Source organism: Pinus tabuliformis, chromosome J, assembly GCF_031772625.1.
Source record: "Pinus tabuliformis cultivar Carrire ecotype Pingquan chromosome J, CPIR1, whole genome shotgun sequence".
NCBI lineage: Eukaryota > Viridiplantae > Streptophyta > Pinopsida > Pinales > Pinaceae > Pinus > Pinus tabuliformis.
This window is the reverse complement of record NC_142295.1, coordinates 1,605,529,539-1,605,673,717: the sequence shown is the minus strand read 5'-3', so window position 1 is coordinate 1,605,673,717 and position 144,179 is coordinate 1,605,529,539.

Genomic DNA, 144,179 nt, shown 5'->3' with positions numbered 1-144,179 from the left:
CATACTGAAGAGGTCTTCTGTAGTGTGCGATGGGCAAGGATGGACAAATGTCCGAGACAGCTTGCTAAGTGGATGCTCATGGAATGTTCCAGAAACTTCTCCTATGACACTTGCCTCTCTAAATTCGCCTAGGGATGAATAAGAGATCCAAGAAATCTCCAAGTGGAACCAAGAACAGCAAGTGGAATGACACTAATCAAAAGCCCAGAGATGACTTACACCCTTGTAGACATCTATAAATGGATCCCTCATCTGAGAGATCTAGAGGCTAGAATTTTGTAATTTGTAAGGAAGTGCTGATAGTTTGTCTTTAAGAAAGAGCATTGTATTGTTGGGTGATCTTGCTTTTCATGAGGTGAAGAGGGCTTTGATGCTGGGAGGATGATGCTGGATCAGACAACTGGCTTGTAATTCTCCCTTCTATTGTTAATAAATTTCTTTGAGTTTACCTCCGTACAATCATGTGTTTGTGAATGTTGTTGTTTATGAATGCCATTGTATGATCAATGTACTTTTGATTCTGCATTGTTTATGATATAATCGATTGAGATGCTTTGGTGGTGTTTTGTTATTTTGTCTCTACAGGTATTCACTGAGTGGGATAAGTAGGAGAAGAGGTGCAAGCTCTATCAAGGGAGAGAGGAATCAAGCAAGGAGTCAAGCGGAAGATCCAGTTTGGTCTCTTTGTTCCTCTCTTATCTATCATACATAAAGGAAATCACAATTGCTTTGATTGTTTGTTTCTAGGAAGCTACCAATCCTAGTGGGACTAGCAAATCGAAAAGACACTAGTTTTCCCGGAAACAAAATGGCGACTCCACTGGGGATCGAATAGTTTATTTATTTGCTATTGATTGTTTGTTTTATAAACTATAGATGGAGCCTGAATTTAGCCACATGGCCTTCAAACCGCCTTTTCTCTACAATTGCGAAGTAGATGAACGCTGCTTTAGTCAATCTCCAGTTTAGTTTATGATTTGAACATCTGACTTACAAGCATTCTAAATGACTTGTTGGTAGCTCAATAACCTCCCAAGATCATACCTCTATACTTTGTTCTTTACTGTTCATAATAGCTCAGCCTAAATCACTGAACTCAGCTGCAATTTGAGCAAAAACCCACCTAAGTTTCATTCCCTGGCCCATCACACTATCTATCACTAGAAGCCAGTATGCATCGCACCTCCCAGGTGTAACAGGTGATATGCATCCCTGTTTTTGTGAAGCACAGGTGCAATGACTGAGTAATCCTATTTCTTTCCCTGAAATTTGGGTATTTTGTCCTTCTTTTTAGCTCTCTTTGGTTGTTTTGCTGTTTATGAACAGTATCTCATTGTTGAATCCTCCTTGCTTTACATATTTCAGCCTCCATTGACTAGGATTAGTAAATATTTTTATGTATTTGTCCATCATTTATGATCCTTTGTCAAAAGTAGCTTAATCGAACTGTCATTTTCATGCAAAAAAGTGTCGTAACTGTCATTTTGAGTCAAAAAGAAGAGTGTCATAAAGTCTTCCTCCTCTAGATAGTCAATTATACTTTTGTCATTATATTTGATTTGAATTGTTAATATTTGAAGTGTTGAAAGAAATTTTCTATTCGAAATTGAAAAGTGTCGTTTAGTCTTTCCTTTTATTTTGAAAAGAAATTGTCAAAATGTCGCTTTGAAGAAAATATTTCAGATCTATACTCAATTTTCCTTTTTGGCATTTCTCACATTAAGGGAATGAAAAAACAAATACATGCATTTGCATTTGCATTTAGACAGTGTGTGAAAAATGATTTAGGAAAAGTGCATTTAGTGTGTGTTGTTTGCTCTCTGTTTGAAAGAATCATAATCTTCTTTCCTTAGTAGCTAGGATTTTCATTCCTAAAAAAAAATAAACAACGATTGCTTATCATTTTATATTTCATATTTAGGAATTTTACATATACATCACACGGTGAACCTTGAAAAGCAAACATCTAAGCAAGATCAACTCTAAAATAAATTTCAATGAACTTAAGAATGCTTTGGAACCTAACATAACACATCTAGAGTTCTAGGCTAGAGACGTGTTCTGGCATCATAAAATCTAGTAACTATCATTTTCATTGAAGGTTGGGTGATTCCTCCTCTTTGATATGACAAGTGCTAGCATGGACTTGTGTTCCCCATACCGTCGAGTATATATTGGGAGACCACAATAGGCTAATATCCTTTATCCATAGGAAGCCATGTATATATTGGGAGACCATAATAGGCTAATATCCTTTATCCATAGGGAGCCATGTCTACTGCCCTATCGATCGCAATGCACTGAACACAGCATTCAGGAAGATTGAATGTCGTACATAAGTCCTTGGTAATTTCTATTTAGTTTATCACCAAGGTGTATTTTGCAGTTTTGTGATTAGTTTGGTAATCCCTCTGTCTAGATCTCCAGAGTAGTTACTTTCGTTCCTTTTCAACTCCTTAAAAGAAAAGGTCAATCTGAGCATTTGTCACTTCAGGCTCATTAAAAATCGAAGGGGACTAGAGTCATCTTTAGCTTTTTCTTGACTCTTAAAAATTGAAAAGGAAAAGTTGTTTCAAAGCGTCATTAAAATTTATTAAATTCAGAATAACATCCCTATTCCTTCGTTGATCTTAGGTTGAGTTAATGGAGTCTACCAATCATGGAATCCCTCTTGAGGGGATTCCTAGCCCTTTTACATCTTGGGGAAATATTGGTGCACCTCATATGGCCACATTGTCTCTGCTAGGTCTGACTATTGGCCTGCCAGTGTGGTTGTTCTCAACCTCTATGGTTCAAAATAATGTGATTCCTCAGCAATCGAATCAGCATCCAGTTGATACTAAAGTTAACCCTTCACCTTCCTCTTCTTTTGTTTCTCCCTCCCATTCTTCATCTTCGCTTGGTGAAAATAGTGATGCTAGTAGCCAAGTGCCTGAGAAGAAGAAGAAAGGAAAGGAGAAGAAAAAGAAGAAGGCAGTTAAACAAGGGGAAAACCTTGAATCATCTGGTGAAAATCCAAACACTAAATCTCCAAAATATCCTTGTCTAATTTGTGGAGAAAACCATTTTCATCGAGATTTTCCTTGCATTCCATGGATCTTGAGAGAATGGTCTCCCCATTCGCACCGTCTGATGTCATCAACCTCTAGTGATCATGTTGACAGCACACGATCAACTAGTGAAAATGAAATTCCTGGGTAGAAAGGAAAGGTCAAAACTCCATGTGGATTATGTGAATGGGATCATCATCTTCCCCATTGTCCTTTTTTGTTTGAGGCCAAAAGAGTCTTGCATAACCGTCCTGCTTCACTACAGCAACTTCCACCTAGATACAAGAAACTTTCCCCTAGTCCTTTACTAGTTGAAAATCCGACTAACTTAACTAAACCGTTGGTCAAAAAACCTATCGTTAAAAGTAAGTCTTCTGAGTCCACACCAGACCAAAGTCAATAGGTCGAGATGGCAGTCGACCCAGTCTTAACTTCAGAAGATCCACCTTCAGATGATATCATTCCCAAAGAGAGTGAGAATGACACTGTTCAAATTCTTTTTGTCAATTCAAAGCTCAATGAACTTGGGGGAAATTCACCCGTTCCTTCACAATAGGAAGAGAATCCCTTAGTTCCTGATGCTCAAGGGGTTATTTCACTCGTTTATTTGGTACCCCCTCCAAGCAATCTAATCACTTCCTTTGATTGGAATCGACTAGCAAGATCTCACCTTCCTTATAACATACCATTCCGGATCATAGTACAAGTTTACAAAATGATTGTGTCTGGAACTATCATAGATGAAGGGGCTTCAGTGAGTATCCTTTCCTCAACTACTTTGAAAGCACTTGGTTCGCCATCGTTTATGCCTGGTAAACAAAATTTATCAAGCTTTAACAAACGAACCAGTCGACCGTTAGGGATCCTTCCTAAGTTGCCAATAACTTTGAGAAGGAAAATCATTCACTTGAACATGATGGTGGTCTAAGGACCGTTAGATTACAATCTACTCCTTGGAAGTGACTATGTTTATAGCATGGAATCTATTATTTCCACACTCTTTTGAGTGATGTGTTTCCCGCATGATGGCAAAATTTTCCAGCTTATTGACCAGTTTTCATTTCCCGATTCAAACACAGTGCCAAGTCAAACATCATCCCTAAATGGGCTCTTTGAGTCGAGTATGACTCTTCAACCTTCATTCCATCCACCTAATTACTGTGAGTAGTCCAGTGAATGTAATGAAGCTTAGGGGGCATGCACCCTTATCTATTTTACAGACGAACCCAGCTATAGAGATAAGTTTCCCTGTAGGTTATGCAATTGGTCTGGGTGACCTTTCACCTTTGTCTATTTGGCGGACAAAGTGCAGGAAGTGTTTTGTCTAAGTATTAATATAAAATCATCCTGCTTAACCACAGTAAGTTTCCATATGGTTACTGAAAACTCTTTTTCATCATGCTAGGGGCATGCAAACCTTTTTATGCAAGCAAAAAATGACCAATTTCATTTTTAGCTTTTTAGATTTTTTAGCTTTTTAGTTTTTAACTCCTGAGGTCAGGTGATTGGTCTGACACACCATTCACCTTCGTCTATTCTGCGGGCGAAGCAAAGGAAGGGTTTTGTCTAAACAAGTTGATGAAACCATCCTACCTAACCTCAGCAGTTCTTTAGCTTTAATAGTTTTTCTAGCTTTGTAGTTTGGTCATTGCTAGCCTACATGAAAAGGCTACTGAGCATACTTTCCACAAGGTTCGAGCTCGTCGCTAAAAAATGAACCCGCACTCAAATGAGCAATGTTATCGTATGGTTCAAGCTCGTTAAAAAAGGAATCCACCCTCGGTAAATAACCTTTGTGATTGCCCTGCTATCATCCTTTTGAGCCTTGGTTGTGTTCTTGCCATCACCTCCATTCTTTTGGCCGATCATATGCTTCCACTTGATTGTTTACCCTTTCGAGGAACAGTTGCGATGAGTGGTCTTGTTAGCCACCCTCTTCACATCACCATGTTTTGAGAAGTTCCAAGCTCACTCAGAACCAGTTGCTATCTTAAACGCACTCGTTCCTAAAAAACGAGTCCCCTTTAAACTCTTTTCAGGCTCATTAAATATGCAAAGATTGTCGAGCTAATGGCCTTTCCAACTCATTAAAGTAAGGGGAAGTGCCATCCCTCCTGTATATTTTAACCTTTTTCAGACCTGAGGGATTATCTCATGGAAAAGTTCGAGAACTTGTCTTTTTCGGCTCGCTAAAGTGATCGAAAAGTCATCCATTTTGTATTATTTTAATCTTTTTCGGACTTAAGGGATTATGCTACGAAAAATAACTGCTGGAGTTTCCTTTTCATCCCTTTTCAAACTCTCTAAATATGAAAAGGACCAAGTTGTATTTGTCATTAAACTCATTAAAACAATAGCGACAAACTTGTCCACTCAGAAAAGAACGAGTTTCACTGTCGCTAGGCTCGCTAAAACATAGCGACAGGTTTGCCCGAAGGGAAAATTATAGAACAAGCATATGTTATCCTCCTCAAGCTTGAAAAAAATAAAGAGGTACTGGTCAGCAATGACTGGGAAAAAGGGAAGAAAACTTGAAGAACTTTATGGTATCAGGTCACTCTTGAACATGACACTTTCACTCCATCGCCATGATTGAGTCGGGTTGGGTTGTTCTGTTCACTGGCCATATCACCATTGGTCCTCCATACCATCCATATTTTGGGGTTAATTCTACCAATCCATCTCAGTTTCAATGATATGTTGAAGAGAAGTCATTTAGAGAATACACCATCCAATTAATGCCTCATCCACTGCAACACCTTCACCCTCCATTTTTCATGACTTCCATTCCTGAACCTTGTATCATCATATCGTTTTCACCTCCAGAAAATAATTTTCTCCGTTTCATGTCGTATATGTGGGATACATTAATGCCCTCCTACGACGTGTCACTTCTTGTCGACATCAGCTCATTATCCAAGAAGTTGACTTAGAAACAACCCTTTCAATCCTTTGAAGCTTGCATGCCTCAATGGCAAGTTTCTCACTTCAGGCGATAGGTTTACATTAATGGCCTTTGACCGAAATATTTTGCCTGGTAATCGACATCGGATCATATATTCACACCACATGAATTGTACCATAGTAACTGAGGGTCATTATCATTATTGGTGATTCCTCTCGCACCTGTTAACAGATTACATTATTGGCTGATAATCAGGCGATGTCTTTCCATGTTCAACTTTAGAACATCTTTTCACATGGATCGACTTGTACATCAGGTGAAGATTGAACGAGTTTTGAAGACCCTGGATCTAGTTTCATCCATCCGGGCTGCGATATATTCAGGAACATAAAGACATCAAATGTACACAAAAGTTGCACAGATAGTCATCTAAGCCAGGGAAGATGACTCTTCATGTGAAGAATCACCAGTCAGCAACAGTAGACGATTGTATGTACATGAAAATGAATTTATAAATTTGAACATGGAATGCCCACCTCAACTAGATCATGAAAATAATATGATGATGATGTATTGTGTTGTATCTTATACAGGCCACCTTCCGGTTCGAATACCTCAGATCCTCATGATAAAGCATTTCACCGGACATCAAAATATTTACGACTTCATGCTTTAGGGGGAAACTATTATAGACATATTTGGGCACTGCAACCACAAGGGCTCTTTAACCCATAAAAAGTGTTGTTTCATACCCTAAAGGATCATGGTCAACTGATTACATCATTCCCCAAAATTTCCACCTGAAAAACCACTCAGAACTGGCGAAAACTAGACCATACTGACTGCCCCACTATCAAGGTGCGATGCATACTGACTTCTACACTAGCCAAGTGAGATGCATGCTAAAGAGGCCTTTTTTAGGGTGTGATGGGTGAGGATGGACAAATTTCTGAGACAGTTTGCTAAGTGGATGCTCATGGAATCTTCCAGAAACTTCTCCTATGACACTTGCCTCTCTAAATTCACCCAGGGATGAGTAAGAGATCCAAGAAATATCCAAGTGGAACCAAGAACAGCAAGTGGAATGACACTAATAAAAAACCCAGGGATGACTCACACCCTTGTAGACATATAAATGGATCCCTCATCTGAGAGATCTAGAGGTTGGATTTTTAAAATTTGTAAGGAAGTGTTGATAGTTTGTCTTTGAGAAAGAACATTTTATTGTTGGGTGATCTTGCTTTTCATGAGGTGAAGAGGGCTTTGATGCTGGGAGGATGATGCTGGATCAGATAGCTGGGTTTTCATTCTCCCTTCTATTGTTAATAAAGTTCTTTGAGTTTTCCTCCATAAAATCGTGTATTTGTGAATGTTGTTGTTTATGAATGCCATTGTATGATCAATGTACTTCTGATTCTTCATTGTTTATGATATAATAGATAGAGATGCTTTGATGGTGTTTTTTTACTTTGTCTCTACAGGTATTCATTGAGCGGGATAAGTAGGAGAAAGGTGAAAGCTCTATCAAGGGGGAGAAGAATCAAGCAAGGAGTCCAGTGGAAGATCCAAGTTGGTCTCTTTGTTCCTCTCTTATCTATCATACATAAAGGAAATCGCAAATTGCTTTGATTGTTTGTTTCTAGGATAGCTGCCAATCCTAGTGGGACTAGCAAATTGAAAGGACACTAGTTTTCTCGGAAACAAGAGGTAATTAGACCTATTTGTATTATTCACTTAACAAGTTCGATCTTCAAGGAAGAGAGGCAGAAAAGAGAGCGAAGTGATTGGAGAAGGAAAAAAATTTCTTGGAAAAATTAATTCAAGTTTCTAGTCTATCTATCTATCACACATGCAAAGATTCTAGGCAGTTGTTGGGGCTGAAATTATGTTGCTAGGGGTCGAAGTTCTGCTACTAGGGGTCGAAATTCTGGTTTGAATATGTTGCTATGGATCTGTCACTTGGAGACTTTTACAAGGATCATCTATTGAAGGGAAGTGTTGACTTGGTGGTTGGGGGAGGTCTTCATCTGGGTCTAAGAAGTCTTGGAGTGTCTCGATTTGAATCTCCTAGTAGACGAGTTTAACTGGATTTTCCCCTTGTAGGGGTTTTTCCCTAACTAAGTGCCTACATCTTGTGTCTCTTGTTATTGTGATCTTCATATACACATAATTTGGTAATTGATTGACGAAAGACAAAATAATAAAGAAATAAAAGAAGAAAGCATAATTCACAAGTAATTATCAAGAAAGAGGGATCAAACCACAATTCCTATAAGTATTGGTTTCTCAACAAATCCTTGGGAATTTTCCTGATACCACCTCAATGAGGATCCAAGTCTGTCGACCATCCCAAGCTTAAACCAAAACAAGGAACCCACAACACCATGACTATATAGGAAATGGTAAGGCAAGGTTAAAACCACTATCAATCTAAGAAAATCCCATGCCAATGAAAACAAGCATAAACAATAAACCAATGCATGTGCCATGCATTCGAATCCCTATAGAAATTAATGTGTAACTGCTCATGAAATTTATTAAATCACAAGACTTGAAGCTACGCTAATGATATGCGGAAGCTAATTCACCATCTAGAGCACAAATCATATACATGAAAAATGAAACATCACACATGCAAAGATATTTATCTAGGTGAAATCATCTGCTCAAAGCCTGTTACTATCTATATTGCATTAATCAAACAATAGAGATGAAATACATATGTTTTACCTAGCCTGAGAACACCATGCAAGTGTATAGTTTATCCCTCTTCTTGATTGACTGACTCTGGCTAAAACTTAGCCAATTTTCAACCCCTCCAAGATCCTATTTCCTTGTGTCATTCCCTTTGGAGATTGACCCCTATTATTTAGGAATCTCCCACTATTTAATTGCGCAATTCACTAGAGTCCTTCCTCTGACTCCATGCACCACCTTTACACATTGGAATATGTTACAATTGATAGTACACTGCCTTACAATCTCCATCTCAACTAGGTGACTCAAATTCTCCACATGCAATAATTATGTTGGGATGATTGATCATTTAACTGGTTGATCGCTAAGTGTGGTTGAAGTTCCACTTCCACAACTTGATCTCCACTAGTTCTATTGACATTTAGAACTAGTTAAACTAACAATAACTCAAATTAACTAAAATAGATTGCTACAAATTAGCAATAAAACATACTAAACTAAACTCAATATTACCCAAATCGAATTAACTGAGTTAACCTAGTGACAAGTGCCATGTCACCTCAGTTAACAACCTTCAAGATTTCTACTAAAATAGAAATTCGATTTTTCTCTAATTTGACCAAGGCAAAGTCAAACTGATATTTTATTGCTGCATTTTCAACACTCTCTGTTAGAAAAAAAGGTATTATCAACTACCCCTATCTTTCACCTGTGGAACTCAACTTCCCTCCTGACAAGGACTTTGTCAAAATATCAACATTTTGTTCCTCTGTCTGAATGTACTGCAACAACATAATCCGCCTCTGCACACAATCTCATAGATGGTGATACCAGATATCAATATACTTGGATCGATCGTGAAAAATAGGACTTTCAGAGAGTTCGATACGACTCCGATTATCATGGTAAATCATTATAGGATCCATTATCTGACCAAACAAGCCAACAAAATCTTTCTCATCTAGATCACCTCACATGTTGCTTGACTTGCAGCCATGTATTCCTCTTTTTCTGAGTTGAGTACCACTGAACTTTGGTTCTTGCAGTACCAAGAAACCGTTGTGGACCTGTTAGTGCTCAAATCATCCCCACATATGAACGACTTGAATACGCATTCACTGAGGACTAAGAATTCCTCCCGCTCTAGGTGTTACGACTGACCTCCAATGCACCACAAGGGGTAACCCTGATAATTAATTATATGATTTTCAATAAGAAAATAAAACAAGGTCAGATACAGATAATTGTTCATTGTAGTAAATCATGGCATTAATAGAAGTGAGTGGTAAAACTTAAATTCAATAACAATATTGGAAAATGCGATCCTAACGATATGAAGAAGCTAACATACAAATTTGGGAGAAGGTAACCAAAGAGTTGAAAAAGAAAGGAAAATAAAAAATAAAACACAAAGTTAAAAGATACCAGTCATTTTCAGTATTAGATAAAGATGTATGAAACAAGTACAAACATTCTTAACATTCTCCTTTAAACCTTTTCAGATGGGTGCATTCAATAATAAATATTGAAACTAGAATCTACAAAGACATAGCAAAACTTTATGATTTCTGAAACACTAGTGCTATTAAAAAAAACAAATTATAACATAACACTTTCGCAATTGCTAATGTAGAACATCGATTATTGCTAAGTTGAAGACAATATTTCAACTAACAACAATCAAGCATAGGTCATTTAGTCCTATGTTTGATAATATATATATCGGAACATCGAAACCAAATGTATTATCTCCTAAATGAGGGCAAGCCTTTGATTTAGTTTCTGCAATTGGCAATCAAAATATAAATGACAAACAAACAAACAAGGCTTCTTCAAAACATAAGGATCGATTTTAAAGATGTAAAAGAAAACTGTGTAGCATGTACAGGTAGTTCAACAAAAAATAGAAAATTCACACTTCTGTCAACAACCCCCCATGATGGGAAACATGGTTTTAAATAATAGTTTAAAGAGTAACTATCTTAGTAACTGTATTGAACGTAACCAATTCAACTTCAAATTAAAATAAAATAATTTTAAAATGAAATAACTATTCATTGTGGCACCTTCGTGATTTAGAGGATTTGACTTTCTTCGTTGAGCCTATGGGGGAGAATGAGTGGGCTCCACGCATCCTGACAGTTGGTGCTTGCGTGGTGATCAAAGGGATTTTGCCCCAATCCTTCGGTTGCTCTGTCACGGACTACATCGGTTGTACTGGTTGAATGGCTTGTGATGTGGAGGAGACCTTCTCTATCACAAGATTTCATTTAAAGTGATTCCTCAACTTAGCGAATTTGTCCCAATCTGGGGTAGACAACCAGGGCACATTCTTATATTTGGTGATTACCACCACTAGCCGAGATCTGATCTGATACCAAGCAGTAGGAAGATTTTGTATAATCTTATTGATCCTGACCAGAATGGTAAAATCCCTGCAAATACTATTTACAACTATATATGAAGAGACTGCTTCCTCGCCCTGCATAGCTAAACATCCCAAATGTTGTTCTATATTATTTAGTTGATCGTAGAAGTTTTCTCAGGATACCACCCAATTATTGTTTCCCCATAATGAAGGCACGCCAAACCTCCTGAGATAATTCCAGTTGGTCTTGAAATCATTTATCTCTTTAAAAACCTTCTCGAATTCATCCTGCATTATTTGCATAGCAACCTGTTTCTCCTTTAACATGCAGAGGGAGAAAATACACTAATCTCTGGGAGGTAGATCTAGTCCTCCCAAAGTGTCATCTTCTAATGTATTGACAAGGTCAATGAGGGAGTTGATATATTTCAGTCTTTCATCAAGGGTTGTGGTTGTGCTCTTTGCTTCTAGATTCACACTTTTTATTATGCCCTTTTTGCAATCTCACTGTGGAAATAACTTATAGATAACTAAATAATAATCCTTTTTTCTTGGAAAAAGAAGTGCAATTCATTTACTATCATATTTTGTCTAAGGAATTCATGAGAAAACAACAATGCCAACACATACCTACTTAATTGAAAAGGTTGCTTATCGAATCCATATAAACGAATTATAGTATAATCAGAAAATAGAAACCAACTCCCGATACTTTTTTCCTCGATCAATCTTAATGTTCTGACATGTTCTTCCGAAAGCCTATTTATCTCGGCCTCCATTAATTTGACCTTCAGAGTATGTGAAAAAAAGTCGGTGTACTGTGAGTACACATAAGGAACACGTTGGGGATAAATCACATCTGACCAGTGGAAAATTTATCTCTCTTCGTTGTCGACATCTATAGTACTCAAGAGAAGCTTAGAAGATAAAAAATAGGAAGGGTAATTAAAAAGGACCAAATGGATTATATATGAACAATGATGGAAAGAACTAAAAGGAATAGCAGTAGATAAATCAACTGTGAGGGCTCGGGTCAAGTATTTGGGAAAATTAATGGTTTGATGGTCAAGTTGGAGAGTAACGAGTCATATAGCCAAGAAGACCGACTCATCCATTTTAGTATCATCATCCAAACCAAATATGACAGAGAGGAGAGAGGTTAGAGTTTGGAAGAAAGGTTTTAAGGACTACGTAGGTATAGGAAACAACAACTTCAATGCGGGATCTGGGTTTTCGAACAGGGTCTTCAAGAATTCAAGCTTATCATTCTCTGCCCAGGTGATAAACTCATGGTCCAACCCTTTATCAGTTATGTTGATTCCCTAGGCAGGAATACCTAGCATTTTAGAAATTATCTCCTCGTCCAACTTTAGAAAAAGCATATGGTTGGACTTAGAAAAGAACGCTTGTTGTTCAAAATTATATTGCTCGGCCAATAACAGAATTGAGTCAGGGTCAAAGTGGACAGGAGGAAAATTTTCATGCAGAACCCCAGATTTCAATAGACACATATCATCGTCAAACACAATAGTAGAGAGGGTAAGAGTCCTCTTGAGGGTAAGGACGTCTGTGAGACACACTTTCGTGTCTTGAACCCCAGCCAACTCGTTAACCATATATTTTTTCCCCTACAACTCAAACATCATAGCTTCCTATCATTAAATTACCAATCCGAAAAGAATAAGGTGAGATAGGATGACTTACTGAATGAAGGAGGTGAGTCCTTCAGCATGAGACCTGCTTCGCACTTGCTCCCGACCATGGATGGGCTTCCCCGGAGGACATGCAAAAATAAGGTCGAACAAGGGAATGGTGAAAGGTTGGCAACATTAAGGTTAAATTGGAAATTACGAGGATAATTAAATGTCATAGACAAGTGTCAATCAACCATTGATAAACTCACCAATCGAGGAGAGGGGGACTCGCTCATCAGATGCAGGTGCACGGTTATACTATGTGCAGGTTTCAGTGTGACCATTGTAGATCTATGAAAGATCGATGTCTAGGATGACATCAAGTCAAAAGGGAGGGTGTAATGGTCATGCATGTTTAAGAAAAAATTGATTTAGCAATCATCCAATTTATTTGATGCCAATGGTTGAGATATATCAGGCAAGAAGCTCGCATCTAATCCTCGAGCTAGTTTAGGGGCGATGATGAGGCTTAGATGCTGGATTAGTCATCAAACGACTAACTCACGAAAACTCGATTGGGGGTTAAATTCATCGGGGGTTTGGTAATGTGTTAAAGGTGCAGCACAAGTAAGTGTGATGGACGTGTTTGTGTCATCGACCTTCCTGCCGGGAAAGATCTGCCACTCATACCTATGCACTCCATAACAGCCACTCGACTTATTTTTAGTTCAAGGATATATAGCTAATTATTTTTAATTGTATTTAAAAGCTCAAAAGGGTGAGGGATTTTTAAGCATCTAAAAACACCCAAAACAGAAAATTCCACCTAATGTACTCTTCCGGTCTGATGGACTTCCCACCTAATCTACATCGATGAAGCCACAAAACTTCACTCCCTTTGTTCATCTTTACCAAATTCCAAACTAGTTAGTGCCTCTGAGGTACATTAGAACATGCTTAGGTGCCCTTTAACATAGTTTGGTTGGGCTAACCATTTCTTGGCTTAGCTGATTGACTACAAAGCATATATCTGGTCATGTGTTCATAAGATACATGAGTGTACCCACCAAACATTGATAAACAGTTTCATTCACTTCCTCACCTAAAGTGGCATCCTTACCATCACCTTGCCATACCTCCAATCAAAGGAAATAGCGCATGAGACCCATGTCCTTCATCTAAAACTCTCTTGCAAGGTCCTCCTTGCAAGATCTGATCAGATGTTCATCACTAGTGAAGATCAAGTCATCAACATACAAAACAATAACCAACAATTTACCTTCTACCAAAATATGATAGAGGTTTGAATCTGCTTCACTTTTGGTGAAGCCCAAACCAGTGAGATAGCTATCGATCTTGGTGTACCAAGCATGGGGTGCTTGATTGAGACCATACAATTCTCGCTTGAGTTTGTGCACATGAGACTCCCAATCAAAATTCTCAAAGCCTTTTGGTTGCTCGATATACACCTCATCGTCAACAACTCCAATAAGGAATGTTGTTTTCACATACATCTGGTAGATATTCCCCCCATCTGTGCAACCAAAGCAAGGATTGATCTGATGGATGAATACCTTGATACAGGAGCAAAGGCCTCCTCATAGTCAATCCCCTCAATGTGTGAGTACCCCTTAGCCACTAATATGGCCTTTTACTTTTATATGGTTTTGTATATTGCATTCTTCACCTTCAAGATCCATCACAAACCCACAATTGATTTTTCTACTAGCCTTGGGACCACTTCCCAGACACTATTATTCACAATGGATTCATACTCCTCCACCATTGCATCAACCCATACTAGTTTCTATATTGCTTCCTCGAATGAGGATGGCTCAATCTCTACTAGCTTAGTAATTGGAGCCATGTAGCCAGTGTACCGATCTAGTGACCTTCTCTTCCTGAGCTGATTTGAAGGAACACCCACATTCTCCCTCGCATCCTTTACAAGGCTCTCAACTTCCCTATTTCTCTTCCTGCCTTCTCTAGATGATTATTCCTGAGTGGTTGTCTCCACTCTTTTCTCTTCAACTTGTTCCTACTCCACAACATCCTGAGGCTCCTCCCTTGGAGCTAAAATATCCTCCTCTAGTGGGATCTGAAGCTCCCTCACAAGAGAGCACCACATGGCCTTGTCTTCATCAAATTTGACATCCCTTCGCACAAATGTCATTCTAAGGGATGGAAAATACAGACAATAGTTGTGGGAGTTTCCATGTAACCCAAAAATACACCCAACTCTGTTGTCAGCTCTAACTTCTTCCTCGATGCTTTAGAGACATGGAAATAAACAGAGGCTCCAAATATCCTAAAGTGCAACACATCTAGCTTCCTCCCTGAGAAATCCTCCTCCATTGTGATCATGCCAAGAATACAATGAGGACTCCTGTTCTACAAATAGACATTTGTGTCGCATGCTTCAGCCCACAAGTGTAGAGGTAGTATTTGGTCATGCAACATCGCTCATGTTGCTCCCACAATGCTATGGTCCTTCCTATCATTCGCCCCATCCTATTATGGGTTGTGGGGTCCTATCAACTCTCGTTGAATGCCTTATTTTTCACATAAATTTTTAAACTCATTCGACACATACTCACCCCCATTATCACTCCTAAGAGCCTTCACCTTCTTCCCATTTCTTTCTCGACAAATGCCTTGAACTCTAAGAACTTGGAGAAATTCTCATCCTTCTTATGCATGAAGAAGATCCAACACTTCCACAGGAAGTCATCAATAAAGATGAAAAAATACTTGTGCCTAGTAGTTGAGGTTGTCGAGAAAGGTCCACAAGTAACATAGTGGATCCTTTCAAGGACTGCATGTGCTTTGTTGTCCCAATCATGGAAAGTGACTTTTTAGTACTTTCCCAAGGTACACCCTTTGCATGTGTCCTGCTTCTCTAGTTCTCCTTTGGGAAGGCTTGTGGTAATCTGTTGCATGATCTTCAAGGTTCCATAATGAAAATGGCCAAGTCTTCTATGCCAAAGTTCATCGACATAGCGGTTCTGCACTTTCTCCGTCTTTGTGCTCAATGCAGCATAATCCTCCACATCTAGCTTGTAGAGGTTCTTAAAACGAACCCCAATCTGCTTCACTTGTCCCATGGCTATATGTCTTAGGAATTCATTTCCTTTGCTAAAGATCACATCGTAACCATGGCCTTTCAAAATTGCAACAAAGACAAGATTCTTCTTTAGACCTGGAACAAACATCACATCCTTGAGTGTAAGAGGGGAGCTTGAATCCCTCTGAAAGGTGACTGTACCAATCCAAGGCATGTTGTACCTTTCATCATCTCCCATATCGATGTGTATATGGAGATCATTCTCCTCCAAATCACTAAAAAATTCCTTGTTCCCCATCGTATGGAGCAAGGCACCACTGTCCAGGTACCACACACTTCCCTTGTTTGTCCTGGCCATGCATGCAATATGAGTAACATTAAGTTCGAACTATGAAGCCAAAGCTTCCCTTACTGCTCCTGAGGTCTTCTTTCTTTTCTTCTTGTGTGGACACTTTGTGGCATAGTTCTCGAATTCATGACATTGAAAACTCTTTATTTTGAACAAGTCTTTCTTCTTTCCCCATTGTCTAGATTCTACCTTGGATTGGTATTTCTTCCCTTGCCCTTTCCCTTTCCCTTCCCTTTATTTTCCTTTCTGGCTAAAGCACAGTTGTCCTCATCCTCATCCTTAGATGAATTCTCGTCTCTAGTATTTCGCCTTAGTTCCTCCTGTACCAAATCAGACCATAGGTGTTCCCTATTTGGTAGTTTATCCCTCCCATTCACTGAATCTTAGTAGTTGTGCCAACTCTTGGGAAGGAATAGAAGGGTTAGGCTCACCAAATCATCCTCTGCTACAGTAACACCAACTTGACCAAGGTCATCACGACATTGTGTGAGCGTGCTCAGGTTTTGTGGAATGGTCTCATTCCTCTGCATCTTGATATTTCGAAGTTTTTCCTTGAGTGCCAATTTTCTATGGTCATTACTATTCTGGAAAAAATCTGTTAGTGCTTGCCACATTGCATACAAAGTCTCTTTCCCACAAATATTTGAGACAATACAGTCTTGTACTTCCTCCAATATTATTATCCTCACCTTCGCTACACGCTTCTTCCATTCTACCATTTCCTTAGCATTAGATGTTGTTGGTTCCAAAATATCATTATCAATGAATTCCTTCAACCCATTATCCTCAAGTACTGCCTCCATGTGGTCCTTCCATGCAACATAATTAGAGCTTCCCTCAATGGTATAATCAAGCTTTAGCCCATTTAAATCCATCTTCTTAGTCCTGAAGAAAACCCACAACACTGATCTGCAAATTTGAACCTCCTGCAATGACAACTTCAAAATATCTGCTCTATAGTGATTTTGGTTCTGATACCATGTAGAAATTAATGTGTAGATTCAAAACTAGTCATGAAATTTACTAAATCACAAGAATTTAAGCTACTCTACTGATCTACAGAGGTTAATTCACCATCTAGAGAAAAAATCATAAACATGAAAAAGGAAACATCACACATGCACAGAGCTTTATCTAGGAGAAATAAACTGCTCAAAACCCCTTATTATCTATATTACATTAATCAGAGAATATAGATGAAATACATATTCTTTCTCTATCCTGAGCACACCCTGCAAGTGTATAGTCTATCCCTCTGCCTGCCTGACTGACTCTGGCCAACGCTTAGCCAATTTTCAAGCCCTCTAAGCTCCTATTTCCTTGCGTTGTTCCCTTGGGAAATTTTCCCCTATTACTTAGGAATTTCCCATTATTGAATTGCGCAATTCCCTATGGTCCTTCCTCTGACTACATGCACTTCCTGTACACATTGGAATATGCTACAATTGATAATATACTACCTTGGAATCTCCATCTCAACAAGGTAACTTCAATTCTTTACATGAAACAATTATTTTGGGTTGATTGATTAGTTAACGAGTTGATCACTAAGTGTGGTTGAAGTTCCACTTCCACAACTTGACCTCCACTAGTTCTTCTAACATGGATGTTGCACTCCTACATAATGACTCTATGGTCCTATGATGACATTGATAACAATGAAGAAGCCAAAGAAAGAAGAAGCCACAATGTCCCAAACATTCCTCATGCCATCCCAAACTTTTTATGCATAAAATTTAAGGACAGTTACAAAGAAAAAATATTTTGGACACCTTGGAGGAATCCTTTCAAAATGGATTCTAGACCATCTTAAAGAGGATTTTTTCATCTTTCTAACGAGCCTTTATTTTTCCTGAAACTCCCAATAGTTTGTGAGATATTGAATTTTTAATTTATGGAAATTATTCCTAGCAGTGAGCCAACCTACACTCAGTCATGCAAGTCGACCTCACTTCAAATAGATGTGTCCCTTTAGTTATAAAATAAATCACTATAAATATAAACCTAAATTCGTACATTCAAGCTCAGTCTTTTCAAACGGAGATAAGACAAGAGGTAGAGAAGAAGCCGCAACCTAGAAAAACAAGGAAGACAAGTTTGTGGAATTGTTCTTGGGTTAAATAGTCTCCCAGAGGTTTGAGCTAGGAGCAGAGAAGTTTCCATAGTTCTCGTGGTCGAAGTTGCCGTAGTTGTAATGGTCAAATTTGTTGTAGTTGTTGTGGTCGCAGCTACCGTAGTTGAAGTTGTCGTAGTTGCCGTGGTTGAAGTTAAGGTAGTTTTGGTGGTCAAAGTTGTCACAACTGACGTAGTTGTCGTGGTTGAAGCTACCATAGTTGAAGTTTCCATAGTTTTCGTGGTTGAAGCTGTCATAGTTGTCGTGGTTGAAGCTGTCATAGTTGTCATGGTAGAAGTTTCCATATTTACCATGGTCGAATTTTTTTGTAGTTGCCATGGTTGAAGCTATCATGGTCGAAGTTGTTGTAGTTGTCATGGTTGAAGTGTTGATTTATTGGAATTGGACAAATAGAGCTTGTTGAAGTCTTCTCTTGATAATAAAATAGGGCAGATTTGGAGAACTTTGTGAAGCAACATATTGAAGATTTGTAGAGATCATTGAGGACCATGATGCATTTAATCCATCATGAGTTGAACTTGAAGAAGTTTTGTTTGGGAAACATGAAGAGAAATGGTGACACCTTCATGTGAAGAACAAGGTTGTCATTGATGATGTGACATGGAGACGAAGTGAAGGCATTGTTGAATATTAATAGGGCTTGTTGAAGAAGACATTGGCAGACATGAAGTATAACCAAATACATCTTGACGAAGTAAAGTGAGCGCTAGAGCCCAAGAGGTTGTAGCCTCGAAAATACAAGGTTGGTGACTTGGAAGATAGGGTTGGAGCCTGTTGAAGGCTCAAAAATTCAGGATTCTAGCAAGGGGGATAACCACCCGGTCCAGACCTTAAGACAACTCCTTTTTCGTTTGGAATAGTGGCTCCTATTGGGGATGATGGGACTAGTTTCCCAATCTATTTATGATGTTTGTACTAACGGGATGATGTTTTTCTTTTTGGGGTTTTAAAGGATGAATACTTATTATAATATTAATCTATCTTTTAACTATCATATGCAATCTATCATAATCAAAGAAAACATCTAAGTTTAAAACTATCCTGGAAGTAATGTTCGCATATGTGATGTAAAATTATTTATAAAAGTGACTGATAATGAAGATCATTCAATCACAATAAGAAGAGAATCCATTTAAGAATGATTGTTTCATATAAAAAGTTAGCCAAAACAATATGAGAAATATATTTCATGAAGAGTCATTCACATATTCAGCATAAAGAGTAAATAATCACCATACAGAAGTGCAATAATTATAACTAAACATTTAAACTTTCATACATAAATAACTGAAAATGATTTATTGCTTGAAACACAAGTAAAAATCATTAAGAGATAAAAGTACCATTTGTAATATGTCCTACTCATGAGCTGCAACAATATTGATCTATCTACAAATCACTTAACATCAACTAAGAGTACAAAGGTGCAATTTCAGTAGTAGATGTTAAACTCAAATAGAAAATAAATCTCGTTCCATTGATTTTATCAAAACCTCCTCAGTGGGGGGAAAATGCACATTCTGAAGAATGTTTTTGATAAAAATCTAGACCCCTCTCTAAATGCATGAGAGGGGTTTAAATATTAATCTATGAAATATAGAAATAAATATTACAAAAATAGATGAGGAGGTTTAAACGACCTACCTCATTTTAAGCAAAAATAAATAAAAACAAAAATAAAATGTATCTATGACTAATCCTGCATCCGATTCTTTAGATTGCAAATATCCAGCATTGGTTTTAAGAGTGTCGGTTGGCTGACTTCAGCTTTTACTGTCCTGCAAATACGGCATTGGTGAGAGCTAACACTATCTTCTCAACGGAAGTCATCAAGCACTTTAGGGTCATCCATTGGCTATGTGGTTTCACTAGGTACTGCTAGAATGCTTCCCAGTTCAATCTGTTTACCTGTTTAATTGCCTCTACCCTTTATTCCGATGCTTGTTTCCAGACTACTTGAAGTTGTTGTTCTTTTGGAAGAAAGACCAAATTAGCCTTGTGTAGATTTTCATTTATGCATTCGATGACACTGTTCGCTCTTGTTGCTACATCCTCCATTGCTTGTTCTGCCTCCTTTATCCAAGAGTCCCATTTTGCAAATAAAATCTCTTTGTGCAATTCATCAATTTTGGTCATGTCTGCTCTTTTCCCTTCTTCAGATTTTTGCCAGTTCAAGAAGTCTGAGACTTCCTTAAAAATTGAATCATATTCCAGTCGCAATTCTATGACTTGATTTGTAATATTATCGCTCATTTCGCAATGGGAATTCCATTGCGAAATCTTCTATCATAGTATTTCTTTATATTGCAAGAGCTGGGAATTGAGACCAAGTGCCTTTGTGATAAACTCTCCAATTTTGGGATCATCTTTATGTAGTTCTATTATATTCTATAACTATTTTTCTTTACTAGCCAAACTGCTTTGATGTGTCTATTGCATTTGCTGGAAGTCCCACTGAAGTTTTGCCAACTTTGTTTTGGCTTGTTGGTTGATGTTGACTTGTTGTAACTGTTGTTCCAAAAACAAAATCCTATCTTCTTTTTCTTTAAGGAGCAATTGAACCTCTGCTACTTTATCAATAGTTACTGAAGCATATGCGCCTACGACCTGTGAGAGCCTAGTGAGACTTGCTGAGGGGTTTGTAGATGGGTCTTTCCAAAGAACATCCAAAGGTTCATCCTTGGGAGTGAGCACAGAATCCAACTTTCTTTTCTTTCTTTGCCTTCTAATGACAACTTTATGTTGAGGGCTGTAGAATACATCTAGAGGGGGAATTTCCTCTATTCTTAGTACAATCTCATATGAGGGAGCAATAGGAATGTGCTCTATTTCCTAAGTGTTGACATCCCTTTCTATTACCATTTCTGTGGTTGTCTCTTTTGGATTTGTTGGTGGCTATGTGCTTTGTTCTTTTTTATTAAGTATCTTATTAAAATTTTCTCATTCCCCTTCTAGATCAATTACTAGCAGCTTTGTTTGCTTTGTAAGGGGAATTGAGGTCTCAACTTGTTTTATTAACAAAGTCTATTGATCAGACTATGTTGTAGAAAAAGATGTGTCTTTTATTGACTCTTCATCCTTACTGTGTTCATTCTTAGACTGATTGCCAGACTTTTCTGCTGATTCTTTTTCAAGACTTGTTTTGGACTTCTCTTTTGAATCTTCACTAATGCTTACGCTGGGGGTAGGATTCCTTACTGTTTCAATGAGTAATTGGTCCAATGGGACCTTAGACAACCTCTATTTTCTATAGTTCTCAAAAGCTTGGAGACCTTCCTGGTCAAAAAGAATTTGTGTTGTATGCTAAACCTCTTTGAAGGTGTTTTTCTGTAGGAAAACATCATCAAAGGTATCTTTTTCCTGAGTAAAAAATCTTATTTTAACCATTGTGTTAAAATCACTTACAACACCAAAGGGATCATATTACCTTCCCAGGAACTTGGGTACTTGTAAAGATAATACATTATTAACTTCTTTGAAAGAATGACCTAAGTCATGCAATGCAAATGCTCTCCATATTACAAGAAATTGAGGCCAAATGGCCTTCTTGGAATCTTTCAATATTTTGCTCATTCCTCCCTCTCCACATGTTTGATAGGCTATCTCCGTAGCCATTATTTTGTCTGGGACGTAAAAAGGTAGCACATGGGGTGAAGCAATGCTGCCAAACACTCTGATATACGTGAACAATTCTTCTCCAAACCATGTCACTACGGGGAGAATATCTACCTGAGCTTCTTGTGAAAATCTTGGGGCATCTCTATTGTAGATCTTTTTATGAATTGGGAGTATAACTCCATGACAAATTTTGAAGAAATGTGGCACAAAACTTGATTCCCACATTACTTTGTGATAAATTTGAATGGGAAGTGGATTTTGAACCATCCACTTCCATCTCATAACAGAAAATTTAGAAACAAAACAAACAGCGTCCATAACATAGGTGCTCATAAAAAATGGAGGGTAAACCCTTGAAGCAACACTTCTTTTTCTTCTGTATTCTAAAATTGTAGTGGCTAAATTATCTGATAGGATTTGGGCCCAATTCATTATGGTGGCATTGATAGCCACATCCACTAGGGGTAACCACTCTGATGAAAATTTATTGTTGTCTGGTTTACATAACATAGCAGCGGAAAAACAGTAATGGGAACAAAGAGAACCAGTGGCGTACATACCATTTTTATCTTTTTTGCGTCTTTCCTCATTGTTTGAACAATGTTTCATGCATTCTACTAAATCTTCATTTTCCTTAGCGAACTTCTGGACAAATTGTCTGTTGTAGACAGCATGTGGCTCTGGCAGATGGTACATGAGCCTTAGGTTGTCTGGAGTAAACGACCCTATGACTTCTTCGCTTGCTGTCTTGAATTCCCTGTCTGAGATGTCTGTGTCATCTATAATCCACTTAACCATGTCGGTATAAGGGAGTATCTTTGGTCTTGTAGCAATGCGGTGTAGAAATGAGCATGCAAGTTTAGTTAGGGATGCATCAAAAGAGCCGCGTCCATCCACTGTAACTGTTACTTCCATAATTCTTGGTTGTTCCTCCTCCAATAGCTGATACATTGTTTCCCATGTAGATGTCCCTACATCTCAATTACAGGTAGTGTCTATGAATAATGGGGTCATTTATAACTTTTCAGTGGCGGGTGTCTTTTCTTTCTTCCCCATTTCTTCGTATGTTCTACTCTGTGTGTTCTTCTTGAAAGTTGCAAGAAAAGAGAAAATTATGATAAAAATGAGAGTGAATGCAGAAATAATCAATAGAAGGACGAAAATAAGGTGATGAAGGGTCCTTAATTCTAAATCATATCAAAAGATATCAACTTGCGTCAAATGGTCCTTTACACTACTCCTAATCATTCTTTTAATAAATGACCACTAATGAACCGTTATGCTTAACTTTAATGTTCATAACTTCACATCGAAAGTCAGGAAGTACTCTCCTAGAACCCTGAGCCCTTTGAATTGTGATAAAAGTGATTTTGCGATTTGCTTCGCAATATCACAGATCGCTATATCGCAAAACTTGTTTTCGTTAAAACCCACTGCTACATGAGTTGCTACGATATGCGATTTGTGAGATGCTATCGCATTTCGCGATATTTTCTTATGCTTTATCAAGTAGCGCCGTGCATTTGAAACTGTGATGCGATAAGGTTATAGGATTTTATGATCTCGCATTTTCGCAGATCGCATTTTCAAGGGGTAACTTTTATAAGGGAAATCCACCGTAATTGTTTTGCGATGTGAGAATAATCCTCTTAAATCAGGTCTTTTAAAGGTTTTCTTTAATATTCACGACTTTTCGTTATAAATTTATTCTTAGGCTTTTTGATCATGTAGTTCTTTTTATAAGAAACTCATCGTTTATGAAGCTTTATGTGCTTGAAGTATGAAAAGGTAAATTTCCATGTTTTAGCAAGTTCCACTTTGACATCTTATTTTATTCTAAAAACAAGAAAGGCATGATTAAATGCTAAGATTTGATTTTTTTGGAAGGGTCCCCATTTCTTAATGTTAATACTACACTAATAAAAGGGGGGTTGTTGATAGGCACAACAATTGGCAATTCACTTGGAAGAACTAATTATCTCTGATGGTTTTTTGAATTTTCTAAAACTTCCAAAATAGAAATGGTTTTGAAAATGAAACTTTATTGTACAAAATATTAGGCAAATAGTGTTATTTCTTAATAACAACATCTTTTCCTAACTATCTTTCTTCTGATTATCTTCTTCCTAGAGTTAGACATTTTACTCACATCTTTCATTACTTGGTTGTAAAGATTAAAAACAAAAACATCTCTTTAGATCAGTTTTGGTGTACTCATTTTTCATTGGTAGAGTCTCTATTGCTAGCAGACGTTCATAGCCTCGACATGGTTACTTGTTATCCAACAATGATCCAGTGTCCTGCTTGAGAAGACTACAATTTTCAAAGATAAATCCTCATATAGACTTATTTCTTTTTCTTTTCTTATTTCTCTTTTAATTCTTAAAGAACAATGTCTTGGTTTGGTGGCCAAAATTGATAGTGCCATTCACTTTATTTATAACTTAACTGAACAAGCTGGCTCATGATGAGACCCCTTGTATTTTGATTGAAAACAATCTCGAGCCATTACCCTGTTTTGGTATTTAGTATGGCAATGTCAGTTATAATCTTTATGATCATGATAAGCCGACTCTTGATGAGACCTCTTATTCTTTAAGTTTAAGGTGTATAATTGGATTACTCCTTGAACCTTGCAAATTTCTTGAGTGGGGAGGAAGTCATTGGTTCCTTAAGAATTCTCCTGGACGACAATTGTAGAGTTTAAAAATAGCTTTTCCACAAAGAGTTTTTTGTTTTGTTATTGATACCTTTTGTGACTGATGTAAGGAAAACTTCTTCCTAAGGTTGATTCTAACCAAAACTTAGATAGTTGAAATAGAAGAACAAGCAAAAATTTTCGAAATAACAACACTTACCCATATGTTTCATAAATGAAGATTAATTTTCATAACCACTCCCATTTATACAAGTGAAAAAACAAAATTGAAATGAGACACTATTCTTTTCATGGAAACCAAAAGTGAACATTCTCAACCTGTTTTATTATCAAAAGAAAACTTAACTAGAACTATAATTTACAGAAAAATAGAAGAGATCATCTTCTATGGAAAATATTTCTTAAGGATCTGTCCATTAACAGGTAAAGATTCCCTTTTTCCTGCTAAATCTTGTAACATGAAAGTTGATGGACCAATGAGTTCGACAATCTGGAATGGTCCAAGCCACATCTATTGGAATTTAGTATGCTTTCCTTTCTCTTCATGGGCTTTATCCCATTTTAATACTAAGTCTCCAAGTTGAAAATCTTTTCTAGACACTGAGTGTGAATCAAAAGAAGCTTTCACTAATTGTTGATGATGCGCGTGGGTAATTCTGGCCTTTTCTCGTTCCTCTTCAAGTTTAAGGATCTGCAATTGTCTTAATTGCATGGATGAGGAAGGGGTTTCTTCAATGAATTGAACTAAGGCTAGAGAAGGAATAGCTAGATTTGTTGGTAAGACCACTTCTTTCCCATAAACTAAATTAAAAGGAGAAGTGCCAATGGAGGTTTTCTAAGTTATCCTATCTGCCCAAAGAGCGTTCATTAAAGACTTATGCCAATTTCTTTGATTTTGATCAATGGTCCATTTGATAATTCTAATAAGGTTTTTGTTTGTTGATTCAGCTAATCCATTTCCTTGTGGATAATAATTAGCAGAATATTTGAGTTTAAAACCTCTTTTGAGAGAAAATTTTGTCATGGCATTACCTGAGAAATAGGATGCATTATCAAACATTAAAGTAGAAGGTAAGTCAAACCTGGTGATTATGAATTGATCTATAAATTCGATGATATTCTCAGAGTTAGCTATTTTGAGTGGAACTGCTTCTACCCATTTGGTAAAATAATCGGTAGTTGTAAGGATGTACTTATGCTTCTTAGAAGAATGAGGAACGATCTCACCTATTATATCTAATCCCCATTGTTCAAATGGTTGATCGATGTTGACAGGCTGTAATGGCAACAATGGCTTCTTCTGTCTTCCAGCAGCAGTTTGGAAAATCTGACATCTCCTTACGTAACTATGTGCATCTTTAAATAGAGTTGGCCAGTAGTAGCCAGCGCGCAATATTTTATGTGTTGTTGCATCTCCTACATAGTGTTCGTTTGCTGGCCCATCATGAAGTTCCTGCAATACTTTTTCTACTTCAGATTTCTCAAGGCATCTAAGGAGAATGGAATCATAATTCATTCTAAAGAGTATATCATTGACAATTTGATATTGTTTAGCTTTTAGCCTCAGGGCCCTTTTCTTTGTGTAATTCAAATGTGGAGGAGCATATCCATTTTTCAAGTAGAACATGATATCAGCATACCTTGATTCAGAGTCGTTTAGGCTTACCTCATACACTTGTACTTCACTATCTGGAGACTGCGTTTCTGATATGTGCAATGCTCCTACCAATATCCTGCAAAAACCTTGACCTTTTACAATATTTTTTGGTTTAATCTCAGCGTCATATTCTTGCAAGGCTGTGACCCAATTTGCCCTCTTTTTGCCCACATCTTTTTGTACCAAAAGATTTCTTACCGCTGGAAATGGTACTATTATTTTGGTGTGAGTCTTGAGAAGGAAAGGTCTGAAGTGTTTAATTGCTTTGAAAATAGCATAAGCTTGTTTCTCAACATCAGAGTAATTTAATTCAGCTCCTTGCAAGTTTGAACTGAAGAAAGCAATTGGGGCTTCAGCTTTATCTTGATTTGCTTGTGTGAGTATGGCAGCATATGATTTCTCGGAGGCAAATGTATATAGAGTGAAAGGATCGGAAAAATTTGGAGTTTATTTATAAATAAGGGTATGAAATATCCCTTTGACTTATATTTTAATAAGAATATAACTAGCTATTTATATATTAATATTCATATATTTAATTACTTTTATAACTAATACTCTAATTTTTAGATATAATAACTTTATTAACTAACTATTAAATTAAATTAATCTATGTTGTAATTTTATTTTTAATACATAATTATAATTGTAAGTATATAAAAAAGGGTCCATTTTATAACTAACGGGGGTAAATTATCTAATTAATAATGCTTATTATCCTGTCCTAACTAACCGGTCAAATCTAGCTATTGTCAATATAGCCATTACCTGAATATAGCCATTGGAGGTACTGCTCTATCTATTTAACATGCTATGCCTGATCTGTTTATTCAACTTGTCATGACGATGAACCACACTCGTTGGTTCGAAATGCGTCGACAAATGAAATATCATGTGATTTATGCCAAAAAATCTCTTATAAACTTGATATGGATCACAAAAGCCTCAATACAACAAAATTTGGAGTTGCTAGAGATGGGACATTTATAATTGCTTCTTTTATCAAGCTAAACGCTTCATGTTCTGCATGACCCCATTTGAAGAGAGAATTTTTCTTTATCATGGATTGGAGAGGTGACACAATTCTTGAGAAGTCAAGGACGAATCTCTTCACAAAATTGATCTGACCAAGGAAAGACTGCATTGCTTTTTTATTATGTGGTAAAGATTAGGTTCGAAAGGTAATTTGCAGGTGCTGGCAAACATTGCCAGACTGTGGGCTTGCAAGTTGTGTTTTCTTGGGATTTTAGCAAGCCGAGTTTCCAAAAAAGTATTAAGAATCTCTATAACTGTTCCTCTGTAGTATCTTAATCTAGGATCATTAGTTAGATATTTCCCTTTGATCTGTTGAATGATTAAATCAGAATCTCCTATGACAGATACTCTAATTTCTCCTAATCTTTTAACAAGTTTAAGACCTAGCAAGAGAGCTTCATACTCTGCCATATTATTGGTGCACTTAAAATCTAACCTGTAGGCATGGCCTTCAGCATGGTCACTTTCAAGATTGTACACCCAAACTCTTACTCCTGCTCCTAATTTATTGACTGAACCATCAAATTCTAAATGACAAAGAATTTCATGTTCATAGTTGGTATCAGGAGTATCAGGAATTTGTTTAACTGTGAGATCTGGTTTTTTACTTTCTTCTATTTTCCCTTGGGTGTCTGATATTTCATTGTTTTCAAAGATTTCCTAGATCTGCACACTAGATTTTTCTATTTTAATTTCTTTTTGTTCTGCTGCTAAAACTTCTATTTCATTGGAAGGATCAATTTCAACATTGTAAAGAATGAATGAATTCATATCAGAGTGTACTGAGTAGATGGGGAAACTTTGTGGTTTTTCCTGGTTACTTACTACATATTTCATTAAAGTTTCTCTGTATATCTTCTTAGGTTGGCTGAAAACTGAGATAGTAGCATAAGACATGTCCAATTGAAGACATCCCTGAAGCTTTGCACCCTAGGATCTGGACAATAACATGCTATTTTGGTGGAATATCTGCTATATCCATTACGATTGTCTTTGCAGGGTATTGAACCAATGAAACACACAAGTCTTTTATCAATCCTAAACATCCCACCTGACTTGAATCAAAAGAAAAGAGGTCTTTATATGGCCTGGTGATATCTAGGTCTAGTTTTTCCATTATAGACTTAGGCATTAGGTTGTCAGATGCCCCAGAATCAAACATGGCATTATGAAGTATTTTGTCATGTATGTTCAAACTTACATAGAAAGGAGGAATTCCTCCATCTAAGGGTTTTCCATTTACTTCAAGGCCAAAGATCAATTCTGGTTGGTCGTCAAAAACATTGACTGAGTCTTCATTTCCAGTGATTTTGAGTGATCTATTGATTTGACTTCGGTAGACATCATGTTTATCTAATTCGGATAATGGAACAACAATCTTTAGTTTTCCTACTTCAGTCTTTAGATTAAAAGGTTTTTCTGACTGAGCTCTTGTGTTTCGAATAGTGGGATTCTCTTTGTCTTCTGTATTTTCTGTATTTTTCTCCTTCTCAGGAGTGGGGTTATGAGTTGAAGTTTCTTCCAAATCAACTTCTGAAGGTTCTTCCACATTTCCTTTGGGAGGAGGATGAGTGGAGAGTTGTTTGTTATTAGGTTGATTGTCAGACACATCTTCAATATTGGATTGGCAGGATTAGAATATGATCTAGAAAGAATATGTACAGGTGTAGTGTTCATCTTACCTTTGATGGGTTGTTTTGCAGCTTTCTGCTTGTTGGTTTCAGGAACATCAATTCTTCTACTTCTTAGGTTATATTGCTTGTGGACTTCATAAATGGCCATGTCATATTCCTCCCTGAAGTCAAATTATTCACCTGACTGAGTTTGGAATTGTTTGAGAATATGAGCCTCTTGATCCTCCTGGGTCAAGAAAACTTGTTGTTCATTATTGAGTCCCATTAAATTTATTTGAGTATCTTCTACTGGTTCATCAAAATTTGAGGCTTCAGCATAATTTTCCTGGAATGGGGGCCTAATGTTTTGGTCAGGACCAGTCTTTCCAGTGTTTTGGTTTTGATTTTTTCTGAAATTTGGATTTCTCTGAGTATTGGTTGGCTGACCATCCCAAGGGGCTTTCCTTTCAATTGTTTCTACTCTATCCCCTAGCATATCCATCCCTCTGATTATAGCATCTAATTTCTATTAAAAAGCTTAGGGTTCTTCTTTTAATGGTATTCTCCTTTCACTTCTAGCCTTGGCTCGTTTAGATATCAAGTTGGCTTCAACACTGACAGCTATACTTTGCATATCTTCTAAAGTGCGGGGAGCTCTTTCTCTAAGCTGGTAGGACATGTCAGAATCAAATCCATCAGGGAAATTGATTAAAGCTAAATTAGGAGGAGGTAAGAGGTTTTGAGGAATAGCATTATAAACATTGTTGAACCTAGTGCAGTAGTCTTACACAATTTCTTCTGTTCCTCTCTTCAGGTTTTCATATTCTAATAAGATTTGGAGAGGATTGTTACACAAAAATATCGTCACAATGATTATTTGCAGTCAGTATGGGTCTATCATCACTTGTATTGTCCTCCTAAGCAAGTCTCAGACCTCAGCTCTTCAAATCAAGCTTTCAAAATGAGAGAAAGACATTAAAAATCAATGTAACTCTAGTTCTGCACTTTCTCTCATGGTCACCTGCAGTCCTGCACCTTCTGTGTACAAAAACTGCGGACCTGCCCGCTCTGTCCCTAACGGTGTAGGTGCGGACCCCTGTGAAAGTCAAAAGGCGCAAGTTTTATCTTAAAAAACTCACTTTGGGCTAATTCTAGAGGTTTCTAGAAGGAATTTTGACGTGGATTGTTCGCTCTGAGGTGGTTCATGCATCCCAAAAGAGAAGGAGCTAATCCCTTGATGAGAGGAGCTATCCCTTTGAAGGAGGGCTTTATCCCTTTGAAAGAGGACCTAGTAACCTCCCTCCATTGCACTATAAATACAGGCATTGGGCTGGTTGCTAAGGAGGTTAGAAGCTAAACATTTTTTAGGGTAAATGCTGGTGAAATCAAGACTTCCTATTTAAGCCTAAGAGGAGAGATCACATACCTTTTTGGTTTCATTGGGGAGTGAGTGAAACTTTTCAAAGTAGAGGAGACTTCTTGCTGGACCCTGGGAGGAGCTTGTACAGCGTCAAGGCAAAGGTTGTAAAGTTCTTCTTCTTTTGAATTAATACAATCAAACTCATTTTTCTCAACAAGTATCTTATGTTATTTGCTTCATGGACTCCTTGACTTTCACGTTAAATATGTTTTATGCAATTGGCTTTTCAGGTGCTATTTAATTTGTTTGCCTTGTTTGTGTTTGCAGATTCGCGAAAAGGAGCTCATTTGGATCAAAGGAGTGAGGGCATCCACAAGCTTGCATTGGACCTAAGGTAGGCCCTAAAAAACACTTGTTTGCTATTGTTTATCAAAGCGTATTTAGAGAAAGATAGTGTCTGGTTGGTTTGCTTGTCATTAGGTCTTCTTTAGATTCTAGGAAGGTCTATCTTGTCTGCAAGATCGACTTATTCCGTGTGACAAAATGGCGACTCTGCTGGGGACTTGATTGTTTTCCTTGTTTTTACTTTGACCTAAGAAACTCTATTTTTGTTTCTATTTTTGGCTTGTTGTGTGTAAAATTGGGTAGAGTTTGTAGATCCAGGGTTATTTTTTGTTTTTCATAGCTTTGGGAGAGGAACGCACCCTAGCCGTTTGACACAGTGCGTACCTACCTGCAGCTTGGCTTTTAGCACAGAGCGGGACCGCACCTGTGCCAACTGTGGGCCTGTGGACCCTGTCAAAATTTTGAAAAACCCTAAGATTTCCTCTGTTAGTCAACTTAGTGTTTGTTTAGAAATTGTTATCCACTGCCCAGACCTGCATATAACTTGTCAGAAGCTTTCCTTAGATTAATTTCGTTAGTGTTAGGGTTTTAGGTGAAATTCCTAGGAGTTTTGCTTGTTGGGTTTGTTTTTCATTGTGGTTGTGTAGTGGCTCTGAGCTTAGAAGCTGTAGGGACTTCAGATCACCTTAGTGTCTACCAGCCTTCTTATGAGTCTGACCATTGATGAAATCTCCCCTTGTTTGAGGAATCCGCTTTGAGTTTTCTCTTTACAAAACTTCGAAAAGCTTGTGTTTGAAAGTTTGGATTTTCATTTTCAAAAAGAAAACAAAATTGGTTGTTCTTGACTTATTTGTGATTCTGCATAAATTGGTCCTTAGCTTACATCTAGCTAAGTAAAACATCCTTAAAAAAGACTTTTAGTAGGCTTTGACTTCAAATAGGTTTTTATAGTTTGTAGATCTCAAAGTTAGTCATTTTCATAGTTTTGAGTGTTTTATTAAAAAATATAAAAATCTCTTTTGGAAAAAAGTTTGTTTTGTAGTGTTTGAGTGCTTTGAAACAAAAAGGGAAATTTTTGTGAAATAACTAGTTGTCTCGTTTTGAGTGCTTTGGAAAAGAAAAAACTCTTCTTTTAATTTGTTGAATTGAGAAAGATTTGTGTTTAAAAAGTATTTGCATTCTCAAACTCTTTCTTAGTTAGAAGTTCATCGAAGAGAAAAAGATTGTTTAGATCATCTTAGGTGCATTTTTATTGATTTTGAGTCGAGTCTTCATACCACGAGTTTCATCTCCGCACCTTTGGACTTAAACAAAAACCACTAAAATTAACACTTAAAGTAAAATTCACCTAGTAACATTTTTATTTCTAGGGCTCTAATACACCAACTTAGCTTAGGCTAGTGTCTTGGAGTAGGAGAGTAATTAACTCTCCAAGACAGTAAAAACAAGCAAGTAGCTGTATCTTGTGGTAGGGAAGAAATCCAGTTGTTGCATTTATGCTCTGGGAAATCTCCTCTTAAAGGAGAAGCACGAGATTGTGTCCGAACCAGTGTGGGAATCAATCCTTCCTCATTGGGAACGACGCCAGATATTCACGTATTAAAAACGGTAAAACTCGGATTAACCATTGTCGAGGAGCCTGGGGTCAATTGTTAGTAAACCTTGGATTATGTCAAGGAGCCTTCAAGGGGATTGAGCTTGCTACTCTGCCCTTGCGTGCGTATCGGATCGTAGACTGTTCCCCCAGGTATATTTGTCTCGGTTGGTAACCTTAGTGGCCATATTCTTTAGGACTCTTCCTGAGGTGATAGTGGTGGGAAGATCCCACTATACCTGGAGCAGACATCGGCTAGACTCACTTGGAATTTCTGGGGGGTTCACTTCACTCGAGACAGTTAAGTGGAGGAACTTGTGCCAATCTATCCATTAAGCAGGTTGCTGGGGTAACTGTTCCAACCGCCATTTATGTATTGAACTCTGCGACGTTGGATTTCATCACCAACTAGTGTCTTCGGTACGGAAAGTTACTATTTGTGTGTGTTTGATCTCCTAGATTCTTTAGGCATGTGATTCAAATCTGTTTGGTTCTTTAGAGACTTTAGGTGCTTTTCATTGAGATTTTACTTTGTTTGCATGTGAAGTAGTTAAAAGTTTTCAACTGCGGCTGAATTACCAAGACAGTCCCATAGACTTCGGGGCCAGTCTCCTGAGTTTGTAAACGTGGTTGACTTACTGAGGAAGTCCCGTAGACTTCGGGGCCAACCTCCTGAGGAAGTACCAAGCCAGCTTGAAGGCTTGAAAGTCCTCGTAACTCCTAAAGACAGTAGAGTTAGGTCACCTGAGGAAGGAGAATATTCTTTGATAGTACATCCTGATTTTCAACCGTTAGTAGCAGATTATAATCCACAGTCAGTGTCTGTTTCCGAAATCGTTGGTAGCTTTCCGTCTACTAGTGATATAGGTGAAGAACCCAAAATATCCGAGCCTGAAAGTGAATTTGCTGCTACTCGGACAGCGGGGTTTGTTTCTCCAACTTCTAGTAGTCCTGGTTCACCTAGGGTAGAAAGAGTAATCACCCAAGATCTTCCTTCTGGACTTATTGCTATTGAAGAACTTGCTCCAGAAGAAGAATTAGGCATCCCTATCCCTGAAAATGAACCTGTTATTGAACTAAGGGAGCGTGAATCAATTTTTTACAGTCCACCTAGGAGTTGTTCTTGGTATCTTTCTTTGACTAATTTTCTAGAAAACTTAGGGTTAAGTTTTTCACCACCTCGTGCTCCTTATCACCCAACACCTAGAGGTTTTTACACTCCCGTCAATATGGCAGGACAGTCATCAATGTTTACTCAATCGCCCGAATCTTTTTTGTACGGTGGTCCTTTTGTTCCCTCCGGGTATCAGTCACTTTCTGGTACTTTTTCGGGAGCATCACCTCAACCCATTAAGCAAGGGTTATTAACTGGAAACAATGGTACTAAGCCGTTGAGCGTAGAAGACATTCTCATGATGTGAGGTTCTATTCCCAATCCTCAACCTCAAGGTGGCCAGTTACCGCCTGGGGGGCAGCTTCAATTAACGCCTAGGGGGCAACCTCAAGGTACACAATTTGCATCTGGGGGGCAACCTCAAAGACAGTACATACCTATGTGATAGTACGTTCCTCAAGGTCAACCCCAGACTCAATATGTACCCCAAGGTCAACCCTAGTATCAATTTATACCTCAAGGTCAACCCCAGTATTAGTATATGCCTCAAGGGTATCAACCCCAAGGTCAATACTCGAACCAAGGTTTCCAACCACCCCAAGGTCAAACGTATGTTCAAGGAACGGGAAATGTACCTTTCAATTATCAATCCTACCCTCAACCCGGTTATGGTCCTCAGTATTCTCAACCAGTTATGGGTCAATACCTCAGAATGAATATAGTGTGGGATCCATCGCAAACTCAACAGGTATTGCAGCCAAGTGTATAGCTATCATCTCAAACTAGACAACCTTTAGTTTCTAGTTCACCCCAGCAACCAGTCCAGTCTAACATTCAAACTTTTGTACCTTCGGTAGTTTCTCAGCCTGGGCCTAGTACACCTCGTACTCCGCCTCAAACGACTGCTACAACTGCCGCAACATCTGTTCAATCTACCCCACCTACTTCTGGAGTATCGACAACTCTGGTTTCTACTGTTCCTATATCTACTCCTCAAACATCTTTACCACCGTCTGGATCTACGATTCAAACTTCGGTTCAAATGCCTGTAGGAAAACCTGGTTTAAGTACGGTTGTCACAATTCAACCACAATTCACCTATCAACCGTACCAGGGACAGTACCAATTCAGTCATGCTGTGCAGCAACCAGTCTATCAGTATCAACCGTATCCTGGGTACACTTATCAACAACCTCAACAACCCTAGTACGGTCCGGTTAATCCTAGTTTCCCGGGAGGATATAATATCCCGAACACGATTCCTATTCCTAGTTATCCTGGATATCCTCCTCCTGGGGCTGGTCTCATGACCCAGAGTTTTAGGGATCCTAATCAGCAGTTACCGTTTATCGCAACTTTGGACTTACCTGACTTGTTGCGCCTAACAAACGATCCCATTAATTATCTTCCATTTTGGCCGCCAATGCCGAATAAGTTGCCCAGTGACATTCCCAAGTTTGAAGGTAAATCAGGAGAGGACCCGTCGAACCATGTGATGAATTACCACCTCTAGTGTGCATCTAACTCCATCACAGATGATTCAATCCATCTTAGACTTTTCCAGCGCACTCTAATTGGTCTCGCGGCCAAGTGGTACATTGAGTTACCGTGAGGCACTTTTTATAATTTTAGTCAGTTAGCTACCTCGTTTTTGACTCATTCTCAGTTGCCAGTCCGATATGACAATGGCACGAAATTGTTAACTTCGCTAAAACAATGGACATCCACTTACATTTCAGATCATATTCATGAGTGGAGACGTCGACGACGTTTAGTGAAGGTATTTATTCCAGATCAAATCTTGGCTGAGTGGTTTATAAAATCTTTGTTGCCAAAGATCACTGAAGATGTTGATAAAGCCAGAGTTGTTACTGAGGAGCAAGTAATTGCTCAAGTACAGTACCTTGACTTGATCTATACTCAGTCGGGTACGTTACACGAAAAAATCCCCGATCTTCCCAAGCAAAATCAAATCACTGCAGCTCCTTCGGGATCTCGTGCCGCCGATGGTATGATTGGCACGGTTAACACTAAAAGCAAGAATAAGTCTTCCAAGAATTCTTCCCCTATCATAACCTTGCCTGATTCCCCAACAGGAGATTCTTCTGCAGAGATCTCCGCCGATATTCACGTTGTAGAGTCATCTACAGCCAAATCAAAATCTGGTGGGAAGAAGAAAGGAAAGAAGAAGAATAAAACGGACAAAAGTTCAAAGGAGAAACCTGAAAAGACGGAATGCAATGATGAAAAGCGAAAACCTCGTTATCCTTGTCTCATTTGTGATGATGAACATTTTACAAGAGACTGCCCTCATCGTGCAGAGGTTGCGAAGATTGTCAAGGGTTCCCAAACTCCTGCTGTTTTGAAGGATCCTTTTCCGGCTCAAGACAGTAAGATGATAGGTTCATCCTCGAATGCCAATGAAGAACCCATACTGATGATGTCCCATGTTAGGATTGCGACTTGATCGCAAGATTATGGTAGTAAAAGTCATGTTGATGGTAAAGAAGCAGAATCTTCTCATTCTAATCCATCAACCTCAGCTCCTGGTTCTGATCCACTACAGATCGAGAAACCTAATCCAGACTTGGTAATCAAACCGCCTGCCAAGGCTATACTTCGAAAGTCAGCTTTCAATCCACATGCGAGAGCGGCTCAGAATTATAACATTGTTGAGGATTTAGTTGTTTCCCCCTCAGCAATGTCGGCTTTGGAAGTGCTGCAATCATGTCCAGCACAACGTAGATTACTTTTGTCGGCTATAGGAGCTGTTGACGTTCAGGACCCGAACCTAATAATTTTCGATCTAGAAAATAGTACACCGTGTTTGCCTCATCAAATGGCTTTCCAGATTCGAGTGATAGTCAAAAACAGGCCTATTCATCGGACTGTAATTGATGAGGGAGCCTCAACGTGTATTATGTCGATACAGTGTTGGAGATCGCTTGGTTCTCCTTCGCTAAATCAATCCCCGATGATTATAAAGGCCTTTGATGGCCGTGGGTTTCATCCTTTTGGCATTCTACAGGATTTGCCTATAGGGGTTGAAGGAAAAACCATTAATCTAGATGTGGAGGTGGTTGATGCCCCTCTAGATTACAACCTTCTCTTGGGTCGAAGTTGGTCTTACGCTATGACAGCGGTTGTTTCATCGGTCTTTCGAGTAATAAAGTTTCCACGCAATGGGAAGATCGTAACAATAGACCAGCTGGCTTACTTTTCATCTGACCCAACCTCTTCAGAGAGTATTCAGCATGTTGGTAAAATGACTATCCCATATAAGGATGTTGGAGTAGGATTAGTTAAAGATGTCGGTTTACTGGGAACTTTTCCTTTTCCTCCAATCAACGCATCATCTTCATTTGCAACTATTCATATGATTACATCAGACACCATTGTTTATGATGATCCTTGGATCATTCCTTCTGAATCTGAGATAGACTCATTTGGTAATGCCATGCCTTTGAGTCCATATGAAATTGCCTATGAAGCCGTGCAGTCTTTTGCCGACCCATTTTCAGCCAAAAATGACTTAATGAATGTGGTTCGTGAGGAATCACTTTTCACATCAAACTCGGATTTAACTACATTTTCTGAACTTGTTCACTCTGATGAGAAAATTCGTGAAATCCTATGTGTAGATGATTTACCATGGGAAGATCTCCATCACAAATCTTTGTTTTTACCTGAGGATGATCGTTTTGAAAATGATTTCTCATCAATTTTTACAACTGAATATGTCAAGGAACCTCAGAATCCAATGAAACATCTCGATTCAGAGTTAAATTTGGGAAACATCTCTCGAACTTTTCCTATTGACATTTCGGTTAAGCCCGGAATTGTTGAGAACATTCATATAGGTGCCTCATGTACAGATGACGAAATTCAATTCTATAAGGCCCTATTTCAAGAATTCTGTGACGTGTTTTCCTGGTCCTATGAGGAAATGCCAGGAATTGATCCCGCAATTGTTTTTCATGAGATCAAGACTTACCCGGACGCTAAACCCGTCCGGCAACGTTTGCGTCAGATTCACCCACGAAAAGCTACTGCAATTAAAGCAGAAGTTGAAAAATTATTGAAAGCGGGTTTCATTTATCCGATCCCGTTAACGGATTGGGTATCGAATATTGTTCCGATTAACAAAAAACAGGGAACAATAAGAATATGCATCAATTATAGGGACATTAATCGAGCCTGTGCAAAGGACAATTACTCAACTCCCTATATCAATCAAATCATTGATGATTGTGCCGGCAGCGAAATATTTTCCTTCATGGACGGTTTTTCTGGATACAATCAAATCAATATTCTACCTGCCGATCAACCAAAAATGGCTTTCATTTGTCCATGGGGGACATTTTCTTATTGCAAATTACCTTTTGGGCTTAAGAATGCCATAGCAAATTTTTAAAGGGCGATGTCTTATGTGTTTCATGACATCAAACACATTGTGCAACCGTATCTTGATGATTTGCCTACTCATTCCTTACATTGAGCTGATCACCTCGTCCATTTACGAGCAATCTTTATGAGGTGTAGCCATTATCATATTCGGTTGAACCCACACAAATGTGTCTTCTGTATAGAAATGGGTCGATTGCTGGGGTTTGTAGTTTCGAAAGCCGGCATTCGCGTTGATCCCTCGAAGTTCGAAGCTATCATCAAATTGCCTCCTCCTTCGAGTCTTCGCCAACTCTAAAGTTTGCAGGGGAAAGAAAACTTTTTACAACGATTCATTCCTAACTATGCTGAGGTTACAAAGGGTTTTACCCGGTTGTTGAAGCAAAACACTCCGTTCTATTGGGATGAGATAGCTCAGAAATCTTTTGATGCACTCAAACACGCGTTGACCCATGCACTGTTGTTGCATCCTCCCAATTACAACCAGGATTACTTCTTGTATCTCGTCGCCTCTCATTCCACCATTGGAATGGTTTTAGTTCAGGAAGATGAATTCGAAAATGAACATGTGATATATTACCTTAGTCGAACTTTAAATCCCACTGAGCTAAAATACTCACATGTGGAGAAATTGGCATTGGTAGTTCAAGCTGTCCAACGTTTTCGTCACTAAATTCTACTACGCAAAACTACGGTAATTTCGGATTGCAAACCTCTGATCTACATTTTGACCAAGCAATTGCTAGGGGGCAAGTACTCTAAATGGATTGTTATCTTGCAGGAGTTCGACTTGGAATTTGAAAAATCTAAGTCTAAGAAATCTTTAGTTTTTGCGGAGTTAATGTGTGACTTCCCGCGTGCTGACACGGAAACTGTGGCGGAGGAGCCCATTGCAGATGAATCCTTGTTTCTAATCAGCACTTTAGATCCATGGTATGGGGATATCATCGTTTATCTCCAAACCGAATCCTTTCGGCCAGAAATTTCAAGGTCAGAACGTCGAAAAATTCGATTCCAGTTCCAACAATTCAGGATTATTGGAGATACTCTTTATCGCCATGGGGCGGATTCTATTTTTCGACGTTGCTTAACTCACGAGGAAGCTGAAAGGGTTCTAAATGACTGTCACTCTGGAGCGTGTACTGATCATATGTCTGGGTTTGCCACAGCCCAAAAGATATTGCGCGCTGGCTACTTCTGGACGTCTTTATTTAAAGATTGTATTACGGCGGTATGAAAATGCCACAACTACCAAATTTTTGATCGTAAGATGCGCGCTCCACCTGCTCCTCTCTACCCTATAATTGCTGTTGGTCCTTTTGCCAAATGGGGTATTGACTTTATTACATGTAACCCTCACTCGGCCAGGGGGCATGCGTATATCATCCTCGCGGTAGATTATTTTACTAAGTGGGCCGAGGTGATACCTACATTTGAGGCAAACGGCAAGACAGCTACAATTTTCGTGTTCAATCATATAATTGCTAGGTTTGGTGTCCCACAAGCGATAATCACTGATCATGGGCATCATTTTTGAAACTTTATGATGACCGAACTTACGGGCCAGCTTGGTTTACGTCATGATAGTTCAACCCCTTATTATTCACAAGCAAATGGTCTGGTTGAATCCATCAACAAAGTTTTAGTTATCATGATCCGATGAATCATTGGGATTCATCGGTTGAATTGGCACAACATGCTATTTTCAGCGCTTTGGGCGTACTGAACTTCAGTAAAAACATCAACAGGGTTCACTCCTTTCCAACTAGTCTACAGTTTGGAAGCTGTGTTACCCATTGAATGCAAAATCCCGTCACTGCAAATGGCCATCGAGTTACTTCCAGCCACTTCTGAAGAGGAAAAGCGTTTGTTATACTTGGCTCAATTAGATGAGAATCGACGTGATGCTGCATTGGCGATCGAGACTCACGCAAAATGAATGAAAGCTCAGTATGATCGAAATGTGACCCCTCGAAATTTTTCGGAAGGAGATCTAGTCTTAGTTTATGATCAAGCTAATGATAAATTAGGCGCTGGAAAATTCGTTCCTATGTGGCATGGTCCCTATGTTGTCAAGCGAAAGCTAGCCAAAGGGGCCTATGAATTGGTAGACTTTGACGGGGACTCTTTGGGTAAACCCAGAAATGGCCTTTACTTGAAGAGGTATTATGCTTAAAAGAATGGGTATGGAGATTTAGTTAGGATAGTTTTTCTTTCTAGCTGGTGTGTTTTAGTTTAAACAGTGTGCTTATCTTAGAGAGTGTTTTTTCCTCATTATTCCTGCTTATCTTGGTTTTACTCTTGATAGTGCAGATGTCGATGCCTCTCCAAACATACATTGGTTTCGCTGATGGTGCTTGTCGTAATACACGGAACATCTCTTCCGCAGCTTGGGTTATCTATTTTCCCTCTAACGAGTTAGTATCTATGCATGGGATAAGCCTCGGTCAAACAACAAACAACATTGCCGATTATAGTGCAGTGATTGAGTTATTATCTGAATCTGTTTCATTCGGGATTCGGAGTTTGATAGTGAGGTTAGATTCTGAACTTGTTGTATTACAGCTTAATAGAGTGTATGCCATTAGAAATCCAGTGTTGTTAAGATTATTTTTGAGAGTGCGTCTCTTGAAACGTGAATTTGATTATATTGAATATCAACATATTCCAAGGTCTTTAAATACATTAGCAGATGCAATTGCTTCTCGAATGTTAAATAGACATTTGCAATAATAATACATGTAAATTTAAAACCATTCCATAACATGATTTACAAGATAAGTCGATAATAGTCATATATATATATATAGGAGTGTGTCAAAAAAATACATCGTCCTCGATCATAGGTTGAAAAACACCTTATGATCGGCAAAAATGATAAGTACAAAAAACAAAAATGTCACATGTGCCCACAATAGGCGATCATCCTATCACTGGTGATGATCCCTATAAGAAACCACTGCACGGGCCACCTTGCAAAGGAACCTCCTAAAAGGTCCCGGGACCCCAATCACATAGCGCTGAAGTCGACGAGGAATGTCGTCTATAGTGGTCTCAGGAATATCTCCTGTCAAGCGCTCGAGATGACCCTCCAACTCAGCCAAAACCTCTACTGATTCGTCCTGTGGGGCTGGCACGGGTGCAACTGGTTGCCTCCTCTCGTAAGGCCGGAGAGCGGCTGGTCACTGTGGACCCACATCTGCATTTGAAATTTTTACTATCAGTTTTGAGACGATGAAAAAATAACAAAAAATTAAAATAGAAAAATGTTGAAAAGGATTTTACCTGACTCGTCCCACTGCTCTCCTGGTGGAAGAACCATGTCTAGGTCACCACGAAAATCTATCCCAGTGTAAGGGAGGTCCTTAATAGAAAAGACCTGGTTTTCTAGCCATTGGAAATACTCAGGTTTGAATCGAGCAACCTCTGTCCTCTCGTCCGGGTGACGGGCCATAACTGTGACCCATCGCATCAGTTTGGGCTCTCGAGGAAGCCTAGCTCCAACAGTAAGGTGTTGTGGGATCAGCATAGGAACCCTCTCCAGGCCAAAACTCACGACCAAAGCCCCATAACCAAAGGTCTTTAGTTGTCCGTTTTTGGCCCTGGTCAGTTGGCCTTTCAGATTGGCCAACACAGCATCGCACCAGTTGAAGATGGTGCCTCGAAAGCAATCAACTGCCATATGCATCTGGGATCCGGTGGCAATATGTAATGCGGCAGCTCCGCAAAGTCTGGTGACAGTGAACGCAATCACCATGAGCTCAGGACAGGATATGGTCTTTATGTCATTCCCTTTGTCTCTAGCCTGGCTGTTGCAGTACTCTAGCCTGAGGCTATCGACAGATTGGCCACTTGGCCTAGCCCCAAACAAAGTCAAGTCTTCGCCTCTCTTAGGCAAACCAGTCAAGAAATATATGTCCGCCGGCTCGATTTCGAGCTGGTGGCCACCAATGAAGAAACATTGGTCCTGTATGCTCCATCTGTCAACCAACCACTGTAAGAAATCCACCTGAGCTCTCATGCCAGGAATGGCCCAGTATTTGTACAATCCGCACGCCCTCAAAGCATCAAGTGAAGGCTGATGATTCCATGCGGCAGCATCCACATCCTCATGCTCTCGTTCACGCCAATCTAGCATGATGTACTGTCTGCATCAAGCATAAAGACAAATTAAAATGCTAGAAAATATTTTGTGTGGTCCATTTTTTAGAATTTTTGGGTTAAAAACCCTTGCGACGGGGACCGCACCCTCCACGATAGACATAGTGCGTGGGACCGCACTTTGTCTACACGGGAGGTGCGGACCCCGAGCTTTTTCCCAATGGAGAAAAAGTCGAGGTCCGCAGGCCCGCAATGGTAAACCTGCGGGCCCCCACGCGCGGGTTTTGTGTGTAAAAACCCTCCCAAAAATGAAATAAATGACTAAAACAAGAAATTAAACGGTTAAAAATGAAGAGTGGGATGATGTGGATTACCTGGAGAAGACAGCATTCGATTCCGATGGTTGGATTTTCCGCAATCTTCACGGGAAGTTTTCTAAGCAAAAGCACTATTTTCTCACCCAAACTCAAACGGTAAAAATGAATCGACAAAACCCCTTTTTATAAGTTTTTTGAGTAAATAAATTGCAAATTTGTTTATGTTTCACTTTGAAAAGGTATTTTGCGACATTTTTATCCATTTCAAACAGGTATGGGTAATGTTTGTGCTTTTGTGCAGAATAAAGGATTATTCAGGCAAAATCTATCATTTTCGATGGAAAAACATGTAGAGTCATATTTAAGCTCTTTTCTGACTCCTAAAACATGAAAAGATTGCCGAGTGTTTCTTTTAGACTCGTTAAAATGGAATTAAAAGACGGTCCACTTACAGCTCTTTTCTGACCGTAAAAACATGAAAAGATTACCGGATTTTTGTCGTTTCAAATTCAATATTGGTCATAAAACAACATGTCATTGATCGCTTTTTTACTTTTTCGGGTCAAGGGCACTAATGGTGAAAAGTACTCCTTGGTCGTAAAAGATCAAGCGGTTCTCTCAAGTATTATTTTATACTTTTTTGGGCTTGGGAGACACGAATTTATGAAAAAGGTCAACCATGGAGTCTTCTTAAGTTTTTCAGACTCTCTAAAATTGAAAAACGCCGAGTTTCTCCTATACTGGACTCGTTAAAATTTCACAATAAAGGACCTGTTCAATTACGAACAGGAACGAACCACTCCTTCTTAGGGTTTGAATTTAAACTAAGTTGGACTCATCCGAAGGATGAGCTTATAATCAAGCAAATGTTATCCTCCTCAAGCTTGTCAAAAATAAAGAGGTACTTGCCAGAAATGGTGGGGGAAAAGAGAGAAAAATGAACATGTTTGTCATACTTTGTAACCACTCTTGAACACGACACTTTTATTCACCTGGGTTGGGAAATCCTTTGCCTAACAGTTGATCAAACCACATTGAAAGTCTTCAGCTAGTTTCTGGGTATTATCTTTGGGTCAATTGTCACCAAGCCATCTGTCGTGTCGTTATGTGTTCAAGAGGTCACTGCCAATAAGCCATTCATCTGCAAAATATCTGTCATCCATCTTGACCATCCCTGAGTCAGTCCTTGCATCTAAATTTCTTCAACTTGATCTATGATTTCGTGTTGTGGGCTTGCCTACGACGGATCGCTTTCTATCGACATCAGCTCATTATCTAGAAAGATGATCTAGGAATCGTCAGTACCTTGGGATCTGCATGCCTCAATGGCAGGTTTCTCGCCTTTGACAACAGTTTACATCATTGACTTTCGATCAAAGGATTCCGTGACATGTTCGACATCAACACATTTATTCGCATCTCATGGATTGTACTGGGTACTTTGAGAGCCACTGACATCACTGGTGGTTTCTCTCACACTTGTTAACAGTTTACATCATTGACTAGTAATCAAGTGGTTTCTACCATGTTCGACGTCAACACATTCATTCGCATGGATAGAATCGTACTGTTTCGGGAAGTAGAAATGAAGACCCTGGATCTAGTTTCCACAATCCAGGCTGCGAGCAATTTTGTATTCATTATATAATGGACTATTCATAAACAGATGGCTGCGTCAATACTGTGTCCACATGAGTCTATACTTGTGATGTTTTACAAGATCATTCATATATCAGAGCAGTAGTTAGTTTTTCTAGTCAGTTTTGATCTGAGTATGGGAATGCCTACCTCAGCGATGATATGATCTCATATATATATATATATTGCATTGAATGTTTTTACAGGTTCCAACTAGGCTCTCCACAAGATGATCCTCGAAATGATAAAGTACTTCACTCTTCCTAAATGATAAGAAATCCTCATCTACTACATACTTCGCACTTTAGGTGGCAATATGTTACACAAAAATATCGTCACCATGATTATTTGCAGTCAATATGGGTCTATCATCACTTGTACTGTCCTCCTAAGCAAGTCTCAGACCTCAGCTCTTCAAATCAAGCTTTCGAAATGAGAGAAAGACATTAAAAATCAATGTAACTCTGGTTCCGCACTTTCTCTCATGGTCACCTGCGGTCCCGCACCTTCTGTGTACAAAAACTGCAGACCTGCCCACTCTGTCCCTAATGCTGTAGGTGCGGACCCCTGTGAAAGTCAAAAGGCGCAAGTTTTATCTTAAAAAACTCACTTTGGGTTAATTCTAGAGGTTTCTAGAAGGAATTTTGACGTGGATTGTTCGCTCTGAGGTGGTTCATGCATCCCAAAAGAGAAGGAGCTAATCCCTTGATGAGAAGAGCTATCCCTTTGAAGGAGGGCTTTATCCCTTTGAAGGAGGACCTAGTAACCTCCCTCCATTGCACTATAAATACAGGCATTGGGCTAGTTGCTAAGGAGGTTAGAAGCTGAACATTTTTTAGGGTAAATGCTGGTGAAATCAAGACTTCCTAGTTAAGCCTAAGAGAAGAGATCACATACCTTTTTGGTTTCATTGGGGAGTGAGTGAAACTTGTCAAAGTAGAGGAGACTTCTCGCTGGACCCTGGGAGGAGCTTGTACAGCATCAAGGCAAAGGTTGTAAATTTCTTCTTCTTTTGAATTAATACAATCAAACTCATTTTTCTCAACAAGTATCTTATGTTATTTGTTTCATGGACTCCTTGACTTTCATGTTAAGTATGTTTTATGCAATTGGCTTTTCAGGTGCTATTTAATTTGTTTTCCTTGTTTGTGTTTGCAGATTCGCGAAAAGGAGCTCATTTGGATCAAAGGAGTGAGGGCATCCACAAGCTTGCGTTGGACCTAAGGTAGGCCCTAAAAAACACTTGTTTGCTATTGTTTATCAAAGCGTATTTAGAGAAAGATAGTGTCTGGTTGGTTTGCTTGTCATTAGGTCTTCTTTAGATTCTAGGAAAGTCTATCTTGTCCACAAGATCAACTTATTCCGTGTGACAAGGATCTTTCTTATTTTCCCATCTGTTTAAGAATTGCCTATAGATATTTTCTAGGTTGTTTATACTATTTGTAGGTAGGGCTCTAAACCAAGTTCTGACTTCCCCAATTAGACTTTGAACAAGTATTCTCATTATTACGTCATCGGCATCTATTTCATATATTTCAAAGTAATCAGTCATTCTTTTGGTATGTTGTTGGGCAGTGTAGGTACTAGAACCATCAAATGGAGTGATTTTACTTTGGTAGTCTTGGGGCATAGCCCCCTAATTGGCTAGTAATACCAAGGGAGTATATCTGTTTGCCATTGCAGCAGGTAGTGATGAAACAACAGTTGGTGTTGGGATAATGATAGGTGTTGGAGTGGTAGATGGAGGGGTAGAAGGGGTGGTTTGAGGTTGAGTTGTCTGATGAAATGGTGATGAAATCGGAGAGGCGGTAGTGATCACAAAAATATTGGGTGTTCCTTCACAGGTAAGATCAGATTGTATGGAGTTCTGAAAATGTCTATCAAGATGTCAATTAACAATTTCAAGCTGTAATTCTTCAATGAACAATGGATCTGGGAGTAGGTCAATTAATTCTGAATTAGAGGATGTCCTAAACAGAGAGATTTCAAAATGCTCATCAAAGGGTTCGTCTTCAAGATAAATCCACCTAACAGGACAGGATGTTGATTTGAAGGTGGGCCTGAAACTGGCAGAACTTTCTTGACTTTCCTTTCTCCTAAGAATTTTTGGGATCGGATTAGGATTTTCAAACACTTGTGGCGGATTGGGATCAGGATTAGCTATGGTGTAGCGAGTCCTTTCTGAAGCCAGATTTTTAGGTGTATTTTTGGTTTTTCATAATTGGTATTAAAAAAACAACTTCTATGGTTTCTTTAAGAGGTTTTAGATATGGGATTTAGATTTTCTTAAATACTTATTTAACATGAGGAACTGGTCGAATGTTTGGAAACCAAATGTTTTGTCCATAAACTAGACTGGAGATAGACTGATGCAACATTCATCTAATATGCAATTGCAAAGTAAAGCAGTTCAAAGGCTACCTGGCTAACTTCAGGCTCCATCTGTAGTTTATAAAGTAAATAATAGTAACAAACAAATTATTCGTTCCCCAGTATGGTCACCACTATGTTATCACTCAGATTTTCCCAGAAGTTGTAAGAAGAGGGAAAGGGGTCCAAGGTAACCACAAACCATCTTTTAGGTACATAATCTAGCCAATCTGTATCCAGAGAGGGCTCTCTCTTTAAGGTTTAGCTTTGTTTTGGAAGATATTAGGCTATTTATGAAAGTTTGGGGTTTTGATTGTGTTTGGTGGTGAAAGTAGTAGCAAGGGGGTAGGACTGAATATTTTAGTCCATTGGGCTAATGGAGTTAAAAGAAGATGGCTCAACTGGATTTGGTTTCTCAACAAAGGATGGTTTCACAGGGCAAGATAGCTAAACAGGGAGCAAATAGAGTCTTAAAAATATGGAATGGACTTAAAAGGGATGAAGGGCAATTAAGAATCCTTCATCATGTTTTAAGAGGAGGGAATTTGGATGATCACCAATAAAGAACAATTAAGAATTCTTTACTAAATGATCAAAATGAGTAAACTAGGAAATAGGAGCAATTACGATTCATTGTTTATGCAAGTTTAGAAGAAAACATTTAGAATAAAAACGATTGAAGACAGATTACACTTAAGCATTTTCTGAATTATTCTTTTTCGTTTTGATAGTCAAGTATGAAACACAATTGATATAATAAACAAGAAAAAAATAGTGCATGAGATACAGAATACTTATTGTTCCAGTGTTTGACACATGAATCTTGTGTAAGTCCTTTTGCATTAATTCTTCATCCAACCAGCCATGCAAGATTTGTCCAATAGCACTTTATTCCAAAGTAATCAGTTTTACAGTAATGTCTAAGAATTCACCCTCAATACTCCGGATGAGGGAGTATTTACACAAAAAACTTACAAAAAATATGTCATAACAAAGTGAGATATATTCTAGGATGACTATCAATAAGTTACATGAAAAATAGAGACAGATGGTCTCGTAGATAGAAGAAAAGGCAAAATGATGGCTTGTTGTTCCTATTCTTGTGAATGTGCTGGAGGCAGGCCCTATGATTGGGCATGCTATTGTCTTCTTTGTAATTCTGTGCTGGCTTCCCTGCTTTTGATCTTCTTACTGATACTCTTTACCTGCTCTAATAATCTTTAACCTGTTTAATCCTTGTTTACCTTCAGTTACCATCTTTGACTTTGGTAAAAAATGGAACTTTACCCTTTTACCAAAGGTAAATCACAAAATTTATATCATCTCTACCCACCAGTTTTCCTGTGGTATTCTAGTCCTTTGAAGCTTTCTAAGGATTTCATCAGCCTCGGTATATCTGAAAAAATCAAGTTGAACTTGGAACAAGTGTTTTATCTCGTGCTCCACATAGAATAGGTTCTCAAGATTATCAAAAAGAACTCTGCCTGTAGGTATTGCTTTAGTTGTATTGGAAGATGAGCTGGCCTGGTTGTCTGCATATTTAGCCAACTTGTCAACATAGTCTAACTGTGTCATCAGCTTTTCATTGATAACTAAAGGACTGGGAAGTCCTTTCTTCTGTAATACACCAAATTTCTTCATAAATTCATCAATTTCTTCCTGCACGTTTAGGCATCTCCTTTCCAAATTCTGCATCAAGGACTTTTTAATCAACACTTTCTTAATTTCCAAAATAGTCCCTGTTCTATCTCTAATGCCTAGTTCTTCAAGTTGGTATTTATTCTTAGTATTCAAAAAATTAATTAGTTTGGTGGCCTCTTCATGCATCCTTCCTAATTCTTCCTTTGTTTTCTTGACTTCTTCAAGGGCTAGTTTTATCAACTCCATCTACTCAAAGATTATTTGTGTAGATGGACAAACATCATTTATATACTGAGTGATGTTGGTCCAAAGGATCTTCCTAATCTTTGCCAAGGGTCTATCAAATGTGGGGTGCTTTTCTAATGATTTTACTTTTTGTTCTACCCCTTTGTTTTCCCTCACTTTCTCTGCAAAATTGGTCTTTGAAAGATCATACTTTTGCTCTAAGGTAACAAATTGTTCTTTTACCTTTTGCAGCTCTGTAACTTGGAGCATCATTTCCTCCATTGATTTTATTAATTCATCTGGGCTAACACCTGAAATTCCTGCTTGTGTTGTACCTATTATTGTTGTTCTCGCTACTGCCTCTGTTGTGACCACTGGAACGTTTGGTGCTAGAATTGTTCCAAGGCTTGAAGGGACTGTAGTGGAAACTACTAGAATCACATTGGGAGGTTGAGAGGTCGACTTTCCCTGCTTGTCCTTCAATTATTTCTCTAATTCTTGTTCAGTCTCCTTCAACTGCTCATTAAGCTTTAGGACTAAATCCATCAGCTCTTCTTCAGTCCTTTGTTGTATAACCTCAACTGTCTATGGGTGTCGTGAAGATGGCAACTTTAGCTACTTTCTTAAGGCAACTATGTCTTCATCTTTCTTTCTAATTAAGGCTTTTGTAGCCTTCACATCTTTAGGATCATGACCCAACCCAATGATCAATTCCTCTAATGATTTAATCATGTTGTATTTAGCTTGTGAAGAGGCTTTGTCCAGTTGCAGTTGGGCACTTGTATTGTTTAGAGAATTTTCCAGCCTTTAGGCCATCATGGCCTTGCTTGTCAGTGTAGAGTAGACCATCTCCCCTGTCTATTTGTGCAATTCAATCTGGTCCATGGGATGGATTTCCTTTTCCATGACCTCAAAATTAGCTTTTAGGTAATTTGTAGCTGATTGGGGCTGTTGCACCTTGGGCTTGAAAAAACTCATTGTCTTTTTACCTTCTTTGATGTCATAAGCTGACATTAACCTATTCTGATTTGTGGGAGCCATTTTCAAATACTGATTGTAAACTTGGATCCTTAATGGCTCATTTCTGGCTTTTATTTCTTTGAAATTTTTCTTGATGTCTGGATTTTCTTTTCCTGGAGGCCTGAAGGATGATACTTCTGCACTCTGTTGTCTCTCCAATTCATGTCTTTGTGAGCTGGAAGGTGTCCCTCCTACCGGGAAAGTTTGATGACTATCAACACCTTCTCTTCTTTGGCTATCAGTATTCTCTTCATAGAATTCTTCTTCTAAAAGAGGATTCAGCCTATGCCTCTTAGCACCGGGCTGTTCAAAGGGTCCACTAGCAAGGGTAGCTACTTCCCTGTCTCTCCTTTTAGTCCTCTCCTCATTCAGAGGAGTTTGTAGGATACATGGTTCTACCACATTGACTTGAATTGGAGAAGTTTGTATATTGACGTGCTCTTTAGAATTTTCAGGCTGTTTGGACATTATGAACTGTTTTATAGCCTATGTGCTTGTCCCTATTTCTTTACCCTTGGAGGTCCCTGTGGTTGGTGTATTGGTCTGTTGTGAGTGCCTTTCAGAGGTCCCAGCTACTGAGGCACTTATTCCTGATGCTGATTTCTGAGAATTATCATAATGTACCTGTCCAAGTCAAGAGTCTTTTCAAGATCTCTCATTACATTTTCTATGTTGACCTATTCACTGTTAGTAGCTACGAAGGTCCCTTCTCTCCATTCATCCATGTTGGCAAACTGTTAAATTTATGGAATTCTATGATTCATATAGGGAGACAATCTATTCTTCATTCTTATATCGCAGATGAAGCCATGAGGATGATATGGGGCCCAACCAAAACTTTTTTGTAATCTGAGGTAATTTTCTAGAATTCCCTATGTTGCATCCCCTACTTCTCTAGTGTTGCAGATGAAAGGGCCTATTTAATGTTTGATCCTGAGTTGTGCTTTTTTTTGGCTTTAGTAAAATGTATCAAATCTGAATTACACATCTACTGATAGTATTCCAATGCAAATAGTGGCATTGGAACATATTTTGGTAACTTGAAGGGGGCAAGTTCACACCCATATATCCTGAATTCTGTAAAGTTCTGGTACAGATACCAGTCACCCACTTTGTACTGCTTGGAAAGTTGAAGGATCTTTTTAATGTCACCGCTAATCCTGGGAGGGGAAACCCCTGTCAATAAGGTGGTTGCTGGATGAACAAATTGATCACTGAATTCATTATAGGAGTAAGGGATTTCGAAGGAATCATGGAAGACTGTAGACCAAAAGATTACAGACCTTGGATTGCCTTTGGTGTCAAGTTTCAAGAGAGGGAATGGGAAATTATCTGATTGATAATAGAGCATGAGATGGTATATAAAGGTGGTATACTTGAAAACTCTTTCATTTTCCAATCTCATGAACTGGTCATGAATCTTATCAGTAATATAAGAGGCATAGTCATATTTGACAACAGGAGGTTGTCCAGGAGTTAAAATTGACAACAATATTAGGGTTAACTCATCAACGAACTCACTAGTATTGAAACCCATTACTAATGATATCATATCGACTATGAGTTTTCCCATATCTGTGAAGAAAGTGTGTAGATAAGGAGGTGGGCCATTAGGCTAATGTTTCTGCAGCATGAAAGTCTGACAGAGGTGATTGAGTTTGTCTTGGGACAATTTAGTTGATTTCTCAAGTAAATCTCCCATGGAGAGGGGAGTGAGGGCTTTACTGGAGTGAAATTGTAACATCTCGTTGATTGACTCGGCAGTTATTGGAAAAATGATTGTTTGGCTTGGAGACATGATTGCTCGGCGGTTAGGGCCATAATTGGAATGGAATTGATGAATTGTATCTGGGAAAACATGGACTGCGGGTAAAAAATACATGGGAATATTGGATTCCCACAGTTCTAGGATATCAAAGCCATTCAGGTAGTCATCTCTGCTTTGGCAAAAGATTCTAAGGTGATTTTGGTCAGTGGTAAGGTCTTTTATCTGGAAGTCCTTATCGGCCAAAGGTAGATAGTCTAAATCTTGGTGGGGGGCATTTAGGGGTGCAACATTCAAAGCCAAAGGGGTTTCCATGTCTGGTTCTTATGGATTCAGATGGAAACTATGATTTTCTATGTGAAATGGGCAACACAGAGGCTATAGGAGACTTAAATGACGAAAATATTGACTGAATTACTATGAATTTTGGGATTTTTTGTCAATTGACAATGGAAAAGAAGTATTTGTAGGGTTTTTGATGGGTTTTTGATAAATACATCTTTTGGGGAATGAGCAATGAAATTCAGGAGCTAGGCATGGCTGGAGTGTTCTGGTCAGCGTCGACTGCAAGGTTTTGGAGCAGGTTGGCGACTAGAAGCTTGAACTGGTTGACCTCGATGTTCTTTTGCATGGGTACACAGGTTTACAATATAAAGCAGTGAAAATGACTTATTTGTTTTATTTACAAAGTCAAAAGTTGGCGAGGTTTTGGATTTTAGGCGAGCAATGTCAGCGGCAAATGATGTGATGTTTTTTTCGTATGCGGAAAGGCAGTAAGTGGTTTCATATCGCACCACTTTTCGGGAAGGGCAGTAATAGACCTTGAGCCAGCAATTCCATAGAGCATTCGACGCATGGCGGAGGTTCTGATGAGAAAACCGCTTTGTGATTGCGCACTAACACGTGATCACAAAGGGTTGTGCGATATTGATAATAGCTGTCAAATATCGAGGACCTGATCGGACGGTTGACGCTCGATGCGATATGCATAGTTTTAACAAAGGCGGGCCCGATACATTAAGAGTTAATTTAATCATATCGAGAGTAGCAGGATTGGCTGGTAAGGTTATTAATTAACTATGAGGGTTCATTAATCACGTTTTGTGCGGCGGGAGATTAAGGTTCTTAATGAATTACAGATTAATTCATTAATCCTATTTTAAACACTGATTATGGTTATATTCAACCGGGGGCGGGATATATAAAATTTTGGGGATATTTAATATATTTATATAATAAAGGAAAGGGTAAACATTATAAGTGAATTATACAATATAAGTTAAAAGTTAATATAATAAATGAAATGAAAAAGTGCCAAGTATAAAAGCATTTAATATGTGTAGTTAAAAATAGGTTTAAAGTGGAAAAGGGTTTATATGAGAAATATTTGTTCCTAAGTATAATATAATTTTACTTAGGAAAAGAATTATGAAGGTGGATGAGTGATCTATGAATGGTTTTAAGTACTTCAGGCTCTATAAATTATTGGGCCGAGGGTCTGATCCCTCCAGAAGTCAGAGAAATGCTCTGAGCCCCTCTAATTTAGTAAACGCCTTAGTTCTTAGGGGGAATTAGTGAAAATTTAGGGAAAAATGAGAAGGGGAGTTAATTATTTGACCTTGCTTTGCTTGAAATGCTTTCAGTGTAATGTCTACCTTGTACTTATGATGAAAGTAAAAGATTAACACATTTAGAGTCATCATTCATCACATGTAATTCTACAACATTATCTACCTACCCTACCTACTTTAACCTAACATTTTTCTTCTTTATTTGGGCAAACTTAGACTGGGAAACCCTTATCAAAAATTTATTTTCTTTTACATGTAGATATCTATCTAAGTCTAGCCTGATTACATCCAAGGGCTTATATTAAAATGTTGAGCTCTTTTTATTTACTCCACCTATCTACTTATCTGCCAAGATTAAACAGTTTGGTCAGATTTTATTCTCTATTTTTAAAACATAAAATTCAAATATGAACTAGCCAATCTTAAGCTATTTGACTATTCATAAATTGTGGCATAAGTTAACAAGCTGCACACAAATGTTTATTGTACAAGAGTAAAAAGTAGTGGCATTTAGGCTTGCACACTTTCCTTGGTCTTTCTTTTGGTGGGGTTAATTTTCTTTCACTTTTTTAACCATCTTATTTTTTTTAGCCTTTGATTTTTCTTTTAGGGTATACCCTCTTTACAATTTTTAAATTTTTTTATTTTTTGAAAATATGGAAAACCTTTGCAATAAGGATAGGTATGAACATATTACATAGCTCATCAAGTGAATCGTGATATATAACACCTATTGGTATAAGAGCATAACACTGGCTCCACTTGGGGATGGCTTTTCCTGGTTGAAAGTCAAGAACAACAAGTCAGATGACCTCTGAATGATTTTGACTATACTATGGAATCTTCTTCTACTTGTTGCTTTATTGTATGTATGATAGTGACACTTCTAAAGATTATGGCCTTCTCTTTGAGCTTCAACTCCAACAAGTTACTATCCAATCAAAACTGTGACAATACAAAGGATATAATATGTACATGTTAACAATCAGGATACATTAATAAGTAGGATCAAAGTAATGTTTCAACATCCGACCATTAACTGGTCCTTCTTCTGTTTCGGTGCCATCCAAGTATTTTAGATAGTATGTATTGTTTCCTTGTAAGGCATAGATAATATAAGGTCCCTTCCACAGGAAGTCAAATTTCCCATGTTTCCCCTTATCCTCTCTCCTGGAATCCCATCTTAACACTTTGTCTCCAAGGTAGAAATCATCTGCCTTGGTTCTTTTATCAAATATCTTCTTAAGCTTCTCCTGCAACACTTGGGATCTTTGGTACACATATTCTCTGGTCTGTTGTAGATTGATGGTATGGTTTATCCTTCTTTGAATATCATTAGGTTCCATCTAAGCTTCTTGAAGTAACTTCATTACAGGAACTCCTAATGATGAAGGGAATACAGCCTCCATGCCATAAACTAACTCATAAGGACTAGTACCAATGGATTTTTTGGTTGTAAGTCTGTCTGCCCATAGTGCATTTGTCAATTTCTTGTGCCAATTTTTCTTGTTCTCCTCCAATAATTTTTTAATGATATTACTGATCGAGGCTCTTGTTGGAAGACTCGGCCAGTCCATTCCCTTGAGGGTAATAGGCTGTGGAATGGCCTAAGGTAATGTGGTACTTGTTATAGAAACTGATCATTTTCTTTGATTTGAAGGCAGCAGCATTATCAGTTATGATTTTATCAGGACAGCCAAATCTAGACAATATGTTGGTTTCTAGGAATCCTATGATCACTATGTCATTGGCTTGTCTAGAGGGGATGGCCTCTATCCATTTGGTGAAATAGTCTGTGGCAGTGAGAATCCATTTGTGTTGGCCAGAGGAGGGAGGATGGATTTCTCCAATGAAGTCGAGGCCCCATTGTTGGAAGGGTTTTTCAATGGAAATTGGTTTAAGGGGTAAAGGTAACAATTTTCTCTTGCCTTCAAAAATTTGACATTTATGGCAAGCAGTGACAAATTTCTTTACATCAGCGAACAAGGTTGGCCAATAGAATCCAACCCTTAGGATCTTGTCTGTAGTTGATTTCCAATAAAGGTGTCCACCACAGTCTCCTGCATGAAATTCTTGGAGAGCCTTGTCAGCTTCTTCTTTTAGTAAACAATTCAATAAAATTCCTTCATGATTTTTCCAAAAGAGAGCATTATCTAAAATACAAAACTTTGAAGCTTTCATCTTTAAAAACCTTTTCTTTGTTCTAGATAACCCTAGAGGAGCTTGCAGGTTTAGTAACACATAAATTACATCAGCATACCAAGGTGAGTCAAAGAAGGCCTGGCTAATTTGTGGAGTCGCCATCTCCTGCTCATCATCTAGTTCATTTATGTCCAGGGCTTGACAATTGGTTTCTTTCATGAGTTTGGCCAATCCCTATCCTTTAATTAGCTTTGTAGGTTTTATTTCGATATCATATTCTAATATGGTAGCAATCCATTTACCTCTCTTGCCCTCAATTCCATCGTGAGTTATAATGTTTTTGACAACAACATTTGGTACATAGGCTACCACATGAGAGTATAATATATAGACTTTGAAGTCTTTAATGGCTTTCACAAGTGCAAAAGCTTGTTTCTCCATGATTTTGTACTTTAAAGATGCATCTCTGAGTGATTTACTAAAAAAGGCTATGGGTTTCTCACATCCTTGATCATCTTTTTGTAATAAAATAGCTGCTATAGTGTGTTCTGATGCGAATGAAAAGATTATGAATTCTCTATCAAATTGAGGACTAGTTAGGACCAGTGTTCTAGTTAAAGACATTTTGATTTCTTCAAATGCTTGTTTGGCTTCTACTGTCCATTTGATACTTTAATCCTTTTTTAACATATCATTAAGCAATCTAATGAGTTCAACTAAGTTAGATATGGATCTTCTCAAAAAATTTATCTTTCCTAAGAAAGCTTGAAGTTCTTTGATATTTCTTGGATGAGGTATCTGCAGAATAGCTTCTATTCTAGCAAGATCAATTCGAATGCCATCTTTAGAAATGATATGGCCCAAGAGTTTACCTTCCTCTAGACCAAACAAGGACTTCTTTGGATTTAAAGAGATACCATATTTTCTGAATTTTAGGAATACTTGTCTGGGATGGTCCAAATGCTGCTAATATGATTTAGAAAAAACAGTTACGTCATCCAGATATACAAGAAAATCATGAATTTATTTTGCAAATGCTATGTCCATTTCTCTTTGGAAAGTTGCTCCTGCATTTTTAAGTCCGAATGGAATTTTGATGTACATAAAAATGCCCCATGGTGTTGTAAAAGTAGTTTTTTCCTAGTCATCGGGATGAACTAGAATCTGGTTATATCCTGAGAACCCATCTAAGAGTGAAATTCTAGAAGAACCTACTACCCTTTGCAATATATGATCCATCTTAGGTAAAGGGTAATTATCCTTCAAAGAAACCTTATTCACGTTTCTTAAATCAACACATAATCAAATTTCCCCAGTTTTCTTCCTAATAGGCACTAAATTAGACACCCACTCGAAAAATCTAATAGGGGAAATTATTCCTGCTTCATACATACATTTAATTTATTTTTCAATTAATGGTAATAGCACAGGGTTGATTCTTTTGAGTTTTTGTTTGAATGGTTTCTCGTTTTCTTTCAAAGGTATTGTATGCTGAATTATGGAGGTGTCATAAGATTTCAAGTCCTCATAACTCTAGGCAAAGACATCCTGGAATTCTCTCATTAGTTCAACATATTTTGACTTTTGGTCAAGAGGCAAAGATTTGGATAGTTTTATCATTTTTGGATTTTCTTCAATCCCTAAATTATATTCTTCAATGTCTGCTTTTAATGGTTCCATCTTTGGTTTTTTTGGAATGTCATTAGAATTGAAAAGGTCTTCTAGAGGAGTTAATCCTTTAGGTAGATGATTGTCTTTTAAATCAATGACTTCTGATTCTCCTTCAATAATCTCATCAATATCCATTTGTTTAAGGTCCTGCACTTCTTTTTTGGTGAATTTTGTGGGATGAAGCATTTGAATTGTACTTTCGTTTGAAATGTTTGTTTCTACCTCATTTGTTTGATCAAATTCACTAACTATATCTACGTCTATGTGACTATTAGAAAATTATTCATCCAAAGTCAACAAATTATTTATCTGCTCATCACTATCAAACACTTGGCAGTCTTTACATTATCAGGTATAGCTGGTCTGTGTCTAATCTTGGCTATAAACTGATGATTAGTTTCGAAAGGTAATTTGCAGGTGCTAGCAAACATTGCCAGACTGTGGGCTTACAAGTCGTGTTTTCTTGGGATTTTAGCAAGCTGAGTTTCCAGAAAAGTATTAAGAATTTCTATAATTGTTCCTCTGTAGTATCTTAATCTAATATCATTAGTTAGATATTTCCCTTTGATCTGTTGAATGATTAAATCAAAATCTCCTATGACAGATACTCTAATTGCTCCTAATCTTTTAACAAGTTTAAGACCTAGCAAGAGAGCTTCATACTCTGCCATATTATTGGTGAACTTAAAATCTAACCTGTAGGCATGGCCTTCAGCATGGTCATTTTCAAGATTTTACATGCAAACTCCTGCTCCTGCTCCTAATTTATTGACTGAACCATCAAATTCTAAATGCCAAAGAATTCCATGTTCATAGTTGGTATCAGGAATATCAGGAATTTGTTTAACTGTGAGATCTGGTTTTTTACTTTCTTCTGTTTTCCCTTGGGTGTCTGATATTTCATTGTTTTCAAAGATTTCCTGGATCTACACGCTAGATTTTTCTTTTTTAATTTCTTTTTGTTCTGTTGCTAAAACTTCTATTTCATTGGAAGGATCAATTTCAGCATTGTAAAGAATGAATGAATCCATATCAGAGAGTACTGAGTAGATGGGGAAACTCTATGGTTTTTCCTGGCTACTTACTACATATTTCATTAAAGTTTCTTTGTATAGCTTCTTAGGTTGGCCTAAAACTAAGATAGTAGCATATGACATGTCCAATTGAAGAGATCCCTGAAGCTTTGCACCCCAGGATCTAGACAATAACATGCCATATTTTGGTAGAATATCTACTACCACTATATCCATTAGGATTTTCTTTGCAGGGTATTGAACCAATGAAACACATAAGTTTTTTATCAATCCTAAACATCTCACCTGACTTGAATCAAAAGAAAAGAGGTCTTTGTATGGCCTGGTGATATCTAGGTCTAGTTTTTCCATTACAGACTTGGGCATTAGGTTGTGAGATGCCCCAGAATCAAACATGGCATTATGAAGTATTTTGTCATGTATGTTCAAACTTACATAGAAAGGAGGAATTCCTCCATCTAAGGGTTTTCCATTTACTTCAGGGCCAAAGATCAATTCTGGTTGGTTGTCAAAAACATTGACTGAGTCTTCATTTCCATTGATTTTGAGTGATCTATTGATTTGACTTAGGTAGACATCATGTTTAGCTAATTTGGATAATGGAACAATAATCTTCAGTTTTCCTACTTCAATCTCCAGATTAAAAGGTTTTTCTCACTAAGCTCTTGTGTTTCGAACAGTGGGGTTCTCTTTGTCTTTTGTATTCTCTGTATTTTTCTCCTTCTCAAGAGTGGGGTTATGAGTTGAAGTTGCTTCCAAATAAACTTCTGAAGGTTCTTCCACATTTCCTTTGGAAGGAGGAGGAGTGGAGAGTTGTCTGTTATTAGGTTGATTGTCAGACACATATTCAATTATTGGATTGGCAGGATTAGGATCTGATCTAGAAAGAATATGTACAGGTATAGTTTTCATCTTACCTTTGATGGGTTGTTTTGTAGCGTTCTATTTTTTTATTTCAGGAACATCAATTCTTCTACTCCTCAGGTTATATTGCTTGTGGACTTCATAAATGGCAGTGTCATATCCCTCCCTGAAGTCAAATTATTCACTTGACTGAATTTGGAATTGTTTGAGAATATGAGCCTTTTGATCCTCCTGGGTCAGGAAAACTTGTTGTTCATTATTGAGTCACATTAAATTTATTTGAGTATCTTCTACTGGTTCATCAAAATTTGAGGCTTCAGCACAATTTTCCTAGAATGGGGGCCTAATGTTTTGGTCAGGACCAGTCTTTCTAGTGTTCTGGTTTTGATTTTTTCTAAAATTCAGATTTCTCCAAGTATTGGTTGGCTGACCATCCCAAGGGGCTTTCCTTTCAATTGTTTCTACTCTATCCCCTAACTTATCCATCCCTTTGATTATAGCATCTAATTTCTGTTCAAAAGCTGAGGGTTCTTATTTTAATGGTATTCTCCTTTCACTTCTAGCCTTGGCTCGTTTAGATATCAGGTTGGCTTCAACACTGACAGCTATACTTTGCATATCTTCTCAAGTGTGGGGAGCTCTTTCTCTAAGCTGGTAGGCCATGTTAGAATCAAATCCATCAGGGAATTTGATTAACACTAAATTAGGAGGAGGTATGAGGTTTTGAGGAATAGCATTATAAACATTGTTAAACCTATTGCAGTAGTCTTGCACAGTTTCTTGTGTTCCTCTCTTCAGGTTTTCATATTCTGATAAGATTTGGAGAGGATCTTTCTTCTTTTCCCATCTATTTAAGAATTTCCTATAGATATTTTCTAGGCTATTTATACTATTTGCAGGTAGGGCTCTAAACCAAGTTCTAACTTCCCCAGTTAGACTTTGAACAAATATCCTCATTCTTACATCATCAACATCTATTTCATATATTTCAAAGTAATAAGTCATTCTTTTGGTATGTTGTTGGGCAGTGTAGGTATCAGAACCATCAAATGAAGTGATTTTACTTTGGTAGCCTTGGGGCATAGCCCCTAAATTGGCTGGTAATACCAAGGGAGTATCTCTGTTTGCCATTGCAGCAGGTAGTGATGAAACAACAGTTGAGGTTGGGATAACGATAGGTGTTCGAGTGGTAGATGGAGGGTTAGAAGGGTTGGTTTGAGGTTGAGATGTCTGAGGAAATGGTGATGAACTCGGAGAGGCAGTAGTGATCACAGAAATATTGGGTGTTCCTTCAGAGGTAAGATCAAATTGTATGGAGTTCTGCAAATGTCTATCAAGATGTCAATTAACAATTTCAAGCTGTAATTCTTCAATGAACAATGGATTTGGGAGTAGGTCAATTAATTCTGAATCAAAGGATGTCCTAAACAGAGAGATTTCAAAATGTTCATCAAAGGGTTTGTCTTCAAGATAAATCCACCTAATAGGACAGGATGTTGATTTGAAGGTGGGCCTGAAACTGGCAGAACTTTCTTGACTCTCCTTTCTCCTAAGAATTCCGGGGATCAGATTAGGATTTTCAAACACTTGTGCAGATTGGGATCGGGATTAGCTCTGGTGTAACGAGTCCTTTCTAAAGCCAGATTTTTAGGTGTATTTTTGGTTTTTCTTAATTGGTATTAACAAAACAACTTCTATGGTTTCTTTAAGAGGCTTTAGATATGGGATTTAGATTTTCTTAAAGACTTATTTGACATGAGGAACTGGTCGAATGTTTGGAAACTAGATGTTCAGTCCATAAACTAGACTGGAGATAGAGTGAAGCAGCATTCATCTAATATGCAATTGCAAAGTAAGAGCAGTTCAAAGGCTACCTGGCTAACTTCAGGCTCTGTTTGTAGTTTATAAAGTAAACAGTAGTAACAAACAAACTATTCGTTCCCCAGTATGGTCACCACTATGTTATCACTCATATTTTCCCAAAAGTTGTAAGAAGAGGGAAAGGGGTCTGAGGTAACCACAAACCAACTTTTAGGTACGAAATCTAGCCAATCTATATCTAGAGAGGGCTCTCTCTTTAAGGTTTAGCTTTGTTTTGGAAGATATTAGGCTAGTTATGAAAGCTTGGGGTTTTGACTGTGTTTGGCGGTGAAATTCAGTAGCAAAGGGGTAGGACTGAATATTTTAGGCCATTGGGCTAATGGAGTCAAAAGAAGATGGCTCAACTGGATTTGGTTTCTCAACAAAGGATGGCTTCACAGGGCAAGATAGCTAAACAGGGAGCAAATAGAGACTTAGAAAGATGGAATGGACTTAAAAGGGATGAAGGGAAATTAAGAATCCTTCATATGTTTTAAGAGGAGGGAATTTGGATGATCACCAATAAATAACAATTAAGAATTATTTACTAAATGATCAAAATGAGTAAACTAGGAAACAGGAGCAATTAAGAATTCATTGTTTATGCTAGTTTAGAAGAAAACATTTAGAATAAAAACGATTGAAGACAGATTGCACTTAAGCACTTTTTGAATTATTCTTTTTCGTTTTGATATTCAGATATGAAACACAATTGATATAATAAACAAGAAAACAATAGCACATGAGATACAGAATACTTATTGTTCCAGTGTTTGACACATGAATCCTGTGAAAAGTCCTTTGCATTAATTCTTCATCCAACCAGCCATGCAAGATTTGACCAGAAACACTTTATTCCAAAGTAAACAGTTTTACAGCAATGTCTAAGAATCCACCCTCAATACTCCGGATGAGGGAGTATTTATACAAAAAACTTGCAAAAAATATCTCATAACAAAATGAGATATATTCTAGGATGACTATCAATAGATGGTCTCATAGATAGAAGAAAAGGCAAAATGATGGCTTGTTGTTCCTATTCTTGTGAATGTGCTGGAGGCAGGCCCTATGATTGGGCATGCTGTTGTCTTCTTTGTAATTCTGTGTTGGATGCCCTGCTTTTGATCTTCTAACTGATACTCTTTACCTGCTGTGATACTCTTTAACCTATTTAATCCTTCTTTACCTTTAGTTACCATCTTTGACTCTGGTAAAAAATGGAAATTTACCCTTTTACCAAAGGTAAATCAAAAAATTTATATCATCTCTGCCCACCAGTTTTCCTGCAATATTCTAGTCCTTGGAAGCTTTCTAAGGATTTCATCAGCCTCGATATATTTGAAAAAATCAGGTTGAACTTGGAATAGGTGTTTTATCTCGTGCTCCACATACAATAGGTTCTCAACATTATCAAAAAGAACTCTGCCTGTAGGTATTGCTTTAGCTGTACTCGAAGATGAGCTGGCCTAGTTGTCTCCATATTTAGCCAACTTGTCAATATAGTCTAACTGTGTCATCAGCTTGTCATTGATAACTAAAGGACTAGGAAGTCCTTTACTCTGTAATACACCAAATTTCTCCATAAAGTCATCAATTTCTTCCTTCATGTTTAGGCATCTCCTTTCCAAATTCTGCATCAAGGAACTTTTAGTCAAAACTTTCTTAATTTCCAAAATAGTCCTTGTTCTGTCTCTAATTCCTAGTTCTTCAAGTTGGTATTTATTCTTAGTATTCAAAAAATTAATTAGTCTGGTGGCCTCTTTAGGAATCCTTCCTATTTCTTCCTTTGTTTTCTTGACTTCTTCAAGGGCTAGTTTTATCAACTCCATCCGCTCAAAGATTATTTGTATAGATGGCCAAACATCATTTATAGACTGAGTGATGTTGGTCCAAAGTATCTTCCTAATCTCTGCCAATGGTCTATCAAATGTGAGGTCCTTTTCTAATGATTTTACTTTTTGTTCTAATCCTTTGTTTTCCCTCACTTTCTCTTCAAAATTGGTCTTTGAAAGATCATACTTTGTTCTAAGGTAACAAATTGTTCCTTTACCTTTTGCAGCTCTGTAACTTAGAGCTTCAATTCCTCCATTGGTTTTATTAATTCATCTGGGCTAAGACCTGAAATTCCTGCTTGTGCTATACCTGTTGTTGTTGTTCCTGCTACTGCCTCTACTGTGGCCACTGGAATTTTTGGTGCCAGAACTGTTCCAAGGGTTGAAAGGACTGCAGTGGAAACTACTGGAATCACATTGGGAAGCTGAGAGGTCGACTCTCCCTGCTTGTCCCTCAATCATTTCTCTAATTCTTGTTCAGTCTCCTTCAACTGCTCATTAAGCTTTAGGACTAAATCCATCAGCTCTTCTTCAGTCCTTTGTTGTATAACCTCAACTGTTTGTGGGTGCCGTGAAGGTGGCAAGTTTAGCTGTTATCTTAAGGCAGCTATGTCTTCTTCTTTCTTTTTAGTTAAGGCTTCTGTAGCCTTCACATCTTTAGGATCATTACCCAACCCAATGATCAATTCTTCTAATGATTTAATCCTATTGTCTTTAGCCTGTGAAGAGGCTTTCTCCAGTGGTAGTTGGGTATTTGTATTGTTTAGATAAAATTCCAGGCTTTGGGCCATCATGGTCTTGCTCATCAGTGTAGAGTAGACCATCTCCCCTGTCTGTTTGTGCAATTCAATCTAGTCCAGGGGATGGATGTCCTTTGCCATGACCTCAAAATTAGTTTTGAGGTAATCTGCAGCTGATTGGGGCTGTTACACCTTGGGCTTGAAAAAACTCATTATCATTTTACCTTCTTTGATGTCATAGGTTGACATTAACCTGTTCTGGTTTGTGGGAGCCATTTTCAAATATTGATTGTAAATTTGGATCCTTAATGGCTCATTTCTGGCTTTTATTTCTTTGAACTTTTTCTTGATGTCTGGATTTTGTTTTCTTGGAGGCCTGAAGGATGATACTTCTGCACTCTATTGTCTCTCCAATTCATTCTTTGTGAGCTAGAAGGTGTCCCTCCAACCAGGAAAGTTTGATGACTATCAACACCTTCTCTTCTATGGCTATCAGTATTCTCTTCATAGAATTCTTCTTCTGAAAGAGGATTCAGCCTGTGCCTCTTAGAACCGGGTTGTTCAGAGGGTCCACTGGCAGGGGTAGCTACTTCCTTGTATCTCTTTGTAGTCCTCTCCTCATTGAGAGGAGTTTGCAGGATGGGTGGTTCTACCACATTGAATTGAATTGGAGAAGTTTGTATATTGACCTGCTCTTTAGAAGTTTCAGGCTATTTAGACATTATGGATTGTTTTGTAGCCTGTGTGCTTGTCTTTGTTTCTTTGCCCTTGGAGGTCCCTTTGGTTGGTGTATTGGTCTACTGTGAGTGCCTTTCAGAGGTCCCAGCTACTGAGGCACTTATTCCTGATGTTGATTTTTGAGAATTATCATAATGTACTTGTCCAAAAGAATCTAAGTCAAGAGTCTTTTCAAGATATCTCATTACATTTTCTATGTTGACCTGTTCACTATTAGTAGCTACTAAGGTCCCTTATCTCCATTCATCCATGTTGGCAAACTATTCAATTTCAGGGATTTTATGATGCATATAGGGAGACATTCTATTCTTCATTCTTCTATCGTAGATGAAGCCACGAGGATCATATGGGGCCCAACCAAAATTTTTTTGTAATCTAAGGTAATTTTCTAGAATTCTATCTGCTACATCCCCTGCTTCTCTACTGTTGCAGATGAAAGGGCCTATTTAATGTTTGATCCTAAGCTGTGATTTTTTTTGGCTTTAGTAAAATGGATCAAATCTGAATTACACATCTGCCTATAGTATTCCAATGCAAACAGTCACATTAGAACATATTTTGGTAACTTGAAGGGGGAAAGTTCACACACATATATCCTGGATTCTGTAAAGCTCTGGTACAGACACCAGTCACCCAGTTTGTACTGCTTGGAAAGTTGAAGGATCTTTTTAATGTCACCGTTGATCCTGGGAGGGTAAACCCATGTCAATAAGGTGTTTGTTGGATGAACAAATTGATCAATGAATTCATTATAGGAGTAAGGGGTTTCAAAAGAATCATGGAAGACTGCAAACCAAAAGATTACAAACCTTGGATTGCCTTTGGTGTCAAGTTTCAAGATAGGGAATGGGAAATTGTCTGATTGATAATAGAGCATGAGATGGTATATAAAGGTGGTATACTTGAAAACTCTTTCATTTTCTAGTCTCATGAACTGGTCATGAATCTTATCAGCAATATAAGAGGCATAGTCATATTTGACAGTAGGGGGCTATCCAGGAGTAAAAATTGACAACAATACTAGGGTTAACTCATCAACGAACTCACTAGTATTGAAACCCATTACTAATGATATCATATCGACTATGAGTTTTCCCATATCTGTGAAGAAAGTGTGCAGATAAGGAGGTGGGCCATTAGGCTGATGTTTCTACAACATGAAAGTCTGACAGAGGTGATTGAGTTCGTCTTGGGACAATTTAGTTGATTTCTCAAGTAAATCTCCCATGGAGAGGGGAGTGAGGGCTTGACTGGAGTGAAATTGTAACATTTCGTTGATTGACTCGGCAGTTATTGGAAAAAGGACTGTTTGGCTTGGAGACATGACTGCTCGGTGGTTAGGGTCATAATTGGCATGGCATTGATGAATTACATCTGGGAAAATAGGGACTGAGGGTAAAAAAACACATGGGAAGATTGGATTCCCATAGTCCTAGGATATTAGAGCCATTCAGGTAGTCATCTCTGCTTTGGCAAAAGACTCTAAGGTGATTTTTGTCAGTGGTAAGGTCTTTTATCTGGAAGTCCTTATCGGCCAAAGGCAGATAGTCTAAATCTCGGTGGGGGGCATTTAGGGGTGCAAAATTCAAAGCCAAAGGGGTTTCCATGTCTAGTTCTTGTGGATTCAAATGGAAACTATGATTTTCTATGTGAAATGGGCAATACAGAGGCTATAGGAGACTTAAATGATGAAAATATTGACTGAATTACTATGAATTTTGGGATTTTTCGTCAATTAACAGTGGAAAAGAAGTATTTGTAGGGTTTTTGCCGGGATTTTGATAAATACCTCTTTTGGGGAATGAGAAATGAAATTCAAGTGCTAGGCATGGCTGGAGGGTTCTAGTCGGTGTCGGCTGCAAGATTTTGGAGCAGGGTGGCGACTGGAAGCTTGGACTAATTGACCTCGACGTTCTTTTGTGTAGGTGCACAGGTTTACAGTATAAAGCAGTGAAAATGACTTGTTTTTTTATTTACAAAGTCAAAAGTTGGCAGGGTTTTGGATTTTAGGCGAGTGACTTCAGCAGCAAATGATGTGACGTTTTTGTCGTATGCGGAAAGGCGGTAAGCGGTTTCGTATCTCACCGCTTTTGGGGAAGGGGAGCCAGCAATTCCATATGGCATTCGACGCATGGTGGAGGTGTTGTGAGAAAACTTCTTTTTGATCGCGTGCTAATGCGCGATCACAAAGGGTCGTATGACATTGATATTAGCCGTCAGATCTTGAGGATCTGATCGGACGGTTGACACTGGATGCAATATGCAGAGTTTTAACAAAGGCAGGCCCAATACATTAAGAGTTAATTTAATCATATCCGGAGCGGTGGGATTGGCTGGTAAGGTTATTAATTAATCGTGAGGGTTAATTAATCCTGTTTTTTGTGGTGGTGGATTAAGGTTCTTAATGAATTACAGATTAATTCATTAATCCTATTTTAAACACTAATTATGGTTATATTCAACCAGAGGCGGGATATATAACATTTTGGGGATATTTACTATAGTTATATAATACAGGAAAGGGTAAACATTATAAGGCAATTATACAATATAAGTTAAAAGTTAATATGATAAATGAAATGAAAAAGCTCCAAGTATAAAAACATTTAATATGTGTAGTTAAACTTAGGCTTAAAGTGAAAAAGGGTTTATATGAGAAATATTTGTAATTTTCCTAAGTGAAATAGAGGTAAAGAATTATGAAGGTGAATGAGTGATCTATGAATGGTTTTAAGTACTTTAGGCTCTATAAATTATTGGGCCAAGGGTCTGGTCGCTCTAGAAGTCAGAGAAATGCTCTGAGCCCCTCTAATTTAGTAAACGCCATAGTTCTTAGGGGAAATTAGTGAAAATTTAGCGATGAGAAGAGGAGTTAATTGTTTGACCTTGCTTTGCTTGAAATGCTTTCAATGTAATGTCTACCTTGTGCTTGTGATGAAAGTAAAAGATTAACACATTTAAAGTCATCATTCATTACATGTAATTCTGCAACATTATCTACCTACCCTACCTACTTTAACCTAACATTTTTCTTCTTTATTTGGGTGCACTAAAACTGGCAAACCCTTATCAAACTTTTCTTTTCTTTTACATGCAGATATCTATCTAAGTCTAACCTTATTACATCCAAGGGCTCAGATTAAACTGTTGAGCTCCTTTTATTCACTCTACCTATCTACTTATCTGCCAAGATTAAATAGTTTGGTTAGATTTTATTCTCTATTTCTAAAACATAAAATTCAAATATGAACTAGCCAAGCTTAAGCTGTTTGACTATTCATCAATTGTGGCATAAGTTAACAAGCTGCACACAATTGTTTATTGTACAAGAGTAAAAAGTAGTGGCATTTAGGCTTGCACACTTTCCTTGGTCTTTCTTTTGGTGGGGTTCATTTTCTTTCACTTTTTTGACCATCTTATTCTTTTTACCCTTTGATTTTTCTTTTAGGGTATACCCTCTTTACATTTTTTAAATTTTTTGATTTTTTGAAAATATGGAAAACCTTTGCAACAAGGAAAGGTATGAACATATTACATAGCTCATCAAGTCAATCATGATATATGACACCTATTGGTATAGGAGCATAACACAACCAATCTTCGTAAATGTTTAATCAGCTACAGATGACTTGAATTCGAATAAGGTGGTTGCACAGAGCCATTGACACAGGTGGTTGATGCGAGTTAATGCTTCAATAGATCCGTTGGATTTATTAATTAACCACGAAAGGGTAAACAAAGAGTCCTATTGCTTTTTGGTTTCATACGTTTGACTCCCCTTTGATTGTAGTCTTGAGATGGCTTTTTTGTCGATATGGGCTAGGTGACTAGGATAGGATCCATGTCGAAACGATTCCAGAGTTGCCCATGTGGCCAGTTTCTTTGTTTGACACCTATAACCTATTCAACCAAGGAAGTACCTGTTAGGTTCCTATACCAATAGGTGTCATATTTCATGATTGACTGTGGAAATGCCAAATATGATCATCCTTTCCATGCTGCAAAGGTTCCATATTTTCAAAAATCAAAAATAAAAAAAAAAATTAAAGAGGGTATGCCCTAAAGGAATAATCAAAGGGCAAAAAGAATGAATTGGTCAAGAAAAAAACAAAGAAAATGAACCCCAAAGAAAGACCAGGAAAGTGGCTAGTCAAAATGCCACCACTGTCCTATTTTTTGCAAAACAAGTTCAGAATGTGCAATCACTAACTTCTGTCACACTTGATGGATGGCCCAACAGCTCAATCTTGGCCAGTCCATGTTTAAATTTCTTGTGTTAGCATTAGAGAATAAGTTCTGCTCAAACAGTATAAGCTTGGCAGATCAGTAGTCAGGTAGAGAAGCAAGGGTGCTCAACAGCTAAATCTGAGCCCCTGGAAGAGATAAGGGCAGACTTAGATAGGAGGACAGTTGAAAGAAAACAAAAGAGAAAGGGTTTGCTAGTTCAAATGCACCCAATCAAAGGAAGAAAAAATGTTAGGTGTATTAGGCTGGGTAGGCAGGTAGATGTTGCAGAAGCAGGTTGGTGATCAGTTTTGTCTTGTTGAATTTGATTTATCTCATGGATATCACAAATACCATGGCAAGGTGATTGCAGTTCAGGTGGAGCATGACTAATTTCCCCTCTCATTTCCCCATGAACACTTACTAACATCCCTTCAAGGACATTGGGATCTGCTCAATGGTCCTAATTCATTTCATTTTATGAGAAATACTAAGTGGAACTCTGTGTTTACTTAGCCAAAACAAGCCACATTTCTTGTGTAAAAATAATCATTCCATTACACTTTCATTTCCCTAAAAACCTAAGTTTTTACCTTATAAACTTAGCCTTTTCCATCTAACTCTATTATATAGCTCCCTTTTTAACTTTTCCCCACTCCTATTATACATAAAATAACGTAAAAATCCCTAAAAATCTAAATATCCCAACCCCCGGCTTAATATAGCCATACACCATAAAGTTTCGGGAATTATAGGTTCACTTGGAACTTTATAATAACCCTAGCCGCGTACATATCCTATGGAATTTAATTAACACTTGGTCAATTAAATAACCAACCCGCAATCCCGAAATTGCAATACACTGTAATACTTCGCAAAAACATTAAAAAGCGATGGAATATTATGGCGGGCCCCATACATTACCCCTCCGCCAGTTTACCGTGCCACCAGCCATCAGATCCGATCCCCCAGATCGGACGGTCCTCATCCATATCGCGAGCCCCCATATGCCGAACGATAGCATCCGGGGGATGGGCGGTATTTCTGCCATACGCGAGACACGCGTCAAGCACCTGGTGTGATCGCTGCCCCCTCTGACAAAACCACTATCGCCCAAAGGCGGTGTGGGGGCCAAACCGCTTACCGCCTATGCCCCTGCCCCGCTGACGTCACCCTTGCGTCATTGCCCACGTCATCCACCACCCCGCCTCTGTACCATCCACCGTGTCCACCACGTCACTGCCAAGTCGACCTCCGTACCCCTTGCTATACGACAAAATCATGACGTCATGCTGACGTCACTCGACCAAAGCGCGCCAAAAGCCCGCCAAACTCAAAATTTTTGTCAAAAAGCCGTTAAAACGTCATTTTTTCCCATTTCATTTTGTTTGTTCTGCGCGTTATTTGCATGGTTTTCAACGACCAAAAGGCCATTGTTACTGCACAGTCCACCAACCAGGCAATTCAACTCCGTTGCTCGGTCCCTCAGCTCGCTCTGCCACCTACATTGTGCACCCGGCGTCCATAAAACAGGTATTTACCCAAATTCTTCTCCCAAACCGTGTTTTTCCGAGTTTTTATCCAAAAATTGCCCGTAGAACCAGATTTTAAACTAAAGACACAGTGTTGCCCCTAACCTTTGCAATTTAACCTCTGATTTGGCCCATTTTTCCCAAAGAAAACCTGTGGACTGTGTTCCCTCTGCAAAACCACCCATCGAGCTTAAATTAAGATTATTACCGCCTGCAATTTCCACAAAAAGCTCCAGAAACCGATATTTTACCTACTATTACTGTGAAAGCTCCAAATTTTAAATTAAATAATCACAGAGGATTGAAAAATGGAAACTCTTGTTGCCCTCAATGTTGCCCCCTTGAATGCACCACACGAGGAGCTGGAATGGTTGACCTTAGCTCTTAGGGACTTCCAAATACAAGATCTAAGGGGTATCAAAGACCATCTGCAAACATTTTGTGAAATTATGAACAACTACCTAAACAAGACTGACCTCTATGGCATCTGGCAGTCCAATCTGCCCAGATATTATCTCCCATCAATCAATATATTTCCAGATATAATCCAACTGTGCTGTGCTAACTATGAGGTAAATCAAAGAGAAATCATGTCCCCAAATGGCACTGTCCTGTTCTATATCACTCCTGACTCAATCAATGAGATGTTGCATTTCAAGCCCAATCAGCCTCTGGCTCCCCTGTCTATGAAAAATTTGCTAGACCAAGGCTCCAAACTACCCTCTGCAGAGATAGGCCGAATTGCCAATTTATTCATGAGACCAGACTCCCAGCCCAGAGACTCACCTCCTTATCACCAGGTCTATTTCAATGAAGTTGGGAGAACTTTCATTGACATGGTATCATATGTCCTCGGCTTTGAAACCAGTGAGTATGTTGATGAGACCATTCTTGCCCTGATGTCTATATTTATTCCAGGACACCCTCCTGCCATCAAGTATGACTTTGCTACCTTCATTAGCAACAAAATCCATGAACAATTCATGAGCCTAAATAGGGAAGGAGTTTTCAAGTATACAACCTATATCTATCATCTGTTTTTATACTATCAAACAGATAGTTTTCAGTTCCCTGTCAAGAAATTGGATGCAAAAGGAGAAAGGAGATCTGTTATATTTTGGACCCCAGTCTTCCATGTAGTCCATAAATCTCCTTATACTTATTGTGAGTTCATTGATCTATTCATATATCCAGTTTCATCTCTGCTGATGACAAGTCCCCCTCCCAGACTCACAGCTGAAATGCAGAAAATCTTGCAGCTGTCCAAAAGCTATAAAATAGGTGATTGGTACTTTTACCAAAATCACACAGAAATCAGGATTTATGGCTGTGAATTGTGCCCCTACAAGCTGCCAAGATATGTGCCTATGAGATTATTTTCCCTTGAATACTTTAGGCAGTTTATTAGCTCAGATTTGACTCATTTTTATGAAGCCAAGAAAAAGGCTCGGCTGAAGCTAAGAAACCAACTAGGCCCCCTCATCATTAACAAAAAGGAAGGGTGGAAAGATGCTGAACAGATATTAAGTGAGCAGCTGAAACTAAAGAGGAGTTTTTGGTGGGTACCCTATGACCCACAGGGATTTATCCATGATAGAAAGACAAAATATAGGCTATCAGGTTATGAACATTGTAAAATCCCTGATATAGAACAGTATGCTAACCAAGATGAATGGATAGAAGGCACATTGGTAGAAGAGATTACTGAGGAAGAGAAAATGGAGCAGGCAATGAAAAACCTTGAAAAAACTCTTGACCTGGACTCTTTTGGACAGGTCTCTTTCAAATTGCCTCAACACATTGGAGTGGGCACATCCTCTGCTACAATTGCACAACAACCTGCCCATCCAAAGGCAAAGAAGTGATGCATTCAGAATAACAAAAGTCACGGATCAGCCTACATCATCACAGCAACAAGGCCAAGGGAAAATTCCTTCTGCCCAAACCAACGCACCGGAAATACCATCATTGCAGACTCCTCTCAATGAAGAGAAAGGAAGAAAAAGAGACCGAGAAGAGGCCACACCCATAAGTGGGCCAGCAGAACAGCCAGAAGCAAAGAGGCAGAGAGTAGATCCTCTACCTGAAGAGGAAGTTATTGAGGAGATTATTGAGAGTCCAAGAAGTGAAAGGGCAGCCAGCCCATTAATTTCCCTAGAGACAGAATCACCTACCAGTTCTCATGGACAGCAAACAGGAAAACAACCCATTATGGAGATTTCATCAGCACAGCCACAAAGCAAACAAAGTTCAGATATCAAGAGGCCATTCATGGAGATCAAGGCACAAAATGAGCCAATAAGAATGCAGCTTTATGATCAGTTCCTCAAAATGACTCTGGCCAAGCAGCAGAGATTGATGTCTGCCTATGATATCAAGGAAGGGAAATTAATCTTGAGTCATTTCAAGCCCACAGTGCAGTAGCCACAGTCAGCTGCTGATTATATTAGAACAAATCTAGAGGCTCTGGCCAAAGACATTCACCCTTTGGACCAGGTAGAGTTGCACAAACAAACAGGTGAAATGGTTTATTCCACTTTGGCAGACAAGGCCATACAAGCTCAGCAATTGCAGAATTCACTGAACAATACATCTGCTCAATTAGAGTTGGAAAGGGTATCCTCTTTGGCCAAGGACAACAGGATAAAGTCCTTGGAAGAAATCATCATTGAGCTGGGACATAATCCCAAGGATCCCAAGGCAATAAAAGCACTCATAAAGAAAAAGGAGGATGACATAGCTGCCCTCAAGAAGCAGTTAAGACTGCCAGTTACTATGCATCCGCAGACCACAGAGATGGTGAAAGAAAAAGAAGAAGAAGACATGATGGAGCTGTTAATTAAAATGAATGAAAGACTGGCAGAAACAGAGAAGGCTTTGGAGAAAGCATTGCAGGAAAAACAGGGAGAGTTGGCCTCTCAGCTGGCTCAAACAGCACCAATAGCCACAACTGCTCCTCCTGCAGCAACAACATCAGTCCCTCCCACTGCCCCAGCATCAACAACAGGTACCTCAGCCACAGATACTTCAACAGCAGCAGCAACAACAGTGCCAGATACCCGCATGAGCATGGAGAAGATGATGGAGGAAATAAAGGCCTTGGAACTCCAAATGGCAGAGTTAAAGGAAGCCAAAGAAAAACTAGCCAAGTTGGAGGTAAGCTATGATAAATCAAAGATAACAGTGGCTGAGAAAACAAGAGAGGTAAAGGCCTTGGAAAACAAGGTAAAATCTTTAGAGAAAGACCTGACTCTGCATAAAACTCTGTCAGAAATCAAGACAATTTTGTGGACTAAAATTGGCCAGTCCATCACCGATCAATGGAGATCAATTCAAACAATTCATGAGAAAATTGAATTGATAGAAATAGCCCAAGTGGAGACTCAAAAGGCCAAAGCATTATTAAGAAACATGCCAGAACAGGCCAACAGATTAATCCATTTTTTGAATACTCATACCAGAGAGCAACTAGCAGCTCTAGATATTCAGGACAGAACAGGTACAATTTTGACAATTAAAAAGGTGTTGACCATGAAGAGTTTTGTGCAAAATCTAGAGAGAAAATGTCAAGAAATGCAGGTAGAAATAAATGCATTTACAGAAAAGTTTACAGCCTTGCAGCAAAGGGGTCTACCCAGCTTGTTAACCAGCAATCAGAGACTGTTGACACATGAACAGTATGCTCACAGGGTAAACACATATGTTGCAAATCAGATTACAGCATCATCGAGCACTTCAGAAGACATAGTGCCTCCCTCTGGACAAAGCTTGTATGACAAGTTGGAAAATCTGTTCTATATTGAACATGAAATAACACATCTTTTTGAAGTCCCACCCAATTTCTACAGGTACACTGAAGCTGATGAAATATTGATAAAATTACAAAGACACCAGTTGCCAACAGACCAATGGTGGCAGAGCATGTTGGAGGTTTTACCAAGGTAGTTTTGGTGCTTGTTCTTTTTTGATCATCTGCATATAATCAAAATTCAAATGTACGGGCCACCTGTCAGAAAATGAAAATAACCAAGGAAGGAATTCACGTTGAATGCGTTAAGGCAGAATCAAGCACAGATGACAGGGCCGTGACAGCAATACAGGAACGCAAATTGAAGAGACAGCTACCAGCCGACTTATTCAGTCAAAAAGTCAAATACAGCAGACCACCTAAGGCAGCCAGTACAACGGAAGTTACTTCTACATTGATTACGCTCTGTTTTCAATGTTATTTATTGCCTTTGAAGAAGTAGATGGATAAATTTATTGCTTGATATTTTCCCTATGAGATATTTTGTAACTCTTTTTGTATAAATACCTCCCCTAGAAATGTATTGGGGGTTGGTTGGTGAATATCATTCTGGACCTGCACTGTAATTTTGAGAACCCTTCTGAATAAAGATTGCTGGAATGCTTTGCTGGTGAATTTTCTGGTTGTGGAATTAATGGCAGAAGAATATGTTACAGAATTCTCGTGTTACCTCATGGATCAATAAGTCTTTTTTAACTCTTGTTTATCGTTCCTATGTTTTATATATCATCTATATATCATATTCTGAATTGCAGGAAAAAAGAATAGCCCAGAATTTACTTTACTGTACTCTGTGTTCAATTCCTGTCAATTTTTGTGTTTTCTTCAGGACTAGCATAGGCAGGAATTCTTGACTGCTCCTGTCTCCCTGGTTCTTACACTCTAAATATAATTAAGGAATTCTTAACTGCTCTTTGGTAATATTTATTCATTTTCCCCCTGTTAGCATAATGAAAGATTCTTGATTGCCTTTCATTCCCTGACTTCATTTCATCTCATTACAGCTTGAAAATTGTTCTATGTTTAATTATCTTGCTCTGTAATTCCTCCTTTGCCTAAGAAACCATACCCAGAAATTCATTCTCACTGACTCCATTAACCCAATGGTCTGAACTTCTCTTATATTGCAGCCCTGTTCTATTGAATGTCACCTTCCAAACATCAAACAAATACTTGAGCCTCATAACTAGCCTAACATATAGCAAAACCAAGCTAAATCATAAAGAGAGAGCCCTCTCTGGTTGCAGATTGGCTAGAATCTGCAGCTAAAAGACTGGTTAGTGGTTACCTCAGCCGTATTCCCTCCTTAGAATTTTCCTGGGGAACAACCTGAGTGATAACAGTACCTACGGGACAAATGGTTAGCTGCAGAATAGGCTACATTCCATAGCTAATTTGCACGAACTTCTTTCAAATAGCAAAAAGATAAAAGTATAACATGTCAATCATTTAGTGTCTTCCTTGAGACAAAATCTATCATTTATCAGTGATGGGGATCTGTCCTTTATGGAAAACAAGAGAAAGAAGTGAGAAAATTTGTCAAAGAGAGAGTAACTCTGAGGTACAACATACCCCCACTGCAAAATCATTGCATGTCCCCATGCAATTTTGCCAAAACTGTGAACTCTTCTTTCCTATTGCATCTACTCAGACACCTCTCCTAGTACATCTAACTTTCTTCTCTTGCTCCTCTTTTAAGTGACTGCCATCCTAGGTTTCTTCATGAGAATTCTGTATTTAAGGTTGATGATTGTTTTGTTCAAGTTTCTATTCTTCCTCTTCAACTTCCTATTCTTCTTGTACCATATTATTGTATTATCATGAATGGCTTTATCCAATTTTCTTTGTTCCTTCAGGGTTTCATTTTCTTTCTTGATATGGCTGTTCAATATCTCTAACTCATAGATTTCATATTTGAGAGAGTCAGTCAGAGGTTCTTGTGGATTGACAGGTTGTTCTGGATTGGTTGAGGGTCTTGGATCCATTGAGACACTTTTCTTTTCCAATGATTCTATGTAATCATAAATTTGTTGTTGCGTTGTGTCTATGCCTGGGGATCCTATGCTACGACTGCCTTCAAAATAATCTTTAGGAGAGTTTTGAGGACTGTATGTAAATGGAACATTTTCAGGAGATGGTACTGGGGTTTATTCTTTTAGATTTTAGAACTATGTCCCCTTTGATGATACCTTCTTTACCATACCTTGGAGTCTAGAGCTCCTTCTAAGTTGTAGGGGGTTTATGTTCTCCTCCTTTGTACCCTTTTTCTCCTTTCCTATCTTTTCCTTCCTCTTGATTTGTTTCCTAATCTCTATCAATTTTTCAGAGATTAGTTTTTCATCATCTTATTGTAATGAATATTCAGGTTTGTGTTAGAAAATTATATATTACGGAGCAATGGAACACATAAAATATTGCAGAAATATAAACACAGAAAACGCACAAAACAAGAGAGACATAGATATACGTGGTTCACCCAGTTTGGGCTACGTCCACCCCGAACAGCCAGTCCTTCCTTTCTATTATCCACCAAATTGAAGAGACACAACCTACAGCAAATCCGCTGTAATATCCTCTGTTTTCTCTCACAGTCTCACCTCTCTATTTCTCGCTCACAGAACACACATCTATCACACAGCATCAAATACAATACCCTCATACAAAGAGAGGGGTTTCCTTCTAGGGCAAAAAACCCTAAACTAAACATAAGTTCTATCGTCAGATCATCCGCCTAATGAACGGCCCAGATTGACTAGAAATTACTATAATTTTACAAGGCAATTTTACAGTTGTTTTTAGCTTCGGGGGCGCTGCCCCCGAAACCCCCCGCCAGGGGGGGGCTCCGAAAGGTCGCAGCCGCCCCCCCTGGACCCCCCCTGTAGTGAATATTTTACGGGCGGCGTTGCCGCCCCCATTTCGAACTGGGGTCCTATGTGGCGATACCTTTGAATATAGAAGATAATCAGGCTCCACACCCAACAATCTCCCACTTGGAGACTGATTGTATTAACTCCACCGTTGCTCCATTTGCTGGACAATGACTCCTCTTTGGACCTGGCTGTTTCTCATCTTCATCGTCATCCTTGAAGACCAACTGAAACTGAGCATATTCTCAGTTTCTCCCTGGTTACAACTTTTGTTAGCATATCTGCAGGATTCTGGCTAGTGTGTATCTTTTCCAGCTCCAACTCTCCATCTTCCAACACTGATCGTATGAAATGGTACTTGAGCTGTATGTGTTTAGTCCTGGAATGAAATGTTGAGTTCTTTGCAAGATGAATGGCACTTTGGCTATCACTGTATAACATGCCCATATCATGCTCCTTACCCAATTCACCCATAAGCCTTTGTAACCAAATCATTTCTTTACTAGCCTCTGTAGCAGCAACATACTCTGCTTCTATTGTTGAAAGTGCAACAACACTTTGGATTTTTGAAACCCAACTGACAGTTGTTCCTCCAACAGTAAATACATATCCTCTAGTGCTCCTCCTGTTATCTCTATCACCTACCATATCTGCATCAACATATCCTTGTAGACAGATGTTTGAACCACCAAAGCATAATGCTTGATTTGTGGTACCTTTCAAATATCTGAGAATCCATTTCACTGCCATCCAATGTTCCTTTCTTGGATTGTTCATGTACCTGCTTACAACTCCCACTGCATGTGCAATATCAGGCCTTGTGTAGACCATTGCATACATTAAGCTTCCAACTGCTGATGCATATGGAACTTTAGACATATAATCCGTGTCTTCTTGGGTCTTTGGGCACATTTCCTTGCTAAGTTTGAAATGGCTAGCAAAAGGTGTACTAACTGGTTTTGCATTGTGCATGTTAAATCTTTTCAACACCTTTTGTATGTACTCATTCTGAGACAATGCTAATTTACGATTTTTTCTATCTCTAGTTATTCTCATACCAAGGATTTGTTTTGCAGCTCCCAAATCCTTCATTGCAAATGAATTTGCCAATTTTCTTTTGAGCACATTTATTTCCTGCATGTTAGATCTTGCAACAAGCATGTCATCTACATACAATAACAATATAATATAGTTGCCATCATTTTTCTTTTTCAAATAAATACAATGATCAGAGTGACATCTAGTATAACCTTGTTCAGACATAAACTTGTCAAATTTTAGATACCACTGCCTTGGAGCCTGTTTTAAGCCATGCAAGCTCTTCTTCAACCTGCAGACTAGTTTCTCCTTCCCTTTCACCTCATATCCTTGTGGCTGCTGCATATATATCTCTTCCTCCAAATCCCCATGGAGAAAGGTTGTCTTTACATCTAACTGCTCAAGATGCAAATCTTCAGCTGCTACAAGACTTAAAATAGTTCTGATTGAAGTCATTTTAACAACAGGAGAAAATATTTCATCAAAATCAATACCTTTCTTCTATGCAAACCCCTTCACCACAAGTCTAGCTTTATACCTCTGTTTTCCTCCATCTTCTTCCTTCAGCCTGTAAACCCATTTATTATTCAATGTAGTTTTTCCTACAGGCAACCTGACTAAATCCAAAGTCTGGTTATGCATTAAGGATTCCATCTCTTCTTCCATGGCTACCTCCCACTTCTTCCTGCTTTCAACCTGCATTGCTTCTTCATAACATTTAGGTTCACCGGAATCAGTCAACAATAAATATAATGAAGGAGAGTATCGTTCAGGGGGTCTACTTATCCTGGTAGATCTTCTAACACCACTTTCAGGTGTTTGGGGTGCCTGTTGTTGTTGTGGTGGTTGTTGTTGTTGTGGTTGTTGATTATTATTATTTTCAGGCACCTTTACTTTTTTAGTGATTTCATCAAGAACTGCGTATTCCTTGTTTTCCTTTTCTTGTTTCTTTTCCTGCAACTGATTCTTATACAAGACCTTTTCATTGAATATTAAATCTCTGCTCCTAATGATTTTGTGATTTTCTTAATCATATAAGCGATAACCAAAATCATTAACACCATATCCAATAAAGGTACATTTCTTTGACTTTGCCTCAAGTTTTGTTCTATTTTCTTTATCAATATGGACAAAGGCCTCACAACCAAAAGGCTTTAAAATAGAGTAGTTTACCTTTTTACCTGTCCATGCTTCCTCTGGAACACCACCATCCAAGGAACTTGAAGGCCCTCTGTGTATTAGATAAACAACAGTATCTACAGCATCTGCCCAAAAACTGTAAAGGCAATCCTGCATGCAATCTCATGCACCTTGCACGCTCCATGATTGTTCTGTTCATCCTTTCTGACACACCATTTTCTTGTGGTGTTCTTGGAACTGTCTTTTCTCTGTGAATTCCATGCTCTGAACAGTACTATCAAACTCTTTGCTGCAATATTCACCTCCATTGTCTGATCTAAGACACTTCAATTTCTTTCCTGTCTCAATCTCAACCAAGGCTTTCCATTTCTTGAAAGTATCAAATACATCAGATTTATTCTTAATACAATAAATCCAAGTTTTTCTAGTTGCATCATCAATAAAAGTAACATAATAACGAGAGCCATCGAGAGATGATACCTGAGCAGGTCCCCATACATCTGTATGCACAAGCTCTAATTTTTCATTCTTCTTTTCTTTCCCAACTCTGAGAAATCTGACTCTCTTCTGTTTTCCATAAATGCAATTCTCACAGAAGTCCAAATCAACATTCTTCAAACCCGGCAACAAATTCCTTGAGTGAATAATCTTCATCCCCTTTTCACTCATGTGTCCGAGCCTATGATGCCATAATGCTGCATCTGCTCCTTTGGAAGTTAAAGCATTAACAGAGTTAGAAATACCATTGCATAAATACAATGTACCAACCTTTTCGCCTTTTTCTATTACCAGGGCTCCTTTGGTGACCTTCCAAGCTTTATCTGTGAAATTTGTCACACAACCTTCACCGCCTAACTGCCCCGTTGAAATCAGATTTTTCTTTAGAACTGGAACATGCCTTACCTCCTTTAATAACCATTGGTTTCCATTCTGCTGTTTTACAAGAACCTTACCCATTCCAACGATTTTACAGGGTTTATCATCACCCAGACAAACTTGTCCAAAATCTCCTTGAACATAGTCATGAAAGTATTTCTTATCAGGTGTGGCATGGAATGAAGCCCCTGAATCTACCACCCAGAAATCAGTAATATTTTCGAAAGAAAGAATCAAAGCATCTTGTAACACCTCACCTGTCAAATTTGCTTCATGATTGTTTTCTTGTTGTGCATCTCCTTCTTTTCCCTTCCGAGATCTACAGTCTTTCTTTAGGTGTCCTTTCTTTCCACATTTCCAGCACACTATCCCCGATCTGGACTTGGATCTGCCTTTCCTTGATTTACTGTGATATCCTGAGCTCTTTCCTCTTTCCATTTTTCTTCCTCTAGACTCTGCACTCAAAGCATTTCCCGATGTCTCACCAGAGCTTTTCCGTCGCATTTCCTCGCTAAGGATAGCACCGACAACATCATCAAACTTTAAAGTACTAGATCCAGAAATGGAGTTACTAATGGCCATTACCAAACCATTCCAACTTTCTGGTAATGAGCACAAGAATAACAGAGCTCTAACTTCATCTTCAAAGTTTACCCCTACAGAACTTAACTGACTTGTAACTGTATTAAAATCATTTAAATGGTTTGCAACAGATCCACCTTCTGACATATTCATATTAAATAACCGTTTCATAAGAAATACCTTGTTTGAGGCCGAGGGTTTTTCATATATTTTCGACAACGTCTGTATCAAACCCTCTGTCGTGGTTTCCTTCGAAATGTTGAAGGCGACTGACGCAGCAAGGCACAACCGTATTGTTCCGAGTGCCTTTCTATCGAGAAGGTTCCATTCTTCGTCTTTCATACCCGTCGGCATCTTTGTTTTTCCACCCAATGGTAGGTATAGATCTTTCTCATACAGATAATCTTCCATCTGCATCTTCCACAGCAAGAAGTTTTGGCCGTTAAATTTCTCGACCCTAAACTTACCATCTTCCGCCATTGCTCCCACTTGAACCAGGAACCCTTCTTTCCTGCGAGTTTATCAGCCAAATAGACCTTCGGCTCTGATACCAGTTGTTAGAAAATTATATATTACGGAGCAATGGAACACATAAAATATTGCAGAAATATAAACACAGAAAACGCACAAAACAAGAGAGACACAGATATATGTGGTTCACCCAGTTTGGGCTACGTCCACCCCGAACAGCCAGTCCTTCCTTTCTATTATCCAGCAAAATGAAGAGACACAACCTACAACAAATCCGCTGTAATATCCTCTGTTTTCTCTCACAGTCTCACCTCTCTGTTTCTCGCTCACAGAACACACATCTATCACACAACCTAAAATACAATACCCTCATACAAAGAGAGGGGTTGCCTTCTAGGCAAAAAACCCTAAACTAAACATAAGTTCTATCGTCAGATCATCCGCCTAATGAACGGCCCAGATTGACTAGAAATTACTATAATTTTACAAGGCAATTTTACAGCTATTTTTAGCTTCGGGGGCGCTGCCCCCAAAACCCTCCGCTAGGGGGGGCCTCCCAAAGGTCGCAGCCGCCCCCCCCCCTAGACCCCCCCTGCAGCGAATATTTTACGGGCGGCGTTGCCCCCCCCATTTCGAACTGGGGTCCTATGTGGCGATACCTTTGAATATAGAAGATAATCAGGCTCCACACCCAACAGTTTGTTCTCAGTAATACCACCAGCTTTCTTTTTTATCTTTCCTTTTTTCTTGATCTGCTCCTTGATCTCTATCTCAAAGACTAGCTCTTCATCATTTTTCTGTGTGGAGGACTCAGGTTTGCTTTGAATGGTCATACTGGTCTTTTTCCTCTTACTCCTTCTAACATTACCTCTTCAGGTGATTATGGTGTCTCTTGGAAATAATTTCTTATTAAGAAGTTTTCCCAAGTATCTCTTATTCTTTTCAAATGATACTCAACCAATATTTTTACCAACCCATGATGGTACATAGTTGTGTCTATGAATTGTATTTTCTTCTGTACATTTGAAGCCATCCTCCTTAAATTGTTTAGAAGGAAGAAAGGGAGGTTGATGTTTCCATTTTCTAAAAATTTCATCAATAAACGTATATGATAAACATACATGCATTTGAATCTTCCCTCACAGGTAATAAATTTTTGTAATATCAAAATCATGCTTCTCCATTTATTTTTAAGTGCTGAAATAGGGATTCCTTTTCTAAACACAGTGACATCCATACTTAGGTTCCTGAGGATTACCTTCCATGATTCACTATGAAATTCTTTTTTTTTGAACCATCTCTCACCAAGTTGTAGTAGTTATGTAGCCTATGCTATGTAAGGTTATGTTATTGCAAACTTAATGTCTCCAATCTCTACTTTTGTACCATCAAATGATCTAGCAAAAGATTTTGTGATCTCCTTGTGATATCCATCAAAATTTTCAATTAAATTGAGCCATCCAGTCTTCTACAACATCTCCTTGAGTTGTGGATACCCTTGCATAAACTTTTCCCCTAGAGGCTCTGCCTTGACAATGAGTCCCGTGGTCTCTGTTTCATAGAATTTTTTAACCTTCAAAATTACTCTCCTAGTCAATGAAATGGACTATCTGTGGGTATGGTGAAAAAGAACTATGGGTTTGCATGGAATAAGTAGATGGTGAGGGTTTGCAGAGACGTGAATATGTTCGTCACAACATAGTTTTGATCGTTAACAGATGTAGTTATTAGAGACCGTTTAAGTACAGAGTAACAGAGGTGTGGTATGATGAAATCATTATAGACCGTTTGGTATCGAATGTGGAAGATGTGGCGGAGATGTGGTATCATGAAGTGGCAGTCAAATCAAATGATGACTTGTTAAGGAGACATATGATCATTCATATTATACATGACTTATGTTTATGACTTGCTGTTTGAAATAAATTTGGATTTTACCTTTAGAAGCTAACCTTTTTCTTGATAATTCTTTTGGTGTTGATCCGTAGGTACTTTGAGCATGGTTGATCTCCAAAACTTGATTCTTCAATTTCCCTGCATTCATGATTTATTTGTAAGTTGTACAATTGTGCCAGAGCTGATAAGTAAGTTGTAGCTGTAGAATTAGCTTAGCTGCGGAATGGAATCCGTTACAGAATGTGAAAATAAGGAAAAGTGAAATATGGAAAAAATAAAATGGAAATGAGTTATGACAGTGAGATGGAATGAGATGCAAGATAAAATGAAAAATAGGGTGAAATGGGGTAAAACTGTAAGAAGATAAAATGTAAATGAAATATGACGTGATTTGAAGTGGAACTGTAAAAAAAAATGAAGACAGAATGAGATGGAATGAGATGATGAATTTGTAGACTCTAAACTGTAAATCAATGTAGATTTTTGTCACTACTTATTACAGAAAGGAAACGGAAAATACAGGATGTCAGAAATATCTTATTTTCAACCTGTATTTTTTGTATAAGGATGCCGATCAATGATTGGTTTTCAACCTCATACAATTTTTTATTTTTTATTTTATTTTAGGAAAAATAAAGACTAAGTTAGTGGAGAAGAATTCTTCTTCTTCACTAGCTTCATTTCAGATTTATCCTGGAAAATCTTAATGAACTCCTCTCTTGAAACTGGTTTTTGATATATCTTCAACCGATGACCATTCAAAAGAAGAGGTATTTTGCTTCCATTTATTGTCCTTATGTTTACTACTCCATTTTTAAAGAATTCTTCAATCTCATATGGCCCAAGCCCCTAAGTTTGAAACTTCCCTTGAAAATATTTGAACTTTGAATCAAACAACAGTGCCCAATCTCCTGCTTGAAACTTCTTCTCCTTAATATATTTATCATGCCATTTATCCCTCTATTGTTGGACTATACTGGTTCTTTGGACTGCATCTTGCCCGATTTCATCAAGTTAATTGAGTTGCTCCAATCTATGTTTATGTGCCTCTAATAAATCCAATCCTAATTGGATTGCCATCTTGAGGGTTTTGATTTGAAATTCTATAGGGAACAGATCTTGTTTCCCATAAACAAGTTCATAGGGCGTATGTCCTGTTGTGTTCCTCCATGTAGTTCTATAGGCCCACAAGGCTTCAGGAAGCCTTTCTGCCCAATCTCTTCTATGTAGATGCACAGTCTTAGTGAGAATTCATTCAATCACCTTATTTGTATATTCAACTTGACCATTTGTTTGTGGATGATAGGGAGCAGATTTCCTATGTTTGATCTTGTAATCTTCCACAAGACCATTCACCATTTTAGATGTAAATTGAGATCCCTAATCTGTCACGATTTCTCTTGGAACACCAAAACAAGTGAATATGTCCTCAAAAAGAAAATTAACTATAGATTTTTCATTAGCAAAAGGTAATGCTTTGACCTCTACCCATTTAGTGACATAATCAGTGCATACCATTATATACTTCTTTTTCTTAGATGAAGGATTAATTGGCCCAACAAAATATAAGGCCCATTTTTCAAAAGGTTCAATGAGTACCTGAATTTGTAGTAGCATTTCACTTGAAGGAACAGGTTTCCCTACCCTCTGGCAGTTGTCACACCTCTTGACATATTCTTTGGAATCTTTGAAGATGGATGGCCAATAATATCCTAAGGAAAGGATTTTATAGGCTATCCTCTTGTCAGCAAAATTTCCACCACACAACTCATCATGACATGCCTTAAGAATCTCAGGTATTTCATCTTCCTTAACACATCTTCTGATCATAAGATCTAGGCCTGTTTTGTACAATTCATTAGTGATCCATAAGTATCTTGAACTTATTTGAATGCTTTTTCTTTTTTCTCTAGGAAACAAATGTGAAGGTAATTTCCCTGTGACTAAGTAGTTAGCAATATCTGCAAACCAAGGAGTTTGAGTACTCACTGCAAAAAGATATTCATCAAGAAACTTATCTTCAACCAGTGTGTCATCTTTGATATTTTGAATTCTGGACAAGAAATCAGCAACTATGTTTTGTTTTCCAGGTCTATCTAGCACAGTAATATTGAATTTTTGCAAGAGTAAAAGCCATCTTGTAACTCTTCCATTAGTAATAGGTTTATTCATTAAATATCTAATTGCAGAGTGATCTGTATGAACAAAGGTTTCATAGCTTGTTATATAATGTCTAAATTTGTTGATTGCATGAACAATAGCTAAAAATTCCTTTTCAGTTACAGTATAGTTCAACTCAATGGGAGTCAAATTCTTACTTGTATAGTAGATGGTATAGGGAATCAAGTCTTTTTATCCTAATGCAACTCCCAGAGTTGTATTTGAAGAATCTGTTGAAATGTGAAAAGGTAGTTTACAATTTTGACCTCTCAAGATGGGTGCTTCAGAAATTTTTGTTTTTTAAGTCTCAAATGCTAACTGGCAATCAGGATTCCAATTCAATTCACATTCCTTAGTGAGTAATTTGAAGAGTGGGAATGCTATTTTAGTGAAATTTTCTATAAATCATCTATAGTATCCTATGAATCCTAGAAAAATTCGAACATCCTTTTGGCAATTTGGAATTGATAATTTAGATATGACTTCAACTTTAGATTTATCAACTTTAATCCCATCTCCTGAAATGTGATGCCCTAAAACAATACCTTCTGTAAACATCATAAAACATTTTTCATGGCTTAGTGAAAGGTTTGCTTCCTTACATCTTTTAAGAACTCTTTCCAAATTTTCCAAAGCTTCTTCAAATGTATTCCCATAGACTGTAAAATCATCCATATATACCTCTACACAATCATGTATTAGATCAGAAAAAATTCCTAGTACTGCTCTTTGGAATGTTGCAGGTGCATTACATAACCCAAAAGGAAGTACTCGATAGGCATAAGTTCTCCATGGACATGTAAATGTGGTTTTATCTTGATCTTCAGTTGCCACCTGAATCTAATTATAACCACTAAAACCATCCAAGAATGAGAAATACTTCTTACCTGCTAATGTATCTAACACTTGATCTATAAAGGGCAAAGAAAAATGATCTTTAAGGGTAGCTTTATTCAATTCTTGGTAATCGATGCACACCCTCGATTTACCATTCGTTTTAGGTACAATTACTAAAGGGGAAACCCATTGACCGTCCGAAATTGGGTAAATGAAGTTTAGATTCAACAGTTTTTGCAGATCTTCTTTCACAATTTCTCTAAGATTTGGATTCATTCTTCTCTGAGGTTTTCTGATATGTCTACAATTTTCCTCAATGAAGATGTGATGTATACAAATCTTAGGACTAATTCCTTTCATGTTAGTATATTCCCATGCATATGCAACAGAATGTTATTGTAATGTCTTGATTAGCTTTTCCTGTTGTAATTTCTCCAAGTTATTATTTATGTTCAATGTTATCCCTGGAAAGATTTCAATCGTAGAGCTACCAAATTCTTCCATAGAATAAACAGACATCTGCCTAGATGACAAATATTCATTATTGGATTTTTCTTGAAATTGATCATGTTCATATTCTGGAGATGATTCAAAATTTTCCATTGTATTTAAGGTTTGACTATCTTCACTAATATCTAAAATAGTAAAGAGAGGTTGAATGTCATTTTCATCATCAATCCATTCTTTGTCATCTATTTCTATGATTGTTCTTGCTGGAGGATATAAAGTGAATTTCTTTGTTGAATTCCCGTCAGAAATATACATATCACCAAATCTATAGTGAATGAAAGAATCATCTATGGCCAGCCAAGGTCTTCCTAATATGAGTGGATGTCCTCCTAGATTGTTCTTAGGGTTAAGATCATAAAATCAACAGGATATTCCCAAGAATCTAAGGATACTGAAATATCTTCTAACACTCCATCTGGTTTGATTACAAGTCTATCCACTAATTGTAGTAATGTAGGGGTGTAAAGAAGATTAGGGAGCATGAGTTGTTCCATTGTTTGTTTACTCATGATGTTTATTTCTGCCCCTAAATCAATCAATGTATTTGGAATTTCAACTCCATTGATATGTGTTTTCACAATTGGACTTCCTGGATCTACATATTTTTGTATGGCCATTTTTCCCATCATTATATCTGCTATTTTTCCTACCAGGTGAATTCTTTTTGTTTCTTTTGCTTTTCTTCTTGGTTTCTTTATGCTCAACTCCTTTATTGTTTTAGCTAGGATTGGAATCTCCTTAATGGCTTGTAACAAAGGAATTTTGATACAGACATTTTTTAATTCATCTAGAAAATCATAATTAGGCAACATGATCTGCTTTTCTACTCCTCTATCAACTTGTAATCTTTCAGGAAAAGGAGGTGCAGAAGTAGATACTGGTTGCTCAATGATAGGAGTTGAGTTCACTGGTTCTTTCTGTTTTTCATTTTCAGTATTTTAGTTTCGGAGAGATGTTCCCACAAAACTTTTATTAGGTTGTAGAGAATCTTCCTCGGAATTGTCTTGTTCCTGAGTAACTACAAAAGGTCTTTCCTTTTCTAATATCCTACCAGATCTTAGTTGAACATCATTGAGATCTATAGGAGTGATCATATAAGTTGGAAATTGTTGTCCTTCCACCATGTAAGTATTCTGAGGATTTTTATTGTTGGGGTTTGGTAATGGTTGGGCAAGTAGCTGATTTGGTCTCTGCTGAAATGGTAGTAAGAGTTGAGGACTTTGGTTTTGTTGTGGATTTTGTTGTGGAAATGGTAATGAAAGTTGAGGGTTCTGATTTTGAATTTGTGGCTGCTGATTTTGTTGTGGAATGTGTGGGGGAGGATAATTCTAATATGATGGAGGATATTGATAATATTGAGAAAATCTCCCATAAGGATTTTGTACTCCTTATGCCCAAGGTTGAGATTGAGATTGAGGTTGAGGCCAAGGTTGCTGCCAAGAATTCCAATTTGGTAGGGGCTGAAGATACATTTGATTGTTAAATCCCTTATTTTGTGGCCCCTGCCAAGGTTTTCTAGAGACAAAGCAAATATGTTCTGCTGAATTTGGAACTATTTCTTCTTGAAAAGTATCCTTAAGACCTAGAATCGAAGTACAACCCTTGGTTTCATGATTCTCTGAGAAAATCATATAAGTCTCTATAATTTTTGCATCTAAAGGGCATTTTCTTAGAGCATGTTTTCTTCTGCATTTTGGACAGAAAATAGCTAAAGCATCAGCCTCAGTTTTCTGCTTGTTTTGCAACTTAAGGGTGTCTATTTGCTCACTAAGAATCCCTAGAATATCTATTTTGAATTCATCAAGCATATTACCAATTTCTGCCCTACTCACTAATCCAGTTGTAGATTTATTTACTCTAACAAGAGAAGGATCTCTTGGACCTTTCCCAGCTTTGGATTTCCCTCTTGAGAGAGGAACACATAATTCTCCTATATCATTTAATGGGAGTTGAGAGATATATCCCTTCCCCATCATGTTAAGGATATCTATCCACTCATCTCTAATGGCTTTTAATAAAATATCTTTTAAGGTATCTTCATCTAAATTGTCCATCTTTGCTCTTTTCAAATTATAGTTGAATCTCTCAATCAAATCCTCTAAATTTTCATCCTCTCTTTGCATCATTTTGAACACTTCATCTTTGTGATTGGTAGGCATGCAATAATCAAAATACCTATCCAAAAACACTTTTTTCATGTAATTTTGTGTTCTAATGGACTGAGTAACTAACCCCATGAACCACTTCATAGTAGCTCCTTTCACTGTTGAAGGGAACAACTTAATTTTTTGAGAGTCTTCTAGATAATCATAGGTTCTACACAAGACTTCAAACTCAAATAAAAATGTTTCAGGATCCTCACTTTTTAACCCATGGAAGTTTGGGAGGACAAAAGGTGAGATATTTTTCATTGTGGGATTTTTTTCTTCATCCACTACAGGGAATCCAAAAGAATTATCTATTTCCCTATTTCCTCTACCTCCTCCATTATTTCCTCTACCTCTTCCTCTACCCCCTCCTCCAAACAGTGTGAATTATCCATCCTCTCCTTCTTCTACCATTATAGTTTCTTCAGGGTCAGTATAGGGTTCAACCTGCAAGGTTACTTTCTCCTCCTTTGGTTCTTCTATTAATGGGATATGGGAGAGAGGTTCTACTTCTTCTTCCTCACCATGTATTCCTAATTCTTCAACTAAAATGTGCTCCCCTGTAGAGGTGAAAAAGGCTACTCCTGTTATTGGAGATCCAATATTTTTCTCCTCTAGGACTGACTTGGTAGATGAAGTAGGAGATTCTTTTGATTGGATTTCTGCCCTTGGAATTTCAGGAGTTCTATGGCTGGGAGTATGAGTTTGGGATGGAGGTGTATCTCTTCTTGTTCTTGGTGGAGTAGGTGGTGTTGTAGGAATTGAACTCCTGCCTCTAGCTATAAATCTACCCCTAGAGTCTCTTTCTCTATGCATATCATTTTTTTTTTAATGTAAGAGATAAGGTTACCTAGTTACACTTCCTCGAAAATGGTGCCAAAATGTTTAGTCAATTTAGTATCCTAAATTGCTTTGCATAAATTATCAACTAAGGCTCGTAAGCTTATGAAGTGTAGTGAATTGTATGTGCTATTTAACCCTTCTTACTTCGTTGTTTTGTATTTTATATTGTTTTGGGGGTTTCTGTTCTTTGATCCCTAATGATGTACAATTTGAACTATGAGAAACCGAATCTAAATTTCTTAAAGGTGAACCAAGAGCTCAAAAGCTAGTCAAAATCTAAGTTAAAAGAAGGAAAAAAACAGAGCATCTATCCCATCTTCTCATCTAATCCTAATTCATGAATAATTCTTAAAACTAGAAGGTAAAGTTGTAAGTCATGTTGAAATAAATACAGAGAATGAAATTAACTAAAGTACTTCTAGTTACCTTAACCTTTAATTTTGAAGGATAACCTCCTTAAGATGGAATTCAAGCAACTTTTGTACTTCATGATCTAGAAAAGAAACTAAATAAAAACATGCAGAAGGTAACTGATTGGTTTCAACCCTTATGTAAAGTGAATGCTTAACCATTTAGTTTAGGATGGATATCAACTTGAAATGGTGACAAAAACATTCATTAGTACAATGAATTGACAACATGAACTAGAAAGTAAATAACAAAAACAGTGAGTAAAATAATCAACAACGCATCCTCATTACTTTCAACCTTACTCTGTTTAGGAACAAAGTCATTTCCTTTATGAAATAGATTGAAGAAACAAGAATGCATAATTGAATTCTAACATTATGCTATTGATTAAAACTAAAAGGAATCAAACTATAAGAAATCCACCTAAGTTATAAACACTGCTAAAAGCAAATGAAGAATTTAAAACTGAATAGAAAGAAGAAAACAAATGAAAAGAAAGCCTCCTTCAGTGCAGGCACCCTCTGCAACTAACTACGTTGAGATGCTAACTTAATTCAAAATGCTCCTTCCAATGATCATTAGTCAACACACAGCTTTGTATTATAAAATAGGAACAAAAATCCAAAATTACAGAGTTGATAAGTTTAAACTTAATACATCAAAACCTTTTACTTTTTTTCTACGGTCCTATTCAACTAGTATTTAAAAGAAAATATTCATAACTGTCTTTTAAGGAAAATTAGCTACAGGTGGTCTAGACGTATTACAACCAATCTGTGTAAATGTTTGATCAGCTACAGGTAACTTGAATTAGAAAAAGGTTGTTGCACAGAACCGTTGACACAGGTGGCTGATCCGAGTTAATGCTTCAATAGATCCGTTGGATTTATTAATTAACCACGAAAGGGTAGACAAAGAGTCCTATTGCTTCTGGGTTTCATACGTTTGACTCCACCTTTGGCTGTGGTCTTGAGCTGGCTTTTTTGTCGATCTGGGTAGGGTGACTAGGATAGGAACCATGTCGAGATGATTCCAGAGATGCCCATGTGGCCGATTTCTTCGTTTGACACCTGTAACCTATTCAACCATGGAAGTAGCTATGAAACACATGGTTAGTTGCAAAATAGGTTGTGTTCCATAGCTAATTTGCAAAAAATTATTTCAAATAGCAAAAACATAAAAGTATAACATGTCAATCATTTAATGTCTTCCTTGAGACAAAATCTATCATTTATCAGTGATGGGGATCTGTCTTTTATGGAAAACAAGAGAAAGAAGTGAGAAAAGTTGTTAAAGAGAGAGTAATTTTGAGGTCCAACAGGAACTTTGCGTGGTCAGCGAGGTCCCAATATTCAAATTTTAAGCTAGGCACTCGTCCCAAGTGCATGCCCTCAAAAATAATGTTGTATGGGAGGAGCAGGGTCTGGAGAGAGCTCTTGCTCTCATCAAGATCCTTGGGCACTTTAGCCTTCCCCTTCTGTGTGGGGATATAGACGGGCAGCTTTGTTGGGCCTGTTCAGGCTCAGTTTCCTCCTCCATGCCTTCATCCTCATCTTCTTCGATGATTAGGTCCTCCAGGTCTTCCTCCTCGTCGGCGGTTTCTATGTTAACGGCTTCCCCTTCTCCTCCATCGTCGGCTTGGTGTGCAGTGGGTTTTGCAGGGACACACATATGGGAACCATCACCTATTTGTCTTTCTTTGGAATTGGCATGCGTAGTGATTTAGGGATTTCTGCCACAATCCCGGCATCTTCAAGGGCATCTCCTACAGTGAGGGCTTGCGTGGCTTCTTCGATGGTCATCTCTGTGATTTCCATAACTTCCTCATATGCTACCATCGCGTCCGAATAGAAACCTACCGCTCGCGTACTCAGGGGCTCAATCAACACTCTGCACAAGTCAAACTGGGCTCTGCATAGGTTACGTGGGGTATACAACTGCTCAATTTGCAAATGATGAAGTGTTGTTTGCTAGGCAGTCCTTTGTAATTTATAGCGCCTTTTGAATTTGAATTCGACTGCTCCCCCCAAATCTGGTTCATTAATGCTCCCCTAGTGGTAGATTTTCCCAGATCTTGCCCATAAATCGCATCTTAAATGCTTGTCGCCCACTCCATTTGGTCTCTAGTCGAGCATCACATCGTGAATAGTGACTTCAATGGTCACTTTCTGTCCAACCCACATGGCAGTGTAGGCCCCCTTGCGCGGTCGCGGACCCTCTCACTCCTTGCTTCTGCGTGCAGCTCCAACATCGTACAGCTCCCAGCAGAGTAGTTTATAGTCCCACACTTCCTTTCAACTACGAGGAGCACTAAGATTGTACTTTCCACGACTAGTCAGGTGGCCGCGCCACCTGTGCAGGGTGTCATTCAGTCATCCATCACTTTTTCTAGAAAATACCCACCTTTCATTGTTACTGGCAGTGTCGTGCACTTTATCCTTTGAAGCGTGCCACCATCGTTGAGTCACTTAGTAATATGTGGTCCAAGCCAAGGCATCAGACTGATCAATTCGCGGCAATAGTCCTCAAACTTGTCAGCATGATCATGCGCACCCTATTTCATCACCTAGGTCTTCTTATTGAGAAAATCTTCCTTTATCTCATCCTCCAGCTTCTTGACTTCTGCTTCTACTAGACAGCTTTTCTTCCTTAATCGCACTTTCTTTCTCAAGTTATTAGAGCCTAAAATTTTCCTGATGGATTTCTTCTTCCAAGGTTTCACGAACCATCGTATCTACCAGTGCTGCCATGCACAGACTAAGCCTTTCATGCTTTATGGGGCTTACATTGCTCGCTTCATATTCTAGCCTCGACGGTGCCTGCACCGTCGGGTTCTTGCACATAGTCCTATAAGCCCATGGTACCGCTGGTACATGCAGGTCCCAGTCGGTCCGCTTCACATTGTGGACCTTGTTCAGTGCTTCACACACTTTGTTAAAGGCTTCTGCATGGATAACCTTTTGCGCACTTAGTCATTCCATACTCTGTGGTTCCAACCGAAGGGGTTGTTTGTTCCATTTCCTTGCCTGCACCGACTTACTAACCGTGTCTCCTAACGCGAAGACAATGTGCATCCACACAAGTTTTGCACCATATGCTTGCATCCATCTGGATAGGTGGGCATGCAGACTTTTTTGTCCAGAAATTTTGTCATTTAATCGCATCTGAGGCTTCCCAAACTGCATGCACATCATCCTTCTGCATTCACGCCAGTCCTCAAAACTTCTTTGGTACATACCCCACCACCTCACAGGCGTACCGCACAGTACCCATTTCCAAGATTTGAAACGTTGTTGTTCCGGCACTTCACTTACAAATCTATTCAGGAAGTCATCTACTTCACTTAACCCATCATACATAGGCAAATCCCTTGCCTCTGTCGATATGTAGTGCAACGATCTCGTCATCATGTTACAGTTTAGTGTGGTCACCTCGTGTAACTGGTTCTTCCATCATTCTTGTTTAGTCAATTTAGTGTTTCTAAATTGATGTCATTAATTGTCAACCTGGGGCTCGTAAGCTGATGAAGTGAGGGTGTACTATATGTACTTAAGCAACCTCTTAGATCTTTTTTTCGTTTGGGGGTGTTGTTTGTGGTCAATTTATCTTCCTAAGATGGAATGGAGATTTTATAAACAGATGAATGAGTGTGTGTGTAAGGTGATTTCTAAATGAGTGAGTGTGTGTGTAAGGTGATTTCTAACTACCTTCTAAACTTGCAAAGAAAAAGCTTGAAAGAAATAAATAACTTGAAATGAACTGAAAGCAAAGAACCACTTTCTAATGGCACTAGACACTATTCATGCTGCTGCAAATAAAAAGGTAAGAAAAACTACTTTAAAGACCAGTTATAATATTCAACTCTTCCTAACTCTCTGCTTTCAACATATGGAATTATGAGAAACACGATTAAGAAGTAGTGAGAGATAAGTCTAAAAAGTAACCAAAAATGAGAAAAATCTACTTTAAAGACTAGTTATAATGTTCAACTCTTCCTAACTCTCTGCTTTCAGCATATGGAATTATGTGAAGCACGATTAGGAAGTAGTTAAAGATTAGTCTAAAAAGTACTCAAAGCCAGTTGTAATTTATTAGTATTCTGATCTCTAAAATATGAACAACTTATGATAAAGAGACCATCAATATGTTAACATACAACTTTGAGAAACTAAACTAGAAATCAGCTATGAAAATAGAGTAAAGGCAGCAACTTTGAATATGTCAACTGAAAATACCATCAGATATAAAGCAAATACACAAAGACAAAACAATCCCGGGTTAAAAACCTGCAAAAACAATACTGATCAGTTTAAAATAAATGCTGGAAATGAAATGACATGAGATCAAATGGTACACTATTATACAGGATGAAAGAAATAGAAATTGCTTAAAGCAGGAAAATGAAATCAAACACTATGTACACGGGCTGTCATAGATGGGGGCCCTCCATCCACGCAACCAACTTAAAAGATCAGCTACGAAAAGGTGAACAGAACAGTCTTCTTTTTATAAAACCAACATGTCAAAATACAGTGAAAAGTGCTGTAGGAATAGCCTTCTAAAACAGAGTTTTTATAACAGAATCAGCGCAGCAATTACAATATTCAAAAAGCTAAGCTATAAGCGTTGGCACACGCTTTATTTATAAGCACAGAGGCAACTACTCTCTGCGTGAACTAAGCAACTACAGCCTAACTTATTAACTACGCAGCAACACGCAGTCTTAGCTAATTAACTTGTGCAGCAAACACGTAGGCAACTCCGTGCACTTTTGAGGGAAACGGTCATCATGGGAGACAAATCTATGTTTGGATCCTGTCTTTAGCTGTCTTCGTGGCGTGGAGGAGGTGCCAGCTATAGTTCCGTGTCCCAACTGCTCACGGCTCCCGTGCCACCGTTTAGAACTTGACCGTTTGACCGAGGGAATACCTGCGTTGACCAAGGGCATACGTGACTGGTTTGGCTCAACCAATAGCATACGATCCATGTGTACATCCAACCCAACATGCCCATGTGGCTCGTTCCTTGAGAAGACACGTGGAGCATATCAAACAACAAAAAGGCTGCGGAATCTCTGAACAGCTGCGGAATTGCTGAACAGCTGCGGAATTGCTGAACAGCTGCGGAAACTCTGTTTATATGTCAAAAATCTAAACCAACAGTAAAACATAAGCAAAGTTAACCAATTATGCTTAAAGACATCAAATGTAATGATCTGGGTAAGTTTATGCGGAAAATAGAGCAAAAGAGAGGGATAAGTGAGGAAAAGCTGTAGGTAATGATGGATAATCAAGTGCAAGTTAGAGGCTCTACATACCCCCACTACGAGGGTGTTGCATGTCCTCATGCAATGAAAACATTGTTTAATCCACCTGCTGAGATGCCTCTGCTAAGACATCTAGTCTTCTCCTCTTCCTCTGTGTGGCCACATTGACTCTTGGTCTTTTCATCAAACATCTGAATTTTAAATTGATCAAAGCTCTGCTTAACTTCCTGCATTTCTTCTTGAGCTTTTTGTTTTCCTTTTGCCAAAGGCCCATATGAAGCATGGTATTATCTTGGACCATCTTGTCCACATTGCTCTGTTCCTTCAGTTTTTCATTTTCTTGTTTGATGTGGCGATTTAATACCTCTAGCTCAAATACTTCTTGCTTCAGTGATTGAACTTGCTGTTCAAAAGGTAGAACAGTGCTTGGACCAGCAACAGCTTGTTCTAATGTTTCCAAGTAGTTATATACTCTCTGCTGGTCTGGGTCAATCTCTGGTGACCTCTTTGGACTAGGCTCATGCTCAAATTCAGGTTCATGTTCAATTTCAGGCTCATGCTCAAAAGGACTTTCCTCACATGGAGGGCTAGTCTCAACCTGCTCAACATGTGGAGAGCTTTTCTCAAAGTCAAGTCTTGTAGCAACCTTTTTAGGTGTGCTCAAGTCAATAAAGAATGACTCTTTGTTCTTTGTGGCCCCCATTTTGCTTTGTAACCTGTTGCTCCTTCTCACGGTGGTGATGCTCTGTTTTTCTTTTTGTTGCTTCTGTTTTTGTTTTTGCATCTTCTTGGAAAGGGCAGCCTCATGAAGTTGGGCCAACCTATGTGCCAATGGTTGAGTGTCCTCTTCACTGGAATTCTCAGGAGTAAGGTAGGTTTCTTGGGCTATGGCTTTTCCTTTATCTTTCTTTTGTTTCTTCCTACTCTCCTTTTTCTTTTGAGCAGCTTCTTGTACAATTTCTTGCAGGGTTTCTGTAATGATTCCTTGGGATGTTTGATCAATGTCTACAGCAGGTTCAGGGTCAATTTCATGTTCAGAATGATGGGCAACATTTTCTTCTTCAACAAGGTCTTGGACAGTTTCTTCTTGGACAGCAGTTTCTGGGGTAACCTCTTCTCTTTTTCTTCTACTCTTTCTAGGCACAGAGGCTTCTCCTGCCTCTTCGAAGTGGTTTCTCACAAGAAATCTTTCCCAGGTATCCCTTTTGGCCTTTAACTATTCTTCAACTAGTATTTTGACAAGCCCATGATGGTATAAATGTGGCTCAATGTTTCTTGGGTTTCTTTGGACTATTGAGCACATTTTTCTAAGGCTTGAGAGTAAAAAGTATGGAAGGTTAATGTCATGCTCTCCTAAGAAATGCATCATAATTTTGGCATGATAAACATATAGAACTCCAAACCTTCCCTCACATGTAAAGAATTTTTGTACTAGTAGAAGCAGAGCTGTCCATTCTTCTTTGACAAGATTAACAGGGATTCCTTTTGTAAAGATGCTAGTGTCCATACCTGGATTCTTCATAATTTGCTTCCATTGCTGGTCTTGTACTGATCGGTTTTTGAACCATCTCTCCCCAGTTTGTGGTAGTGAAGTGGCCTGTGCCAAACTGCTCTCGGTGACTGTGAATTTCAGATCTCCTATCTCCACTTGGTTGTCTTTCTCTTTGAAAGAACGTGCAAAAGTCTTTGTGACCTCTTTATGATAACCCTTGAATTTTTGAATGCACTGGAGCCAATTTTCCTTTTGCAATGGGTCTTTGACTTGGGGATATCCTTCCAGAAATTTGGAACCCTCTGGCTCTGCCCTCAGAAGTTTACCCATCGATTCTCTGGCTCTGTTTTAATACTCTTGAGGAAGGGTTATACGGTTTCAACAGTGGCTTTAACTCAACAGCTTTACGGCTTCAATAGTGGTTTCCACACAGTAGACTTACGGCTTCAACACAACAGCCGTAATACATTCACAACAGTGGTCAAAGTTTAGCAGAGGAGAGAAACGAAACAGAGTATGGTTATGATGACAGAGTGGTGAATAAGGCAGAGCAGTGGAAAGCAAGGAAAATGCGGAAGTGAAACAACTGCGTGAATGTGATAATACATGCGTAGGAGGGTTATGAATGATGGGAAGAAACGGTTAAGTCCTTAGACTTCGGTCATGAGTGTACATTTGGCTGCGGAATCATAACGCAGAGAGCCGTAGTACAATTGTCTACGTCACTTAGGTACGAAAATTTAAATGGAAACACAGCCGTGTGTGGGCTTTTAAATCGTGATGAATGGTGGCTGTTAAGGCTGAGAGATACGGGGATTTTGGTCGAGTAATAGAGAGGATTGGCAATCATTACATTGAATGGCAAAAAACACAACCCGTAAACTATGCAAAATGTTATAACCATAGGTTTAGAAATTAGATCATACCTTAGGTGTCCGCGTTTTGATTCCTTTTGCTTATCTGACATTAACCTTTCGTTGTTTGTTGCTGCTACATGACCTTTGGACTGCAGATTCCTTCTTTAAACAGACTGTGTTTTTTATATGCAGGTGCAGAAAGTGTATTGGCTGCGGAATTGCTCCTCAGCTGCAGAAACTGCAGAAATACCCTTCTGACTGCACAAAACAACTTTAGCTGTGTAAAAATAAATCTGACAATAACTTTATTGGTGGAATGGAACGTAATGGATGGATGAATGGAAAGAAATGAGGTGGAGTGAGAGTGGTTGAATGAATAAGATGGTGAATGAAGTGGATGAAATGGAGAAATGAGATGGAAGAGAGAGAGATTTTTTTTTTTTTGGAAAACATGAGGTGTCAGGTGACCCTGATTTTCACCTCAGGTTTTCTGCATAAAACTGCCAATCAGAGATTGGTTTTCAGGCTTATACACTTATTTTTTTTCTTTTTTTTTTTTTCTTTTTTTTTTTAATTTTTTTTTTTTTATTTTTTTTTTTTCAAAAACCAAAGATTAGGCTGATGGAGGAGAAGAATCCTTCTCCACCAACCTGATTGCAGAATCTTCTTTAAACAACTTGACAAATTCCTCTTTTGAGAGTGGCCTCTGGTAGACTTTCAATCTATGGCCATTCACAATAAGAGGTGTTTGAAGCTCATCAATGGTCTTAACTCGAACTGCTCCATTTTTAAAGACTTCATCAATCTCATATGGCCCAAGCCAATGAGTTTGAAATTTTCTTTTGAAGTCCTTAAATTTTGAATCAAACAATAGTGCCCAATCTCCTTTCTGAAACTTTCTTTCTTTGATGTGTCGATCATGCCATTTAGATCTTTGGTGCTGAACTAGATCGGTCCTTAGAATTGCATCTTGTCTTATTTCATCTAGCTCATTTAGCTGGTCCATTCTGTGTCTTTGGGCTTCTGTGAGGCTCATCCCCAATTGGACTGCCATCTTGAAGGTCTTGATTTGGAACTCAATGGGGAACAGGACTTCCTTCCCATAAACAAGTTCATAGGGAGAATGTCCTGTTGTGTTCCTCCATGTAGTTCTATAGGCCCATAAGGCTTCAGGAAGCCTTTCCGCCCAATCTCTTCTATGAAGATGAACAGTCTTGGTGATAATGCCTTCAAGAACTTTATTGGTAGATTCCACTTGGCCATTTGATTGCGGATGGTATGGAGTAGATGTTCTATGCTTGATCTTATATTCCTCCATCAGCTTCTCCATCAATTTAGATGTAAATTGGCTGCCCTGATCTGTTACAATTTCCCTTGGGACACCAAAACGAGTGAAAATATCCTCAAAAAGAAATTGAACAACTGAATTTTCAGTGGCAGAAGGCAATGCCTTGGCTTCTACCCACTTAGTAACATAATCAGTACAAACCAGTATATACTTCTTTTGCTTTGATGGTGGATTAATTGGTCCAACGAAATCTAGAGCCCATTTCTCAAAGGGTTCGATGCATACCTGAGGCTGGAGTGGCATTTCATTTGAAGGAGTTGGTCTCCCAACTCTTTGGCAGCTGTCACACCTTCTAACATATTGCTTTGCATCTTTAAAGAGAGAAGGCCAATAATATCCTAGAGAAAGGATTTTATAGGCTGTCCTCTTGTCAGCAAAGTGCCCGCCGCATGGTTCATCGTGACATGCCTTAAGGATGTCAGGCATTTCGTCTTCCCGAACACACCTTCTGATTATACAATCTGGCCCTGTTTTGAACAATTCATTAGAAATCCAAGAATAATGTGAACTCTCCTGAATGATTTTCCTTTTCTCATTAGGAAATAAGTGTAGAGGTAGCTTCCCTGTAACTAGATAATTAGCCATATCTGCATACCAAGGAGTCTTGGTAGTTACTGCAAACAAGTATTCATCTGGAAACTTATCTTCTACTGGAGAATCTTCATTAGTGTTTTGGATTCTAGACAAGAAATCAGCTACTGTGTTTTGTTTTCCAGGTCTATCTAACACAGTAATGTTGAATTCTTGTAAGAGTAAAATCCATCTTGTAACTCTACCATTAGTAACAGGTTTGTTCATTAAATATCTTATGGCAGAGTGATCAGTATGGACAAAGGTTTCATAGCCGGCTATGTAGTGTCTAAACTTATTGATCGCATGTACCACAGCTAAGAACTCTTTTTCTGTAACAGTATAATTTAACTCAGTGGGAGTCAAATTTTTACTGGTGTAATAAATGGCATAAGGGATCAAATCCTTTTGTCCCAAAACAGCTCCTAGAGCTGTATCTGAAGCATCAGTAGAAATGTGGAAAGGGAGTTTCCAATTTGGCCCCCTTAAGATGGGTGCTTCAGATATTCTAGTCTTTAAAGCTTCAAAGGCAGATTGACACTCAGGATCCCATTTGAACTCACAGTCTTTGGTAAGCAATTTGAAAAGAGGAGATGCTATTTTAGTGAAGTTTTCAATAAATCTTCTGTAATATCCAGTAAACCCAAGAAAAATTCTAACATCTTTCTGGCAATTTGGAACAGGTAACTTAGAGATGACTTCAACTTTGGATCTATCAACCTTAATCCCATCTCCTGAAATATGATGTCCTAAAACAATCCCTTCAGTAAACATCATAAAACACTTTTCATGACTTAAAGAAAGATTTGTTTCCTTACATCTTATCAGTACTTTTTCCAAATTTTCCAAAGCTTCTTCAAATGTATTACCATAAACTGTGAAATCGTCCATGTATACCTCTACACAATCATGAATCATATCTGAAAAGATTCCTAGTACAACCCTTTGAAATGTAGCGGGTGCATTGCACAATCCAAAAGGGAGTACTCGGTAGGCAAAAGTTCCCCAAGGACAAGTAAATGTGGTTTTGTCTTGATCTTCAGGTGCTACCTGAATTTGATTATACCCACTAAAACCATCCAAGAATGAGAAATACTTTTTACCTGCTAAAGTGTCTAGTACCTGATCAATAAAAGGTAGAGGGAAATGATCCTTTAAGGTTGCCTTGTTCAATTCTCGATAATCAATGCAAACTCTCCATTTACCATTATTTTTGGGCACTATAACCAAGGGAGAAACCCATTGGCTATCTGAAATGGGGTAAATGAAGTTTACCTTGAGCAATTTCTGGAGTTCTTCTTTCACGATTTCCCTAAGGTTTGGATTCATCTTTCTTTGTGGTTGCCTAATAGGTCTGCTGTTTTCTTCAATATAGATGTGATGAATACAAGTCTTAGGATCGATTCCTTTCATGTCAGTGTATTCCCATGCAAATGCAGTGGAATGTTTTTGCAAAAGTTTAGTTAATTCTTCTTGTTGTGGTCTTTCCAAGTTTTTGTTAATGTTCAATGTTTTTCCTGGAAGGATTTCAACTGTAGAACTACCAAACTCTTCCATTGAGAAGAGAGACATCTGTCTAGAGGAGAGATATTCAATGTCTGCATCTAACTGAAACTGTGTAGAGTCATATTCTAAAGGTATTTCAAAATTTTCTAATGTATTTAGAATTTGACTATCCTCACTGATCTCAAAGATGGTTAGAACAGGTTGAATAGTATCCTCATCATCAACCCACTCATCTTCTCCTATTTCTGTTATTGCCTTTGCTGGAGGATACAAGTTGAATTTCTTGGTGGAATTACCATCTGATATATACATGTCCTCAGACCTACAACTGATAAAAGCATCAGCTGTTGCTAACCAAGGTCTTCCTAAGATAAGAGGATGTCCTCCTAGATTGTTCTTGGGAGTTAAAATCATAAAATCAACTGGATATTCCCAAGAGTCTAGGGAGACTGGAATGTCTTCCAATACACCATCAGGTTTAATGATTGATCTATCTGCAAGTTGCAGTAAAGTAGGTGTAAAGAGAAGGTTAGGAAGCTTTAACTGATCCATGGTCTGTCTACTCATGATGTTGATAGCGGCTCCTAAATCGATCAAAGTATTTGGGATTTCAACCCCATTAATATGAGTCTTGACAATAGGGCTATCGGGATCCACATACTTTTGCAGGGTAATCTTACCCATCATAATGTCTGCAATTTTTCCAACTAGATGTATCCTTTTGGTATCTCTGGTTCTCTTTCCTGTTTTCTTCAAACTCAACTCCTTTATTGTCTTCGCTAGAATGGGAATTTCCTTAATGGCTTGTAACAAGGGGATCTTGATACAGACATTCTTCAATTCATCTAGAAAACTATAGTCAGGCACCCATATTTGCTTTTCCACTCCTTTGTCAATTTGTAATCTTTCAGGAAAAGGAGGTGTAGCTAAAGGTGTAGGTTGCTCAACTATGGGAGTTGTAGAAGTTGATTCTTTTTCTTTTTCTTTTTGGATATTTTGGTTTTGAAGTGATACTTCAGAACCCTTATTGACTTTGAGAGATTCTTCCTCAGAAATGCTTGGTTGTTGAACACTTGTAGAAGGTTGATCTAAGATTCTACCTGATCTGAGTTGTACTTCATTGAGAGGAACAACCATATAGGTAGGGAATGGTTGACCTTCCATCATGTAAGCATTTTGAGGGTTCTTATTATTTGGATTTGGTAATGGCTGAGAGGGAAGTTGATTTGATTTCTGCTGGGATTGAAGCGATAGTTGAGAATTTTGATTTTGTGGAGGAGGTTGTTGTTGTTGAGGGTATGGCAATGATAGTTGTTGACCTTGATTTGGAAGTTGTGGAGCCTGCTGATTCTGAAATGATGGAGGATATTGATAGAATTGAGCAAATCTCCCATAAGGATTTTGCATGCTTTGCATCCATGCTTGAAAAGCATTTTGAGGTTGAGGCCAAGGTTGTTGCCAAGGATTCCAATTTGGTTGGGATTGAGAATTCATAGAGTTGTTAAACCCTTGATTCTGTTGCCCTTTCCAAGGTCTCCTTGCAATAAAACAGAGAGATTCAAGTGTATTTGGATCCTCTTGAAAGACTGCTTTGAGGCCAGGTATTGAAGGACAATCCTTAGTCTCATGAGTTTCTGAGCAAATTACACATGTTTCTACAACGTGTGTGTCCAAGGGACATTCTCTTAAAGAATGTTTCTTTCTACATTTCGGGCAAAAAATGGCCAAAGCCTCAGCTTCGGCTTTTTGTTTATTGTGAATCTTAAGGGTATCTAGTTGTTCACTAAGACTCCCTAAGATGTCAGTTTTGAATTCATCAAGCATATTGCCGATTTCAGCCCTACTTACTGATCCTGTTGCAGATTTATTTGCTCTAAGGAGAGAAGGATCTCTAGGCCCTTTCTGAGTTTTTGATTTGCCCCTTGAGAGATGGATACAAAGTTCTGCTATATCATTGAGTGAAAGTTGAGAAATATCCCCTTTCCCCATCATGTTTAAGATATCTATCCATTCATCCCTAATGGCTTTTAATAAGAGGGCTTTTAAGGTCTCTTCATCCAAGCTACTCATTTTTGCTCTTTTCAAGTTATATTGAAATCTTTCAAGTAAATCTTCTAAGCTCTCATCTTCTCTTTGTATCATTTTAAAAACCTCATCCTTGTGATTAGTAGGCATACAATAGTCCAAATACCTATCCAAAAATGTTTATTTCATTTCATCCCAAGACCTAATGGATTGAGTGAGTAACCCCATGAACCATTTCAAGGCTTGATCCTTCAGTGTTGAAGGGAACAATTTTAGTTTCTGAGAGTCATCCAGGTAGTCATAAGTTCGACACACCACTTCAAACTCAAATAAAAATGTTTCAGGGTCCTCAGTCCTTAACCCATGGAAATTTGGGAGGACAGATGGTGATATGTTTTTCATAGTGGCTCGGGAATCCTCATTAACAATGGGAAACCCAAATGAATTATCCCCATCTCTATTTCCTCCTCCAAGGGGACCTCTACCTCCATTATTGTTGTTGTTTCCTCCTCCTCCTCTACCTCTACCTCTACCTCTACCACCTCCTTCTTCCTCTGCCATGATGGTTCTCCTAGGGATTTCAAAATCTTCTGGTTCCTCTACAAAAGGTGAATGAGAAGAGATTTCTCCTTCTTCTTCAGATGATTCCACTTCCTCAATTACAATTGGTCTTTCTGTAGGAGAAAGAGAAGAGTCTCTTCCTGGTTCAAATTCAATAGAAGGTGTAGGAGAGTCAACTCTTGGCTCTTGAATTCCAGGAATTCTAGGACTAGAAGTGTCGGTTAGAGATAAGGGAGGTGTCTCTTGTCTATCCCTTGAAGCAGATGGACTTGTAAAAATTGAACTTCAAGCTCTAGCTAAAAACCTTCCCCTAGAATCTCTAGCTCTATGCATGTCATTTTTTATTATTTTTCTTCAAGTCAAGTTAATAGTTCTTTTTCTGCTCTTCCAGTTCACTCTAGGTGCAAGAAGAGAGCATACTCAAGAAACTACCAAATCAATAACTTTCTCTTTTATGATCCTCCAGATCACCTTGAAGTGCAAGAGGAGAGCATACTTTGATAGGTTATCAACTTCTTTCCTTGAAATTTTTATGTTTTTTTTTTCTCTAAGAATATGGCTACTTAATTTCACTTCCCCGGCAACGGCGCCAAAATGTTTAGTCAATTTAGTGTTTCTAAATTGATGTCATTAATTGTCAACCCGGGGCTCGTAAGCTGATGAAGTGAGGGTGTACTATATGTACTTAAGCAACCTCTTAGATCTTTTTGTCGTTTGGGGGTGTTGTTTGTGGTCAATTTATCTTCCTAAGATGGAATGGAGATTTTATAAACAGATGAGTGAGTGTGTGTGTAAGGTGATTTCTAAATGAGTGAGTGTGTGTTACAGGTGATTTCTAACTACCTTCTAAACTTGCAAAGAAAAAGCTTGAAAGAAATAAATAACTTGAAATGAACTGAAAGCAAAGAACCACTTTCTAATGGCACTAGACACTATTCATGCTGCTGCAAATAAAAAGGTAAGAAAAACCACTTTAAAGACCAGTTATAATATTCAACTCTTCCTAACTCTCTGCTTTCAACATATGGAATTATGAGAAACACGATTAAGAAGTAGTGAGAGATAAGTCTAAAAAGTAACCAAAAATGAGAAAAATCTACTTTAAAGACTAGTTATAATGTTCGGCTCTTCCTAACTCTCTGCTTTCAGCATATGGAATTATGTGAAGCACGATTAGGAAGTAGTTAAAGATTAGTCTAAAAAGTACTCAAAGCCAGCTGTAATTTATTAGTATTCTGATCTCTAAAAGATGAACAACTTATGATAAAGAGACCATCAATATGTTAACATACAACTTTGAGAAACTAAACTAGAAATCAGCTATGAAAATAGAGTAAAGGCAGCAACTTTGAATATGTCAACTGAAAATACCATCAGATATAAAGAAAATACACAAAGACAAAACAATCCCGGGTTAAAAACCTGCAAAAACAATACTGATCAGTTTAAAATAAATGCTGGAAATGAAATGACATGAGATCAAATGGTACACTATTATACATGATGAAAGAAATAGAAATTGCTTAAAGCAGGAAAATGAAATCAAACACTATGTACACGGGTTGTCATAGATGGGGGCCCTCCATCCACGCAACCAACTTAAAAGATCAGCTACGAAAAGGTGAACAGAACAGTCTTCTTTTTATAAAACCAGCATGTCAAAATACAGTGAAAAGTGCTGTAGGAACAGCCTTCTAAAACAGAGTTTTTATAACAGAATCAGCACAGCAATTACAATATTCAAAAAGCTAAGCTATAAGTGTTGGCACACGCTTTATTTATAAGCACAGAGGCAACTACTCTCTGCGTGAACTAAGCAACTACAGCCTAACTTATTAACTACGCAGCAACACGCAGTCTTAGCTAATTAACTTGTGCAGCAAACACGTAGGCAACTCCGTGCACTTTTGAGGGAAACGGTCATCATGGGAGACAAATCTATGTTTGGATCCTGTCTTTAGCTGTCTTCGTGGCGTGGAGGAGGTGCCAGCTATAGTTTCGTGTCCCAACTGCTCACGGCTCCCGTGCCACCATTTAGAACTTGACCGTTTGACCGAGGGAATACCTGCGTTGACCAAGGGCATACGTGACTGGTTTGGCTCAACTAATAGTATACGATCCATGTGTACATCCAACCCAACATGCCCATGTGGCTCGTTCCTTGAGAAGACACGTGGAACATATCAAACAACAAAAAGGCTGCGGAATCTCTGAACAGCTGCGGAATTGCTGAACAGCTGCGGAATTGATGAACAACTGCGAAAACTCTGTTTATATGTCAAAAATCTAAACCAACAGTAAAACATAAGCAAAGTTAACCAATTATGCTTAAAGACATCAAATGTAATGATCTGGGTAAGTTTATGCGGAAAATAGAGCAAAAGAGAGGGATAAGTGAGGAAAAGCTATAGGTAATGATGGATAATCAAGTGCAAGTTAGAGACTCTACAGTTCTATTTCCTCGTCCAAATCTGATGTGTAGGAACTTTCGTGATCCCATGAGATTTGTTCATCTGCGGTCAAATTCACCCAATCTTTCTCTCACATAGTTATCTTGAAGATGCAGCTCAAATCATCGTCGCTATCGTAGTCATGCACCGGCTCTGTGTAACACGATCCTTCTGCAGGGTCCAAAGGTACCACTATGCACAAAGACTTTTTCTCAAAAATTATCTTGCGCTTCTTTAGATTTATCACCCCATTCATGTCAGTGGCCCAATCTATTCCTAATAGCGGGGGGTAGGGGTTGATGTCATCAACAATTTCTATCGCTTGTTCCTTCGATATCCACTAAGATTCCCTGCAGTCTCCCCATCGGTAGGATATATTTCTGGTTCGCCATTATTATTTTGATAGGAGACCACTGCAGTGTAGGCCTTCCCATGCGCTCCCATGTCTACCTCGGCAGGACGTTCACGTCTGATCCTAGATCCATAATTTCTTGGTTCATCTCATATTCTCCAGTCTGCACAGTCAATCTCATCTCCCTTTACATTCACGTCGTGTGCTTTCTAAGCTTCTAGACCATGCACAGTTCTCCTTTTGTGGTCCTAGCACATCTATTTATGAGTTCTTGCAGCCCCTTTACAGCCTTGTTGTTGCGCAATAGCTTCATGCATGTTTCCAGGAACATGGTGACCATCGATGGGTCCATTTCTGGCTCCAATCTGTCTTTACTTCCTGAAGTGTAGGCATCAGCAAAGCTCCTCTTGGCTTCCATGAAGGTCACCTTAGCATGCTCCAAATCAAACTCTGGTTCCTTCATTGGAGCCTTGCGAACCCAAGTACTTTCTTCAGGCTGCTTGCCTTTTTCATCCCCAGTCGTAATTCCACTTCGGAGCACAATATTCACATTAGGGTATTCCTCACGTGGCTCAGACCTCATCACTTGCAGGTTCTGAGTCGGGGAAGGTTGGAGTGCTCCTTTATCACTCAACCTTGCTATCAACATGGGGCAATCCTCTATCTCATGATCAAATAATGTACAATACAAACATGATGGCCACGTTGGATTTGTACAATCGTGGGCATAATGTCTCGGCCCTCCGCAATTATAACATATCAATTGTCTGCGACCTCTTCCTGGTCCTCCTCGACCTTGGCCTCGTCTACACCCCTGAAACCCATTTCGTGCCATCCCTGCGTTCTGATCAAGGGGCCGCATTTCGGCCTGAACTCTGTAGGTAGGAGTTTGATCCATCATCAGCTCGTAACTTCTACAGGTGCGCTCATCATGTCCCACTGATCTACAAAAATTTCAGAACAACTGCTACGAATTTTGCGTGTACTTCTACAGTAAATGACAATTATCTGTAGCATGCTTTCCTCCTATCTGACAAATCGTGCACCATAGTGCAGGCATAGCGCTCGGTCCTACTTGTGCCTCCGGTCTCAATGGCATTGGCCCTCCTCCCACGAGGTAATTCACAAACACTGGGCAATGTTCCTTGTCATGTCCCTGGCCCTTGCACTTTACGCACCATACCTCATCACGCACCTCTAGGCGAGCTGTCCTGTCTTGTTTCAAACTCTGCATCTCAAGGCACAAGTTTTTCAACTGCGCATGAATATGTTGAACTCCTAGGTTGGGATCTTGTATCGGGGTCTCGTGTAATCTCATCGTGACCTCCAAGGCCTCGACCTGAGTAGTTAGCGTCTGTTATGACAACGCATTCCTTAGATGTTGCATTAATGATGCTACAAACCATTCGTGGTGTTTTCCATCCGTCAATGTCATGTTAACTTTGCGAATTGTACACTTCAGCCTTTGATCTAACTCCCAAGGGGTCTCACCTGGTAGCATTGTGATTTCCTTGAACCCAATGATCGACTGCACCTCTAACTTTGGCCTACTAAATTCTTTGTTTAGTGCAGCTTGGATATCTGCGATCCTTGCATTCGGATTATCATTGGAATGCTTAATGTACTAGGTCAACGCACGATCCTGCAGAGTGCTGACCAATGTTGCCTCCTTTATATTGTTGTTCGTGACTCCCTGCGCTTCCCATACAGCTTTTACCACAAACCAAAACTAGTCTGGATCTTCATTTCCTACTCCCTTGAACACTGGAAACTTTATCACACTTGCCATATTGCTTCACGGTGGTGGCGGAGGTGGTATGGGCAAAAATGGAGGCGAAGAGGGTGAAACTGGCAGTGGTGTGGGTGGGGGTGGTATGCGCAGAATTCTCTGCCTTATCAAATTGATCACACTTCTTGGTGAGACCTTCGCAATCTCTTCTTCGCCCCCTCGCGAAGGTGAAATCAAGGGGCTAGTTTCTAGTTCGGCACTACCTTCGTTTCTATAGATTCTCCCACTTCGCATAGCCCCAAACATCAATTTATTCGCATAACCCGCTTTTCACATAGTAGCATTTTAATCCAAGTGTTCAAATATTTAACGTACTTACCTCGTGGCCCTTTGAGGAAGCGTTGTTCTGCCTTGCTATAGCTGACTAAAGTATCTACCATGAACTCGGTGATGAATCCTCCTATGATTCAATTGAGCCAGTGATCAACAGTGCACGTGATCTTATCCTTTGATGCTTCCAATCTGCGCACCAGTTCTGGAGTCCACACAATAGGTCTGTCGAGTTTACACCTTCCTTGGCTATCTGCTAGCTTCACGATCCACTCGTACAGCTCAGTAGGGAAATATGTGAAGAAAATTTCATGGATCTCTGTGTATAAGTAGCAGTCTAGCCACTCTTCCTTTGATAGTCGTGGATTCCTATTTTCCTACGCTGCGAACTCGTGAATCTTTTTGTCCAACCAATCTTCAATTCCTTTCATTGTCAGATTCCAGTGATACGACATTAGACATCTCTAAGCAGATCCCCGTCCTGGAAACAGAACCATTTGTTGGCTTGTTGGGGCCTGACCCAGGTTCAGAATTAATTAGCTAAACAAATCCCTGTACTACTTGCCCTTTCAGCAACATTCCGCGGAGCATGGACTGAGGTCTCACCTGAAGTAGTATGGGGGGGTACTAGAACCAGGTTTCCACACCCTTGAGATGTCTTAGAGGTTTAACTATTCCAACTATTAGTCCCTTCACGCAAGTTGCTTCGCACACTTCCCAGGCCTTTGCGCCTTGATATACTTGCCTTCGCTCAACCCTAACTAGGGGTTGTGGAGCTTTTGCGCTGCTGGAGCAGCGCTCTGCGCTATTCCCCTAAGTCACACCTGAGATCTTACTTATCTTCCTACACCTAGTCAATTATCTTCATGGAAATGGATGTCTTACGTTATATTTATTTATACAACACATTCATAAGAGTTTTCGTAGCAAATAAACAGTACACTTGTAATTTAAACCCAATCATACATTAAAATAGGGAAAGATACACAATAATATGGTAAACTTCTCTTTGTTAATTCTTCTAATGATTACAGACTCGACCTGTCCTGTGCACTCAGCTGCAGGGGTCTGCGCACTCAGCTGCGGACTACTAGGCCTCTGCGCACTCAACTACAAAGCCTTCTCCTACTCTACGACCCAAGGACACACTTTACACTTTGACTCAATCACTTAGACTCCTCATGCTTTCTCTCTGTATTCCCTATCTATACACTTAGAGCCTCGCTCTATTTACATAATCCCATGGTCCACGGACCATGGGTAGGTCTATCAAGCTGACATTACATTACAAAAATGAGGGTGGACAACCCTGTGACTCTATTATAACTTTGTGCTCTGCGCCCATAATTCACGGAGCTTGGTCAAAACTTGGGCTTTAAGCCCCAAAAAATGCCTTGGGGGGATTCCATGCCCAACAAGTTGAGAAGGTGTTGTAAGCTTTGGCATTCATAGAAGGACAAGTTGATGAAGTAGAAAATGAGAGAAACACTGTGATGTGCCAACTAGAAGAAAAGGATGATGACATCACCAATTTAAGACTAGAAAACACTTCTATTAAGGCCCAATCATGTAAAGCAACCAAGATGAAGGAAGAAATGGAGATCATTCTATCAAAGATGGATGAATAATGCAAGAAAATGAAGGAAGAAATCGTCTTTCTTAAAAAGGAAGTTGACTTGCTGAATAAGAACTTGAAAAGTTCTAAAATCCTAGATGACATCCTAAGTCATCAAAGGTCTCCCCTTGATAAATCAGGTCTTGGATATGCAGGTGAATCCTCAAGAAAGAATGATGCAAACCCTAATGCTTCAAATAGCAAGGATGTGAGAAAGCCAGAAAGAAATGTTGATGCTCCTAGTTCCAGCAAAGGCAAGGAGAAGAGTCAAGACAATATGGAAGAATTCCTACTGCAAGGAGACTTGCAGATGGTGTCAAAAATACAAAAGGAAATGAATATCATCAAAGAATCCCAAGGAAAAAAGACTTTAGAAGTACATCATGGAAATCTTCATCTCCCAAGCACCAAAGTATATTTCTCGGTTATTACTATTCTTGTACAAAATTTGGGCACATGGAAAAATATTGTAGGGCATAGCACAAAGACAAATATAATGGTACCCGTCAATCTCCTAGAAGCAATTTTGCAAGAAGAAGTCATGATCTCTCATTCATGAACAAGATGGAGTGCCTAAATTTCCATAACATTGGATATATGGCACGTGATTGTAACTTGAATTAGGTCCTTGAAAAAGTTAAAACCATGACAACCAAGCCATAGAAGAAGGTTACACAAGTATGGAGAAGGAAGCAAACTGAATCCAAATGTCTCTTGAACACTCCAACCAACAACTCATGTTCTTGATCTGATAAAGTCGCCCTTGATATTCCAAGTGTTTGATAATGAGACTCTGCTAAAGGAGACCATGGATACTATTAGGGGGAGCTTATGATTCTTAATCATTCTTGCAGAAGCTATCTGTGAATGGGCCTTATGCAATTCTTGATGAGTCACATATGGACAATCATCTTTTGATAGATCATCTTTTGGGAGAAACTCCATTGAAGAACATGATTCCTTACTTATCCGATGGACTATTGTTTAATATTTCTTCCAGTGATCACAAGGTAGAAATATTTATTGTCTATAGAATCTATAGGATTTTATGCACGCAGGGGGAGTTGGTTCATCAAATGAAGAAATGTAAACACATCTATCATGGACCACATTACTAGAAGGAAGAGCAACATGATAGCGGGAGTAACATACGTATGAAGAACAATTATTGATGAAGAAATGAAGCAGCTTGATAGGGGGAGTACTTGGGTGTCTCATTTTCCATTGATGTCAAATGGGGAGAGAATGTTGGAAGGGCAAGAATATTGCCATCAATGACAAAGGGGGAGCTTGTTAATCAATGTTGTCATTGATGTCAATATGGCATTGGCCGAGATGGAAAACATTCTTGAGATGCCTAATGAATATCATGAAACCCTAGAATGAGATAATAATGTTGAAGACAATAGATGCCTGTTTCCAACTGATGATGTCATGACTCTTGTTTGATAAGAATGTCATCAACTAATATGTAAAGTCACTAATGAAGAAGTCTTAAGAAGTATCAAGTGCCAAGTATTTAGAAGCCGTTGGTGACATATGGTGGACTACATTTGATGATGTCATACTCTTGATGAATGACCACAATTGATGATGGCACTTGATGAGGTCTTGATAACATGGTTGGAGATCATTTGATGATTGGAATACTATTTTGGAGTTCTCCTAATGATGTTGCACTATGACTGCACTAGTATTGATGGCATTTTTGATGCATCATGCTGCATGGATGTTGAACTCCTACATAATGACTCTATGATCCTATGATGACATTGATAACAATGAAGAAGCCAAAGAATGAAGAAGCCACGATGTCCCAAACATACCTCATGCTGTCCAAAATTTTTATGCATAAAATTTAGGGACAGTCACAAAGATAAATTATTTTGGACTGCTTGGAGGCATCCTCTCAAAATGGATCCTATACCATCTTAAAGAGGATTTTTTCCCCTTTCTAACGAGCCTTTATTTTCCCCAAAAATCCCAATAGTTTGTGAGATATTGAATTTTTAAGTTATGGAAATTATTCCTAGCAGTGAGCCGAACTACACCCCGTCATGCAAGTCGGCCTCACTTCAAATAGGCATGTCCCTTCAGTTATAAATGAAATCACTATAAATATAAACCTAAATTTGTCCATTCAAGCTCATAATTTTCAGTGGAGACAAGACAAGAGGTAGAGAAGAAGCTACACCCTAGAAAATAAAGGAAGACAAGTTTGTGGAATTGTTCTTGGGTTAAATAGTCTCCCATAGGTTTGAGCTAGGAGCAGAGAAGTTGCCATAGTTTCTATGGTCGAAGCTACCATAGTTGATGTGGTCGCAGCTGTCGTAGTTGAAATTTTCATAATTGTCGTGGTTGAAGTTGTCATAGTTGTTGTGGTCGAAGTTGTCACAACTCCCATAGCTTTCGTGGTTGAAGATACCGTGGTTGAATTTTCCATAGTTGTTGTGGTCGAAGCTGCCGTATTTTTCAATGGTCGAAGCTGCCATAGTTGTCGTGGTTGAAGCTGTCATAATTGCCATGGTTGAAGCTGTCGTGGTTGAAGTTTTCATAGTTGTCATGGTTGAAGTGTTGATTTATTGGGATTGGAAAAATAGAGCTTGTTGGAGTCTTCTCTTGAGAACATAATAGGGCAAAGTTGGAGAACTTTGTGAAGCAATATATTGAAGATTTGTGGAGATCATTGAAGACCATGATGCATTGAAGCAATCATGAGCTAAACTTGAAGAAGCTTTGTTTGGGTAACATGAAGAGCAGTGGTGACACCTTCATGTGAAGAACAAGGTTTTCATTAATGATGTTACATGGAGACTAAGTGAAGGCATTGTTGAAGATTGACAGGGCTTGTTGAAGATGACATTGGGAGCCGTGAAGTATAACCAAATACATCTTGATGAAGTAAAGTGAGGGTTGGAGCCCAAGAGGTTGGAGCCTCGAAAAGACAAGGTTGGTGCCTTGGAAGATAGGGTTGGAGCCCTAGAGGATCAAAGTCCTCAAGAAACCAGGTCGGAGCCTAAACTAGATATAGGGTTGGAGCCCTTGAGGTTGGTGCCTCTAAATTGACAAGGTTGGAGCCTTAGAAGTCCAAGTCGGTGCTTGGCAAAATATAGGTTGGAGCCTGGGAGATTGAAGATCGATGTCTTCATCTAGGGTTGGAGCCCTATATATATTGTACTTGATTTATTGTAAAGAATAAATTAATAAAATATTTTATTTTTATTGTCCATTTTGTGTTCTAAATATAAGTGATCAAACTGGTAAAAATAACAATTGAAAATAAATACTGATTCACCCCCTCTCAGTATTTCCAGTTGGAAGAATCCCATAGTGGATACAAATTGAAAATCTTACCAAGATAAGATAATATAATAATGTAAAAGTATATATATATATATATAGTCTAACTTATAGATGAAATAACTTTGTTAATTAGAATTCACCAAAATCCAACAATACAATTTCAACATTTTTTGTTGTTTAAAATACATTTCTGAATGCATAAATAGATTCAACACCCTAAAACACCCCTAGGGCACACAAATTATGTAGATTAAACAATTTAAACTCAAGTTTTTAATTACATTTTTATTAAAATTAACGAAAAAAATGATCGTGAAAAAGACCATTTCATCTATAAATTAGACTACACTTATCTATATATATATATATATATATATAATTGATTTTTATCATTTCAAGGACACTTCTTTTTGAGAGGGCTCGAAATGGGTGCATTGCCCTCACTCATACATAAAGTTGAAAGCACAATATTAATTTAATTAAAATATGCTTGTTTTTGGAATTTTATGTAGTTGTATTAGCAATTATGGTGATTCCTTATTCGTATAAAATATGATTGATTTTACTTATTATTAATATAATTAGGAGTGTAGTATATATATATATATATATATATATATATATATATATATATATAGATAGATAAGTGTAGTCTAATTTATAGATAACAATAATAATAAGTTCATTAAAATTACTTATTTATATATATATATAGATATATAAGTAATTTTAATGAAGTTATTATTATTGTTATCTATAAATTAGACTACACTTATATATATATATATATATATATATATATATATAATTGATTTTTATCATTTCAAGGACACTTCTTTTTGAGAGGGCTCGAAATGGGTGCATTGCCCTCACTCATACATAAAGTTGAAAGCACAATATTAATTTAATTAAAATATGTTTGTTTTTGGAATTTTATGTAGTTGTATTAGCAATTATGGTGATTCCTTATTCGTATAAAATATGATTGATTTTACTTATTATTAATATAATTAGGAGTGTAGTATATATATATATATATATATAAAAGTAATTTTAATGAACTTATTATTATTGTTAATTATAAAATGAATTAATATATGATTTAAAGTTATATATATTTGAAAAAACATGTAATAAGATTTTTCATTTTGCTTTACCATTAAGATTCTTAATATGTAAATAGGCTTTGTTACATTACTATGGCCATATAATATAGCTTACTAAAATCTTATGCCAAAAATCCATAACTCATGTTCATATGGCATCTTTTGTTTAATTAATTAATTTAATTAAAAGAGTAGAAAGGGGATAACTACTTTTGAGATAAATCTCAACCTTTTATTTGTGACTACCAATAAGAATATTCTATAATATTCCATGAATGTTAAATCCTTACTATCCATCATATAAAATGACTTACAACTTTTTAGACATGTCATGTTGATATGTCATGGTATTAGTCCATGGTATTGTAACAAAATTCATTTACAAGTTAAAATTACCTTGATAAAATGGAGATGAATTTGCATGGTTAAAATCTAGTTACACGCCTTTTTAAAGAAATACATATTTAACTCATATTAATTTGTTTATTAATTTTTATAATTATCTATAATTTAGTTATTATTTTTTATTTTTACTTTTGGTAATATGAAATAAGTATTTTGATGTTTATCATAAATTAATATTTATGAACTTTTTCAAACCATTTAATTTATGTGACTATACTAGTTATTAATAATTAAATTAAATTAGAGTTTATAAATTTAATTTTCTATTCAATCTTTCAAATCAATACCATGAATCATTTTCAGGAAAAAACCTACAAAAAATAAAAGAGAAAGAGCCGTATAAATAAAGTTAGAAAAAAAAGAAACTGAAAAGAAAAAACAAAATTCTAAAAATCATATTCCAAAATAAGTACATCAATCAATTACATAAAAAATAAATACACCAATCAATTAAATACATCACACCTATCCCATATATATATACAAATTAATCAATAAAAAATAATATCAAAACCTTTATAACATTTTATGTAATACATTTACATACTTTACCAACTAAACCACTCATAAAGTACCTCCTCTTTACCTTCTTTACCTTACATGAGAAACTGTAAACTACCTTAAAAAGAAACCAAATATTTATATTTGTCTATGTATCATTTCTATTGTGAAAGTTCATTCGTTACAAGTCTTTTGTGAATGATATATCTTCTAAATTATTCTGTACTTTGCTTTATGATTGAAAAAACCTAAATTTTATGGAAGATATTCCGGCTACTAGTATGGAGAAGCTTATCCCATCCAACTAGGCGAGGCCATATTCATATATGAACCAGAGATTGTACTTGAAACCAAGTAACTGCAGATTCAGGCTACTGACATGGAAGGCGATCCCGTTTATAGATGAACCAGAGATTGTACTTGAAACAGAATAACTGGTGGGAGTGAAGTAATAACAATATATTTCTGCACCACATGCAGGGCGGGGTAGCTATGTACTTAACGTGCAGAAGGGGCAACAGGATGCCGTGGATTTAATGTTGTACTTTGGCGTTTCCAAAAGCGATATCTAATCAATTCCTGCAACTAAAATCAATGAAGAAAGTAAGCATGGAAGAGCTGAAAAGACTTCACAAGGATTGACAGTGGAGTGACGATTGGGCATGGAAGAGCTGAAAAGACTTCACAACGATTGACAGTGGAGTGACGATTGGGCATTTACGTCCATGGAATACTTGCTTGGTGGCGGGCCCCACAAACGACAAAGAGCCATCTGCTTAACAGGGGGTGGGTCCTGCTCTCTCCACGTCGGAACAACCGACAAAAACGCGGTGCCAAATAATGATTGATAAAACATTATTAGGGGTGGTGGTAGTGGTGGACGACTTAAAACCAAATAATGATTTGATAAAACAGAGAAGGCGGCTCCTCTTCTCTAGTCACTGGAGCGGTGTCGCGTAACCAAACCCTCTACCTCCCATGCACTCCTTGGGTTGGGTTGGGTTGATTCATGGGATGGGACGTATGGGAAGTCGAGTTGGGTTGGGTTGGGTTGGGTTGATTCATGAGATGGGGCGTATGGGAAGTCAGGAACTCCTATTTCGTACACTAATATTAATGCGGTCTGACATGGATTGATATAAGACGATACAACACGCCGTTATTTTTTTTCTCTCTCATCACCAAACGGCGTGTTGTATCGTCTTATATCAATCCATGTCAGACCGCATTAATATTGCTATGGTCTACGAAATAGGAGTCGCCATGGGAAGTCTGTTCACTTTGGTCACTTTTCTATGTCATTTCAGTGATATATAAATTAGTAATTGCATTAAAAGGTGTAAAAGAATTTGGAAGGAGGAGTGGGGATTTAAAAATTATTATAGATTTATAGTCATGATGTATTAAGTATAGAGATGAATGAAATCTTTCTAAATGAAAATCTTTTTTTAAACTTTATACTAAAATAGAAGCTTATATCTTAAGAGATTTGATCTTTTTCTACACTTAAGAAACCCATAAATGATAAATATTTTTTCTTAAAATTTTGAAAATATATATTATAAAATCTAAATAATTTAAAATTATTACAATGTAAAATAATTTATCATATATATATATATATATATATAAACTAAATAAGTTTTTTATATTTCTCTTTTAGTAATTAGGCATGTCCAAATAGTGATTTTTGTTTATTGAATAGCAAAAATTAGATGAGTGGGTTAGATTTAATAAAAATATTATATAAATTTTATATAAAAAAATTATAATTTTCATTGTTTTGATACAGCTTGAGTGGGCCTATTGGTTAAGAGCATGTGTTTCCTCTTAAGAGGTCACAGGTTCAAAACCAAAGGGGGTAGAGTATGTATGCCTTCGTAGACTTAGCAGTCAAATCGCTGCGCGAAGGTGGGTCCCTTGTCCCACAAACAAGGGGGTCTCATACACCAATTTGGTGTCTAGCTTGGCTGTGACCTTAAAAATGGATATTACTATTACTATTAATTATATTAGACTCTAAACCTAATTTGATAGTTATATATATATAACTTTTAAAAAAACTAAATAAGTTCGTCTTATTTGTTTTTTAGTTGATATGCATGTTTCCCAGATCCTAATGTAAAGTCCTACATTATTAAGAAAATATGACTCAACTTATGTTCCTTATCTTCGAGATTGGAAAAGATAATCATGAAAAACCTTGTCAGGCCTATTCATAGATCTACCTCTCCCTTAGGCCAGTTAGCTTGTATCCAATGTTTGATCTAAAGACCATGTGCCAACGCGATAATAATTTCAAAAATGTATTTGATGTTACATTTTATGGGGATAGAATGTAAATCCATAGGTTCATGAGCTTGAAATACTCTTACAGGTATCACCAAACCAAAGGGTCAGAGAGTTATAAAAGTCATTATTAATCCACGTTTTACAAACATTTCATCACCCCTAAATTTATTAAATGAAACAAAATGACACCATACCTTATGTCATAAACTGCGTTACGTGAATATTCAAGGTTTATATCAATCCAATATTTTAATTAACACTGGTTTCATTTATTTTGCAGGAAATTCAAAGAGCAACGACCATGTTTGGCAGACCAACCATTTTAGGATTGAACCTTTTGTGAATATCATGTGTAGTGTTTTGGTTTCTCATTACTTCATATTCAACATATAGGTGGAGGTATATGTAAACATAGTTTATAACAAATTTTATGCACATTTTCACCCTCTACGACGTTCATCGAATTATACTTCATGGACAAAGTTTTCTTTGGCACTCCTTTTGACCATCCATGTCATTCACTGACTAAGTATACTACTCTCAACTTGTTTCAAATACCACCACTACATGTGACATGTTAATTAGTCATATGTTGCGAGGCTCATGTCAACATTAAGTCTATGTAATAAGAAAAAAAATTCTAGAATTTTCCAACCTACACAAAAGATTATGTGAAGGAGCACGTCTTTAAAAAATCTCGCATGAAATATAGTTACAACGAGTGTCAACTTTTATTGGGCATTGATATATATTGAATGCTTAATTTAACACAACAATGAACTTATCAAAACACTTCCAATGGATCTTCTATGTGACTAGTAAATTTGAGATATGTATTGGAGGATGTTTTGGAATAAGTTGAAACCATCAGACCATTTCCCACTGTCATGGTCACTACATGTTGTTACTCTTTCTTCCTCACTAGTCTGACCTTTGACCAGAATGAATAACAATGCAAGTGAAAACACCTCATCGTCTTGAAACTATGCAAATATTGGACCCTTTGATTCGTTCATATGCCATCGTCATTAAATTTGAGAATGATTGTGCATTGACATGTCGAGATATGAGGGTGACAAATGTTTTTACAGATCTAACATGTGGTGGTTATAAGGAGGAATCAATAACCTCCCACCATATTTTTATTGTCATACATTCCGTTATTATGCAAATTTTGCTCCATGTTTGTGAGATTATGATCATAAAAAATCGATATTATAAAACGTGGATTGTAAAATGTTAGACTATAATTATACACATTGCCACTTGCCCCATCAAGTTTGATTAATATTTATTATGGTTGTTGTGTCTATTATCACACAAGTTTATGAGAGCAATCTTGTCCTCCTAAGCCAATTTAGAGCATTTTAAACAAAATCAAATAGAAAATATTTTCCAACAAGGAATTTGGCCATCAAATCTCTGGAATGGTCTATTAGTTGTGCTAATTTGAGTTTTATGAATTGATTTCAAATAACTTTTATTTTTTTCTCAAGTGCGATTGGTATCTCGAATATTCAGAAAGAAGATTAGATCGAGAGTAACATATTTGAATGAATCATGAGATTAATTTTAGGTTGTACAAGAAAGGATCTCTAGCACCATCAAAACATCAGAATAAAATTCATGGCTCACATAATTCAAATCCATTTTTGTATGTTGTGTTTTAAATAAGAAAAATTCAGTTTTGATTAAGTAATTTGAGAGTTTAATGGTTGTTCTCGTTATTTGCAGGTGTGATTAACTTCACTCGCATGCTTGGAAGCAGTCCCCAAGCAAGGGTGTAACGGATCTATGACAGTGAGAAGTGCTAAAGAAATCCCTGTGTTGAGTCAAATTAAGTCGCATTGATGAAGCTAAGGCCTCATATTGTGAAGGTAACGACCCAACAACATAGCCTTCGTTGAGCTCGTTGCAACAACCGATGAGATTGGGGCTAGGCTCCGCCAACAGATGGTCCCTGCGGCGACTTTGGGTAAATGAAGGTGTTGAAGTTTAGCTAAGCTAAGATTTCTAATTCATGCCATGGGGTATGGAGTTGTGTTATGTTGAAGGCATAGACATAGAGAGGAAGAACCTCCAGAAGTATTAGAAGAAAAAGAGTGGGGAAAATGTGTTTTCTTGTTTATGTTGGAATATAATCCTAACATCTACATTTATTTTTTAGCCTAAGTATCCTTGACTTAGCCACATGCACTGAAAATCATGTTCACACTTGGTTTTTGGTAAACTAGCTCGGTGTACCAACTTTCCCTTGTTTTTTGCCTTTAAAGGCTTAATATTATGGAATTATTGGTCCAACCACTTTCCTAAATCATTTAGACATCTAAGTGCATGTTCACACCTAACCACACCTCATCCACTTGAGTTATTTGAGGATTGATGCCCCACATGAAGATTCCCCCTTAAATCAAGGGATTTGGTCCCCCGGACCATTTTAGCATGTTTTAAAGTTGCATTCCTTGGGAAATGTGCCCCTCCTCATGCTTTCCTCATGGCTGATAGTTGGAATAGGTTGTCTTGAGTCATTGTTTCTATTTTAGGCCTCTCTTTAGCTTTTCTTAGTTTTTTACTAGTTTTTTCCTAGTTTTCTAGATTCGGCAATTTCTATATAACCACCTCCCTTTGGGATTAGAGATTTGGTTGCTCATGTATTACTATTGTTCATTAATTTAATACATTGATTTTATGGAGCAAATTCTTTCTCTCCTCTCTTGAATATCAGCAAATTACTTGTGTTTAATTTAACTACAATTCTAGATCTATCGGAGTTTCTGCAGGAATTCTACATGGTATCAGAGCTAGTTCGAATCTAGTGGATTGTACATGGTTTTAGTTGTAGGTATAGATCTTTAGGAGGTGCAACAAGTAGCAATGGATCATCTCTCTCAGCCCACAAAACTCGTTCTAAATCCTTTCAATTACTTCGAATGGAACACAAAGATTACTCTACTCCTTCGAAGAAAATGGCTTTACAGGTTAACAATGAGAATGGAGACTGAACCAACTTCTGCAGTGAAGAAGATAAAGTATTTAAATAAATTAGATGAAGCAATTGGGCTGATATGCCTATCAATTTCCAGAGAACTCCTCTTTCATGTCAGCGAAGCCACTAATCCAGATACGGTCTGGACCACATTGGAAGGACTATTCGGCAAGCAGGATGAAATGAAAGTGCACCAACTGGAGAATGAACTCATATCCCTCAGTCCAACTCATTTCAGTAACTTGCAAGAATACTTCACCAAGTTTAAATCCCTCCTTGTTGAACTTGATGCATGTGGAGTCAAGAAAGAGGAAGATCAACTCATCCTTTTGATTCTCTCGAAATTAAGCCCTGAATATTCTGTATTTGTATCATCTTTTCAAGCATCTAAACTATTAGGAAAAATGAAAAATGCCTCCATTGAATGACTACATTGTAGCATTAACTCAAGAGCAAGCTAATTTAGTCCAAATGGGTGCCATCAAGCGTTCAAAGAACTAGGCACTTGCGGCTACTAATGCTCCAAAGAGTAGTGGAAGAGACAAGCAAAAAGGGAAGGGTAAATTTAATGAATCAAAGAAGGAGAGACCCGTAAAATGTTCAGAGAGATCTTCTTTGCCTAAGGGTAAGAAGAAGAAGGAAAAAACTCTTTGCAGCTATTGTTCCAAAGGTTTTCATCCTGAAGAAAATTGCATGAGGAAAACAATAGATGAGATGGCTAAGCAATTGTAGCAGCACAATCTCACCTTGCCCAAGAATGCAAAGAAGAAGGATGATAACAAAACGGGATATGGGAGAGGGACAACATGAGATGGTCATGCTTTAATGGCTGTCACATCCACTCCATCATCTTGGATCCTTGATTTAGGTGCATCGAATCATATGGCTACATCAAAAGATGAATTTTCCTCCATTGAAGAAAGCACCAGATCCCCAATTTACTTGGGAGATGCCACACCAACAAAGGTGAGTGGAGAAGGAATTGTAGACATTGAAGGGGGATGCTTCACAAATTTGCTTCATGTTACCTCGCTGTCTGAAAATATTCTCTCGATATATCAGATCACTCATTCTGGCTCTAGAAGGAAGGTGGAGTTCACTCCAGACTCCGCAGTGATTATCGACATTTCCACGGGCTCACTACTTGCACATGGAATTACAGATCACGGTTCTCGTTTGTATTTCTTCTCCCACTTTGTTCCTAAATCTATTAGCACTGTATTTCTGTCAAAATCTAATAATATTAGTAGGTTATGGCATTAAATATTTGGCCATCTAAACTATAAGCACTTGCATCAACTCAGCAAGGAAAACATGGTAGAAGGATTTCTTGCTATTAAATTCAGAAGCAGTGTATGTCAAGGATGCATTCTTGGCAAGCATCTGAAGCAAAAGTTTGACAAAGGAAAGGCACAGAGAGCTTCTTCACCTCTTGGGCTGATTCACAGTGACATCACGAGTCCATTCCCACAGCCTTCAATCAGTAAGGCTCGATACGTACTCACCTTCATAGATGATTTCTCTCGCTTTACTTGGGTATTTTTTCTAAAATTAAAATTGGAAGTATTTGAATGCATTATAGAATTTAAAACACTTGCTGAGAATTAGTCTGGGTGTAAGATTAAGATACTCTGTACTGATAATGGGGGGGAGTATGTCAAAAAAAATGTGCAGCAACTTTGTATTGATGCAGGTATACAGCTACAACACATAGTGCCATGTACACCGCAACAGAATGGTGTCGCGGAGAGGAAAAACCGGTCAATAAAAGAGATGGCCAATTGTATGCTACAGTCCAAATGATTAGCTCCTAAGCTATGGGCTGAAGATATTAGTTGTGTAGCATACATTCAGAACTGTATTCCTCACAAAGCCCTCAAAGGCACCACTCCATTTGAATGTTGGACTGGTAAGAAACTGAAAGTGTCGCACTTTCGCATTTTTGGTTCACAAGCATGGGCTCACATTCCGATGGATAAGAGGAAGTCTTTGGAGCCTCAAAGTGTTGAATGTATCTTTGTTGGATATCTTGACAGTGTCAAAGGATATAGATTATTGGACTCTCACGCTAAAAATTTCCTTGTAGCTCGAAGTGTGAAGTTTGAAGAAGAATCACTACATGATTTTTCAGCAGACCTTGCCGAGGAACCACTTGTTGCCACTCATGAAGAGGAATCTGAAACTTCTTCGAGCACTTTAGAGTAGCCATTAGAGAATCCTCTTGGGTTTGATTCAGAGGATGAGGAGTAGTTCATGGCTGCTCCAACTCAGCTACCAAATTGGGCAGAGAAAACCCTGCAAGATGTGGGTGAACTAGTCGGTGATCATGCGGATGCGAGAAGGACTAGATCACAGCTTTTTAGGGCTCCTCAAGCCCCGGTTGCCACCGAACCATTGCATCCCATAAATTTCTATATCACACTTGGTTCATATCCATAGTCACACTTTTAGGCTGCTAGAAACCCACTTTGGGAGGCTAACATGTATGAAGAGTACTATGCTCTCATGGAAAACAACACATGGGACTTGGTTCCACTTCCGAAAGGAAGAAAGCTTGTTTGATGTCGATGGATCTATCAAACAAATTACTGTAGATGGTGAGATCATCAAGTACAGAGCTCGACTTGTTGCAAAAGGATACTCATAGGTACATGGCATAGACTACACAAAGACATTTGCACCTGTTGAAAAAATGGACTCCATTCGACTAGTTTTATCCATTGCTACTTCTCGCAAATGGGAAGTTCATCACATGGATGTGAAGAGTGAATTTCTTCATGGAGATCTCAAGGAGGAGATATATATGGAGCGGCCATAGGGATACATTCATAACTCTTCCCTATTTTGTAGATTAAGAAATCTTTGTATGGCCTAAAACAGGTTCCCAGAGCTTGGTATGCAAAGATGGATTCTTTCCTGCTTTCCATTGGATTCATTTGATGCAAATCTGATCCGAATGTTTATTTGCTGCAATATGATGATTCCCTTTTGCTGATAGTACTTTATGTAGATGATTTACTGATGACAGGGAACCTTACCTCAGCTATTGATTCGACAAAATCAACATTGCATGATCGATTTTCCATGACGGATTTGGGACTGTTGCACTACTTTCTTGGTCTTGAAGTTTCTTAGTCTACTTTAGGGATCAAGATGGCATAGTCTAAGTATGCATTAGATCTACTTGTTCACTTTTAGATGATGGAATGTAAGCTAGTAGCATCTCCATTTCTTTCTGGGATCAGATTTGAGGATGCAGGTACTACACCTTTGGTGGATAGTACATTGTATCGACAGTTGGTTAGGAGTTTGCTGTATCTTACTCACACCTGACCTGATATATATTTTGCAGTAGGAGTTTTTTCCAGATATATGCAGGAGCTCCATGAGCTTCACTGGAAAGCTGCAAAAAGAATCCTTAGATATGTGAAAGGTACTTCTAGTTTTGGTATCTTTAGTGTTGCAGATTGCCCACTTTCACTGATTGGGTACATAGATTCTGATTGGGTTTGCGATGGTACAGACCGCAAGTCCACCTCTGGTTATGTTTTCAACTTTGGTTTAGGGCCTTTTTGTTGGTCTAGCAAGAATAAATCCACGATTGATTAATATACAGCCGAGGCAGAGTATAGAGGTGCAGTGAATGCAGCTATATAGGTTGTTTGGTTGTAGGGGCTTCTCTCCGAGTTTTGTATTCAGTATCCACTTCTGACTATCATATTTTGTGACATTTAGGGGTCCATTTAGATATTGATTGATCCAGTTCAAAGGCAGAGGACCAAGCACATCAAGATTCACATTCATTACATCCACGAGCTGATCTGTCACTGAGTCATATCACTGCAGTACTGCCCCACTGAGCAACAGGTTGCAAACATCTTCACCAAGTCTTTCACTGAAAAGAAATTTTCAAAACTGAGAGCTATGCTTGGAGTGGTGGAGACAGCTGAGTAGGCCCTTCTGGCCACTTAGCCCTTTCTTCCTCTTTTTTTTTGGGGGGAAGTTTCCCACGAGGTTTTCCCTCTTTCTTCATTTTATGAGTATCTTTTATTTATTGTCCCAGAGTACCTAACATGGCATCTTGGCCGGGACTCAGTTTAGACAAGTGAGATAGATGAAAGGGGGGTATTGGAATATTATCATAACATCTACATTTATTTTTTAGCCTAAGTATCCCTGACTTAGCCATATGCACTAAAAATCATGTTCACACTTGGTTTTTGGTAAACTAGCTCGGTGGACCAACTTTCCCTTGTTTTTTTCCTTTAAAGGCTTAATATTATGGAAATATTGGTCCAACCACTTTCCTAAACCATTTAGACATCTAAATGCATGTTCACACCTAACCACACCTCATCCACTTGAGTTATTTGAGGATTGGCGCCCCACATGAAGATTCCCGCCTAAATCAAGGGATTTGGTCCCCCGAATCATTTTAGTATGTTTTAAAGTTTCCTTCCTTGGGAAATTCACCCCTCTTCATGATTTCCTCGTTGTTGATAGTTGGCATATGTTATCTTGAGTCATTGTTCCTAGTTTTCTAGATTCGGCAATTTCTATATAACCACCTCCCTTTGGGATTAGAGGTTTGGTTGCTCATGTATTACTATTGTTCATTAATTTAATACATTGATTTTATGGAGCAAATTCTTTCTCTCCTCTCTTGAATATCAACGAATTACTTGTGTTTAATTTAACTAGAATTCTAGATCTATCATAGTTTCTGCAGGAATTCTACAGTTTACCACTGGCTTGAACACACATGAAACACCCATGAAATACGTGAAATATGAGGAAATGCCTCCATTCCCAAGGAGGAGGTTGGCAGGGCATCTGTCATTGTTGCATTATAAAGGAGTTTGTGGTAGTTGATTTCATGAGGGACCTATAGATATACATCGTGATTGAAAATATCTGGAATGATTGATAATGAAGATGAGGATTTGGAGAAAAAGACTCTTGAAGTAAATGAGATTTCATTAAGGAGAGTTGTATTGGTTGTAATTTTTGTGTTCATTGGAAGAATCTACACAAAACAATGTTGTAATTGACTTGACATATAACTATTTTCTCACATAAGACCTTCTGTCATTTTTTCCAATACAAGAATTATTAGTACAACATGCCGAATTGAATATTTCAAAGGCTTGCATGCAAAACTTCAATTTTGCATCACTGCGGAATGAAATTCCTTGCAGGTTAACTCCATGCTTAGTCATTTCATCAGGATAGAAGATCCTTTCACCGTAAAGACTTCTCCAGACATGAATACCGAACAATACACTCATCTGATTGTTGCAATTAATATACAATGAAATTTTCAGTCTCAATCCTTGAATTTTTTGGCATATTACTGAAGCCTTCCACCTCTAAATCACTCTCTTCACTCATGATCAAATCAGAGCCTAATTCAAGAAGTGTCCTTTTCTTTTTAAGATCATCAAGTTTTATATGCCTTTGAAAGTGAATTTCTTACTTCTTAGTTTCTTTCTCCTCCCATAATTTCCCGTGCCAGCTGATCCAGGAGGATCCCATCAGGTCAGTTGCACAGGTTCATCGTTAGTGTTCAGTGTTTTCATCAGAATTCAGTCCAGTGTCATTCAATTTTGACAGTGTTGATTATGGTTCAGGTTGTTCATGGTGATGGTTTTGTACCTGGTTGTTGACATGTGGTTGTCGTCAATTTCGCTAGGATTTGGTCGTCAACATGTGTTTGTCATTCACCTCAAGGATTTCAGTTGTTGACATATGGTTGTCATCCACTTTGCAGGATTTGGTGTCAACGTTGGTTTTGTCATCTACTCACAGGTTTTGATGTCGACGGGTTTTTCGTCATGTGACGTTTGTTGCTAATGTCACTTGGTGACAATTGGTTGTAAAAGGTTTTGATGTAAAGGTCTAAACCTAAAGTCTAAACCCTAATCCTAACCAAAACCTAAACCCTAATCCTAAACCTAAATCCATACACTAATTACCTAAAAACTAGTCCTCAACCTATCAGACATGTTATATTACAAATCTATGTATTAAAACAATACATAGAACCCATAAAACCAAAGTTCAACAACTCTTGGGCTGTAAAATACATTATAAAACATTATAAAAACATATGAATGTCCCTAAACTGCTAGCCTCTAACCGCATCAGTGAAGACCGTAGTCATGAGGCATGTGAATGGAAAGAAGGCTACAGTTATCAGTTACAGGTGAAGTTTGCAATTAACCATGGATAGATGATCATGTTGGAGATATTAAGTCACGTGAACACCTCTCCCGTAGTCAGCCTTCACCGTAGCAGAGATAAGTAGTTAGCTGACTTAACCGTCAGGGGAGTTGTGGCATGTGAACATCTAGACTATCGAGATGTAGTCAACGTAATCATTTGTAGTTCACTACTAGTTGTTGTCAGAACCATTGGACAGTTGTCATCATGTGAATACATCACTGGGGTTGACGACAACTAACCTGTGAGGTGGCAGTTAATGGTTAAACCACCCTGTTCACATGGGAAAGGTCAACCTCTCTGCACAGTTTCCTGACAGTTAGCGGGTTCGGAGATAACCCAAAGTCTATTTTGGGTTTTTGTTTTTTTTTGGATAAATGTAATTCCACCACCATTCAAATTAACACTAGGGTGTCAACTAAGCATAAGACCAAGTATCTACCTATCCAAATAAAACCCATTCATGCCTATCTTAGCCATGGGAGTTTTGAATGTACCTGGAAGGTTTTAAAAGGAGGTTTTGCTCATTAAAGTGGACATTGGTGGTTTTGGGTTTTGTATGCAGATTCTGGAGGTCATATTATTTTTTGTTTTCACTGTAATAGGAGCATCCAGGGTTGGAATTGAGAATCATGACATGCATTGGAAAGCTGGTTCAAATAGTTATCCTTTGATAGTGACTAGAATTTCCTGCATGCACATTCAGTTTGGTCAAATCTCTGTGTAATCAATCTCTTTTGTTTCAATCCTAATAAAGCAGTTGCCCATCTTGAAAGCAGACCCGGAGACATAGTCCATCAGGGATGAACTCCGTAATCAATATTGTTCTCTGGTATTGCTGTGTTTTAGTTGTTTTCACTTCTGTTTTGCATCGTACTTATGTTTTATCATCTGTCGTAAAAGTCTTCTTCTCGAGTAGTTCTCACACTTTCAACACTTTCAGTTAACATTCTATTCATTAATGGCTAATCAATTCTACATCAGTTTTAACATATGATCATTTCAGATCATATAATTTGGTATTAGAGTAGGTTCCATTTGTAAAATTCTCCATTGAATGTTAACCAAGTCAAAATCGCAATGTGGAGAAGGAATCCTCGAGAAGATTGATCCAGAGATTGGAAAGCGATGAGTCATTCATAAGTCGACCATGACAGGATCTGATGCAAGTGAAAACACTGAAGCTAAGATGAGTGATGAACAATTTCAACAAGCATTCTTGACTATGCATCAGATGTTGGGAGAACTCTACGAAGAAAAGAAGGCGAGAGATGCAACTTCTTCAAAGACATCAAAGTAAAGGCAAGGCTGATAAACAATCTTCACCTCCATCATCTCCATCATCATCTTCTTCTTCTTCTTCCAATGAAGAATCTGAAACAGAAAAGAAACCTAAGAAAACATATCTTTTGAAACTTGATGTAAAATTTGAGTTACCTATTTATGATGGCGAAATGAATCCTGAAAAGCTAGATAACTGGATTAAGCAGTTAGAAGTGTATTGTCGCATTCAAAACATTTCTGACGATAAAACGAAAATTCATTTAGCTACACTTAGAATGGGGGGAACAAATTTAATCTGGTGGGAAAGTAAAACTTAGATAGATGTAAAATGAAAAGGTAAAGTCATCTCTTCATGGTCTAAGTTTCTAAAATCTCTTAGGAAAAAATTCTATCCTTTAGGATACATGTAGCAAGCTGTTCTTGATTGGCATAATCTGAGGCAAGGTAAAGGGTAGAGTGTTTAGGAGTTTACTCAGGAGTTCAGAAAGAAAGCATTGGCGCTCGGTATTTCATTGGATACACGTGAAAATTTATTAAAATACATCAGCAGTTTACATTCACATTTATAGCATACGTTATTGATGTTTAATCCTAATGATTTTGATGAAGTGTGTGTTCAGGCCATACATATTGAATCAGGTGGCAGACCATTCAAGTTTTCATCACAATCATCCAAAGAGTTGGAAATCAAAGTTTCCAATGATAGTAAGGGGAAGAATAATTCAAAGAGAAAGAAATCAACGATAGCTAAGAAGGAAACACCTACTTGTTCTCATTGCCAGAGAATCGGTCATGATGAATCTAAGTGTTGGAAAATTCATCCAGAACTTAAGCCCAAAAAGTTCCTTAAGGAGAAGGATGAAAAGAAGGCAACTGTAGCAGTCCAGCAAGATCTAGGTTCGGATTCACATGATGAAAGGAGGATAACTTCCATGGTTACGACAGGTAAAACTTCTAACACTGATTCAAGTTCGAATACTATTGCATCTTCATCAAACATAAATCCTTCAAATGAGGATAAAAGAGTTGAATTATTTAACATAAGGATAACCTCTAAGCATACAAAGATAGATACAATGTTTGACAGTGGATCATAGGTGAATCTAATATCTAAATATTTAGTTAAGAATTTGGGTTCGGAGACACGGAATCATCCAAGACCTTACCCATTAGGATGGCTAAATAAATCAACTCAGATAAAAGTCACCAAACAATGTCATTTAAGATTTTCCATTACAGCTAATTACATTGATGAAGTGGAATTAGATGTGGTTCCAGTAAACATATGTGGATTTGTCTTAGGAAGTCCTTATCTTTATGATCATGATGCAATATTTTACAGGAGAGAGCATAAATATCACCTTAAGAAAGATGGGGTTGAATTTATTGTCAGGGCACATCAAAGCAAAAATCAATTGAATATTTTTGCTAATTAGATGAAGTAATTAATAAGTTCAAATAAAAAATTTCTAATCATGTGTGTAAAGGACCAACATAAGAATCAACATGATGTTTATTCAAGTTATGAGTGTTAGCTTAAAGATAGCTTGATCAAAGAAGTAGAAACTTTTACAGTTCTATTTAAAGAAATCAAACATCTTACTCATAAGCAGGGAATACAACATGGACTACAATTGATGCCTAAATCTCTTCTTCCTAATGTTAGAATGAATCATTTCAGTTCAAGTTTGGAAGGTAACAGTCATAGGGATGCAGGTCAGTATTGGGGAAATTCAGTATTAAATTTATCTTATATTGTGTCACCATTTCATGTTTCAAACAGTTTGAAAGCCTCTTTTCAAGTGGAGAGGGAGCCCATTTGTTTTCATATCAAAGCATTTTCTAAAGCATTATCAAAGTATCCAATACAACTAAGGGAAACTTATGCATCAGAGGAAAGTGATAATCAATGGAAACATCATTTAATGAATAAGGAAAAAGTGATTCAAACAAATCAACAACTAATTCAATACTTTCAAAGACAAACTAAGTTGCAACCATTTTCACCTTACAGTTTGATGGGTTTATGACAGCAAGTTCACTTAGTAATAAGGAAGCAGGAAATTATGTCAAGTCAAGTAGCTAGTGTGATGTCAAAAACATCTTTGATTGTCTCTGTTATTCCACAAAATATATTGTTAATACATGTCAATGGTAGTGAACAATATCTTGTAGAGACTATTTTCAAAGATGATTATGAATCACTAACTCATGGTATTTCGTGGAAAGAAATCAATTGCCATGTTCATAACAGGTTGTTTTACCATCATCACAAGTTGTTCATACTACAGATGGATGGAACAAGTCACGAAATCAAAATGTGCCATGGTCAGGATCATCAGGGTCATCACTTGTAGGTGATTGATCGAATGTATTGGTACATCATCAGGACAATGTGGAAAGTGAGGGAGCTCTACCCTCATCAATTATTTGTTTAGTCAAACTTTTGTGGTCCAAAAGCTTTCAAGTGGAGAGGATTGATCCAGGAGTATCTCGTTAGATCAGTTGTATAAGTTCATCATCATTGTTCAGTATCATCGTTAGCATTTAGTCCAGTGTCGTTCAGTTTCGACAATGTTGATTATGGTTCAGGTTGATCATGGTGATGGTTTTGTACCTGGCTGTCGACATGTGGTTTTTGTCAGTTCCGCTACGATTTGGTCATCGACATGTGTTTGTCATTCGCCTCGTAGGATTTGGGTTGTCGACATGTGGTTGTAATCCACTTTGCAGGATTTGGTGTTGACATGGGTTTTGTCATCCACTCACAGGTTTTGATGTCGACGGGTTTGTTGTCATGTGACGTTTGTTGCTAATGTCACTTGGTGACAATTGGTTGTAAAAGGTTTTGATGTAAGAGTTTGAACCTAAAGTCTAAACCTTAATCCTAACCAAAACCTAAACCCTAATCCTAAATCTAAATCCATACACTAAATACCTAAAAAATAGTCTTAAACCTATCGAACATGTTATATTACAAATCTATGTATTAAAAGAACACATAAAACCAATAAAACCAAAGTTCAACAACTCTCGAGCTATGAAATACATTATAAAACATTATAAAAACATATGACAGTCCCTAAATCGCTAGCCTCTAACCGCATCGGAGAAGACCACGGTCATGAGACATGTGAATGGAATGACGGTTACAGTTCTAAGTTACAAGCGGAGTTTGCAATTAACCGTGGATAGATGATCGTGTCGGAGATGTTAAGTCATGTGAACACCTCTCGGGTAACCGCAGTCAACCTTTACTACAGTAGAGATAAGAAGTCAGCTGACTTAACTGTCGGGGCAGTTGCAACATGTGAACATCTAGACTATCAGGATGTGGTCAACGTAACCGTTTGTAGTTCACCGCCAGCCATTGTCGGAACCGTCAGACAGTTGTTGTTGAGTGTTGGAAAAGGTATGTATTTACGATTTATTTCTTTATCTTTTCCTTTGAATCATAACTCCTTTACATTCTAAGATGATAATATGTTAAAGAATTATGATAGAACTAAGGAGATTTGTGATTGATACAAAGTAACTAATTATTGTCTTTTTCTATACAGAAAGTGAAGGAAATAGAAAATCATTATTCAAGAGGAAAAGACAAAGTAGAAGCAACTGCTGTCCTTTTGACAGGAGGCCGTATCCAAACGAGGAGATCAAGATCGAAGCGCATGGTCCAAGAAAAGGAAGAGAAAATGCAGCATCAATGCAAGAGGACAAAATGATAAATTAGAGATCAAAGATATAGTGAATCCCTCAAGATCCTTTGATCCTGAGGGATCACTACTTCAAAGACTTATCTGTATTCTTGATACTTCCACCTAGCCATTATAAAAAGGGACAATGCTAGTAGCCCAGGGGGGCGGATATTATTGTCAATTTGTAGAACTTACTATTGTAATCTTAACTCTGATCATCGACTCTCTTTGAAGAGCGATAGCTATAACTATGCCATTTATGATTAATATATAACTCAGTTGCAGTTCCATTATCTGATCTGGGAGTAAATGTAGCGGTTCTTCCCTGGTGGCTAAGGGCCCAACCCTAGTGGATCCACTTGCTTCTTCTATCATTATTTTGCAATTACAGTAATGTTTGGTTTGATTTCCTTTGCATTTCCTTAAATCGCTTTATTCGATAATCTTCTATTTCTGAACATTTCACTGAATTGCTCTATTATATCGAAATCGTAATTCGATAGCAAGATTATTATTCACAACTTAAAATTTCATGTTGTTCATCCTGAAACAATATTGCACTGTCTAATTCAGATTCTACTGTTCATTTACAGTTGCAATTGTTGTTCATATAACTACGGTTCACTTACAATTGCGATTGATGTTCATTTAACTGTTTTTCATTTACAGTTGCAATTGCCATTCCTTTATACTTGTAGTTAATGTCCATTATGCTAAAATAAGATCACTGATTCAATTACTCTATAATTGTTGTGTGGTTACACTTAATTAGGTTTGCTATTCCATTATTAAGTTCAAGATTGCTGTTCAAATCATTTCGGTTAAGATTGCTGCTCAATTCAGTTCTATAGATTAAGCTTCATTGTTCGACCTTTTCATAGATTTAGTTGTTGTTCCTTTTTTGCTAATCGAATTTTTATTTCCAGTGTTTGCTTTAGTGTGGATAGAAAGACCTACAACTGTAATGAACATTGACTACTGCTGTCTAAGTTCTCAGATTGGAGATCTTGTCTGTGATTGATTTTCATTTACATCAGTTTATAGGGGAAAGAGATCATTACTGTATCCTTGACTGATGATTGCTATAGTTTCTTGAGTGAATGAATTAGTTACAGAGCATTCGAATTTCTTGCCATTACAATTATATTTTGTTTCCAGCATTCATTTACTTTTGTAAGCACTATACTACAAACATTCCTCTTGAACAAGTGACTGCCTCAGACTGAGTACACTCTTGAGATAAAAAATTGTTCCTGGATTGATAATTAATGTAGGATAAATAGGGGTTAAAAGATACCTTTTTATCACTCAATATTTTGGCGCTGTTGCTGGGGAGAGTGTAGCCATTTGTTTCTTTTGAAAAGAGAGTAGTGTGAGTACCTGCTAGGAGAGAGTTGGGTTTTAAAAATGGAAGGTAAGAACCTGCGTACGGACCATGTAATAGCCCTGCTCCCCTACCTGCTTTCCTACAAATTTGTTGATTATTTTGGTTAGAAATAAGTATTTGATTTGTGTGCATGACTAAGTAGAAAAAGCCTGAAAAGAATCCAAAACCCCTACCCAAACCTAATAAAGCTAAGGGACCGGTGACCCTTGGTTGATCGACCTTTATAGATGATATCCTTAAAAAAGAAGAATCTCAACCGTCAGTAGGCCCTAGAAAAGCTACTTCTAGACAATCTACTAGTTCCCTTCGGGCCACAAAATCACCATCTATAGCCTTTGCTGAGGTGCACAGCCAAACAAAGGAGCAAGATTTTCAAGAAATTGAGAATTCTAGCCCAAAATCATTACAAGAAGGGAACCTTAGTAATCTCTGTGAAGGAGGAGGAGAAACAGGGGAAACCAAAGAACCAAGATCTCCTCTTGGAATAGTTCAGCCACTAAACAACCCAGATAAGGGAAGTGTTGTCAAAATCATCCAGAACAAAGCTGAAGAACCTAAAAAGCTAAGATCCTCCCAGATATTAATTTAGCAAGGAACTCTCATCATCCCAAAAAAAGGAAGTGCTATCAAGGCCATTCCTGCTCCTTCTAGCCAGCCTAGGAATACCCCCCTATAAATCCCAGAAGGATATTGGCACATATTTGACCAAATGGCCCAGAACCAGCAAACACCTCAAACCTCCACACTGAAATATCCCATTGTGGATACTGAAGTTAATGCACCTATGAAGGCCATTCATCTCCAACATATTCCTATATTCCATGGCCTAACATTGGAAGATCTGGACACATTTTTGTTTGAATTCGATGTATTGTGCCGAGGGTATGACTATACCACCGATCCCCAAAAGCTAAAATTATTTCCCTTTGCATTAAAAGGAGCAGCTTTACGATGGTTTATGGGGTTAGGTGGAGGTGTTATAAACGATTGGGATTAGATGAAAGGTGTTTTTTTAAAAAAGTATCAGGATTACTGTAGGTCCAAAGAATTAAAGGATGAAATATTTCATATTGTAGCCAGACCTAATGAGACACTAGAAGAGTATGTTGAACATTTTCAATATAGTCTTTAGAGATCTCCTTATGCATCATTACCCTTACCTGAGAATGTGTTAAAAATGACATTAATTAAATGGATGAAGGAACAATGGGTTGAAACACTAAATATTATGGGAAAAGGTGACATCTATCAAGAAAGTTTTATTGACATTATTGATTTGTGCATTAGGAGTTCACGAGGTAGTACAAGGCTAAAACCAGTGGAACGTGGCATGCTCAGAAGGGACAACAATATCTCCGGTGGATGAGTAACCCGCATAGAAATATGGAATTTACTGGAGAATTTCAAAACTGATATATTGGGGACTCTGACAATGCAATTCAATATGATGCAAGCTAAACAGAAACAAGCAGAAGCAAAGCAAAACCTGGCAATATTCTACCCTAGATGCAGAAAGAAACACAGCCATAAAGAGTGCCCATTAGATGCAGTTCAAGTCTGTGCTATTTGTACAAAAGATCACTCCACAGAGAACTGCCCCTCACTTCTGAGTTTGAAAGCAGTGTACAAAGAAGCGGAAGAAGAATCAGAACCAGTGTACCTACTCAATCAGCGTCGTCAATGGCAGCCATGACAACCAGGTATGCCCTCCGATCCATCTTCTTCTTTCCAACCTCCACAATATCATGCTCAGTAATATAATACAATGTGGCAAAATCAGCCACCCTTTCCAAACTGGTCACAACAACCATTTCCTTCATCACTATGGCCAAATCAAACAAGCCAAAATAATTGGTAAAATTTTCTCTACTCTCCACCATATTGGCAAAACAATGCATATCCAACTCAATGGCCCCCTCCCACTTCACAGAGTCAAGCCTGGCAGTCAAACTGGGAAAGACCGATGAATCAGCTAGCTGGAACCATTCCTATCCCTCAACCCACACTGCCAACGCCATATACACTACAACAAAATCCCCAGTCCAACTTAAGACTGCAAATCCCAGCCCAACCCAACCCGAACCCTAATAATAGACCAGTTCAATTTGTTCAAATAATCGAAACACTAGAACTAGAAACTGATGTAAGGGAGTGCAACAACCTTCAATTAAGGTTTGGGCGCATAATAGAAGCCGAGGGAGACAAAAATTCTCAAGTTTAAAATCAGTTACCCGTAGAACAACCACTATAAGAAGAGGATGTGGTTAGACAACAAACTCATGACCAAGCAACCATGTCTTCGCCCCCATTCCTAGAACAATTAATCATACCACGCCCTATAGAACATCTTGACTTTGATATTCTGGGAGAACTAAAAAATTTGTGTATAAAAATCCCACTCCTCCAAGATATCCAAGATATCCAAATATATGCAAAAACCATCAAAGAGTTATGTATAAGAAAGCCAAAGAGGAGCATAACAACTAACCCAACCATCCAAGTAGTTGGCACCCTATCTAATCTGTTATTAGGAAGAGAAGCACCTGTCAAATATGAAGACCTAGGGAATCCTATAGTGATGGTGCAAATCAATGGACAAATCTTTTCAAATGCCCTAGTTGATTTAGGGGCTACAATTAATATTTTAACAACCACCACTTGTCAAAAACTTGGCATTACATTAGTGGAACAAACCTCCACCTTATTGGAACTGGCTAACTGATTGGTAGTTAGGCCATAAGGTACACTACATGATGTAATGGTATCCATAGATTCCTGGGAATACCCTGCCGTCTTTCTAATAATCAACCCCAAAAACCGACTTGATGGACACCCTTTAATCTAAGGTAGACCTTGGCTTGTGACTTCTGATGCTTACATTGGCTGCTGACAAGGTAGTATGACTATAACTAGAGGGAGTAATATCAAGAATCTAGCCCTATACCCTCTAGCCTAGCCAAATTTAACAATAATGAAAACTAACAAACAACCTATATCATACCTCACAGAAAACATTAGGTCCCCATTAACCATAGAATATGCCCTCGATTTTAAAGACAAAATAGAGGATGCCGTTATTAACAACTTCATTAACCAATCCGAATCCAGATCCCATGTACAATGTCACATGATAGAGGCAACATTTGACAATGAACTTGTTAAATTGGCAACTAGGGCCAAACTCCGTGTGGGTCGGCTTATTTATGGAAGCTGATATTTTTATTGGATCCCTCTCGTCGAGAGGTGTAGGATTGATCCAAAGATCATCCGATTCCGATAAGTAATTATGGAGATATGAATTTATTTTGTTTATGTAATTATTATCAAGCCAACCAGCTCTTATGTAGGCTCTAGAAGCCCAACCGACGTGTCTATTCATCATCCTTGTTTTAGTATAAATAGATGAATATTTGATGTCATTTGAATATGTATTCTTGAGTGATCTCCTCCTCTCCACGTCTTGGGTTTTTGGAGAAGGAGAGATCATAGAATACGCTGGCCTAGATGATGCCCTAGCTCTCACGCAGATGATGCCCTAAATTACAGTCAGTATGCAAACCTATATGCTGTTCATGATGAATCTCTATACGCTGTTCATGGAAACACTTCATACATATACGCATGGCATTACGATGGCCTTACGCCTAGCATTACGCTGGCCATATGATAAACGCAGTAAAAGGAAGCTTCTATACGAAGCCCTTAAGGGACTTCTATACGCAGTCTAGGGTGCCACTGTCATCTAGCCGCGGTGATAAATAACACGCTGTTTGTTGAAGCCTAAACGCAGAGACTCGTTTATGTTGACGTAGCTTAAGAAGATGAACACAACTCGCAAATTCTCTCTGAAATTTCACATATTCTAGATGGAGCAGAGCCGCAGGGTTTTTCGGTGAAGGGCTTGACTGCACCTCGGATGGGTATAAGGTGCAGTCAAGCTAGATCTTGGTTGGATAGAACAGAAGGAACCTCAGATGGATATATAATCTCAGCATGAAGATATCTCTTCTCTTTCAGAGGTACAATATTGACATAATAACTAACCGCAGTAATAACAATGATCCTACAGTTGCTATGACAATCTCGACATATATATATATATATATATATATATATATATATATATATATATATATATATATATATATATATATTATCTTAGTCACTGTCTCGGTATACATTCTCGGCATAATCATGACAATCTCGACATTACAATGAAGGGTATTCAATCTCAGAAGCAACCTCGGATAAGGGTTTGGATTTGCCTCTAGTAACCTCGTCATTCTCTCCAAGAATAACTTTAGTCTCGACATATCATTGATGCAGTAGATCTAGGTGATATTCCTGTAGCAGTCTCGGAATAATGAACAACAATGAAGTAGGGCTACGTTCTTAGCATCACTATGTAGAAGATCTTTTCATATATCATCTCGACATTCAAATCTGTAATGATATTAACGTTCAAGTTAGATGCAACATATGATCACTGTACATATCGATATCAAGGAATGATCTCTGTATAGTTATAGGATCATGAGTCCTGATCCCGAAACAACTCTTTGAATGGTGGTATGAAAGATGATCTCACAAATTTGATCTCAGTGGCACTAATGTGAATGTACATCAACGATGATCTCAGTGAAAGGAACAACAAGTGAAGATGTAGCAATATAAAGGAGACATATATCAGCATAAAGGAGCAGCATGGAAATCGCTGTAACAACATGTTAAATACTGTTGTTCTAAGGCATGGATAAGGTACGTTTGGGATCAGCAGTCACTAGGGAGTCTATAGCTACAACTAGCTGCTTTGCTAGGCTGCAAGCCATAGCAAGCAGCTAAGGCTGTTCCAAGGCAGTATTACAGTTTGCTTTGAGTTCGGATGGCAGCATGGATTAGGAGAGACTCTCCTAGGTGGACTGAAGCCCTTGAAGGGCTTAGTTATTTAATAGCTTGAAAGCATGATGTTGAATGCAGCATGGTGTTGAATGCAGCATAGTGATGGACGCAGCATGGTTGGATGTAGCATGGTGAATCAGTTGAAGTATGAGGACTGAGAAGTGTGCCTTCACCTGAGTTCAGATCTGCAGTCCTTGTCATCGGAACTATCCTGTCATCTTCATGATGAAATATCTCTGATGTCTGATCTCTTATTTTGGCAAGTCAAAGTGTTGACTTCTGTCGTAATTGTACTCTCTCTCTCTCTCTCTCTCTCTCTCTTTCTCTTCTGAACTTTGAAGAAAAAAGAAGATTTGATCAAAGGGTTTCCCCACACATTGTGGGGTTTGTCCCTGGCTCGGGCCATATCTTGTGTCCTCTTGTCTTGGCTTGTCTTCTGCATATTATATTTATGTTCTATCTGCAGTTTATCGTAATGCTAATGTGATTGCTAACTGTGAAAATTTAAATAAATTGCTCTAGCATAGAACATACCTAATCTTAACAGAACTAGAAGAAGATCCCCTCAAAGACACTCATGATCAATCAATACCCACTACCTCTATTTCAAAGAGCAAAATTATAGAGATTGAGACAAGAAAAACCTTGAACATTAACAAAAACCTGACTCTTGAATAAGAAGAAAAGCTGGTCCAACTACTGAGAAAATATAAGGAAGCTTTTGCATGGGATTATTCGGACATGAATGGAATTGATCCCCATTCGTGTATGCACCACATTTATATAGAAAAGGATGTAAGATTTGTTCACCAACCCCAACAGAGACTCAACCCTCACCTGAAAGATATTGTAAAAGAGGAACTACAAAAACTTTTGGATGTAAACTTTATTTATCCAATCTCTGATAGCAAGTGGGTCTCTCCACTAGTAGTGGTGCCAAAGAAGAATGGAAAATGGAGGATTTTTGTAGATTATAGAGATTTAAACAAAGCAACCCAAAAAGACCACTTTCCCCTTCCATTCATTGATCAGGTATTAGAAACATTAGCAGGAAAGAAATTCTTTTCTTTCTTGGATGGCTTTAGTGGATACAATCAGATTCAGATTGCCCCTGAAGACTGGGACAAAACTACTTTTACCTGTCCTTGGGGAACATTTGCTTACAGAGTCCTACCCTTTGGCCTATGCAATGCCCCTGCCACATTTCAGAGGGCTATCCTCAGCATCTTTTCAGATCTAATAAACGAAGGGCTCGAAGTATATATGGATGATTTCACACCATATGGAGATGATTTTGAGCCAGCACTAGACACATTGGAAAAGGTGCTGCAACGATGTATTGCCACTAGGCTTTGCTTGAGCCATGAAAAGTGCTATATGATGATGACCAAAGGGCTCATCCTAGGTCATTATATCTCAATAGCTGGAATACAGGTAGATCCGGCCAAAATTCAAATAATTTTGTTAATACCTACTCCTACCACACAGACAGAGGTACACAGTTTTCTAGGATTTTCTAGTTATTATAGGAGATTCATAGAGCATTTTTCTCAAATAGTTGCACCTCTATATGCACTGACAAGGAATGCTAATTTTATTTGGACAGATAAGTGCGACCATGCTTTTGAGGATCTAAAAAATCTTGTGTCAACAGCCCCAGTGCTCAAAGGCCCAAATTGGGACCTGCCATTTCAAATTTCATTGGATGCTTCAGACACAGCTATTAGAGCAGTCCTTGGGCAGGAAGAAGACAAAAAACCATATGCAATCTATTATATCAGCAAGAATTTGTCTCCTGCTGAGCTAAACTATACCGTAACTAAAAAATAGTTTTTAGTTGTAATAATGCTGTAAATAAATTTAGGCATTATATCACTGGATATCCTGTTGTCTTATATCCAGATCACTCTACCATAAAATACTTAGCAAATAAACCTGTTACAAATGGTAGAGTAACAAGATGGTTGATTTTATTGCAGGAATTTGACATCACAATAAAAGATCGACCTGGTCAAAAGAATCCTATAACTGATTTTCTCTCACGAATGCCGAAGCCAACAGACACAACAATAGTCGAAGATCAATTCCCAGATGAACATTTGTTTATTGCCACTGTCAAGACACCCTGGTATGATGATGTTGAAAATTATTTAGTAGTAGGAAAATTACCAAAGCATCTAACCCCCAATGAACAAAAACATATTATGCAATGTAGTATCCACTTTTCCTGGATTCGGGGCTACCTATTTCATACAAGGGCAGATATGCACATTAGAAGATGTGTCCGTGAAGACGAAATATTTGACATTTTGAAAGCCTGTCATGACGGACTGTGTGGCGAACATTTCGTAGATCGCAGGACTGGTCACAAGGTTTTGCAAATAGGTTATTACTAGCCCACAATCTTTAAAGATGCTAATAAATTTGTGCAAGCCTGTGACAGTTGCCAAAGAGCAGAACGCCCTGGATAGTCCGATGAAATGCCTTTAAACCCACATTTAATAATCGAACCATTTGAGCATTGGGTGCTCGATTTTGTTGGTCTAATAAACCCATCATCAAATCAGAAAACATATATTCAAGTAGCAAAAGAGCATGTTACCAAATGGGTTGAAGCAGAGGCACTTCCAAGAGCTACAAAGGACTGTGATTCATTTCCTGTTCCAAATATTTGTGCGATGTGGACTCCTAAGGGACATAATCACGGACGAAGGACCACAGTTTGTAGGTAATAAAATTGCTGCAACATTAAAAAATTATCACATTCAGCACAAAATTACCACTCTGTATCACCCACAGGCAAATGGCCAAGTAGAGAGCACGAATAAGGTGATAGAGGCAATATTGACAAAAACTGTTGCATCACACAGGCGTGATTGGGCTTCAAGATTTCCCAAAGCCTTGTGGGCATACCAAACAACATGGAGGAACACCACTGGTTATTCACCGTTTCAGTTAGTATTTGGAAAAGAACCCATCTTTCCAATAGAGTTTGAAATACAAACATTAAGAATAGCACAAGAGATCAGTCTGAATTTAAATGAGGCCCAGACTAATAGACTACACAAAATTAACGAGCTAGATGAAATGAGGCTCTTGGCTCTTCAAAACACTGCATTAATTCAACAACAGAGAGCAAAATGGCATGACGCTTGATCAAAAAGAAAATCTTCCATGAAGGAAATTGGGCACTCCTATATGATTCCAGGTTTCAGGATTTTCCGAAAGACTTCAGACTCGATGGCTTGGACCGTGTGAAATACAGAAAGTGCATGACAATGGAACCATTACTTTGACTACTATTGACGGATTTGGACATGCCTTTAGAGAAAATGGTCACTGAGTGCGACTGTACAATAAACCGCTTACTCGGGAATCCTTTTACTAGCAGCTCCAGGAAGATTTTGATATGCAGATTCTTGCTGAGGAAAATAATCCTTCCTCGGCATTGGTTCACTAAATAATCCCACTGTTCTTAAATTTTGTACATAAGTTTTCTTTTTTGTTTGTATAAACCACTTTCTATATAGATTTTTGCATTTCTGCTATTTTTTTTTGTTTTTTGTTGTTCCTTTCCGAAGGAACAACAATTTTGCATTTTGATATTCCTTTCCAAAGGAACAACACTTTCGCACTTTTGCTGTTCCTTTCCGAAGGAACAACAATTTCGCATTTTGCTATTCTTTTCCGAGGGAACAACATTTACGTATTTTTGTTGTTCCTTTCTGAAGGAACAACACTTTTGCTTTTAGCTGTTTCTTTACGAAGGAACAACACTTTCGCATTTTACTGTTCCTTTCTGAAGGAACAACATTTCCACATTTTTGCTGTTCCTTTCCAAAGGAACAACACTTTCGCATTTTTCTGTTCCTTTCTGAAGGAACAACATTTCCATATTTTTGTTGTTCCTTTCTAAAGGAACAATACTTTTGCATTTTGTTGTTCCTTTCTAAAGGAACAACATTTCCGTATTTTTTCTGTTCCTTTATGAAGGAACAACACTTTCACTTTTTGTTTTTCCTTTCTGAAGGAACAACACTTTTGCATTTTGTTGTTCCTTTATGAAGGAACAACATTTCCGTATTTTTGTTGTTCCTTTCCGAAGGAACAACACTTTCGCATTTTGCTGTTCCTTTCCGAAGGAACAACACTTTCGCATTTTGCTATTCCTTTCCAAAGGAACAACATTTCCGTATTTTTTCCATTCCTTTCCGAAGGAACAACACTTTCACTTTTTGCTGTTCCTTTCCGAAGGAACAACACTTTCACTTTTTGTTGTTCCTTTTTGAAGGAACAACACTTTCGCATTTTGCTGTTCCTTTTGGAAGGAACAACATTTCCGTATTTTTGCTGTCCCTTTCCGAAGGAAAAACACTTTCACATTTTTATGTTCGTTTCTGAAGGAACAACATTCTCACATTTTTGCTGTTCCTTTCTGAAGGAACAATATTCCCACGTTTTTATCATTTCTTTTCGAAGGAATAACACTTCCGCCAAATTGTTTTGCCGTTCCTTTCCGAAGGAACAACACTTCTGCCAGATTATTTTGTCATTACTTTTAAAGGAACAACCCTCCTTCATCTCTTTTTCTTTCTGCCATTCTTTCCGAAGGAACAAGAGTTTCGATTTCAGACAATCTTAGGCTGTTCTTCCAAAGGATCAGTATTTTAGTTCACATTTGCTTTATTGGCTGTTCCGTTTAAGGAACAACTTCTGTTCCTCTCAAGGGACAACAGTTCGAGTGTATTTTTTCTTTTTTTTTGTTGTTCCTCTTAAAGGAACCATGGTTTTTACATAAAGATGTTCTTTTTCTGTCCCTCTTAAGGAACAACAACTGTTCCATCTAAGGAACAACACTTTTTGAGTGCATTTTTTTCATGTGTGTGTGTGTTTCATCATTTAGAGGATTTTGTGAATGATGGTTCACTGTTTATGATCGCTTTAAGGCACAGGTATACATTTATGCAATAATACAAAAACTAGAGAATACTGAAATCAACAAACCAAAGAAAAATTGTTATCTTTAGAGAAATTGCGTTGTATCAATAAGAAAAAAAAGGAAAGGACACAACTATTTATACCACTTTTCTGTCTTTATCTTCACTAAAACCAATTTGATTGATTATTTTTATCATGTTGGTTCTTTCTTAATCTTCATAATTCTCTTTGATCATTATTATTGAATAAGAATAAGGGCATATTTTCCTCTCTTAAGATGTTCAAACTTATTCCACCATCCCTACTCTTAAGGAGTGTTGAGCCATCCTTTGTATGTAAATAGGAAAGTGCTATATAAAAGAGAAAAAGAAAAAGAAAATATATATATATCTATATGATTACTAACATGATTTTTCAAATGAAGGATAGGGGGTCTCATCAAGAGCCAGCCTACCATGATCATAAGGAAGCAGTGAAGTGGCATTCCCACTATGGCCACCACACCAGGGATATTATCCAAGAGGCATATCAGAAAAATAAAAAAGTCCTTGGAACAGGAGGTCTCATCACGAGCCAGCCTACCCTCCTTTCACTTCTTCCTGGTGAATGGCATTGTGATTCATCTGGTTACCAAGCCAGCATAATGGCCTCCATTCTGCCATCACACAACACTTTCCTAGGCATACATAAAGGATTATGGTTCCAAGGGTGAAACAAGAAACTCTGTCAAGGTTATGGACACCTGCGGGCAACAGAGCTCTGTTGATGGTATTAAATTCATACTTTTCATAACAATAGTCATTATAAACCCTTTTCTTATATCTCTATCTTGATTTCAAATGAGATTATGTTATATAGCCTTTTCGAACCTCTTACACATGAAAAATCATTTATAAATCAATCATAATGGTTAAAGTGGATAATGACCACATAAGCTCTTTTACTTACATTAGCTGTCCTCTCCTCTATTTTTCGCATCATTTCATAGCATTTCCATATCTATTTGCGATTTCCAAGCCTCGATTTCAGTAATCCACTGCTTTTTGTAATCATGTCATGGATATATATGTCGTTCCTTTCTTTTTACTATATGATTGCAGTCCAACATGATGCTCCTTTATTTGCCGGTCGAGGATGACCTATCACATTTCAGGGGGGTGTTGGTGACCTCCATAATACACTAGCATACGTGTCAACTCCTTATTGGGAGGTGCTATGACTCCATCAAAACTCAGGAATAACAATTTTAACGGTATTGATATTTCCCAATATGCACAACTTGTTGTTCCATCGTCATTTCTGTGTTTTTGCTCTGTAAAAATTAACAGTGTACCAAGCTTGAACAACTTGCTGTTCCATTCTCATTTCTATGTTTTTGCTCTGTAAAACTAACAATGTGCTAAGCTTGAACAAAATGAGAGGTAGATCAATACACAACAAACCACAGGTGTTAATAATCTCTGGCGCTACACGCAAAATTTTAGTGAGAGCAGGATGGATTGCCTACCTTAATTTACAACAGTAGTCTCATGAAACGGTGGCCATCGAATTTCTATAGAATTTGCAGGAAGATCGTTTCATGGTGAGGGCGAGGCAAATAACAGTAACAAATGCCATAATTACTGAAGTATCAGGACTTCTAGCTATTGGACTAGTATGGACTTAGAAAAAAGCTAGACTTCAAGACGCCATAACCATCTTCCGGGACGAAGGACAGAGCCTTACTGTCAAAGGAAAAGGAGTCCTGCCTGCAACCCTGGGAGAACCTTGGGCAGAATTAGCCAGAATTGTGCAAAGCTACATCACATGCGATGGGAGAAAAGATGTGGTAAGACCATGCCATCTCAAATTGTTAGTAGTATTAAAACAAAAATGTGCTGTAAATTTGCCTGCATATTTAAATTTTTTATTGCATGATGCTGCTCGAAGCATAAGAAAATCTCGTCATGTAGAAATGGTAGTAAGTCATCACATCTTAATTTGACTAATAGTCAGTTATAGTCTTGGTCAACAGCAAATTAGTTGGGAAGAACTGGTATTCTCAATATATGGGGGATTGGCCTTACCAGCCCCAAAATGAAAAAGAACTGCTAGCACATCAATCAGAGACTGCAGAAACGCAGACAGTCTGCCAGATTGGGGAGAAGCAGGGGAATGTTGGGAAGTACCAAGAAAACAGTAGCAAACCCATAGAGATATATGACTAGAGGATGAGCAACCCCCAAACTTGAAGGAGGGGAAAATGAAGAAGAAGAATTAGAAGAAAATGTAGAAGAGGAACTGGAAGAGGAAACTGAGCACTCTGGCGAGGAAGAAGGGGAGGAAGTAGAGCCACCCAGCGGAAGCCCATTACAAAACCCTCTGCAAGAAGATGAATTGGCCCAAATTTTGGCCAACATGGGTGAGTATATCCAACCCCACAGCCCACTCAACCTCGATATTGAGGCAGGACAATCACAGGAACACTCTGCACACAGTAAGAGTGCATTTGAGGAGATGAATGATGAGGAAGAAGAAGAAAGGAAATCACAGGAACACTCTGCTCACAGTAAGAGTGCATCCAAAGAAATGAATGATGAGGAAGAA